At 42.3% G+C, this 144,179-nt stretch overlaps 2 protein-coding genes across 3 annotated transcripts in view; one reads left to right on the top strand and one right to left on the bottom strand.

Annotated features, from left to right (window-relative positions):
• The window catches only part of tafa4b (TAFA chemokine like family member 4b), a gene marked incomplete at its 5' end in the record, with an annotated part of 22,392 nt that extends 16,126 nt beyond the window's left edge, over positions 1-6,266 (top strand). The window contains 2 exons of the mRNA XM_083972343.1: positions 3,689-3,813; positions 6,078-6,266. Of these exons, the coding sequence (XP_083828469.1) occupies positions 3,689-3,813; positions 6,078-6,089 (137 nt within the window). The 3' untranslated portion in view covers positions 6,090-6,266. The remainder of the gene's footprint in view (positions 1-3,688; positions 3,814-6,077) is intronic.
• A 35,082-nt stretch (positions 6,267-41,348) lies between these two features.
• Positions 41,349-139,517, bottom strand: tafa1b (TAFA chemokine like family member 1b; the record flags this gene model as incomplete). Of its 2 annotated transcripts, none has more annotated exons than XM_083971019.1 (4): positions 41,349-41,378; positions 44,034-44,158; positions 56,130-56,270; positions 139,394-139,517. In XM_083971019.1, the coding sequence occupies 4 exons, from the start codon at positions 139,515-139,517 to the stop codon at positions 41,349-41,351; spliced, it is 420 nt and encodes a 139-aa protein (XP_083827145.1). The 2 variants fall into 2 exon arrangements, with proteins under 2 accessions (XP_083827145.1, XP_083827146.1); XM_083971020.1 differs by lacking the exon at positions 41,349-41,378 and adding an exon at positions 42,633-42,659.
• Between the last annotated feature and the right edge of the window lie 4,662 nt (positions 139,518-144,179).

The following is a 144,179-nucleotide window of genomic DNA, read 5'->3' as shown; positions in this document are numbered from 1 at the left end:
GGAATGTCAAGTTGTAAAACATCAATTACAGTAGCTTGTTTATTTTCCTTTTTAAATCAACTTCGCTATTTCAAGTATTCTTTGATCAAGAAAAGATGACTGCATGTGGCGTTGTCTGTGTGACTCATGAACAAGTTGTGTAAACCAGTCACGACAAAGTTGGCAAATTCAGTGATCCGAAGTCTGCACAGTACGGTAAATATGAAGCTTGAGCCAAGGCCTGCAAACGTAGGGTAACAGTTGGCATGATGTCTCTGCTAATTAGGATGGCTTTATGATACATGTTGCTATAGGTGGACTCTGTTATCCTTTGGGCAAAGCCTATAGCCAGCTGTTTCCCCCATGCAGATGAGAGGGATCTTAATCTTCTCATGTAGCCTAATTCTTGGAAAGAACCCAAATAAGCATGTTTTCCAAATATATCAACATCTTCCTTTAAAGTAAAATTCACTCACCACTTTTTCAAAGACAGTCTTGCAGCAAGAGACTTTTTTAGGCCGTCATAGTTGCAGGATGAATCCAGACCGCACCCAGCACCAGGCTCTGCAGAGCAGTGCATGGAAAAATATGGTCCCAGAGGTGATTATCACAGAATCAACTGCTGCACATACAGTTAAGTACCTCTGTAAGCACCTCTGTAATCTTTTTATCATTGACCTGTTGAGACCTGTGTCTGAGTGCTGTTCGGTGTCTGAACTATCCATGACATCACAGACTACGAACTGGTCCTTGTTCATTTTCCGACTTGACGGGCAGGTGCTTATGTGTCACGCTGTCCCCGCCCTCCTAGTGTAGCACGAGATAAGCTGCAGGGAACGCTAACTCCATAATAGCACTCACAGGCCATGCCCATTAGCTCTGAATAACACTCTCGCAGCGCAAAGCACCGTCGTCGACACCATAATGGCCACATTAACGAGCATTACACAGCCATTGGTTTTTAGAACCGCTTACTGCCACTGAGCTCATGCATCATAACAGTGTGTTCAACATTATGCCTTGTGATAGCTGTGAGAGTTTTTTTTTGTGACTTTGCAATTTGGCATTGGCCTCCTTCTTCCCACTATATGTCTTCCTGTCTCTGGTGTTGCATTTGTGCTGCCTATTTTCCACTCTGCTTCAGTTCGTTACTCTCCCTCTCTCTGTTCTCTTTGTTAAATCTGCTCCTTGCTTTGTCGGACTCGGTGATAGTGATCCTCAAAGGGCCGCCTTCCTTCCCACCCTTCCCTCTCCACTTCTCTTAGTTCCCCTTGCTGCTCATTTCCTCACTACAAAGATGTTTTCTTGGTGAACACCTATTATTTAGCCCCGTCTTCCTCCCTCTATTTCTCTGAGTCACTGTGTTTTCTCCTTACATTATGCTTGAGAGGATTTGTCCGTGTTCTTTTGCATTATGCAGTTGAAAGCCCATTTTCCTGCCAATACCACCTCATCTCCTTCCTTTGTGGGAAACAACAGTCACCAGAGATCAAAATTCCCTTTTAAACACTGTCAATTCTGCAACTAAATTAAGTTTGAGAAATGGATGCCCTCTTTTATCCCTTTCTGTCTCCACACTTGAACAGCAGTATGGATGGATGATGAGTTTGGAGTCTTCTAGACAGCGGAGATTTGATTGTCAGCTGCTGAGACATTAGAAAACTTTACGTTTAATACCAGATTAAAGGGATAGTTCACCCAAAATTCAAATTTCACTCATTATCTACTCACCCTCATGTGGACTAAGGGCTGGGAGAAGTTTCAGAGTCTTCCGTGGCTTCTCTGAGTTACAGCGGGGCTCCGTGCAGCAGTATTTGTCCATATAATGGTTGTCAATGGATACCAACTTTCTTCGTCCAAAAAGACACACCAAAAAACATCCAAATACCTCCATACTGCTCGTCTGTAATGTCCCTCTTGTATTGAAGCCCCGACATGAGAAATTGTTCCGAAAAAAATTAAACAAGTCTATATTTTAAGCTTGTTTGTAGCGGAAGCTCCCAGTGTCTCAGTTCACTGCTCTTCTTGTGTCAGTGCAAATCTCTCGTGATTTGCACTGACCAGCAGAACAATTTATCAAAAATTGAGCCTACAGTGCATGAAAATGTTTGACTGTAAACACTACTGTAAACATACCATCCAATTCTTGCTAAGTACATTTTCAATCTTCCTGAAAACATTTTACAATATTTTGGAGACGTGGTTGATGAAGTTTGGCAAATATCAGAATTTTAAAAACTGAATTTTTGAAAACATTTTGAATTCTGCTCTCATGGGAACAACTGCAGTCAACGTAAGAGTGGCATTTTTAAACATCAGATTTTCTCTTATGAAGCAAAACACTTATCATTAAAAACAAATCACCAACATTTCCATGCTGTCAAAATGCAATTTATGTATTGTAAAATCAGACTTTTATTTAGAAAACAGTATTTCTGATATTTTGACAATTTGTGAAATCTGCCTTGACAACTGCTTCTAGGAGGTTTTGCTTCTGCCGTTGAGTGACTTAGAAGCTGGTTCTTGGTGTCAGAGGTTGTGAGTTCAAGCCCCAGCTAGAGTGATGATGATGACAGATCAAAATGCCAGATGTCCTCAATTTGAAACACAAGACAATAGTCTTGATGGTGGCAATACTGCAAGCCTCTAAATTTCAAAACTTTGAAAATTCATAACAAATCAACCATATGTGCTACAGCTTTGGAACTTTCACTTTCAAATTGCCTAATTTTGCCTGAAATTGCCCGGCCCCGACCATTGCTGCGCAGCAGCTATAATTTATCATCTGTTTTTCACACTATTTCATAGAATGAGAGAGACATGGCCATTTCAAAACAGGCCTGGAAACCATACACCAATCAGAGACATTTGTGTTTCTTGTCTTAAATGCATCTGTTTTAAGTGGTTACCCTCATCATAATGCTGTTCTTACTATTTGAATTATGCAATAGCAATAATACTCATTGGTTCACTGGCTGTGCTGTGTGTTTCCCTGATTATACCACAGACAATTGGGAAATTAAGTACTAATTGCATTTTAAGTATAGGAAGCATCTCACACATCTGCACAATTGAAAAAACCAACATACGTTCACCACATTACAGGCTTGTGACATCTGATTGGTTACATCCAGCATAGTCAGGGGACTTGTATTATCTCCTTAAACGATGCCTAAGCTTGACAGTGAAGTTTGTGTCATATTTCCCCTGTTCTTTCTATTTTTTGTCCTCTTATGGATGCTAGACTTACCCATTCCACACAGGGTTTAAGATCACATTTTGAGGGATTACATTAATCTGATTAAAATGAAAAAAGGTAACTGCTATGCATTTGAGCTCATGTGAAAATCACAGTAATCATATTACAGATGAAAACACACAGCTTCTTAGAGAAACTGTAGAACTGAACAGAACTGCAGTGTTTAGTAGTATAAGCGCTATCCATGGTGCTGATCCCACTGCAGTCCCAGCTGCTGGATCAGCACCATGGACAGCACCTGTTACCTTATCACTGTGAAAGTAAAACCGGTGTATATGGTTGTATGTAGTAAATTACAAGTTACTGAGCTGTCATGTTTCTTTTTACTCAGTAGCTGTTTTATATGTCTGTTCCAGGCCTTTGTCTTTGATTCTTTGCTTTTCATCATATTGTTTCAGTAACCTAACCAGCTATCTTTCTTTTTCCCCAAATCTCCATTTGATACTTCAGCCTCCATTGTAGCCCAGAAGTGGTGGTGCCAGATGCAGCCGTGTATGGATGGGGAGGAGTGTAAGGTCCTGCCTGACCTGACTGGCTGGTCCTGCAGCACTGGCAACAAAGTCAAAACCACCAAGGTGAGAGGACTGCCTGCCTTTGTTTGGCACTTTGTAAATGCACCCACCTCTTTGCATCCCTGTCTCAACATTGGCTTGTCAGTGTAATTAATACTGACCCTGATGTACATTATATACGTGTCACTTCACAAATGGCACTCTATTGCATGCATGTGGTGCCTCTGCTGTTTTTGATGCTCCTGCAGTGTCACCCACATGTATATCCAGCTAAGCCCAATTATTACAAAAGCTTTGATATTTGTAGGTAACAACAAAGCATACACCCATACCAGTCTTCTCATTGAAAAAAAATCCCCTGAGAAAGATGTTATGTCCAGAAAGAATAAATAAATGTATTACTGAACATCTTCTAACTTGAATAACATTTGATGTAGTTAGAATTGACCTTGATCTTCAATTGAATTATTTTTCTGGGAAACAACTTGTCTCAATTAGTGTCTGGTAAACAAACTTTCAACTATGGCTCTTATTACTATTTTTAATACTGCATATGACTTTATAAGAAAAGGAAGAACCTCAGCAGCGCTTACAAAGCAAATTAGAGATATTACTGTAAACAATGCTTATTTGAATCTTCAAGATGCCCTCAAATGAGCGCAGCCTAATTTAAGCACTAATTACAAATATCAATAAATATTACAAAGAAAATACAGAACTAATGAACAAGTCAGTCCCCCAGTGAGACACACTTGTTAATCTCCTCTAACGGTGTCTCCTCAGGCAAGAGTGAAAAAGAAACAGAAGTGATGGAGAAAACACAACACCTCTGTACACTCTGTTCCCCCTCACCACCACTGTGTGATACCATGTCAATTGACACTATTCAGATGAGATGAATTGATTTAAATGAGGGTCCTTCATGGCCCTTTGTAAACTGTTGAAGTGTGAAAGTTAATTTGCGGGACTGACGACTGGGGTATGTGTATGTCTATGCCAGGGTGCGTGTTGTGGGATGGAGCAGGTGCAGTTTATTTACAGGTGAAATATAAAAAGGGAAACAGTTGTGTGGGAAGCGGTGCAGGCGCCATAAGAGTAATTGCTCGAGAGATGGCATAACAGCACAACATCTGTTGCATTCATTAGAATGCATTATGGCTAGGGCCTTCCACTGAGGCTTTACAATTAAGAGTCATAATTAAATTGGTGAGTGGGATAGACTGAGAAACAGAGGCACCACTGGGCTCCGTCACAGGCAGTGGAATTAATGACCCTGGGCCTAACACCAACTCTGGGACTGATAGGTGCAATTATCCTCATTCTGTTACATGTTGCCATCTCTCTTCTTCTCCCTTTCTCTCTATTTTGTCCCCACCACCCCCACCAGCCCCTCCCCCCCCATGTCTGACTAGCCGATCAGCTGAGAGAGGGCCGAGGAACCAATGGCTGACTGCATCAGTGGACATTAATTGTGCATTTGCAAGGTGCTTTGGGACCGGAGAGCAGTTACTTGGAGACTTGGTGGCAGATGTCACTGAAGATAGTTGCAATGAGACATCGATTCCCTGGCAACTGCTCGCAAGGCCCTTTTCTCTCTCGCTTTCTCTGTGTCTCTCTTCTTTATCCTGCATCTCTCTTTCTATCCATGACCTCCTTTCACCGCCTCAGCGTCTCATTCACCACCATGATTTGTATCTGTCCGGCTCTCTTTCACTCCCACGCAGCGTAGGTGTGTTGTAGAAAGATGCATAGATTGCTTGACTGAGGCACCAGAAGACTTTTTTTTTTAACAAGGAAAAGCAAAGACACTGCACCATGAGATACATATTTTCACATGTCCCATTTCATACCCCTGGCTCTATGGTAAAACATTTGCAGAAATTGCACGAGTGGAACTGGAAATAACGTTTTTTAAATATGCTATGAGCATGTCTGTTGATTATAACTGCACATTGGATGGGGTGTGCTTATGAAGAACAAACTCTTTACATCTCCAATTATACGCCTTCAACTTACTGCCCAAGTGTAAACAAACCATTTCAGTTTCAAGACATGTGAAATCCAGCTGACACAGTGCTGTTCCCTGCAATCAGTCAGACAGCTAGACTGCAAAACAAAACATTTTCAACCCAATGAAAAGGACATCAAGCCAGAAATAGCGAGAAAATGCTTTGATTTAGAGTATCTTCCTCTGACCCTTGATGGGCTCTTTGAAATGGAAACTTTCAACCACTGAGTGTTGGAGTGGGACAGAGTTGCTCCCTGGTATTACTTGTCTCTATGACACTGATTTTATCCTCTCATCTGTGGTATTGTTTCCTTTTTAGGTCACACGATAGCAAGAGAGCCGTTGAGCCACGAGGAAGAGGATGGATGACTCACACATATTTACTTGTACGATGGGGAAAAATATCAAGGGAAGGACCGCTGTCAGGCTTTCCATCACAAAACAATGGGATAAAACGTACTCATCAGAAACTATGTACACTTGGCTACATGGACCCACACACACAGCATATACAGTTTGCTGGTCAAGGACAACGGACCACAGTAATGGACACCCAGGGTACATAAGGAAACAAGTGGACTGTTGTTTCCCAATAATGGACAATGTGTGGATTGATCAACAAAGGTCAATTTTAGACACTGATTAAGCATTTCAAAGTATATATTTCAACAAAGCATTTGTGGATGAGTGTGAGAAGTGAACTACAGACTAAAACTGTGCTTAGAGTGCTGCTGGATACAGTCCAGAAGTGTTGTCAATATGTAGAGCTTATACTGGAGACAGCGGAGATGATTTGGTGGAAATTAAAGCGATAGCAGCTCATAACTAGCAAATAGCAAATTAGCATCAAATTGCTCTTGTGGGTCAAGTCACTACCATGAAGACTGTTTTGCGAGAGTCATTTTGCAGTTCTAATTAGGAATTGCAGTGTAGGATCATAACAACATATTAAAAATTCATGTAAGATATTTGCACTAGTTGAAACCGTTTGGGAATGTTTTGTTTCTAGATATCTTCCATCTTTTGCTGTGGATGTCACATGAAATCGAAGGTGAGCATTTTGTAAAATGTCTAACACTTGAAGTAGATAAATATATATATCATGCCCCATTATTCCTTAGTAGTTATTGGTTAAAAATGGCTCTGACTATTGAGCCTCACTTACATACAGCTTGGTACAATATGAACTAGCAAGGTGTGAATCATCTGTCTCATTTTTGCCCAGAAACATTTCCGAGCTCAGCCTTCAAAGTTATATATCTTTGATCTATTATATTCAGTCTGTGACATCTCTTATGTTAACTGTTAAAAGGAGGCCCATAAAATGTTCAAACAAGGAGGACGAGTTGTCTTTATGTTGTTTTTTCATACTGTTGAAAATATTTTCTTCTTTCTCTTTCTAAATGTTCAGAGGATCTGCAAATATACAATAATTGTATCAATATTAACTACCTTTATTTGGATATACAGTATGTTTTTGCACACATGTTCCCCATTGATTGCCTCCAGAGACCCCCTGCACATCAATGCTTCAGTGGGATATACTGAAATAATTGCTACGGATAATGTCAGTTCAACCCTTTGCAAACAGGTTCTTTTTTCCCCTACAGGGCTCGCTCATTACCACACTGAGTACAATATTGTAGTTACCCAAACAACCATCTTAAATCTCTCAGTTATGTCTGTCCATTCTCCTCCTTACCCCTCCTTTTCTTTAAATCTCTCTGTCCCTCTCTTGCGTGTCACATTTCATATCATGCAAAAGATGAAATAGTTAAAATTGTTTTCGCACACTCTGTCCCACATGGTATATCTTTATCTCTCAGCTGCCTGTTCTAGTGTGCAGCCTGCTCCTCTTATGCTCTCCAAATCCATTTTTTCCCTCACAGACACACATCCAAGTGCAAGTCTTTCCCAAACTGTTACTGTCTGCCTCTCTGATATGTGAATGTGTTGGGTCAGTGTGCCCAGGGGTTAGCCCGCTGGGGGCTGCTCCTCTGCGAATGAGAGCCTCTGCTTTCAGACATGCTGCTTTGTGAGCTATGATTAATCTGTGGGAGCTGAGCTGCTGCCTCTCCAGCTCCAGTGCTGAGCTCTGAGCCAGAGGGAGCTGGGGGACAGCAGGGCTACCAGTGGCAGGCAGCTCCACTCTCTCATTACTGAGAGGCCTGGATAGCACTGGGCTTCTCCCGGGACCGCTGACATGGAATATTTTTAGGCCTACGGTGCAGCACTGCAGTTAGGCCAGTCACACCACAATGCCCTCTTTCCTTGAGCAGTGTCTCAGCAACAATGGTCCATTTAGAGTGGGGGGGATACAATGACAATCTGCAGCTGGATTCACACACAAACAAATACACCTACAGTCACATAACCACGTGCTTAAGAGGAGACAAAGTGACAAGCCTTAATTACAGCCATTGTAAAGCACAATGTCTCCAGACCTGTGCTCCTACCCCTTAAGATGATCCTGGGGCCTTGTTCCCACAGCCTGCGTGGCTCTCTCTGCAGCAGAATCAATATTTGAGGACAATTAACACAACGTTCCTCCCTGGTGGCAGGGGTTTCATGCTGCAGCTTCACCTTCAGTTTCAACCATGCTCAGGCCTCCCAGGGACAGATTCACAGCTCATCTCAGGTCACTGCTATTTAACAAGGAAATTTGAAAAGTGCACCGTACATAAATTCAGAACTAATGTGCAGACTGGCCCGTCCTGCACCAGAGCAGGCACATACCTCCACGCCTTTGCCAATTTATAAGACCGTGGACGACTGAACTTGCTAAGAGGCCTCCAAGGTATCTTGGAGGGATTTTATATTAGCATATTCACCTAGCATGAAAATTTAACAGACATCAGCCTGTCCACAGGCCCATACATCGTCTGTCCTTTGTACCCCCCCCCCCCCCCCCCCCCCCCCCCTTAAACCTGCTCTCAGCGTCCTTGTTTCCTGTGGTATCCAGAAGTAATGATACAAATCTATTCAGTGTCTGAATTGTGTTTACAGACACACATTCCTCTGTGTAAAAAAAATTATCTTGTTTTTAACTATGTGTGCATGTGTCTGTAGTGTGCCAGTGGGGGACTAACCTCCCAAATGTCCCATGGAGACTGGCAGCTTTCATCTCCACGGGCTAGCAACTGGTGGGACTCAGAGGGCGGGACCCACAGAGGCGAACAGTGTGGAGGAAATAACTGCAGAATAACATGCTAATGAGAGCAGATAGGCGGTTTGTGTGTTGAGAATGGAAAACAAGAGAACGATGAGATTCCTAAAAGGAAAAAACAGAGATAAAGAGGTATAGCTGTAGTGTTTGAGAGAGGGGGAGTGTGTGAAGAATATTTTAAGTATGTCTTTGTTTATGCACTAAGCCTGGGCGTCTCCCGAGAGGCCACTTACATCGTCAAACCAAACGCCTCCAATAGTCCATCATCACACTTGTCGGCAATTCACACAATCAGTACCTAGAGAGGGAGAAATAAGGGGATGAAACGCCATTGTCTTGGCTTATGCATCATCTTTTGTCAAGTCCAATTTGTATTAGCCTCCAGCCATATCCAGGAAATATGGGTTCAGGATTCATGTTCAGTGAGAATGGTAATCTTCAGATGAAGTGAGTCTGTCGGAGGCAGAGAGATGTGTGACAACTTGAGTCAGCTCAAGGAAAAGAGAGCTTTGCTATTGTTGAGGAAAAAGGCTCCAACTGTCTCAAACTGACATTGATTTAATATAAGTCAGAGGGAGATTAGCTGATGAAGAAGATCTGATCAACGTTATCAGCGCCGGATGACAGTCACTGGTCTTGTCACTGTCAACGTCGGAAAGAACAAATCAACTCTAGCCATAATGTTTCCTGCAGGAGATCAAATCTTTTTAGCCCAATAACTGTGACATATAATTACTGAAATGTGCTTAGATGTGTGCACAAAAGCTCTCGAAAATACATTATTCAAAACACATTTAATTGTTTTCGCGCCTTTTATCATCAGTCAGCTCACTGCAGCACACAATGCATTCGATGCCTTTCAATCAGTATTCTGGTGCAACACATTTGAATAGTACAACATGGCCATGTGGTTTAATTGGCTAACACAGCTGGTTAGCCGTCAGGTGGTGGTATGGGGATTAATTGCATTAGCTCCACTTTCTTACCCAGCATAGAATATGTGACAAAACCACCACAACACAACCCATTAAAATTCAATGAAACCGAGAAAAAAAATACAGCAAACAATCAAAAGCGTCTTTAATATTCATTTTGTAGCAGGCCTGCGACAGCCTGATATTGACGGTGGAGTGAACGGGGGATTCATTAACATCTCCTCCCTCACTGCTTCCTCTCGCTGAGCCGTTCTTTGCTGCGTCGTCAAACTCACTTATCTCTCAAGCAATTAGCCACTTGAGGCTCCATTGACCTGAGCCTTTGTTAGACTAACGGGTTACATTAGCATGGCCGTAGCCAGGCAGTCTTGGCAATCCATGTGTTGGCGCCAATGTGAGCGACACTGATAAGGAGGAGCCCTGCAGTGTGCACATGCATGTGAGTGTATGTGTGTGGGAAGATACAGCTGCTACATATTAACCGGCTTCTACTATTGTCCCACTATTGAGCACATATAGCAAGCTGCATTATATATGTGTGTGTGTGTGTGGTCCTCTTTTGCACAAGGATAGTGTGGATAACTAAACAGTCAATGTAAGCAATTTATATGTGTGTGTAAATTATATTTTGTCTGCCTTTATGCTATGCAAGGAAAAAAAAAAGCACAGCTGAATGCACAGTCACACTGATAATAAACACAACAGCTATCTGTATCCAGCAATATGCATTTCAATGCAGAATATCTCCATTGTATTATGTGATATGTTGCACTGGTGCGGTAGATGTGACAGATTTAATTTTGCATACTGAGGCTTTAAGACTGCACACATACTTGTGACAATATGATGTGTTACAGTACTTGCAGGGGGAAGGCATTGCTTTCTGTCACTGCCGAATATAAGTATAAAGCCCATAGTGTGGTGCGTGACCTATGGCACTCAGTTGTCGAATATGGTATGGTAACTGCTATTTAAAGTCTTCTTCTAATTCGGAGAAATTGCATTTATTTTACTGTCACGCTGTATTACTGTCAGGCATGCAGGGGGCTTCCTGACATGCGAGAACAGAGAGAAGACACATTAAGATGATATGAATTTAACTGTCAGACTAACAGCCCTCATTTATGCTAAGCAGAGAAATAGCCTACTGGTAGTAAGCATTTCAGTGTTTACGACAATGACAACAACGGCTAAATGTGCATGCATTATTCATAATTAATTATCCAAATGCGCTACTCCTTCCTTATTTACTAAATTAATGGTTTGTTTTGTTGAGAAATGTCTTCTGTCTCCTATGTTGGGTGGAGAAACAGCATCCTCATAAATTTCCCTGGCAGGTGAGGTATGGAGAGAGTGATGAGACAGAACAAGGGAGGATCAAACGCACAGAAACCATTAGTTCCGCTGCATCTGTGGCTCACTGCTATACAACTTTAAAATCACCACAGACTGCGACCTCACAAGTTCTACAATGTTGTGGTGCTTGTAATAAAACTGAGTCAAACTCCTGCCCCATCTGTTAGATAGCCCGCATTCCACTAGCATTTGCCAGGATGCCTCTTGTTCATTCATCTTAGCTGAAACATATGGCCCAGTGATTTTCTATCCATAGGCAAAGCCATAGCAGCTAACCATAAGCTAACCTAAGCCCAAAACCTCACTACTGAGGCAGGTGCTGCAGGAAGCAGACTTAAAGAGCAGGAGACATATAAAAACCAGAGAGACATACGAGGCGGGAACAGACTTTGACAGAAGATGAGTTCTTGATCTCATTCAAAATCATGTTATAAAAGATCACCATGAGTTTGCGTGTTTGTAGATATCATGGATGAGTCAGAAAAAGATTATAATAGCCTTACTGCAATGCTGGAAAAAGTTTTTGTGGGAGCTGTGCGTTTATATGCTAATAAGTTAATTATTGTCATTACAAAGGGGTTCAGACTCTCCGAGCAAGGGCTGCAGCGCAGACACTAATTTGTATCCTCTGTCCACTAGCTACCCTGGTTGTTCTGCAGAGATGGTGGATCTGCAAACGCATATTTTCAGAGCTCCCTAAACGTGGCTGCACATCTGCCGGGACTGGCAGCCAGATGCTGTGCCCTCAGCCAGACCTTAGCCCATAGACGACAAGCTCCACAGACGGTGACTGGCGTCTCTCATCCCGCTCTAGCATGTTCACCCTCAGAGCTCAGGGCTATACGCCTCTACGGCTGCTTCTGTGCCAGCCTGACAGATGCCCTGTCAGTGCAGATGTGAGTGGTATGGGGGCGGTGGTGGGGGTGGCAGAATAGAGCTAAATCACTGTGTAATCAACGTGTGTGGCTGGAAGGTGATGGGGGCTCAGCGGGCACGCAAACATTTACAATTGGCCAGGCAGTCCTTGTAAACAGGAGTGGTTGTACAAAAGAGGCAGGTTGAATAATTGATAGGATGTAAGAGGATCTGGCTTTGGGGGATTTTGGAGCATTGATTCTGGCTGAGAGGGAGTGTGCAGAGGTGGGGGGTAGAGGAAGGCTTTCCTGGTGCTAACCTTTATAAATGCTTTTCTTTTTCCTTTAGCCCTGGTCTCGCCCAGCTCTGGTGATTCTATGCACGCCAGGTTTAGTTTTTCCTGTCTGCCTCCCTTCCTTTCCAGCTCCTCTCTATGTTCTCCTTTTGTGATGATTTTCTGTGTGAAATGGTGGGTAAGCCATCATGGCAGTGCATGACAACAACATAGCCAGAGAGAAACAAAAGAGCAGATGGCTGCAAAGAGCAAGAGAGAGAAAGAGAGAAAGAAAGAAAGAAAAAGAGAAATAATATAAAAGAATTGATAGAACAAGAAAGAGTGCAGGACAAATTACACAAGAAAGAGAGGAGGGAAACGATAAGGCAAACAGGAGAAGGATGGAGAGATAGATGGTGGAGAACAAATAATAGTGTCTCAGTAAAAGGGAAGAGAGAGGAACACTGTCATAGCAAAACATTTCACTCTGTCTGCCTCTGGCACAAAACGTCAGAAAACAACTAATATAAGTATGTGATATTTCCCCACTTTACCTGGGTGAAAGTCATTAATAATCTGCTCTTCTCTCTCTCTCTCTCTCTCTCTCTCTCTCTCTCTCTCTCTCTCTCTCTCTCTCACACACACACACACACACACTCTCACGCACTATCTACGCTGTGGTAACCCTTTCATCTCGCCAGCTGCAGGGCTCATAAAACGAGCTGATATAAATAAATTCACCAGCTTGGTTTCAAGCCCTGCTCTTAGTCTGCCAACACACACACACACACAGACACACACACACATGCACAGACAGGGATTCACTGCACAAATGTGTAGATGCACACATGCACAAAAACATAGACACAAGCACACGCTGTTTCACAAGCTCTTTTGACTTTGCACACTTCACATTCACATCATGTCCACAGACTGAGAAACCAGCTTATATGTGGTTGTTTCACTCAAGCTGTACTTCCCATCAAACAGAATGGGTATCAAGATGTGACATTTCTCAACACTGGTCACTGGTAAAAGTGCTGCTGTCTTGTTATTGTTGTGCAAGTGATGGGCGCTCGCTCTATTTAAATGCAAATATCTCTTTGAAGGAAGTCGTACAGCTGCGCCATCAGGTGCTTTGACTGTACATTGCCTGTTTTTTGTTTTGTTTTTTTCAAAATAGATCACAAACATTGTACTTGGATATTGTGCAGTACAACATCAGAATAATTTGTACTTCAAAGTGATGCACAGCCACTTTCCCCCCCCTCATATCCAAGTAAGTGTAGTTGCTGAGAAGAACACTTTGGAATTAGCTATGATGGCTACGCTAATACTTTCCCTCCTCTTGGCTTCTCTCCTCGGTTTACTGAGCTTGTGTGTTTTGGGAAACTGAATGGAGGTGCAGCCTTTTTTGGACTCTGTCTTGCCCTAGGTTTTGTTTTATCTTTACTTCAAATGAGGCCTGTGTTGCATGAAGTAACCAAAAACAGTGGGTGGCTTTTCCCAGACAAGAGACATGTGTTTGTTTGGCATTGGGTGGGTGGGTTACATCATATAGCTGTCCGCCTCATGGCCATGCGCTCCTCTGTGCCGACACAAAGACAACGTGCTAAGACCATCATCAGAGGAAATTAGCTCAGTAGCGTTGAAAGCGCTCGCTTCTCACAATAGCCAGTGGCCATGCTAAATCATTAGCCTGTCACTTCGTTGGGGTTGAGTCCAATTATTCTCTCAATCCGCCTCCAAACCAAATTGCATTATTGCAATTATATCCATTGCATGACATATTGTCGCAGCGAGGCTGTATGAGATGGGGAAAGGAGGAGAGGGGCTGAGAAAAATGAGGCAGATGGAGGGGGAAAATAATTTTGGTGGCATTATCAAGCACCAGAGAATGTCTCACTGTTGCTAGCCGGCTCTTTAAAAGGGCATATTGATTATGTTTTCTGCTGTAATGGACGTTTATATTTACCACATGAACATCTCTCCCAATCATCTTTTCTCTCCCACCCTCTCACTTTTTCTCATTAAGATGTTTTTGTGTCAGACTTTGTTATGGGGCCTATTCTTGTTACTTGTTGCTGACTTCCTCTTCTCTCTCTCTCTCTTCCTCGTCACTCTGCTTGCGTCGCCCTCACTCGCCCCTGCCTCCCTATCACACGGTGTCTCACCACAGCTTTTTGCTATCCCAGCATTCTTGTCATCAGGCTGTCAGTGCTCATCAGGACATGGCGCTGCTGATCATTGTGCATCAGATCATTATCCAGACCTTCCACTCTGATGAAGTCCGAGGTGTAACACTCCGCTGTCCTGTCAAACCCTGCCGCCGGTTCTCTTGCTGTCACCTGCTTGAACTGTGGATCATAGCTCCATCCAAGAGAGTCAGCGCTGTCACTGGGATGTGAGAGCATCACACTGATGTGTTCAGCAATTACACAGCCTGACTTTGTACTACTGCACTTTAATCTCTTGCTCCTCTCAATGTCTTTATACACATGCTGGCTTCCAGTTGCAACAGTGGACACTGAAACATATCAGAAAATAATATTTGTTCTTGCTCACAATAGATTAGCATCCGCAATCCATGTGTCAGAAAAGTAAATATTTACAGCAACAGACTTGCTGTGCTATTTCCACCAGGCAGCTGAAGAGTTTACCCCTTTTAACCATTGTTATAGCGGAGCCTCCTCTCTCCCTGTTTCTTGCACTTGACAAGTGTGTATGTGTTTGTAAGTGCGCCCCTGTGCGTATGTGTGTGTGTCTGTCTGCAGTGAGACCTTGGACCCAAATGTAATTAGACTTGGTAATGATGTGGCCTGTTTACAGCTTAAGCCCTCTGCTAATGATAAATGCACTTGACGTATGTAGTCCAGACTACACTTCAAATAGAGAGTGTGGGACAAGCTCCATGTCATTTAGCCAGCCGGCGGTAATGTATCATTCATTTACATCCTGGACCTCGTGCACAGAGACCCATTTCCTCAGAGATGTTTTGGACTGGCCACAGATTTTACAGCTGACTAATCACCCTATATCCTGTACAGCAAAATTACACTTGCAGCAATTTAGTGAAAAAGACTTTTCCAAATGATGTAGCTATGTGTGTTTCATGAAATGACTGAATCACTTCATGGTAGTTCATAATTAATCAATCATCAATTAATAAATGTGAACTCAGAGGACATTCATATATTCATTGATATGTCACCAAATTACCAGGATCTAGTCAGACCTAAAAGGCATTTAATTTTAAATTAAAAATGATTACATTTTAAAATGATAATTTTCTAAGTATCATAAGCTTAAAGCAGAAGTAAGCGATCCGGTCGTTTTGGCTAACTTCTTGTCATCCGATGGAGTTAGAAGTCCCTGCCCTCGTCCCTACGTCACCACATTCACGTGCATCCCTTGGCTGCACACAGGGAGAGGACCGCCCCTTTATGCCGTTCTCTGTCCTCATTGGATAGAAGTTGTAGGATACAAGGAAAGTTTTCTCCTCGGCTTACAGCAGAGCAGAGTGACTGACAGACCTGTGTTTCAGACCAAACACTCTATGTAAGTGATTGCCGTCGGAAGATAGAACTATTTAAGACTTATATTAACACAAAAAATCAGCTTACTTCTGCTTTAAAGCAGATATCAGCTTCACGGCCGTTTCGGCTAATGCTGCGTTCAAGGCAGGCTTTTGAAACCGTAAGTTACAGCTTCAAGTCACAACTACGACTTGGTAGCGTTCCAGGTAACCCGTAGCTCGTGTTTTTACCATCCTGTTGTCTGTGAAAGTTCCCTATAACGGCCACTCGTAACTTCCGACCCGTGAACTCGTACCAGATCGAACTGGTATGACTTCACAGGAAGGAAAAACACAAAGTACGAGTTTCTTTGAACGCACCATGAGTTAGCAGCCCCCGCCCTTGTCAGGCATCAATTGGTCCTCGTGCTACGTCACCACATTCACGCGCATCCCTTGGCTGCACACACAGCCCTTCATGCCGTTCTCTCTCCTCATTGGATAACACTTGTATCCCACAAGGAAAATTTTCTCCTCGGGTTACAGCAGAGCAGAGTGACGGAGAGACTCGTGTTTAGGCTGAAATACTTCATGTAAGTGATTGCTGACGGAAAATAGGACTATTTAGGACTTATATTAACAAAAACATTCCACTGATATCTGCTTTAAATGTGTCTGTTGCTTCTTTATAAATCCACCTCATGCAAAAGGTCTGTAAGTTGTTGGTTTAAATTGTAGATATAACAATGTCCTGGTGTGGTAATGGACCACATTACCACATTTAACACTGGCAAGAAGCCAGCAGCATGACAATATGAGAGAGAGAGAGAGAGAGAGAGAGAGTGTGTGTGTGTGTGTGTGTGTGTGTGTGTGTGTGTGTGTGTGTGTGTGTGTGTGTGTGTGTGTGTGTGTGTGTGTGTGTGTGTGTGTGTGTGAGAGTGCTATGCCATGCTATCCAGACCCCTGACCACCTGCTCTCCCTCCTTGCCCGTCCTGCTGCCGGGGGTCACCGTGGACACACTCAGCAGACATCCACTTAAAAACCTTGGAATCTGACTGCAATGCATGTTCTCCCCCATTAAGCTACTCAGCATGTGTATGTGTGTGCGCGGCAATGTGTGCCTTTACATGTGTGTAGCCAGGAAAGCATGTACAGCCCAGTGTGTCGCTGTGCGCGCATATTATGTGTGTACCTGAGTGTGTGTGTGTGCAAATAAGGTGGTTTGGTTCCCCACGGGGTGAGATGGTGAGGTGGTGGGATGTTAGGGGCTAGGTGCATGGTGATGTGACAGCACTGGGGCAGAGCAGGGCCAGTTGATGCAGGTCCATCTGTGGCCCTTCTGTTCCTGCATGAGCTGACCTTTGACTGTCTTTAGGTGTTACATGACAAGGATATCTGAGCCATGGCCCTATAGGGCTGTCCGAGCTGCACACTCAGTATACACAGAGCTTGGTAGGAGTGTGCATGAAGTGACTGTAATAAATCACACCTTAAGTCATGTGACTGTTGAATTTAGGAATGCGTGTGTGTGTGTGTGTGTGTGTGTGTGTGTGTGTGTGTGGACAGGTGTTTCTGTGTGAAACTGAGGGGGGATTTTGTAGAGGCTTTGATTCACACTTGACACTGTGCTAATGAGAAAAAAACAACAACTTCACAGCACTAATTTGGGTGTAATATCCCAAAGTCAGGCGATCCACCGAGGACAAGAGAGAGAGAAAATTAAGCATCTGTCTCATTTCCCTAACTGGCAGTAGCCAGACTCATTAACAGGAACTACCGGTATGCTCATCCAGAGAGGCTCCACTGAAGCAACGGTCCTCATAGAAACATGCACACAGCCAGTTAAGGAAGCTGACAGAGTAGCAGACTAGAACACTTGCATCACAGCTCACCTCCATTTGTGGAGTATCACAATCCAAATGAGAATCTCTAAGGGAAATCACACAATGGCAGCGGATTAGTGGCAACCACTGACATTAACTTGAGGGAACCCTTCATAATATTAAAGCGACCGATGTTCTACACTTTGCTGCTGACGTGTGTTTCCAGCGAGTGTGAACATCCTTCATTAACCTCCATGGTGATGATTGTGAGCCACAAGGCTGGCTTAAACAAAGCTGCCTATCAGGCTGCTGAGCTGTCTGGCAAGATTTCTGGGTCACTGAATGTGAGAGCTGAGCTCATAACAAAATGAAGGCTGTTGTCACTGTGGAGCAGCACGACAGATGGGGGACAGGGACTGTTTACGACCACAGTAATGGCAAAGTTTTCAGTTAAAGAGGTTAGCGAGAGTCAGAGGAATCAATTAGCTGTGGATGGGACGAGGTTCTTAAAATTCATTAGTGATAGCCTAATTACAGAGGAACAATGGGTTGATAATTACATCTGCAATAATTAATACACTTATTGTAACGAAAGGAGCATTGAGAACACAATCATCTGCTAATAGCTTATTACTGAGTTGATACAATCAGCAATTCTGTAATGAGAGACGACCGAACTTGAAAACCCAGGCTCAGTGCAATGAAGGATGGAGCCAGTTTTTACAGATGTGCAACTCCAGGATGTAGACCATGACAATAGTTCCTAAGTTGTCTGTGTCTGTGTACCTTATAAACTTACTTCACATTAGACTGTATGAGCAACTGCATCAGTATTTGACAATGTGTGGAATGAAAGTTTGTTGGCTGCAGGAGAAACAAAGCTTACTTACTTCTTCAGATTTCCTCAGCTTAGCTGTGTGTATGTGTGTGTGCAGAGAGGGGGGTGGGGCACAAGTGGATGTGGTTCAGTTGTGCTGGCAAAAAATGTTTTATTGACAACAGCACCGGGCTGTAGCGAGGGAGTTTTAAACAACAAAATTACTCATTTTTATACAAAGTCAATAGGCCATTATAGAAATCTAAACACAGCTTGCTCACAGATAGGGAGGACTTCACAAACAAGATAGGGGGCATGAGTCACTGCAATAACTGGGATAGTGCCCAACCTTTTTTATACAGTCTACGTGCCCAACACTGTCACGTTTCTGTCCTCTTCCTGACGGACAAGGTGAGCTGAGACTTGGTAGGGATGGTGAGGACAGCAAAATCTGGCAGGGAGCACTCTTTGTCGTCATTGACTGTTCATCTTCTGGGTGGCGTCCTCATCCCAGAAGAACTGGCAGCAAGGTCACCGCCAAACCCAGGCAAGTGTCATAATTACAACACCCCGGAGGTGTCTCGGTGTCAGTGTCAGATTCCCTTGTGAACATCACACAAGACCTGGGCAGGACACAAGGTCATCCTTGACTGCAGGTAAGTCATCTTAGTTGTTGAGTTGCTCGTCTCACCAGCTGAAAAAAGAAGGGAACCCATCTGTAGGTGTGACAGATGTTTGTCCAGCTGGCACTGGGGGGAGTTTTGGTTGGTTTTGTTCTGATCAGCCAAACAAGTACATGCACAGTGAACATTTTCTGCTCTGAGTAACTGTCAGTTTGTTTGGAAATGAGCACTCCACACATTTGTGCTTGTTCTGAAGTGATGAATTGTATTGAATTTAAATGTAAAGAGCGCTACAGGAAACCTTGGCGTCTCTAAATGTAGCAGCAAAAATGAGTCCTACAATAAATACCACTAATTATCAGTAATTTCCTTACCATATCATCACAATCCCTAGTCCACACTCCATCCATCTCAGTGTTAATTGAAACCCATGAGAGGAAGGTCTTTTTTAATTGATTGTTGTATGTTTGGCAGGTAGTGCACAGGAAACCCTGGGCTGCGATCAAGGGAACTGTAACTGCTCATTAGACAGTGTAATATCATAAGATGTCCACAGGGAAAGTCCATAAACCATCCCCTCATTATTACTCCTGCACACCTTTGCTTGTGTGAAACGGCGTAGTCCACGGCAGTGTAAACGCAAGAAAAGCCCCCGAGATCAGACTGTGTGCCCTGCTCTCAGCAGTCTTGACAGATGTCAACATGTGAACGATTGTCCTTGAGTAAACCTCTAGTGAGTTGGGGGATATGTGGCTATATATGATGTAAGCTGGAGGAAATGAGGAGTCCTTGAGAGAACTGGAGGATTTATTTGAAAAACTTGTCATATTTGCTTGTGACTGCTGCCGCACCTCTGAATGTTCACGAGGTAAATGCCTTTTAAAAAGAATGAAAAGAACCCAAAGATGTGTCACTTACAATCACCTCAAACTTAATGAGACCATGGGTTGCAGTTAAAATGGGTGAGTCAATATCATTCTGTGGCCTTCTACCTCATAGATTTTCATTACTTATTTTGTACATGCACATATAGGCTACAGTATGCTGTCTATGGACTGTATAAATATCAGCAGTAGCTAATTTACTAATTTATCATCTAAGGGACTGTAGCTCGAGATGATGTCTGTTGCAGGGACCTTTGTGTTTACACTGTTAAAGCAGAGGACAAGCAGGTTATTTCTGTATATTACGTACAAGCAGTTTATATAGCTAACCTGTGAACATTTATGAGAACACTGCTAGACTGCAATGTCAAACTAAGTTTACAATCCATTTGCAGCCCTTTGAAGAATTGCCAGACACATTTCATATTTTTTGATTGATTTTCACTGTATTGAAAACAACATACATCAGCATAAAGTGAATAAAAAGGATACAGATTCACCACACCTATTTATGATTGTTTTGTGACAGAAACACCATAGCGGATCAGCCCAGACAAATGAGCAAGATGAAGATAATACTTTGATTAGTTTTGTTTGGGTTGTCGTGTAAGTTCTTGTGGCAAAGAAACATTTTCCAGTGAAGAAACGTAAGGCGGCATGGATTCTGTAGGAGGGTCTTTAGTTTGACTACATGTCCGTCTCCCTCAGACTCATCTGGCTTGTGCACAATCCAACATTTCAATCAAAGGACACTTGAGCTGTCAGGTTTACTTTCATCACAGTTACTGTCGCAAACATTTTCGCCGACTGGCATTTGACATCAAAACAAATCACAACTCCTTTACTAGGACAAGCAAAACATCACCACAGAGAAGTCTGCACTGAGTGACGAATACAATAAAGTAAAAGAAATATAGTGTTCTATATCATAGACAATGTAGAAATACATACATACGTGTGCTGTATACTTAGTGTGAGACTCTTACAAGGTCACAGCACAACATTCGTCTGAACAGCATCACTGTGTAATGACACACGGTCTGGCAGGAGAAGTAAGTTTTGTACACGTCAGTGAGGGCAGCACCTGCAGCCGCTGCCAGGGAGAGTGCTGTGCTGGTGAAGGTCTACAGCTGGAGGCAGTGACCAAAGAGTCAATGGCAGCATCTGCATCCACTGCCAAGCAGCAGCCCTGGTGTTTGACATCTGGGCGAGAGGAAATACAGACAGCCCAGGCGGACACATTCAGCTCACACTCACAGAGAGCTGTCCGCCAGCAAATGTAGAACTACGGCAGTGGTGCTGCCTACTATCAAACTGGTACTTTCCTCTTGAATTATGACCCCTCTAATCATACGGTTTCTCCACTGGAGTCTGAGGTGAAGTTTATGTAACCTAATGTTTCGTTAATTTGAACTTCCTTACATCCTTATTTGAAGCATCAAATTGAAATGAGATGAAATCATTACTTGAGTCGACCTTTTAGTGTCTGCCAGCACATCTTGTGCATGCAGGAAGCTGTTGGAGGCAGTGGACCCAGACATGACTAGATTGGACGGTGAGTCTGCCATTCCGTCTGTTTAGTAGACAGATATATTGACTTTCATTCATAGGACATATCTTGCCGTTTGCTCAGGGTAAATGTTAGAGCTATGACTATGCTTGACTGATGCTGTAGATCTGCCTTAGACTAACTAAAGTAAATATGCCTCTCATGAGCAACCCTGACTTGGTAGCTGCTGGCTGTCAGCAGGACGTTCACATCTCCATTACAACTGGCAGGGCACGACACAACTCAGCCAGATAGCCTGGCTGCTATTTGCACCTACTCACATCCTGCACACTGTATTTCTGACAGTTTGGCCGGGTCCACCTCCAGCTTCATCCATTTCTTTGGGAAAATATGTGTACAGACTTACAATGTGTACCATCATGTCTAGTCAGTTAATTATGTCCATCATTTTTTTTTTTTTTACAACCACGTCCTTATTTTTCACAGCCTGTCAAAGCCAGCCCACTCTTTCTCCTCTGTCACTGTCTGGCAAGGCCATGGGTAAATTAGCTTGAGGCAGATATCATTTCAAATGGGTTGTATAACAGGTAAATGACACCTTCTGCTTTCATAGAGACATCATCACAAACCCTCCCTCCATCTGTTTGGGTGAAATAGGCTCTCATTAGTCCTTGTATCAAAGCTGAAAGCTGCTCTGGCATTATTGTGAAATTACTTTTAAAGTTTACATCAATTCAGTTTATGAATAAACTGAAATGGTAAATTAGCTGGTCAATTGCAGAATCATGTATAACTTTACATCTTGAAAAAGTGTCAATGGATGTAAATGAAGATTTTAAAAATCCGATATGTGGACAGTGTTGTACATCACCATCAAATCAACAATTTCAATTCGATATTTCTCAGATTTAAAAATCACAACATGTCCTGGCTTTCTGCGACACCAACATTTACATTAACTATAACATACATTTTTTCTCGCTCAACTGCTATAATCAGCCAAGACCCTGGGAGACACAGCTTTACAATTGAGTGGATAAGGAAATCACAAATTGCAGCAGTGTGAAACTCATCTTCTTGTGTGGCTGCATTGTGCATTTGACTGTAAAGCTGTGTCTAGTCTTGTTGTTGTGTCACCACATTTTACAGTTAATTGTGTAAAATGGTCCCATGACGGAGGAGAATTATGACAAAAATAAACCTTTAAAATTATGAGTGGTATAATGAATTCTTTTCTTTCTCCTCCTCCTCCTCCTCCTTCTTCTTCTTCTTCTTCTTCTTCTTCTTCTTCTTCTTCTTCTTCTTCTTCTTCTTCTTCTTCTTCTTCTTCTTCTTCTTCTTCTTTGCTTAAAGGGGCTATTTGTAAATTTTATTTCTGCCAAATGTGGTTTCTTGCCAGAAGTGGGTGATTGTCCCTTGACGAGAGCTTTGATCATAGTTGTATTTATAATACAAGAGATCATCATACACCCTCTCTTCAAGGCAGACTGGAAGCTAAAGTGAGTCACTATCAGAAAATGATGAGCTCCAGCTGGTTAACATGCTAACTTTGGCGTTGCTTTTCACTCCTGCAGACAGCTGTTAGTGAGTGAAGGAACAAAAGTCTGATGCTGAACTCACAACATTTCTTCCAGACTTGTGAGCAACAGCTGTTAATGCTAATATTGGTTATAGCGATACATACTTACTAATAGCTCCTTTAAAGAAGTCTATTCGCAAGAATGTTTCCTTCAATTGCTTTACTTTTATTAACATATGTCATATGCTCAAAAGTGAAAACACTTCCAGGCATAATTCCCTCAAATTTAAGGTCCAAATACAGCATATTTACATTCTGTAGCTTGTGTCGACATACGAGGTACTAACAAGAAGATCACAAAAGAGAGAAATGTGTTGTGTCGATTTTTCTACCTGCAAATAGCAAGACTATAGAAAATAGCAGTTTCAGCCCATTATCCCCATAATTCACCATTTTCACAGGTGAGGAACAGATTTTGATATCTAGAGATGTGTCCATACCCTTCCTCCTGGATTCACCACGACAGGAAGATCAAAAAAGAGTTAAAGCAGAAGTAAGTGATATATTTGTGTTAATATAAGTCTTAAATAGTTATATCTTCCGACAGCGATCACTTACATAGAGTGTTTGGTCTGAAACACGGGTCTGTCAGTCACTCTGCTCTGCTGTAAGCCGAGGAGAAAACATTTATCGTATCCTACAGTTTTTATCCAATGAGGAGAGAGAACGGCATGCAGGGCTGTGTGTGCAGCCAAGGGACGCCGTGAATGTGGCGACGTAGGGACGAGGACTGTTATGGTGCGTTCAAGGAAACTCGTATTTTTCCGACCGTGAAGTCGTACCAGTTCGATCTGGTACGAGTTCACCGGTCGGAAGTTACGAGTGGCCGTTATAGTGACTTTCACCGGTAAAACAGGTCGGAAAAACACGAGTGGGTTGCCTGGAACGCTACAAAGTCGTAAGTTGTGACTTGAAGCTGTAATTTACGATTTCAAAAGCCTGCCTGGAACGCAGCATTAGCGAAAACGACCGGACCACTTACTTCTGCTTTAAATTCAAACTGCTGACTTTATATAATAAGTAGCTACTGTAAGTTTCAGCTGTTATTTCCCTAAATTCCCCATTATCACAGATGGGGACAGATTCTGACATCTAGAAATGTGGCTGTCAGAAACGTTCCTTCTGGATTTATCCCAAATTTGTTAGATTCATCCTGCTCTCTTGTCTACCTGTAAGAAGTAAGCACTGTGAGTTTCAGTTTGTTCCCCAAAATCCCCATTATCACAAGAGGGAATGGGTCCCAATATCTAGAAATGTGTTTGTCAGAACACTTTCCCCATGAATTCAATATGACAAGAAGATCACAAATGAGTGAAATTCACACTGCTGACTTATCCACCTATAACTAATGAGCCTAACTAGTGAGAATTGTGCAAGAATCCAGTTAGCAGCACGACTTCAGTAACTCTTGAACCTTAGAAGAGAATTTCATCTTCCAACCCTGTCGGCCATCAACAGGGATTTGAGGCTGCAGTGACACAGTCTCACCAAAACTGGACAGATGAAGATTGGGATAACGAGGCCTGGTCTGATGAATCTGGATTTCTGCTGAGGCAGCAGATGGTTGAGTCAGAATTTGGCTTCAACAACATGAATCATTGGACCAACCTGCCTTGTGTCAACAGTCCAGCCTGCTGCTGCTGGTGGTTGTGGTAAATGGCGTGGGGAATGTTTTCTTAGCACATTTTTGGCCCTAAGGACAAATCCATCTTTGTTTGAATGCCACAGACGCTATCTGACTATTGTTGATGACAATTTGCATCTTTTTATGGCCACTTCTTATCATAATGTCCAGCATAATAATGCACTACATCACAAAGCTGCAGTCAACTTGTGGTATTTTAATCTCATGATGAGGACCAAAGCCACATGATTGGAGTAAAATGACAAATTATTTGGCAGTCGCTCTATAATTGTCATTTTAATTTCAATATTACTTTTCTCTGTTATTTTGTACAATTTTCAATTTCTGTGAACACAATACCTCCCTGGATCACAGAAGGCTTCGATTCAACCTTGATAATGCCCCTTATATAAATACCTATGAATATGCAATTACATTGTAGACACATCCTATCACATGCATGACAGCCTATATATGAAATGGATAAAGAGCTGGTGTTGCTGTGCATAGCACTCGCTGCTTATGACATCTTAATTAGCAGCATCTGCACTTGTTCACAGCAGTGAGCGCATGTGATAAACTCCCCAAGTCACCGGAGTCTACTGGGACTTACTTCTAATGGCTGTTGAATATATTTCATTCGGTGACTGGCTTCTCTGCAGTCCTCAGAGAGTTGGTACCCCACATGCACACTTCCAGGTCGGGCCATGACCCTGTTAGGCAAACCCACATGGGAGGGGTGGTTGTGGTTTGGCTGCGGAAGTACACTGTGGGTCCCAGAGTGTGTTTGTGTGTGTGTGTGTGTGTGCATGTGTGTACATATGTGTAAGTTTTCCAGTGAATAATTGTTTTCATTACAGGTGTATTTATACTTTGTGTATGTGGTTCCCTGTAAAAGGGCTGCGCTTAGATTACAAAAATGATCACTTTAATAATCTACTACCTTATGTTCAGCGAAGTGTCTCCCGCTACCATCGGTCTTGCTATCAATATGAATTACATGAGAGTAAACCTGGGTAGCTTATATGTAAAAGGATTGTGTAAAACTTTAAATAATAATAATAATAATAATAATGACAATGATAAAATAAAAAGACTACCCCAGCTCATATGAAACAATATGCTGTATGTGAACGTAGTTACCCTTTTGCATGCATTTTTATGTGGACATGAAGGTGGGGGACACAATAATAGGAACGTGACTTATGTGAAGTATAATGCAATCCAACGCTGACATGTATGGGCACCATGGCCTCAATTATATGTGAAGTGGGTTGAACGGCTCAGTGCATCTGTCTGTAATAGGGATATTGATTCAACATCTGGGAGTCCTAACTGCTGGTCAGCATCTGTAAGGCAGAGGGACTGAAGCTAAAATCGAACACCATATGCTTATCAAAGATAGGATAGACTGCATCATATTGCACAGGTTTTCCTATTATTATGTCTGCCCTTTGCTGAGGTGAACACAATAACAAACATTATCACCTCTCCTCACCTCACCCCCATCCGCTCATAACCCCAAAATATGAAACACATCAATTTGAATTCACATGGGGAGATGAATACTGTTTCCTTGCCTCCTCTCTGATTTTCATTCAGCGTCACTTGTAGATAGGAGAAGGGGAACTGTGTCATAATACAGTGACAGCATAGCAATAGACAGGGGCCAACCCTCGCTTTATAAAAACGTAATCTCCACGTGTGTGAATGTCCTTTGATTTGTGACCTTTTGAGCCACGGGGCCGGCTCTGTGTGTCCCTGTAAGAGCACTGTACAGCCCCCCTCTCCCTACACCCCCCATTCTGTGGCTCAGTGATTAATGCCCTGTCCTCATCTTTTACTCTTTTTCTGCTTGGACCTGTCACATGGTGTTCGTAGCTTCTTAAAAAGTTCACGTTATGCCTGGAATGTGGTTTGGTCTCCTCGCCTCCATGGGAGAATATTCAGGCCAGCACTTGTTGCTTTTTAAGCAGCACATTCAAGTCCAGTTATTCAGCGATAACAATAATGTAACATCAGAGGCTCTGATTAAATTCCAGTCACTCCCCTGACAGTGACTTTGTCACAAGGCTATCTACCCAAAGACTTCTTTAATCTGATCGCTTCATGTGGATCGCAAGTGGATTTCTGTTCCTCTCTGAGCCCTCACTATTCATGTTTTATTAATGTCATATGCTGTCGAGTTGGGCTCTCCTAACTGACTTACCAAGTCATCCCTTTCCTTGTCACAAATCAAATTAGCCCAGGCTGTGATTAATCATCAGGCGGAGCACCCAGTGAAAGGGGGCTGACACCTTATTAATTTCCGTAATTACATCTTGTATTAGGTTTCAGAATCGTCCCGTCTAATTATGCCGCCTTTGACTCCCAACTCTTTCAACCTGGCTACACAAATTATTTGTGCAACCAGGGGTATTTAAATGGATTTCATTTAATATAGGAGAGTGTGATTAATGTAATAAAGACAGAGGGGCGGTTCAGGTGGAAGGTTTTCAAACTGCTTCAGTTTCACTTCTTTCCTTTGTTACACAGAAATTCATGGATTCATGGGTCTGGAAGTTCAGGTTATACAAGCCATGGCTGAAAGAGGCATTACATCATCTTCTGTACAGTTTGAGTTGATATTACCAGGAATTATTGATACTGCTGTGTTCTTTTAAATTACGTAAAGTGAATGAAATGTAGAATATGAGAGCGGAAACATTTCTGTATGTCTTGTATCTTTCACGTGGATTTGAAGGCTGCCTTATGTGAAGAATAGAATAGAAAGATTATTTATTTATATTACTGTATTTCACTTAATGTAACATGGATTTGTCTTCACTCCAATAAAATGTTGTGTTCTTGAACTTACAACACCATCTGTAAAGGGTGCCATTTCTTTGCCTCTCATTTAAAGCCTAGGCAATATCAATATATTGCTATTTAGCATTCAGTAAAACAAATATCTGACTGCTGTAGCACAGCACCTGCTTCCGGGTAGCAAAAAATTATGAATCAGCCAAATGATCAACACATTTCATATGAGCTTGTGGATAGGCTCGCAGAGCTTTGCTGCCACTATCATTATTTGTGTTTAGAAGGCAATTCTGGAGGTGCTGAAATGAAAAAGAGAGATTATGTGGCTGAGTGCACACACACTGCCTATGAATCATAGGAGAAGGACTATGCTGTTAAATCGATGACACAGTCCAGGCATTCATTTACTAAGTTGTTCATATGGGGAGCGAGTTTAAATAGTTTTGCTCAGAGCACTTCAGGAAAATGCACTGCCAGTGTTATATGAAATGAGAGCTGTGGCTTGGGACATCCCTGCATCTGCCTGCAGTTTCTCTCCAGTTGAACCTTTCACATTAAAACTTAGCTTTACAGAAAATTGCTACATGTAAAACACACTGAACTGCTTCCACATGTTCTATATGGATTCACTGAAGCATAGTTGCTGTTGCTGTAAGTGCTTTTTTTTCCTTTTTTTTAAATTTTTTTTTATTACTAAGGCAGTGCGCATTATAGGCAATCAGAAGCTTTCATCCTAAGGGGAAATTGATGGAGACATTTAATTGGTCAGACAGAGTAAAGAGGTGCACCCCACTGATGCTCACTGGGTCACAACGGCATGGGACATACAATGTTACTTTCTGAGACACATTAATACATACTGGAAAGGAAAACTAAAATGGGCCTATATATTAGTGTCTTACACTCAGAAATACATCATGGATGTGTGAGGCTTTATAGACTGCTGACCTGACTACAGTGCACCATTGCTTTGAAAAACAAAGAATCAATTAGTATAAGAAGAGACTGTGTGCACCATCTGCCTCTTTGTGAGCATACAGTATGTACACTGGCAAAAATAACTTGGCCCTGTATTTCAATGCATCTAATTAGCCTGTCAGTTTGCATTATGACAGCTTTGTGTCATCTACAGTTGGTATGTATACACAGGCCTTATTTGCCGTCTGCCAGGGAGGATAGGATACAGTGTACTGTGAAAGGCAAAAAAAAAAAAAAAAATGACACAAGGCCTGAATAAATAAATAACTGAAAAATGAATATATTTTGGCATAAAAAGTTAATTTCTGTATTTTTTCTACAATTTTTTTTAATTTTTTTTTTAATTTACATTTCTACGATTTATTTCTACACCAATTACGTATTCCATTAGATATTATCAATTATTTGTGCATTTATGTTTATTTCTGTCTTCTAAATTTGGGTAGACCTAACTCAAGCTTACATTATCAAATATACCTTTGGGGATTAATAAAGTAATTTGTATCGTATCGTATCATAATGTAACTAATTAGATTTATTGTTCACCATTTTAAAATGGCAATGGAGGGGATGGGATTTTTCTCTAGGATGGGTTGTGCTTTGCTGAAATGATGGAGTCTTGCTTGTTTGTCTACAGCTGTCAACACCAGGAACGTATGGTTCACCTTATGGATGTCTGAAGATTCTTTCGGGCCTGATTATATTTAGAATGACAGGAAAGAAGGATATATGCTTGTTTAACCCTCTCTGAACCTCAGTCTTCTTCAGGGGTGTCAGACCCCACCACTCTTCTCCCCTGTCAGACCGGGTCTACTACTATTTCTTTCACTGACTGGTAAACCAGAGATTTGCTTTTTCAATGTTGCTGTCTTAACGTCTTTGATGTTAGATTTGGTGACTTTTCAGACCTATTTTTTCAAACAGCACTTAGCAACAAATCCTGTGACTTGGTGGACACTTAACAGCTACTTTCCTTAAAAGACTCACCACAAGTACTTCCCTGTGAATAGCACGCCTGTCTTGCATCTACTCTGCTGAGTGAGTGCCAGAGAGGTGGAACAGTTCATTCAGTCCAAATGGCAGCTTTGGGTAGCAATAAGAAAAATAATCTATCACTTCTAACTTGCTCTCTGAGATCATTTTTTACAAGTAAATATAGCTGAAAACACAGCTCAGATGTGTGTATGGTGATACATTTTAGTAGTACCAAGCGGAAAATGGAAAATGGCTTACGCGACTGCGGTTTAACATGTAGTTATAGTGGGCCACATTTCACTGTTTGATTCCCTGACAGCAGAAACAGAAAAACATGTCTAAATGGGAGCAGTTCTGGTTGGAAACTCAGATGTTTTCAAATACTGACACTACCAATCAGTAACATGGGCACAATCATAACTTGTATTATCATCGTTATAACAACCATTCTGATCGTACTTGAATGCAACACTATAGGCAAATGTTCCTGGACTTTCTTCTGTCTCACCACTCAGCACAACAGGTTGAGACAGAAGGTCGATTCTGGTTCCTATGTTGAAAGGGGAGTATTTCCTCTCCACTTTTGTGGAGTGGGCTCCCGGTGAGAACTGTCAGGTTTCTGTCTATAGTATTGTAAGGTGTCCTCCTTACTCTGTGAAGTGTCTTCAGATAATGTTTGATAGAGTTGGTGCTGTATAAATAAATTGGAAATGAACAATGTCAGTTTACCTAAGCAGCCAACAGGGAGCTGAATGCAAAGATCCTGTCAAATTAAGGCAGTAGCAGGAGATCTGATTGCACCAATTTGACTTTAGCCTGTTGGTAAATAATCATAGAAACAAAGAAATAGAGAGTAGAGAGTGGTAGCTTGAAAAGTAGTTTGGAAACTAACAGGTATGAGATAATATATAGGTAATAAAGATGATAATAGGCTGTTGTTTACTGCATCTATACAGATATGGTGTTTCTTTCCAGAAGATTCATGAGGGGCAAAGAGTGAACTGTGAAGTATCCTGGATGTTTAGCTGCTCTTCTTGCACATCCATGAGTTGTCAGGACTTTTATTTGCTCAGGCGTCATGGTCATTTTAAATTTATGTCAGCCAGATTTCCTACAGTCATCATATAGCACGACTATAAAGGTTTGTCATGGAGTATATCATAGTGCAATCCACCAAACCATTGATCTCTATGACATCAAACAGAATACTATGTTTATGAGATGTGAGAGACTGTTACATAATATTGTTTATGTAGACCAGTTCTGATGGGTTTATTTCATTCATGTGAACAAGAAGGAGCAAAGCATGCACGACGTAGATGCTGCAACTTACAGTCTACTGATATGGGTAATTTGCAGTTCTCAGTAAAATATTGTGATGCATAGCAGCCAGTTTTAACATAGCACCTTGTGTTAGCAGCAAGACTTTTTTTTTTGCACAGTCTATCTATTTAGTTGCACTCATCACTGTGGCCTGACAAATAAAATGCATTGTGCTGATGGCCCAGGCAGTAGTATCTCACTTCCAATGTGGATCAATGGCCATCGCCTTGAGACAGAGACACCATTCTATTTGGGATGATAGCTTGGGGAAAAACAAGGTGGGGACGGTAATACAAAATAGAAATACCCTGGATAGTCATACCCAGGTGCTGTCATGGGAATAACATCTAAATTGATTTCTGCACTGTGCTCATGTTAACATTCCATTCGAGCAGCACGGTTTTCTATACCGGCTACTTAGATAAAAGAAGGCGTCCTGCCCTTTTGCGTGCTTGTGTGTCTGTATGCTTGTTGCTAGGCTATGGCGATTTGCTGAACAGCTGTGAGTTGTACGCATTTTTGTCCCTGCACAATAGCACACTACGGTAAATTACAAAAAAATTCCAATAGCCTCAACAAGAGCTGCGAAAAAATGACTACAGGACACATACAACACTCTTTGTAGCTTACGCAAGGAATGTCTGCTTGTGTTCCTGGCACTATAGAGCGTAAGCGTGGCACTTAGGTTTCACCTGCCTGAGTGAAATGATAGCACTGAATCTAAATGAGACATGCTTGGCCCTCCAGGGTGGCTCTGTCTCTTTCAGGTCCAAAAACAGTGTCCTGTCCTTCGCAATCCCGTCTTGCCCTTGGGCCTCTCATTTGCATGCAAGTGAACAAGACAGCTCATTGGCTGAAGGTGGAATTAGGAAAAGTGGTTTCATTCTGCACAGGTTAGATGATCACCTTTAACATTAACCCAAACTAAAGACTCTTCTGAGAGAGAGTTGTCTCTAACTCATGTTACATCAGTACGTTAATGTGATATTAATATGCAGGTTAAATAAATAAAAGAAACATAAAATCCATGTTTGCACAGTAGTTGGATTTTAATAAATCTACAACCAATCTTGTAAAATAAAATAAAAGGAGAACTCTAACATGATTTTCAGCAGCTAATTATTCCATCTTTATTAATTATCAATGTTGATCAAGTGGTTTCTGGCATGTTGTACTGAGAGAGGAAACATCATATTATATTAATTTCAAATTCTTTGGCAAATGCCAGAATAATGTGATACACTATTTTTTATGTGAACAAGTCTGTTTTCTTCTTTGTACTTGTACTTGTGTTTTTTAATCAGATGGAGCTGAATGGTTTTGAATAGTTGAGGTTGTGGTTTCATGCTTGGAGTTATGTGATATGTTATAACATAAAAGGACAGTGATTCGGTTTCAAAAGCAATAGATAGCAGTCCTTGAGTACTTGAAGCTGATATACAGTAATACAAAGCAGACAAAGTCAGAGAGTCAGGTAAAGATTGGAGACACTGAGGATTGTCATCTTGACAATTTATGTGTTAAAAAGTGTAATTCAATGGTCCCTTAGAAAAACAATGTGTGCTTGATAAAGAATAGTATTGCTTTTGTTTTTTAATTATGTCTGAATCTAAACATGGGTTTTCATTTACTGTACAGCGATTTGGTGAGACTAAACATCTATGTGCTCACTGTGTAGCATTGTACAGACAGGGATGTTATATTACTGCATATATTACTTCTAATTCTACACTGCTTTGTGTTTAATGCAATAGAAATGTTTGAACTGCATGGTGACTCAGTTCTTAGCACTGTTGCCTTATGCAAAGAGAGCTCAGGGTTCAAACTCAACTCACTGAACTGTGGGTCCTCACTTATGTTGTAGTTTTCTACCACAGCACAATGTGAAATTGAGTAATTGCAGGTCTCAGATTATATAATCTCTCAAGATTACATTGTATGTATAGGCCCAATAGCAAAGGGACATACTGATTTAGTGCTGAAGAGTTTATTCCCCCCTAAGTGTTTAATTCATTGTGATTGGTGTTGATTTCCAGTCACTGGAACCACACTTGTGATTGTGTTGAGGCCATGTGAGCTGAATAGTTGGTATAGGACAGTGAAAACTCTTATTATTTAGAGGTTTCCTTCACTTATTTGTTAATAATTGTATTTATGGAATAAAAAACTAAACACAGGAACTGAAAGAGAAATATTGCATAAACCCAATGACATGGCAAAACTTTCTGGTCAGTGTGTAGGCAACACAAAAGCTCTAATCCTTTCCATCGTTCGAACTTTAGATAAGTTTACTGCAGCATACTGTGCGTGTGGGCAGGTTTGGACTGACGACACAGTGCTTTGTCTTTGGCAGGGAGCCTGAAGGCCTGGCTGCTGTTGTGAACTCTGCATACAAACTTGGACAGACAACATGAAAATTTCATCTGACCTCCAAACAAAACAAGGAGGAAAAAAAGACAATTGGATCCTGTTTATAATAAACACGATATACTTTTCCACATAACAAATTTGCTAATATCCTAAAGGGAAATATTTTTTCCTCAAGTACAAATTATTTATGCAGCATGGTCTAATTTTTTTTTAAACATATTTTTAAAGAAGAATATCTAGCTAATTAATAAATAAATGCAACAAATACAACAAGGAGCCTGAAATTAAATAAATAAATAAAAAATAATAATAACAACTTGTATGATGTAATTCAGTGGAAAGTCAGAAGTTAACACAAATATGTTTTTATTGGACTGAATTGCATTGAAGTTGTTTTTCTGTTTTCTGTTCAGTCATTATAGAGAAAAGTTTAAAATGTACTTGACTTCTTAGTTTTCACACATGAAAGAAAAAGAGACATTTTCACAGGTAAGTGTGTGTTCATGCTGTAAAGTGAGCTGTGTGTCTCATCCTCTGTGACGGTCCAACGCTGACAGCAGGAGATTGTTTGCACCGCCCGTGGTGCCCAGAGACGCCCCTGCATCCCCCGTGTGCCGCCATGAAAAGGTCATGAAAAACAATTGATTGAAAGCCAGCATTTGTGTGTTATTCTACAATATATGTATGTACTGTTTGAGATGTTTGAGATTCATGTTACTTTCTTTCTTCTTTTATGATCCCCTTAGGCCTGGAACAATGTATTGGATCTTTTCTACCTGAGCCCCCTTTGTCCAAAACCAGCTCTTGGCTCATTCATTCTCAAGGACCCAAAAATTGAGAGTCAGTGTGTTGATGTCGGTCGGGCTGCGTGGAGACACTGCTGTGAAAAATGCTCTCTGTTTAATGGGAAAGGGTGAAGTCTGAAATCCCCTGGGAAGGATGGTCTGTGACGACATCGGCACCTCCGGTGGGACATGCTCGCCACCTGCGCACTCATGTACATCATGATGGATCTCGCTGTTTGACCCTTCGCAAGTTGCTGTGTTTTGGGTTGAAACAGGAGGGGAAATAAGGTGGGGGAAATAGTAAAGCGGTGGGGAAATAAATTATCATTATGGCAGCTGCTGACAATCACAGACTGGCGAGTCATTTGGCTGACAAGTGTACTGGTGGTTGGCGGGCATGGTGCAGCGTCATGGGACTAGGACAGTGATGTATTGTGTACCCATCACAGTGTTCATTTGTTACAAACAATAGCATTGCAGCAGGCCACTGGTGTGTTTCACTTTACACTGTGTCGTTGGCTGTTCTGACCTTGTTTAGCTCAACCAACTCCAGAAACTGTTGCACAAACGCAGCTGTGGGCTACTCTGTATCAGCTTTCTGATCTTTGTGATCACTGCGGCATATTGTAAAGACTCACATATTCCTCATTAACTTCTTACTTATGACGGCGCTGATACTGTGTATAATGACATGTAATTTTCCCATTTCTTATGTCCAGTAATTAAAAGGAATTAATCATGAATATATCCTAACAAAAGACTTGGATATCATTACTTTTCATTGCAAATGGGCCTGTGGTAATAATCCCCTAAATCTCTGAACAGCTATCACTGAGACCAAGTTTTAGTGTCATTAAGGATTTTGAGACGCTCTTAGTTGTCCAGCTCCAGTAGATGTTCATTGTAAAGACGACATTCACAGTGACTCATGCCCATAATGACTGTAATTATAGACCGCAAAGCCCCCACAGGTAAGGAGTGTGCCCTTTCCACAAATTATAGGTTGCTGTGCAAAATGATTAAAGAACATGAATGTGATAAAGTGCAAAGACAGGAAATACTGTCAAAGGGGAGTGAGGGCTCTTACTAAAAGCTCCTAAACGCAACCAAGCATTTAACTTGTATGCAGGGCAAAAGTTTGGCTGTTACTTGAGATACCCTTGGAAGTTACTAATGCACGTTTTATAAACAACTGTCCAATATTTGCAGCACGCGTCTTAGCTGCATGAAAAAGGTTGTCCTCGCTGTCAGGCGTTGATTAGCCGTCCAGCGTGATGTGGACATGGCTGTCTCTGTGTCTCGGTGGGAGGTCGGCAGGACTTGATGGATGTCTCTCTTTTGAGATTGCACAGCACCGTGGAGAGGGAGGAGGACCCGGCCCCTGTTATCTATTCATGCTGTGTTCCTTTCTGCTCTGCCTAAAATGGAGCAGGACCTCCCTCCACAGCACGACTCCATCATTTCTGGATAGAGCTAAGGAGTGCATAAAAGAGAATAAGAAAAAGCACCTTTTCCATTTCTGATCCCCAAGCACCTTTTAAGCAAAAATCCACTTAGAACCTGCATAAGTAGGGAGGGAGAAATCCCTTGATTTTCAACAGAAGCACTGAATTTGAGGATAATCTTCACAGTACGTGGATGCGGGACGCGTGTCTCACAGACTCCCTCTAAAAATACGTACAGAGGCATGGTAAAGCTGACAAATGCTCACATACTCTCGCATATATTCATTTACAGCACCACCCATAGACACTCATGTAACACACACACAAACTCCCTGACTCATTTTCTCCTGCACAGGCTCAGTAAAACTGCGGGATGGTGAATCCTATTAGATATGAGAAAACAAAGACGGGAACGGCTCATTGAAGAGGAAAAAACACGTTCTTTTCTCCCTCTGCCTTCGCATATTCCTTCATGATTCTGGCAAGACCACTGGGAGATTGATGTGTCTGTGTTTTTCATACCTTCCGTGACTGCTCAGCGAGGCACTGGGCGCCATGAAACTAGCCAAATTCCTAAATGATGAATGTACACTAGTGCGTCCTCTGGGAGAAGAAGCAAATCTCATATCAGCCGAGAGAGGAGGCTGATATTGAAAATCATCTGGAATTTCGCCTGGCACGATATTGGAAATCTTTATTCTAATTGCATGAATGAATTGAATGTGCTGTTCTGATAAATCCACTCTGCCACCAAGGGAATTGTATAAATGAAGCATCACAGATTTGTTTGTGTGTTTACTGCATGTGTGTCTGACTGCCCGTAAGTCATTTTCATACTCGCCTTGTGCTGTTGTTGATTGCTTGTTTACTCAAGCAAAAACTCTGTTCACAATGTTAACATATCATATAAATGAAACTCTTGACAAGATCTTCCACGAACATATTACAACATATCAAGCAAGTCATAAAAGGGGCATTTTTCAAAAATATCAGTTACCATATGAAGGAATGGGAGGCAGCATACAGTATCAGTATAGAAAACCATTTTTATTTCTCATAAGGCTGTCCTGTAATGTACTTATATCTACTGGGGGATAACTGTATGTTTCTCCATTGTGACTAATACGTTCTCACTGTCATTTAGAATAAATCATGTCTCTCTGGTGTGTGAGAGGGAGATCACACTGCTGTTGCGGAGAGTGCAGCCATGGACCACTCTCAGCAGCAGAAGCAGACACTAACTGTCCGATTATGGCCCGTTTTTTTCTGACACTGCTCTAACTCCCTACTGTATCTGAGTGGCTCAGGAGTTGTTGTTAGTGCTGCTTTCTTTTGTGAGGCAGATCTATACAGTGTTTTCCTCATCTTTACAGAAACTACAAGCATTTTCTGGCTTAACCAACAGCATTGCTGGATGACGAAAGTGACCGATACTTATTTTTATGACTCCACTGTGGCTTTTTCCAATGCAAGCATACACTGTAAAGCAGTCCTGTACACACCATGTTGGGACAACAGCCTGATCAATATGTGGAGCTCCAAACAGAGTCTTAAATATATTTCTCAGCTTCTTGGACCTCTCATCTTATTTGTAATGTATTTATATATGTATATTTACACACATTATCTTACATACAAAGAAAGGATGTGCTCATGGATTTACATTGGGCATGCCCACGAATAAGAGTCAAATTCAAATGTCCATCAAGGAGTTTGAAGGTGAGGCCATGAGGGACAGACCTTGAAGCCTCCCAATGATTTTTCAAGAACTCTTTATAGGCTGCTAGTGGTCTCGTTCACTGAGAATCCATTGTTCCTCAGCTAAATCTTCTCTGTGTCTTTACAGCAAAGCCATCCTTCTAAATTTGTGAGTCCACAACACAAATACCTTCCACACAGAAATAACAGGATATCGAGGTAATTTCTCTCCCATGGTTCTGCGGATCCCATGTTCAGGTCCATGTAAGCTCCTCAACCCATTTACATTTCAGGCAGGCGGGGCGAATATCTTCAAATAATGTTTTAACAACCTCCAAATAACCCCTGCTAAGCTGTTTCAGTTTTCGAGGGGGAGACAAAGTGAGGGAAACAGAGAGAGAGTAGGTCGGAAACTGGCCACAGCTGTGTGGAAGAGGAGAGTCACCAACATGGGGCTCATTGATCAAACAGGGGATTAGTCTGGTTTGAAATCCTTGGCACCACACGAGCAAAGCTGTTTTATCTGGGTGGATATCCTTTCTGTGGTCCCAGGTAATCCAGTCAGTAGCCACGGATGTAATAGTTTTAGTCCGTTCGGTGGGGAAGAGAAAGGGTAGATGAGGGGAAGAGCCTGGCACGCAGCCCTGCAATGGGAGCTCTCTGTTAGGTCCTGGGATGAATCTGCAACACACAGGAGGAAGAGGAAAGGAGAGAAAACACACATACACTTAGATAGAACAAAGGCATACAAGTGTGCAAGGATTAGACCCCGAAGAATTGCTCCGTTCGCATGTTTCAAAAACACGGGGAGTCTTTTGAAATGCGGAGGCTTTGTACAGCCCCGTCTCACCCCCTGGTTCCCGCTTCTACTAGAAACAGTTGGCGTATAAGAGTGGAAACAACACTGAAAATTAAGGTGCGTTTGGCATTTATAGGTAAACTGGGATATATTTAGAGGAGGCTTAAAAAGGAAAAATAAAACACCTGATGTGTTTCCATGCTGTGTATGTCTGCTACACAATCTGACACTGTGGCATATTTTTACTTCACCTCAGACCATTTTAGCAACATCCTTTCCACCCCCAGCTTGCCTGCACCCATCGTTTGCACCTTCATACCAAGCCAGCCAATCAAAGCTGAGGACCTGATAAAATGACTTTGGCTTTGCTAAATGGGATCGAGGCCCCCACTGTGGAGTCTGAGCTGTCTCTCCGTGACTCTGGTTCAGGGACTCTTATTCAGCCTCAGCTGCAGACCTGGACACATTTCAATGGTACATTGTGCAACCTTGAGACTGCTATTGAATGTCCGGCTTTTCAGCATCCTGCTCAACCTGAAGCTCAATAAAATCTGTGTGCGTGATGTCTGCAACAGTTAAAGCAGTTGAGTTCTTTGCCCTCTCACGACCGCCTATGTGGCTAAAGTGTGCAAATGTTTGCCAGAATATTTCTTCAACTTGCTTTTATCACATTTTCCACTTATTTTGCTGCCTTGAGATTTCTGTGAGTGGATAAATCTGAAGTCACCTGCACACTGTGGAGCCAATTAGAAATCCCATAATCCTGTTCAACTAAGAAATACAGCCATGACATTTCCAGCAGGCCTGGCAGGTGGTAGCCAGGTGTGTGGATTTGATTGTGGAAGGCGCTACTTGGGACTGTGTGTGCCGTGGCACATCGAGTCTCAGAGCTCCAGTATGTTGGACATGCTAGCAAGAGAGCAAAAATTATTTTATAACCTTTTTTTTCTCCTCTGTGTAGAGTAGTGTGCACCTGTGCTTGCCTACTGCATTGTTTGTTAAAGCAGAAACAGCGGGCATTACAGTGCAAACTGGGTTTAATTCAACACTGAGTTGGATGACTGAATTTGATTTGACAACAATTTCATTCACTACAAAAAGAAACAAAAACAATTTTAGAGTCATAAACTATTATTTGAAAACCTGAATGTTTTCAGTACAAATGAATTCATTTTAAAGGTTTGGCAGAATGAGGTGTCTCTTCAGTTCTGCACTTGAATGTATCATCTGTGTTTTGAGCGGACGCAGATTAATAATTTCTTAACACTTTTTTCTAAACAGTAAAACATCATATTTGTGTGATCGCACAGCTCTCAAAGGGTGTTTTCACAGGGCTGAAGATTTTCTAGGTCTTTCTTGCTTGAGGACACTGATGTTGAAAAGTTTTTGAAACACAGGAGCCATCACTTGAAACAACTTCATTGTTTGACTTTTTTTTTTTTAAAGATCAAGTGACTTCTAAAGACAGATGTCATATCTGTCTCACAGCTAGACGTAAAAGAAAGACTTAACTGACGTACACAGTGCTGACATGCTCTCCTTCACTGACTACATCATTGCTTATTTAGGTAGTTGCACTGTAGTTTTTCCATCCGTGTTACTCTAAATGGCAGTCCCACATTTAACACAATGATTTCTCCTTCAGTTCTTGTCACAGCGTCTTTTACTCTTTTCATTCATAATCCTTAACCGAAATAATCCTCTGGCCTCATCTGCCTGGCAATTTGCATCTGTATCATCTCCATCTATGTGTGCGCCGACATATCAAAAATAGTGAAGCAGAAGAAATGACCTCTGCCAGAAGAAGAGCAGTAACAGGTTACACATTACAGCTCTCTCTCTATCTCAGTCACAATCCACCAGAGGTTTGTTAGCGAGAGAAAAGGGGTTGTATGCAAATGCTGTCATTTCAGCCCACATGCATATGAGTGAGTGAGCGCGCGTGTGTGTGTGTGTGACTCAAAGTGTCCGGTTCTTTTTTTGTCCTCTCTTTGTCTCTTCAAATGAACAGTGCAGCAGGTAGCAGTGGATTGCTCAAGGATTTCCTGCCTATCCCCATCTTTGCTGGCAACTAAGCCATCTGCATTCTAATTTGCTAGCCGCATTAAATTGCAATTTACTCAGACTTCAGTTAGTAAAAGGAGCCAAGGACAATTGCCTTAGCAAAAGAATTTAGTGCAAACACAGCCTACCCTTTCCCCCCTTTCTCGTTTAGCGCTGAACAAATCAATCATGCCGGCTGAGAAACCTCTTCAAATAGCAGTAAAGAGCACCCTCTAAAAACAGAAGACTCCAGACGACAAAATACATCAAGATCCATTTAATGTGACATTGACAATGGAAAAAGCAAAGAAAACAAGTATAAATTAATCAGTAGCACTTGGAATGAACTCCTCCACTCCAAACCTGTATAAAAATGTCATGAGGATGACAACCTGGGCAGTATTTGCTGCCTTCTGTCAGCTTGTAGTCTCATACTTAAAAAAAAAAAAAAGAGTCATTTATTATTTATTCCAAATGACACACTGTTTACCACATGTGTATGATTTTATGTTGGTCTTCATGATGACATTACACAGGAGTGAAGGAGAAGGAGGAGTGTTGTCAAGCACGGAGGTGAGACAGATGATTTTCTCTGTAAAGTTGAACTTTATGTGGCATGGCCGCTTGGAGTTCAGTTTGATCAACTGCATCGCGCGGTCTCCAGGTTTGACAAATTAGATGGTGATGCATCTGCTGGCAGGTCACTTTTGCTCTGAAACTGTCTCACAGATGGGTTACATCTTGTCACAGTGTGTTATTTTGCTTGAAAAAGTGCCCCCACCTCCCCTCCTCCCCTCCCCCTGCCTGCTCCTTTTAATAAGGGGACACGTGGCTCTCTGAGCAGCGAGTACAGCAAATCATGGTGGACTACTGTAGTTAGAGGGGATTCACACTGTGTGTAGAAGTGTGAAAAAGTGTTACGCTTCGCTGGAGTGTAAGGCATAGCCCTCACTAATCTGAGCAATTACATACTCCTTAGTGAAACTGCTGTGGACTTGCACTGTAAAAACAAATATTGTGCACGAATAAATGGTTATGTTGTAGTGTGAAATAAAAAATAAAAAATAAAATAATGCCTGATGAGGTTTGTATTGACCTGATACTGGGGACATATTCATACTCACTCCATCACACCGATAGTGAGGTTATCAAACTAAAATAATTCATTTCACTATTGTCAAAAGCAGGGGAGAAGAACGAGTAGGACAAAAGATGTTTTCATTACAGCCTCTCTCATTCTGCCTGTCTCTCTTAAGGTGTATAATTGTTTGGAGGGAGCAGAAATGGATTGATCTATTTAGCCAGTGGAGCGGGTAATGCAGATCTATGGTGGGCGAGTGTTTTGGAAGGTGCTCCCCAGCCTCGCTCTCACTGTGACTTCCACAAACAAAAGGGCCTGCCTTGTCTGCTGCTACAGAACAGGCAATGAAGGGCTCCCTCTCTGAAAGACATAAAGAAAGAAAAGAAGAAACATGGGTGTCAGGCACTGGCTTTGCTTGTTTTTTTTTGTTGTTTTTTTTACTTTTCATGCCAATTTTTCATGAAAAATGGTGATGTGTGGGTGAACATGTGTGCGTGCGTGCCTGCCTGCCTCATTGCGCTTCACTGACACTTTTCAGAGCAAAATGAAAACCTGCAGGAAATAAAATGGCTGTGAATAATAAAAAAGAAAGTAAACAAACAAATAAATAATGAAAAAAAAACAAGAAAAAAACACCACAGTGTTGTGTTGTGGGTTTGCTGACTTGTGACAAAACAAATACAAATGAGGCAATTTGGCCTGAGAGGCAGGTGAATGAGGAATGTTGATTAAAACGGAGAGCAGAGTGCAGGATAAAAGGCCTTTCATGTAGCCTGTGGGCTATGCTGTGTGCTGATAGCTGCTTCAACAAGACCCTCAGAGGGGGATCAGGATATCAAGTGGACTCTGATAAGGAGCCACACAACGAAAAAGGGAAGAGGTCTGCCCGGGGGTCTCGCGTACATACACGCACAAACACATACATATCAAACACATCAAACATGTGCGTGTGTGTGCACAACTAGGAGCAAACACAGAGAGGAGCAAGTAGCATGTCACAGATTAGTGCCTAATGGGATTGGCAGACCAGTGCAAGGCACTGTAATCAAGCCCACACAGTCGCCGATAGCAAAAACAGGACATGGAACAAAGGAAGCAATGAAAGGAGGAGGGACTGATCCTGCCATTACACACCGATCACAGACAGCAGGGTTCTGCTGAGGGGTGGACCTGGCTTGCTGTGTTTCTACAGTAGTAAATGAAAGCGCTGCTACAGTTTCTGCACGTTTACCCATACTATCCTGCTACACGTGTTACAGTTTATGAGGAAAACGAAGCAACTTACTTTTTATTTATGCGTGTGCTGCCTGTGCCGGGTGATAAATATTTACAGTGGGTGGCGGTGCGTTCAGTATTTGTGTCACGCCTGCCCAATCATGCACAGCATGTAAACACACACTTGATTATTTCGAGCTGAGCATTTGGGTTAATGAGAAGTCATTGAACATGAGTTGGTCCCACTCCTACTGCCTGACACTCGAGTGCATACAGTGATGTGAGAGAGAGACGGGAAAACAGAAAGAGAGAACAGCTTGAGAAAAAGACTAACCTTTACAGAAGCAAGAATGCAGCTCAATTTCTGTTGACGCATCCTCTGCATTTTGCTTCCGGAAGCTAAAAAGGGGAGTATGGCTGGGTGTTCTGTAAAGAGAGGGTCAAGAAAAAAGGACACGTGTGTATTGGGTAGTAAAGCACCTTCAGGCCTGACCTTTGGCCCTCTTCTAATTTTTGTTTAAATGAATCCAAAACCCTTTTAATCATAATATACATGATTTCTTTGTCTACATTTGTGTGCAAGATCTTACAATCTTTACTTAAGTTTCTCAAGGGAATATTAAGAAAATGACTTGTCCCAAGTTACATAAAGACAATCACCATTTCAAGTTTACTTATTTCAAATTGTGCAAAGGCCTGAATAGAGAATTAGAGATGCATTCTTTAAAGTGAACCAAGTACTGCACCTTACCTTGACAGGCTGGCAAAACCCCATTCGATCAACTTCTCTCTGAAACTTTTAAGCCTGTGGCGGCTGTGAGGGGCCCAGTGAAAGCTTTATGCCTATCTGCTGGCATATAAATCTGCAGAACAACCTTGGGAAGCCCCGTGTGGTCTAACCTTCACTGGCTGTTCCCTCTTTTCCCTGCCATCACATTAGTCTCTGCTTCTATTCAAAGTCATTGTCACTAAGCAATAAGAGGATACGGAAAGGGAGGTGGTGGTGGTGGTGGTGGTGGGGGGGTTTCTGATCACGAGCAGAGGGAGGGGGCTGGAGGAGAGTTGGGTGGGGTGGGGTGGGTCAATTAAATGAATACAAATCGGGTGATCAACCTGTCACAGAGTGCTGGACTGCTAGCTTTGAGTACTTAACTCCCTTCATTATTTTTGCATGGCGCATTTGCAGTCAGTTTACAGAGCCGAAAGGCAGTGCAGGAGCAGAGAGGCCGTTAACTTTATCTCTGAGAGGAGCGTGGCCTGAGGCAGAGCCCACCTGTTTGTTTACTGCCTGCTTTATGTTTGTTCTTTACTACTATGGGCCCTTGTGGATTGGTTGCTTACACCGGAACAGAATTCGACTTGTTGAGAAGAAGGAACAGTCGATACAGTGCAACTTGTGCACAACACTTTTTACCCACTGGTTTGTTACCATGTGTGTTTGATTGTTCAGTGACAAAAGATTAAAACGAAGCAGGCAGGTGGCAGAGAAGCTTTGTTAAACCATTTAATCCAAGTATTTAGACCCAGCATCTTGTTATTGTTTTTGTAATGTTCTCATTTCAAGTCTAAGAAGAAAAGTTGAATAGAAAATCAAAATCGCTGTGACATATTCGACATGGATTGTTTGGAAATAGAGTGCAATGTGTCCACATTTGGTTGTGCTTAGTATGATGTATTGCACGGGTACATTTGCATCTCTGCATTGTGGGTGTCGATCTGTGAATGTGTATTAATGCAAAAGTGTGTGTATGTGCGTGCGTGGGTGTGTGTGTGTACGTGCATGCATGCATGAAGTCTCACCCTTGTGGTCTTGATTTTGTTCCCAGAGGAGCACATCCATCCAGAGTTGTCAGGCAGAGTCTTGCACTCCTCTCCCTCCAGACATGGTTCCATCTCACACCACCATTTCCCAATTACAATGGACGCTGGGGAGGGTGAGCACAGACATGTGACAAAGCAGGTTAGTTTATCACATGGACACTTTGTGCACACACATTCGTGCACCGTCGTACTGTATGCACACAACACAGATGGGAATTGAAAGTAGGAATAAATAACACTATTAAAAAAACACAAGGAGTAAACACAAGGAGTAAGGAGATTAAAATGTGGGCGGAATCATCACAAAAAGTTGAACAAACGCAGACGCCTCCGACGCAAACACATTTTGTGACATATTCTACACAGGCACGTTTTTATCTGTGCTCCCACCAATATATTATGAGCAACTCCTGAGGTACACACAGGCGTGTTATCTAAATGAATGTTTTTCCTTCTCTTTGGCCTCAGAGCAATCGTATCACTGCTGCACGGGTACTTCTGCTGTTGACAATAATGTCTTATACCAACAGAAATGAATCATTATTCTGTTTTTATATAGCTACATTGCATGTTAGGGAGCAATCTCATTTTTAATCAAAACTAATTGCCTCTCATTAACATCGACTGAATTCTTCCTCCAGCTATGTGAGAAAAACAAATATGTTCTCATCTTCTCATCAAGATCCTGCTCTCCCTCTATCTCTCTTACTCTCCACTTGTGTCTGTATGTGTGTGCGTCTGTATTCTAGGTGTAAGATTATTTAAAAAAAAACCTTTCTTCGCAGGCGAGTCACCTGTGTGAGTAGCAGGGAGATGTTAAATAAAAAACCTGTTAACCCCCAGTAAATGTTCTCCCAATTAACTTACCACACCCCTTTGTTATGGGGTGCTGTTTGTAAAGCTGCTCATGCTGAAAATAACAGCAACATTTCATCACATTTAGCTTTAAACCATGTTTAAAAAAGTGGTGTGAATTTTTGAAAGTCACTTTTTAGCACATTTAACACCATATTTGTTAACTTTGAAATGTATTAAATAGTTAAAGCAGAAGTAAGCGATCCGGTCGTTTTGGCTAACTTCTTGTCAGCCGATGGAGTTAGCAGCCCCCGCCCTCATCATTGATCTATTGGTCCTCGTCCCTACGTCACCACATTCACGCGCATCCCTTGGCTGCACACACAGCCCTTCATGCCGTTCTCTCTCCTCGTTGGATAAAGGTTGTAGGATACAAGGAAGTATACAAGCAACAGAGCAGAGTGACTGACAGACCCGTGTTTCGGACCAAACACTCTATGTAAGTGATTGCTGTCAGAAGATATAACTATTTAAGACTTATATTAACACAAACATTCCGCTTACTTCTGCTTTAAAGCAATACTTAAGAACCAGTGGACCAAAGCGGTAGTGTTTTGCCCGAAGGAAGACCCCATTTCCCAAGAGCATCCCGATTGCGTGCAACAATTCGGTGCTGACCTGCTGATCTGCCAATTTGTGATTTTACAATCAGTATTTCCTCGTTCACTGTGTCAACGGGGTAAAATGGTGTCTGAAAACCTCTGACCTGTTGACTTCAGGCCGGCCTCAGCCCATTAAAACATTTTCAAGGTGTAGTGTGGGAAATATGATCTCCCGTTAACACGGTGTATTTTATTTAGAAAATTAACCCCGTGTTTTGTTTTGTAATTTGTACACGATTCCCTGTCTCACACAAGCTGCTCTGTGCTAAGTGTATGCGCCGTGTTCCGGCGTCCGGCAAAAACAGAAGCTATGCGTGTTGCGGAGGGCTGCCGGATGCCGGAGCCGGTGGAAGCTCACACATTGACTAGAAACATATCACTGTCAGTTTGTCAGGATGTGCTGTTAGCTGTACTGTAGCACAGTTGTTACCGCAGTTTGAAGCCCTGCACATTAGCTTAGCTCCAATAAATATTTAGTAGGCTATTTATATTTAACATTTAGGTGTAACATTTGAAATTTTAAAGTTAACAAATATTGTGTTAAATGTGCTAAAAAGTGACTTTCAAAAATTCACACCACATTTTTAAACATGGTTTGAAGCTAAATGTGACAAAAATGTTGCTGTTATTTTCAGCATGAGCATATTTACAAACGGCACCCCATACCATGTTCAATTAATCATATGAGGAAATGTGCTTCCCTGTTGTTTCACATTCATGTGTGCTGCAACTTCTTGTCCCTGTTACTATTAACCATTCAGCCACAAAGCACTGTTGCAAAAAAAATAAATAAATAAAATAATGCACTTTTCCAGTTTATTTTTTTTCTTTTGTTGAATCAAAACGTAGCACAGAAATCCAAACCATTCTTTCAAAGTCAAGTTCTGGATCATTTATTAACCATGATCTTTGAAAAACTTTTTGTTTTCCGCACTCCTCTGTACTGTATGAAGAGAGAGAGCTTTCTGACAGCAAATGTTAAAAGTTCAAAGCAGTTTTTCCAGACGAAAAGTCATAATTTCCACGGACAAAAAATTGCAGCATGTGGGATATTTTCTTAAAATTTGCTGTTTAAATCACCGAAGAGCATCTTTCCTTTCATCATGTCGACATGAAGAGGATGTGGAGGTCAAATGATTGGGGAAATGCAATGAGTTAAACCAGCATCATTTTAGTTACCAAACCAATTTTTAAACCTTTCAGGTAAAAAAAAAAGGAAGAAAATTCCCCCCTACAACCTGTGTTGCCAAGGTTACAGGCCAACCACCAATCAGTTGTGAGTATGAGCAACATGCTGTCTCCAGCTGATGGAAGAAGACAGTGAAAAGTCCAGTTTCTCACAGTGTAGAGAGTGTGCTATGGTTCTGTGTGGATGGACACACACATGCACACACACACACTCACATAAATATATTCCTTAAAAATGAATGGACACAGAAGCACGCCCCACTGCTCCTCAGTGAACTTGCTGCATTTCCTGACTTCCTCCTTCGCCTTTTCCCTCCATGAGCCCCGAGGATACTGAATGCCAGAATGAGAGCATCCACTAACCAGCTGTGAACCCGCCCTTTGGCTTCCCCCATGGCTGTTTACCTTATCCACTAATTACGGCATGTTGGTCCATCATCCACTGTGCTCCTGCTGTCTCGCCTTTTCTCCCTCTCTCTCCATCCATGGGCTAAATATGCATTTCACATCATTAATCATGTTAACATTCAGCTGCGTCTGAGGTGCAACACTATGCAGGAAGTTCTCGTTAAGTGGCAAATTATGACTAGGCTTGCGGTGATGTGTTTAATCAGTTCTATCGAGTGATGATGATGTGCTGCGAAGCTGCCACTCTGTTTAGCCTCGTCCTCTCTCCACAAAGAGTGTGGGAGAAACCAAGATGCTGCTTTTCATTATACTACCAACCGAGGACAATTTATATTCAACTACGTGAATTCAGAATCCAGTCCAAATTGAAAACGGTAAAGTAATACCTGCAAGACAAAAAAACTACTCCTTCAAACGCAGAAGAAAAGAGAAAAAAGTAGGAAGAGACAGAAAAGGAGGAAAAACTAGGCAGGATATTAAAACACTGCCTCAACTGAGCCGCTGAAACATGAGAGCTGCTTTGCATGAAAGTTGAATGATATTTACTGCACTTCAGAAAACTGAATTCACCTCACACTCTGCACCCTGAAATGTGTGCACATGGAGCATAGATCATTTCTGTACAGCAAGCTGAGAAAACAGCAGCATTAACTGAGCCTGGGAGGGGTTTGAGAGGATTATATGTTGCATCCATCATTTGATTCGGTGATGATCAACAATAAATTCCTGTACAATGTTTTTGAATTAGAGCAGAGTCAGACTGCTAAATGGTTGTTTAAGAACCCACTCCTGGATTATTGACTGTTCTTGTATGTTTTTACTGGCAACATGGTTCTGTTCTTTATTTGCATATAAAATATTAAAAGATGTAATGTTATAAATTGTCAGAATTTTATTTAAGTCGATACTTCAAATAGGCAGAACGGTGCTCAGTAGTAAGTGTTTGAATAAAAAATCAACATCATTTCAACAAAGGAAGACTCAACCATCTGGGTGTTTTGTGTTTCTATCCATATCAACTTTTTCCTGTCTTCCACCTTTATCAAATGTTGCTTTATGTTTGTTTGCTTTCTTATGAGGTCACCCGCACTGAAATATTCTTGTTTTTAAAGGTACTATTTGTAAGTTTTCTCTGCCAATGAACATGTGGTTGTGATTGATGTTTCATAAGGAACTTCAAACATCGTTGTGTAGCCTATACAAGACTAACCCTCTGAGCAGTGCTACGTCCTCAGGACAGATTGAAGGCTACAAGGAATCACTATAGGACAGTGGGCCAGGACTAACTGGTTTGTGTGCTAATTTCAGTAGAAGAAAAATATGTACCGGAAATAGTGGCAAGAGTTAACCACTGCAGGCAGCTCTTTGCTATTAGAGAATTAGGTTTGATTCTGGACTCATAAAGCTCTCTGCTGCACTTAAATGGAAAACCATGTGTCAGAGAGGTCTATGTCACTAATTTAGTACATGGGAAATTTATTGAGAATGGACAGGAAAGCCACTGAAAGCAAGCATTCGATTTATTTTGTTACTCCTGAGCCCTGTCTCCTCTCAGTGAAGTGTTTTGTCTATTGTAACTTCACTTGGCTGTTTAACCTTCACTGTGCTGAATACTGTCTGCACAGACTTGATATAAAAAGGTTGTTTTCAGATTCTCTGTGTTGTGAGCCAGACTGGAGGCCTCTCATGACTCAAAACGCAACTTACATAGTGTGAGTGACGGGGAAATGTGAGACCTTCACCTCTGAGAATGGACTTGAAGTAGGAGAAATCTTGTATCTATAAAATAAACTTTTAAATTGACAACATTTACATATTAATAAGTAAGGACACTTATTTATTTTTTTAACCAAGATATTTTAACTTTTGTTTTCTTGTTATCATTCTGACAGTGACTTTTTTATTTTAATTTTTTTGTGACACAAATAAAGCTCCCAGATTCCAAGGTTATAAACAACTTATTGTTTAAGTTATTCCACTGCAGAGAGCAGATGATGTGGATAATCCACCATCTTGAAAACCTGCAGTTTTCCACTTCTCTAATTAATATCTTGACAGCTTCCCATCTTGTACTAAAAGCAGAGTAAAAGTTTAATGAGCAGAGACTATGAAACACATCTTATAAATATTCATGTGCAATTTTGATCTTTGCCTTAAAAAAAAAATCTATTTTGAGTCAATCACTGAAGAAGACAGCCGGTTCATCTCAACACAACTTGACAACACACATTGTTAATGACAGGTTTGTTGTAATGGCCACAAGGATAAAACCCAGACAGAGTCGAGCCTCATGTGTACGCACACATGCGTCATGTCTCCTGCTGCAGCCGGGCCGGGACATCTGGCTCTGACCTTGACCGCTGGAGAAGAGCCATTTCTGGGCCGGGATCCATGTATCACTCTCTGGTGACCACTGACCTCCAACAGTCGTTTTAACTACTCCCTGTGCAATCGTCAGCATAGAGGGTATAACCTTTGTTCCAACATCAGCAAACTTTACTCCTCCTCCGTGTCTGCAAGGAGGTGAAGGGGAGGGGGGAACGCACAGGACCACCTACCTCAAATCGGCTTTGGATCGACTATTAATTCTCAGACCCATCTCTTTAAGGTGAAAGCTTTCAACGTGATTTTAAGCAACAACGCCAATTAACATGATCCTCACTTGTTTTCTTTAAAGGAGCTGCTTTACACTGTCAAAGATGACAGATGGGCTCGGAATAATCAGCAAACAACAAACGAAAGCATGTCTGATTCGAGATGTTAGCCAGGTAGCCGGCTGGAGTCTTTAGCTTTGATGGACAAACAACCGAGAGTGGGACTTGAATTGATTGAAAAACATGGAGCGATGGACCTTTTACAAGTGCATCTGTCAGATCACTGGTGAGCGAGCTGTGTGATGGATTGAACCGCGCTGACACGTCCCTGCCAGGTAGCAGAATGTTTGAACACCTTGACGGATGAGGAAGAGAATTGATTTCTGTCCGTGTCAAAATGTGAATACGTGTCTTTGGGCTCAATGAATAGTTAATGTTTTTTAACTTGGAGCGGCTGCTCGGCACTTGGTGGACTTAATCATAGCAAAACGATGGCTTTCCAATCGTGTCAGCCGCGTGTGCGTGTGTTTGCTTCTTCTTCTTTTTTTTTTCCTTTCCTGAGGAGTCACTTAAATGAGTTGCCTTCAGTCAAGATCTGGAGCAGAAAGCAATTAGGCTTTAAATTCTCATGCCACTTGGTGGGTTAAATTTACTGTTCAGGGTGAAGGATCGATGCCTCCCACAAGATAACACCTAGCTCCACGGATTTCTTTCACTGACTCATTCAGGTCACATGGGTGTTTCTTTTCTCTTCCACTTAACATGACCAGTGTATATCAGTGCTCTGCAGATGCCCTGATTACTCAGTTATTACACAAACACAAACAGCCAATCAATCATTCATTCATTTAATCATGGAACTGCAAAAACAGTCCATTCACTTAGTGATCCATCTCTTACTTTACTGGATGAATTACACAGTTTGATTAGAAAAACACTTCCATCTCAATGAGACAGAGGTAAGGGTGCAGGCTTTGTGTAACAGCAGTAAACTATTGGTGGGGGTCAAGGGAGCATGAAGCAAATGAAGCGAGTGTATAATTACAGCAGGACTGAGACTTGGACCACTGCACCCGAGGTCAACCTCAGATAGTCATTATTCTGCATTAATCTTTGCCCTCTTGGAAAAGAGAGCCAAGGTTTGATTAGCTATTCAGAAAATATTGTTTGGCTTTCTAATCACATAGCTTTAATGAATTTCTGAATTCATAATGGACGTCCTGCAGTCTTGAAGAAGAATTCCTCCCGTTTTAATTTGATTATTTTCAGTGTGGAATTAAAACTGAATTAAAATGAATTTTAAAATGAATGTGCCTACAGAGGAGGTTTTATAGCTTGACCTCAAACTCAGGTGAAACCCAGATGAACAGTTACACATTCAAAACATCAGAAAAATGTATCAGACATAACCAAACCAAAGGGAGTAATTCAGGATAAAAAACAAAAAAACAAATACTAGTATGATAATTATAGACTAAATGAACAAAAACTGTATGAATATGTAAATATAATTACATTAAAAACATACTGTATCTGAATGAGGCATTTGATGTGATGTTTTCTTTCAGAGTTTGTGCATACAGAGCATCAGTGAGTGAGTGTAACTTTATGGAGATCGTGTGTTTGTTTGTGTGAGTGGGTGTGTAGTGTACACGCATGCTTAATAATGAATGAACAATGACTCCTTTTGTTGTGTGGTTATTTTCTTTCCTTGCAGTGGTTACAAAAGCGACTCACGGAAAATGTATCTCCCACACAGCTGACAGAGATCTGCCCCGTTTTTCTTTACCTCTCTCTCTCAATACAACCTTAGACGTGTTACTCAAGAGAAAGGAAATATGATGTTGTTAAAGAAAAAAGGAGACGTAGAAGAAAGGGTAAAAAAAAAAACTATGGAGAACTTTCAACTCTGGTTAAGGGTCAGATCGTCTCCTGGCAGGTTAAAGGTTGAGAGTCTAATCACATCGCAGGCGCTTTGAGAGCTCACTGAGACGTGACAAATACCGAGTAAAAAAAAACCTTCTTCACAATCATTATCTTCAACTTCTTGAAAGACACAAACATCTTTTTTGACCCCTGAGGATTTCTGTGTTTGTTAGTGTCTCCTTTTATGTCTGTCTATGTGTGCGTTTGTCAGTAAGAGAAAGGACTTATTGTTTTCTTTTGTACAGTATAATCTGCTCCTTCTGTTCGCCCCCTGAGGCAGCATCTGCTGCAAGGTTTGTGTCGTGCCAACCCGGTACAGTAGCAAGGGTGGGGGACTGTGAAACGATGTGACAGAAGTGATAGGAAGATGGAAATGATCTCTTGACTTGTCCATCACCAGGACATACCAGTATGCAAGTACACTGATTGATATACAGTACTTCATGCAGGTCAGATCTGTTTGTATGCACAAGGACAGGCTTTGCCCATAAGAGCGCACATGCACTGATGAACTATATTCTTCATGACAACCATGCTTTCCCTCCTCATACTGAAACCATCATGTATTCACCACCATATCAAACAGTTTGTCTTATTATGTCATAATTACGATGTCCTAATTTCATTCCCGGTGTGCATCTGTTTGACCAGTAATGTATGTAGAGCAGCACATCTTGTCCCTCCCCTCAAGTAGAAACCACGAGTGTCTCCCCCCGGATGTATCTCAAATGTACCATGACAACCTGTCATGCTTGGCTATATGCGCCTGAAGCCAGACAGAAGGGTTCATTCCCCATCAGTGATCAGCAGTGAGCGGGCATCTGCGTGCATCTCTTGTTGAAGAGTTTACTGCTACAGCAGCTACATGACAACACAAAGTGGTAGCATGTGTGCAGATTAGAGCATCTGCATGCATGTGTTGAGTAAATGAGTGTGTATGTGTGTATCCTTGTGTGTGTCCATTCTGGGGCTGAGGGCTTACACGTCTCATATGCTGGGATAAAGGCAGCGGTGCGGTGACGAGAGCCCAATCTGAGTGCATGTGATCGGCCCGGTGAGGCTGGAGAGATATGAACGTTTGACTTGTTAAAAGGAATGTTCTTCAATAAGAACCTTGGTGGTCTTGACATAACTGGGACATATTTCTCCTAGTCAAAGCTAATAATCAATTCCCACTATGGGGATAATCTGACAGCAGACCCCCATGGAGCGTGACGCCTCCCACCGCAAGCTGTCGTCACATTCCTGTATATTAATAACAACCAAAACAGTTACCAGTGGCAACTGGAATCGCCCCATGGGGCTGGCATTGAAGAGGTGGCGAGCGTTTGACAGTGGGACTGATCTTCACTCTGGGCTTTGATGTTGGAGTTTGATGCTAATGACCAATAATACAGCACATCAGGGAAACTGCCTGTTCCTGCAAATTTGGCCAAAGATAAAGGAGCATTCATTCCTCCAGGCTCTGTATGTTTGTCCAAACCAAATGACCTCTGGAGATACACCTCTGATTTGTTATATCACAGCACCGGCTATTCTTCATATTTTTATTTTTCATTTTTTTCCATGTGGGAACATAACCTGTGTATGGTACAGTGGTGGCAGGTGTCCCCCGGGGGGTGGCAGGATGAGCCGGGCTGCGGCATTGTTCTTTATCTGGATGGGACATTAATAACGCTGGGACCTGGGGAGAAAGCTCCATCTGGGGCAGGTCGGTGCGCTGCTGAGGGGCTGGACCACTGACTCTACAAGTCTATAATCCCTCACATAGTGCAATGATAGCCTGTGGGGCCCTGTTGACAAACACACACTTTCAGGTGTAGCTAGACAATCAAAACCCTTGAATGGAGGCGCCCCCTCCCCCCTCCTCCATCCTGTGTCCATTTACTTCCACACCTAAAACGAAAACCCTTAATTAAATGGGGTGTCTGCAACGCCTGACACTTCCGACTACAAATGAGCTCTTATGAATAATCATAATTATTTCGTCTGCCCTTCAGCCTTCATCCCATGGTGGTTTCAGTGTTAAATAAATTACAAACAGCCTGATTCTCTCTGAAGCAGGTGAGGATGATCCAAGAGAGGCTGTAAAGGCCCCAACTAACGGAAATAAAATTATTAAGAGGGCAGGTCACTTTAACTCTTTCAGCGTGGTGCTCAGCTTCCTGCTCACCGACTTGTCACATCCATTTTTTCACCACTCTGTCTATAAGTGCTTGTTAATCAATACACTAATAACAAGGATTCGTTCGCAGTGGGAATCACAGAAGCATGAAGTGTTGGCAACATGCTCTTCACCTCCACGTGTCAGTCCGTATAATTCAGTCTTTGATTTCTATATCTTTTTCTATCTTTTCCTCACAACCTTGTATTTCCTTATCTCTGTGTAAAAACAAACAAAAAACAGTCTGATGCATCAAGTGCTATTCAGCTTTCTTTCTTTTCTTTTTTTTTTACAGATCTGCTGTTCACCTGAAGGACGTAGATATTTTCCTGCCCACAAATTAAAAATGATATCTGATGTTAAGGTTTATAAGATATTTTATAAAGTCTGTCTCGGCTATATTACTGAAAAGGACAATCTCAAAGGATATCAAAGGAGTCCAGAGTCCCTTGTCTGTTCTGTGCTGCAGAGGAGACAGCGTCTGGTTGTCTGCCTCTCTGTACAAGGACATCGCAGCTTGCTAAAAAGGCTACATCTCAAGGTCAGAGTTGTGTAAATGTTTCATCCAGGAGATGTCTCCAACCACAGGGCAAACACAACATCAGTTTTTCTTTCTGAATAAAACCCAAGGACTAAAAATGTGGCTGTTCACTGAAAAGTTCTGTATGGTTGTATCATCCTCGGGTCATATCTAATTCATTATTATTGCATCTTCTTGAGTGTCAGCTGTGCCTAACCAACCCTGTGAAGCCCACTGAGCAGGCCTGTCTGACCCTTCATGTAACATTTCTGATAATGGATATATTTTTGGTGTGATTTCCTTGCGAGAGGGCAGCCAGAGAGATGACTTTGATCTCTGCTGAAGGTGGAGGTGAAGAGATCGAGACTGAGGAGCAGTAAATGAGCTCCGTGGAGTGAAGGGGGGCATCACAGTTCTGTCTCAGTAGACTTGTGACTTCCTGTCTGTCAGCCCCCCTCTGCCCCCCCCACCCACACCTACCCTCCTCATGGAGCTACCTCTGCCCGATTGTTTTTCTCAGCTAAGGTAATTCAGGTGCACCAGCCTGGAGCTTCCCTGACTTGTGTTTATTAGTTATTCATTTCCATCAGCCTGAGTTGCTTTGGGCGATGTGATCTGCAACGTGCTCCTTGCTCAGGTGTTCAAAAGCCCAACTGTCTCTCTCTCTCTCCCTCTCTTTCTCTCCTTCTCTTTCTCCCATGATGCCCAGCAGCTTAGCACTATGGGTTCTTAATGGTTGAATGTTTTTTCATTATTGGAGAAAATCACAGCGAGATATAGAGGTATATTGGAAAATGCTATTTGTCTTGGTCTGAAGTGTTTATTAAAGCATGTGAAGAATAAGTGTTTCCCCAATTCATTCAAACCTGATGATTATCCCACCTTGGAACATTTCTTCATGAAATTTTCAGTCATAAAAAAAGATAAAATTCTGTAAAAGTAGTCATCTCTTGTGACAAATAAGATAATCAATTAAAAAATCAAGTAAAACTTTTGTACTTCATTCACTCCACATGTGCATTATCAACAAAATGTACATAAAAAGTATAAAACCATTTTACTTTTAATATATGAAATTATTGTGTGTGTGTTGGATTATGTGAATTATTTTTTCTTTTTTGGTTTGTTACATCAATGAATACTGACTGGTTGTGTCTCCCTGCTGAATGTCACATGGCTGAGTTCCAGTTTCCCCATTGGCCGTTGATCTTTCAAAATCAAACAATTTCTGTTAGGGGCCAGTTACAGCCTGCAGCGTTGCTGACTTAACACATTTGTCACTACTACTGTAGATATAGAGATTTTTTTCTCAAAAAAGACTAGCTATAACTCTAGTACATGGCTGGACTGTGTATGGGTGCCAACTGTGGGCTTAGGGCTACGCCTTTTGTTACAAGCAGTTACCCAGCTGCTCTGGTTTCCCGGCTGCTCAGGCGTTGCTGGGAAGCAAAATAGTTCTTCCAATTCACTGACACTTCCTTTGCCACAAATAAACAACTTTCATCACATGTTCTATTATTACTAAATAAGGCAGAGAAACAACTAAACCTGAGATTCTCTTTGTCTTTAGTTTGTGTGTTTGGTGATTTTGTCAGTGTCACGTTGAGGATTTTACATAACAGTGCAGAGCAGCAGGTTACACAAGATTCTTATTCTTATTCTTATTCATACATACCAGTGGAACATACAGTATTTCATAGATAATGACTTTTAAATGACAAAGAGGATACAACTTCCCTTCACATAACAGCCCTTCAATAACAGTAATAAACATTACAGCAGCAGCACAGTTTTAAAACACAAATCATCTGTCCTCACCATCAACACAGGAGGGTTTGTTGCGTGTCGTCCCGGCCACTTTCCCCGGTAAACAGGAGCACTTGACTGTCTGAGAGCGCTCCTCGATGCGATTCTTGTTACAGCATCGGTGAGCAGCAATCACCTCACACGTACCTCCCTCTGCAGACAGACAGACACAGTGCACAGTCAGTACATGGGAGAGATCAATAGGAAACGATCACTGGAAATGAACTGAAGCAGCCACAGAGAGGTCCCGTGAGTTTTCATTAACAGAATATAACTCAAGTGCACACTACGCTGTGCATTGTTCTTAACCGAAAAATCCCAAACAAACGATAATGATGTGGATGAACGACTGGGAAATCTCACCTACCTCACACCATATCATGTGAGGCAAAGCTGCTGTACAGTCTATGGGCACTGGAAGTATGTGTAACAAATTGGCCCTCTAGGCATCTCAATTATGTCATCTAATTGCCTCTCAGTCAACGCCGGCTGTACCCACTCCATACCAATAAGCCATGATGAAGATCACATCATACCCTCAGTGTGGCTGTCTTTAAATACTTGATATCTTCCATATCTTGTCAATGATTACAAATGATTAATCTTTTGACTGTGCTACTCTATGGAAGATCTGGCAGTCAGAGATGCATGGTTGACAAAATATATACTTGGGCTACACTACACTAAAGCATTAACTCCAAAACAAAGGTGGAATCAGTCAAAGAAAATGCCCGGCAATAGGTCCGAGGCTGACAAAGGAGGGTGTCAAAAAAATTCTGTGGAAAAGAAGGCGTTACGCACCGATGGCGGTACCGGGTCAAAAATAACAATAGGGAGGATTGCCCAGGGGAGGGGAGGTGGGAGGTGGGGGGTGATGGAGCTGAGGGACATCCTGAAATGAGTGAGACAGGCGGGAGAGAGAGAGCTAGAGGACAAGGTGTGTCTGGCTGCCAGGGACTGGCCATGCCAGTGAGTAATGAGGGAGCCACTGGAAGTGCCCCCTTCACACAATTATAAAGCGTGGGGCTAATGCAGCCAGCGGAGCTGCAGGAGAGAGGCCCTCCATCACCACTCTCCCCTTTCCTCACGCCCCAGGAAAAACTCTTTATCTTCCCTTGACAGCCACCGCAACAGACACCAGCATCCAACAATTAAACTGGAGCTCATCCCAGGACAGAGGAAAGGAGAGGAGAGGAGAGGAGAGGAGAGGAGAGGAGTGGAGAAGAGGGAGGACAGGACAGGACAGGACAGGACAGGACAGGACAGGACAGGACAGGAAGAGGAGACAAGGAAATGCCACATTCCATCTTGTTTGCGCCTTATTTCACTTGGCTGTACCAAGTTTTAAAGAGGATATCCTGCTGTGGCGGGAAGATGCATTTGCTTCCACTGGTGTGACAACAACCGGTGTGTGTCTCTCTGCCTGGGTTGGTTGTGCAAATGTTTAAAGTGGCTTGGGTCATGAATTACGGAACTGAGCTCCCAGCTGCCTTGACAAGTTTGGCAACAGTTTTCTTCTCCCATTCCCACCAATGCCTGTCGTAGCCAGACCTAAAGCTGCACAGTCCTGGATTAAAAGGCAAACATTTGCAGTCCTGCTGGACTGTGCTGTCGTGCAGTATTAATGTCACTCTCTCAGTGCTTGTTGTTGGATATTTCCGGGCAGGAGGAGGCAGAACACTGACTATAAAAGTGAGGAGAAAAATCCCTTGAGTGTGCTAAAACCCCAAACCCCACAATGTGTTTTCTTGTTGAATATTTTACTGACAACTTCCTGACCTGCAGACTTGCTTTCAAGTCAGAGCATATCTTTGAATTAGTGAGGACTTCATATTGCGTCACTGAATACTGAAATGGGTTGAATCCCCTCAGCTAGTTTCAACACCTGATTTGCTTGTTAGCACTACAGACGCTTAACTGTCAAACACCTGACAAGGGACAACTTGTTTGAATGTTACTTGTGTTGTTGTGTGGCTTTGGATTTTGTTATGGGATTTAAGTTACACAGGCAATTTTGCATCCTAAATATTCAACACTCTGTGTCTCCCCATTTCACTTAGTGACACTCTAAATTCACAAATTGAGAAATGTCTCAAACAGCTGATTTTCAGTTTGCTTTTTTCTATAAATAGTTAAAGAGCATGAGCAGCGAGATTATACTGGAGGAATGAATCTCCTGTAACACATAATGAATATAATGAAGGTATAACTGAACATACATGTACACGTATGTCATAATACCACACTTTCACCTACATCATGGTTGCAGCATGGAGGTATCAGAGGAGTTACACCACTGATATATATTTCTTTTGTATGATTCGTACTAGCTGTAGCTAGTCAGCAATGGACCCTTGACACTGGCTATGAATGCAACTGTGACACCAATAATGTGAGTGCAAATTCCTCTATGTCAACTAAAGCCTTCCCATACAGTATGTTGTACAGGGAGGACAACAAATGAATCACAGTTCTGTATTTAACCTTGATGGTTATTTCAGCAGAGAATTGTGAAGTTTTGAGTCACTGCCAGTTGATTTCCAATTTTTAATGAAAGAATTGAGGACTGATAGTTGGTGGTCTTAATGCACACTGCAACACTCTATGAGGTATGGTACCAGTTAAGGGGATGAAACGTGCCAAAATAATATAATTTAGATGATAAAATGTGATCTTTAAGTCAAGAACTGCCATGTATGTTTTACTTTTAGACTTTGGACTGAGTATTTCTCATTTGAAAATGACATTTTTATGATAATCTGTATGATGATTATTATAATTATTGGTATCAGAGCTTGGGGCTATCCCTAACACACACACACACATACACACAAGCACTTGCCAGCGTGTATCAGCCACGGGGTGAGGTCCTGCCATCAGCCAGGTGGACATTAGGCGTGATCACTATGAACCATCTGGTATGTGGAGGAGAGAGTGTAAATGGCTTCACGATGACTCTACTGGGCCGGTCATGAGAGCCACTTAGACGACAAATGGCCACTTGGACTAGACATAATCCCATTCAGGTAGCTGGATGCTCAGGGTGAGGTAAATGACCATCCATTATCTGTGTCTGAGTGCGCGTTGTGTATTTATGCATATATGATGTCCTATGGTATTTTGTAATGGATATTTTCTGCTCAAGTGCACAGTGGATACGGCGTGTTGCATTCTGGTACAATATAGGATCATGACAACTTGAGACATGACTGCAGGTTGTGATGGATGTAGTGCTTGGAGCCTGTCAGGCAGCTAAAGGGGTTAAACCAACCTGGAAAGATGGAGTGGCTGACTGTGCACTGTAGCCTTTGGTGAGGGGAGGTGAAGGGCATCGATGGGACCACTGACTGGTCATTTTTCTCCTGGTGGCCCACAGTGACAGCAGCCATTAAATGACTGGATGAGGTGATTATGTTTAAGGAAATCAATGCTTCATTGTTTTCAGCTTAGCCCAACGGCCAATTAGGAGCCGCTAATGAAGGGAGGTTGTAAAATGTAGAGATAAATGGAGGAAGAGGGAACAGCAGGCTCAAGATAAAAAGGCACACTTCACATTAGTCTGTTTTCTGCAGAGCACTGAGTTTAAGATTTGTGGACTAAGGAAAGTTGCATGTGTACATAACTTTTTTTTTCTTTTACATAAATAATCTACCTGTCTGACCTGATTATAAGAAAGTGTAAAGAAGTGTTGATTGGCTTGTACCTGACAACTAGAAAATAATTTGCTCTCAAGATATGATCAGAGTGGAGAGAGTATTGGCTTGTGTCAGAAAGTGTTGCATTTTGGGTTGTTTGAAGCATTCATTTTGCCAGGCTAGATTGTGTCCTTTAGAGTTACTCAGCCCTAAAAAGGGTTTCGTAACAGGCTAATGATGTCTCTTGTTGTCCTTAGAACCCGACCATGGAGCAAACCGTCTGTCAAGTTAGTCAAAATTACTACTGTTGCATGTGAAGAGGAGCTCAAAAAGACAGCCTGGAAAAGCTAACTACTATACTGCCAGAGAAAATCATTTTGACCTCTTCCAAGAGCATGGCAGTGTATGAGTATGTGACTGACAGTAACAACACAAATGGATTTATGTGATGCTTTAATGGTATCCCTGTTTATCTTTTATGAGGAAAAAGGGCTTGAAAGACTTGAAGACTTTCTTTTCACAAATATTTGCAAATGGACTTAGAAATTATGTTGAATGTTTAAAAGTATTGGAAAAGGGGTTAGGAGAATGGTTTGTTTTATAACCTGGAAAAACAAGGGTTCTATACGCACATCAGGCTGTCTTGAGGTGTAGGGCAATAAAAAATGTCATAGAAAAAAAGAGACTCTGGTAGTAGGATATCACAGTGACTTTATTTGCACACTAATTTGCACCACACGGTCGAAATCATTAGTGTGCAAAATAAAGTCACTGTGATATCCTACTACAAGAGTGTGCGGGCATACCCTCTCTTGTTTTATAACCTGGCCAATACTATCAATGTTTCAGTGGCTAATCCCTGCATTAAAAATATCAGTGCACGTTTTAGTTGAGTTCAGTAGCACTGGTCTGCAGTAGAATAAAATTGATGGTCACTATCTTCTTCTTCTTCTTCTTCAACGCTTGATTCCTACAGGGAGGGGATCTGGTTGACTCTGTTGTGCCGCGGGGGGACATTTTGCTGACATAGTTTGGATCAGCTTGTCCCCTTTGTGGGAAACATCATTGAAAATCAATACAAAATTGTTCAGAGTGATCACCTTTATCCCGTGTTGACATATTTATATCCTAATGGGAATGTTCTTTCCGGGAAAGAGGGCATGAAGGGTCACTGGATGGTTTCATAAATATGAAAGTGATGTGAATCAGATACAGTACTATGACCTTTAACTTCTGTAGATCTTAACCCAACTGTGCACCTAGAGTTTGGATTGATGTTTCAGCCAGCACTGCCCACCGTCATCAGTAAAGCATCAAATGAGGGAATATCTTTTAGAAGAACTATATTTATCCTTCCTGTACAGTTCACACTTGTAGAATCAATGGCAAGAAGGACTGAAGCTGTACCGGCAGCAACAACCTTCCTAAGACACTTTGTGTTGTCTCTTCCTTTAATCTGTCCACCATCTGTACAACACACAACCCATGACTATATATTTTCATTCAAGGTCACAGTAACAAACCCAAGAGAATTTATTCTCAAAAAGACTTGAGGCTTACAGACAGTTTCTTTTATCTTCTGAGAACATACTCCACTGGCAGCTGATTTCCTTCTGATCTCGCTGCACGTGGCAGTTTTTTAACACAGAGATAAATGCAGGTGCTCATGACAATGTCGCCAACAAAAAAAATTAAAAAAAATAAAAACACACCACTTTTCACTACACCTTGGCTCAGCTTCAGCGTCAACAACTATAATCTATGCAGTGTAGCCAAGAGCAGTACTCACTGGCACACCATCAGCAAGCATTTCTGTCACCTCTTTTTCTCTTTAGTTCTCTCTCTCTCTCTCTCTCTCTCTCTACAGTTATTAGGTAATAACACATGGCAAAGGAAAGGAGCATATAGCAAACACTAAAACTTGAGCCTTTCAAGGACTCATCACAACAACTTAATCAGTGCATACTCAGGTGAAAATGAGCCATTTCTTCCTGGGTGTTGGAGTGGCTGCATTGTTTTTGCCAGACAGACGGACAGCTGCTGCATCAACCACAGTCCAACTCTCCCTATGCAATTCCTCCTTCTCAGAGGGCGTTCTGCTGTTTGCCGGTGCTTCCGTGTACCTGACAGCTATCCACTGCTTCTAATTGTGAATTTACATTGCAGGTGGCGAGAGGACGCTCCCGTTGTCAGTAAAGTAATTGTGGACACGTGGAATTAAGAAATGTAAAATTGACACTCAGTTCTTATAAGAAGCTGAGTAAGAGCTGCATTTCAAATTATTGCATAAAACGGTGCACATTTGAAAGACAAATTGAGCCTCTCACAGTTTCCAAATGCCTCTTTCAGTACAAAGTGAACAAAGTTACTTTGTACTGTGTGCCAGAAGAGTCCATTCAAACCCTTGCAAAGTTTTATTAAACGGCAGATTGTTTATTTAGTTGGTTTATTTCTGTCAGCGGTTGTGTGAAATCATGCATAATGGAAAATGACCCTATTTTGTGATGCTCAGTTTGAAACAGTAAAATTCATCTGATTGAAAAGTTGTCAGATACGCCTTAAATAATAACAAAAAATCTATTATGTTTGTCCCTATTAGTTTTTTTTCTTCTTTTTTTAATTTTTCAGATTGGAGGGAAGAGAGAGGAAAGGGTTATTAATGATCTGTTTCAAGAGGAAAAAGCATCAAAGTGGCTGTGGGCCAGCTGTCCCACTGCATATATGTTTAATGATGCTCATCAGAATTTTGCTTTTCATTACTTAAACATCAAGCTGGAACTTCACGAACACTCCCACTGATTACTTAGGATAATGTTTAAACACGTTACAAAGCACTGCTGAGTGGATTCCAAATGGAGGCCTTAGAGGCAGTGCCAGGGAACAACTTTTCATGTCCTTCCCCTTGGCAACTGATACGGTTTATATATTTTATCAGAAATTACACAACCCTCATTTACTGCTCAAATCCATCTACTTCTGTAACAGGACTGGTTAAAATGAATAGTGTGTGATGAGAAATACCAGCAAGGAGCAGAATTAGACCTCAGTGCTATATTTTCATGATGGAGTATATCACGTCTGTGGTGCTACTGCTCTCTGAATCACACCTTATGCAGTATGGAGGCGAGGTGTGAAGCGGCAAGAAGAGAGGAGAAGGGGAGAGAGACGCATGCATAGTGCATACCGTAGTTCTTTTTATGAGACATAATAGAGCTACACTGGTATGCATGTTGCTGAACAGAGGTGTTAACATGGACACCGTCTGTGTATGTTCACACAAGAAACAGCTGATCCTCATGAACTGCTCTTATCATTAGGATAATCTTTGTAGTGGAGAAGTCCACTAAGGTTTTTAGCCTCAGCCACTTGTTCTTACTTTTGAAGGGCCCTTCCAGAGAGCTACCTCTCTCCAGTGAATAATAAAACTAAGCCTCGAGGAGGAGGGGCACCATTCACTGTTAAACACATCTAAAGAAGTGTGAGGAAGGCAAGCCTCAGGACGTTTTACACTCCGTCTCCACAAATAACAAACAAATTAATCGTTGAATTGTTGTATCTATCTGATCTCGAACCCTTTTTGACCCATGTGTCACTGATACATCTGGAGCTAGACTGGATCCACCATTAATCAAGTGCACATCAGCAGCCTGTTGGAGCGAACCGTATGGTTTCTCTGACCTCAGACAGACTGAAGGCTTCAGGCTGGTTTCTCAATAACCCTGCTGTGGCCTGGATTTCACTTTACTCCTGAGGCAGCATCACCCACAGTAATGGGAGTAGACAAACAAGTGGACATAGCAGCTATAGTTGCGCCCCGAGCTACCACAAACCTGAGGGAGGGGTAGGTGATGGGGGGGTAGGGAGGAGACAGACACTCCAGAGCTCAAGCTGACTGACAAGAACCACTGACCCAGCTATAGTGGAGTCACATGAATCAATGTTGTTTTTCCCCTCCGCTGCTATGGCTTACTTCTGAATCTAGCTTTGCTCTTTCAGAATACTGAGTACTATCTTACTACAGTGGAGCCAGCATACAGAAAGCTATTATGAATTGGTTTGAAAAAAGGAGGAGATAAAAAAAGAGCATAAAGAGCAAAAATCTTTGTATTCACTTTGCTTTTAACAGGTATTTTTGATGCATGAAGACATGGGAATGGCCTCAGTTTACTGAATAGGAAAAGTATAGTGCAGCAATTGCACCATTGGTGGTAATCGTCTTGACATCTTTAACAGGTAATTCCATTAGTACAAATACGAGATGCGAGGTGCAGCCGGCCACGGCCCTGGTCGATTCTTAATCACCTGTATGGGTTTCCTCTCATGGGCCTATATGACTCCAATGCTCACATCTTTATGGTTATTAAAGTTAACGATTGCTGCGTGCCTCATTTACCAAGGCTCTATCAATACCAGTTCAGCACCATGAAATTACCCCAGTCCAGAGGGAGCAGCATGACAAACCGGATTAAGAAGGGCTCTGTAATGCCCTGGCATATATAACTCTCCGTGTCATGGACTCAGCCCTCCGCAAGAAGACCCACTACCAAGCTCAAACCCACTGAAGGGAGGGGCACTACCGAGGGGCTACTGACAACCATTACAGCTTAAATGTCAATCCAAGCTTTTATTACCCACATGGTTGTTGAGGAAAGTGATAAAAACTAATAGCTAGCAGGGGAAAAAATACACTTTGCAGAAAACACATTAAAAGTTCTCAGAAGTAACCTTACAAATGAATGGAAAAAAAGAGGGAGTGATTATGCTAAATATATGCAGGATATAACCTACTTCTGTGGTCTTTCAGGTGTAAGCATAACTTTGTTGGATACTCTTTTATAGGCACAACAGTTATATTTTGTATGAAGATGGGCTCCGTTGCATTTTAAATGTGGTGTCAAAATAAAAACCTGCAGTAAAGGGGAGAGGTGGCTTGTGTCCCTTCACTTGCATCCTGCTTATCTTATTTCTATGACAGGATGGAGAGGCCAGAAATAGTGTAGTGCAGTGCCAGAGACAGTATAATATAGAATTTACTGTACGCTGTCACACTCATATAAAGAGCCGCATTAGATAAAGCCAGCAATCTCCTATTTATCATTTCTTGCCTCTCACTTTATTCTTCTTGTCCTCTGTGTGTCTGTGTGCACACTCTTTACTTTTTTTTGGCTTAAAAAAAAACACAACACAAGCACTGAATTCATGCATGCAGGTGTGGCTGTACCTCTCTGTGTTTTACTGCTCCCGGCAGTAGGCTACAGTTGGTGGGCCCTGACCTCTATCCAATGTCCATATGACACAGGTCACTGCTCGCGCTAAATGAGAGTCGGATGGTGAAATGAGCAACTAAATTGTCCATTCAAAATCACAAAACTGCCTTTTTGAACGGCACCACAGAGCAGCCCTCAAAAAGGGACATTCCTTGGGAGAAAACAATTGGATGCTGTGAGCCCTGGAAAATGGCCTGAATATAACCCATGAGTTTCAGTTCACCTCCTCGAAAAAAAGGAAACTAACAGGAAAGAAAAACTTATAAAAATGGTTCAAGGTAAAGTTGCGAAATGCAATATGTGATATGTGAACAGGGTGCAGCTATTGTCTGGTCTGAGATCTATTCTTAATACTGCATAACGCAGAGTGACACAGCGGAGGAGGTGTGATGCATGGTGGCTGTCTCAACCAGCAAACACGCTATATTGCTGCTTCTGCGTGTGGGGTCTGGAACGACATGTTGCTCCAGGTTCAGTCGAGGTCTGCCTGGATTACACACAATGCATTATCTGGCATGCATAATGCATCAGCAGGCACTTAACATCAAATTATGGATGCATGCAAAAAATTCCCAGAGTAGTGTATGTAGAGAAAGGGCACTTTGCTGTGCAAATAATCTGCCCACTTTCTGTAAAGCCGAGCAATCAGGGAATCGCATGATTTTGCATAACTGGTTCTCATATGCAATAAATGTTAATAAGCTCATATTCTTCTCACTGGTAAGTTTGCATGTTTTAATGCTGACTTTAAACATCAAGGCAGTTGGCTACAGCTCAGTGTCAGTCTGTTAATGGCCTCTCGTATTTATTTTTATATTTATTTATTTATATTATCGTAAACACTTGCAGGCACAAACAGCAATTTAAATGCACTAGCACACACATTCTGTACAAACACATGACTCTTAGCTGTTTGTGCAAATGTAGCTATAAGATTGTGTAAAGGTGAGCGTGCTTTGCCATGCAACTGGTTGGCCCATTTTAGCTTGAGCACTCCTGTCCTCTGCATGTAACCTCCATATGCTATTGCTAACTTTATACAGATGTGTCAGATGCACAGGATCTATTCATAAAGCATTTGCACATGCTTTTCTGCGTTCTCTATTTAGGTCCCGTGTCACTGGCTGACACATATGAATAAGTGTTTTTTCACTAAGCACCTTTTTAAAATGGGTACTGACTTTTAAATTATGCATTTCTGAGATGATAATTGCATAGCAGAGCATTGATCACCTTCCCAAAGACTGACTTCCAAGCGATGATCAATCTAAGTAAAAGCAAAAGGGAGGAAAATCAATGTGCTAAACACTTAGCTACTGTTTGACAATGCACAGTAACGATGTCAGATGTGGCATTTAGCAGCTGACCTTGCTCTCGTGGCGGCAAGGACGGGAGACTGTTGTGGACTAAGGAGATGACGGGAGTGTGAAGCTGTCATAAAGAGCTATAATCTGTCATGACCGTAGAAGTTTTATTCAAAATGATCAGATAAAAGACCCTTTTTTCAAACCTGCCTATTAAGATGACAGGTCACACACTCAAGACTGCTTGAATTACGTATTTCTATGACTATGTAATTCATTTATTACACAAAGGGCAGAAGGGTGATTCATTAGGTCCTTAAAGTGGACATTTCAATGATATCCACTAGCTGTTACTTTTGCCATTTCTGGTGAGCTTACTTTCAGCTTGGTTATATTTTCAAATATCATTAAATATAATCTCAGCTTTTTTGCCTCCTGAAGTTATTTCCGACCATATCCAGGTCTCAGGTTTGCAGCAGTGGAAGTATAGAGAGAGCCATTTCCATACACTCCATATTATCTGATGTAAAATGTAACTGTAGCCAAATTAATTCTCACTATTCTCTGAATGGTGTTTCTTTACTATAGCAGGTAATTACCCCCCTCATAAAGCAGCACTTATGCCTTTACAGGCAGTTTCTCAGTTCGATCAGAGTAGAATGGAGACTATTGAAAAACAGAGCACGGCACAAAATGTATAACAGATTAACTACGGACCAAATAGACATTGGACAATGATAATCTATTTTTGTGTCACAGAACACTGAAATGGGGTTTCAACCTATTTCTCTACCTTTGGGAAGAAATGTAGCTATGACAAATGACTATAAGCGAAACGAGAGGTTTTGATGGGAGTAAGAATGAGAGGAGAAGGGGAGCGTAGTTATTTGCAGTGTCTAAAATCGGAACAATATGAGGAGTGGAACACAATTTGGCATCAGATTACTCACAGTGATATCCATCAAAACATACAATTCAGTCACTCAATATCATTACTGTCAGCTTGATAAGCTTTTAAGCTGGAGATAACATCTTGATGTGGTAACACAAATGGGAGAAGAGTCTCATCGGTTTCTATTGTCGAGGCCACAACAGAGAAAAATGAACCACGAACCACAGCGACGAGCAAGATGATTCATTCTGAAAATGATTGAGGAGTTTATCATTAACAAACCGCTGTCTCCTATATTCCCACAGAGAGGAAGACTACAACAAACTTTCCGCACCATTGACATCTCTTTGAATCGATATTTTTATATTCAGGGAGTGTTTATGCGAATCACATGTTTTCTCGGCGCGCACAGAAAATGGTGCAATCAAGTTTTTGAGATTCCTGTGGCTTCTTATCAAACGTCATGACGGCAAGTCAGTGAGTTGACTTCCTGAATGTTGGCGCTGGGTGAAAAGAAAGCGCTCTAACTTCTCTTCTCTGACTGAGAGTGATTACTTCATCTTCTGTGGCAGTCCTGTACAGAGAGGAATCAATCATGAATTGAAATATGCCTTGATTCAGTCACAGAAACTATCCCCCATCTACCAGATTAAATATCAGCAGTAATGAATGACACAGGCCCTTGAAGCCATTAATTACAAAGATTAGAATCATGACTTTGTTTTCAACTCAGGCCGATGCTGATTCTCAAGGTCACTCTCTTTTTCTGAGAGGATTTAATTGCAAAAAAAAAAGAGAATAGTGCTACATTTAGTTTTGTTCTCCTTCAAAAAGCGTTCATGCAAAGTTACAGTAAAGAGAACAACAACCAAATTATAAAATTTTTCAGTGTCTTGTATCGACATTAAGACACAATATTCACATACAGCGCAGGTACCTTAGGCATTGCATTGTCTCGTAACTGTGAAAGCCTTAAGTAGAGATGAAATGAAAACTTGAATCTCCTCATCAGTCTTGCCTCTACATACCTGTAAATTTGATCTGTGCCACCAGGGTGGACTGTGAAATCATGTGGCTGCACATCAAAGTGTGACTGAATTCAGTGTGCATACTAATGCCCGAGCGATGCATGCTCTGAGCTCTGTGATGGTGAGAGAGACGAGAAAGAGGGGAGAAGGAGAAGGTGAAGAAGAAGATGAAGAAGAAGAAGAAAAAGAAGAAGAAGAGGGAGAGAGAGAAAGCAAGAAAGCAACCAGAGAAAATTTATCTTCAAAGAAAAATAAATATATTAGAAAAACTGAATTATGTTGACATTTAGAGAGGAAAATAAGGTTAAAATACATTTTCAGGTACATAAAGGTCCAACCTAACTACATTTCCATGCTGGTATCTACTTTTTTATCAGCGGATTGTACCCCCCCCCCCTCAAACCCCCCCTCCCTAAACACATGAGCTTGAGAAGAGATATGGCTGGTATGGTGCCAAAAGCAGCAGTCACCGTGTGTATCCTCTTTATCCATCATATCCGCGGCATCATTTCCCTGGTCATTGCCTGCGTACTGGCGGTGCTCTAAGTTGTGACTGCGGGATCAGAGCACGAAGATAAGTGATTGTCCTCCGACAGACAGACGAGCTACCTTGACAGGCAATGAAGAAAGGAGCCTGTGCAAAGCACTTCAGTAGATGCTCTCCCTATTTCTCTCTGCTCTGTCTCCCTCCATCCATCCATCCGCCCATCTGTCCATCCATCCATCCATTGCTCTCCAAGGTAGGTCAAAAGAAAGATCCTTCTTGGCAGCTCATTCCTCACTCTGATGAAGCTCCTTGTTAGAGACTCATCAACTGCTTTCTGTGTCTTTCTCTCTCTTCCTTTCACACACACACACACCACTACTTTCACTCTAATACTTGTCTCCATTTCACTTTTCTCACTGCTTGCCTTCTATTCTCATGTCTCAGGTCTCTCTCTCATTAAAGACATACCCCACTGTGGAGTGGGCGAGGTAGGTATAGCATCTGACCAGACTGAACTGTGACGTGTTCAGGGAGGGCAGATTGAACCGTGCACCGGCTCTCATTACTGCAGGTCACTGACCAAAGGTCAGCGAGGCTGAGAGGGCCCAGTTGCTGGAAGCTGTTGCAGTAAAAATGCGTCTTTGCTCTAAATATATACAGGTATCTGCTTCGGAGATATACAGTACAGTACAACACATCCCACAGCAAGGAACACGAAAAAGGGAGGCATAAAAAAATGTGTGTGTGCGTCATGGCAGTAGACGCACACTAAAAGATTAGACTTTCAAAATGACTCTTACTGCAATTAAGTCTGTCACACAAAAGAGACATTCGGCGCACGCAGTGCAAGTAAATATTCCTAAATGGCAACTAATGGAATTGTACAAGTTGTCTTTTGCTTGACACTGTTGCAGAGAAGTGTATTTTTGATTAATTTCATCATGCAGTAATTTGTACATTAATTTTCACATTATTGCTCCGATCTGTCAACACCTATGCACTCTAAATGGAAGAAAATGCAATAATGATATTTGCCAGCTGTTTCTCGCACACAAATCGAATTAGAGTGCAGCTCTCAAGGACAGCAACAGATGGTTGATCACAAGAGGAGAGTAAATCCCCAGCAGTTATTGTACTATGACACTCCTATGTTTATCTCCACAGTCTTTTGGAAAAGCTCCATTATTTATTCGTTTTCGCAAGTACTGGCATTTCGCTACGGCAAACTGCTGCACGTTTCTAACCAGACTCATTCAGCTGCTCACAATGGCAGCTTGTTAAAATGAGTATAAAAAGTCTCCTATCTTTCTCTCTCAGAGTTGCTGTGGCTGAGGCAGATGCCAACTCTTTTCAAAATAGAAATGTCTTCAGACCCGCCCTGCTCTCGTTGGAATTTAATTAATCACCTTCAAATTTGGTGTGTGGCCCCTAAGATAGTGCTGCTTTTCATTGACGTCACAAGTGGTGCTTGACACGCCCTCTCTGGCCTAAACAGCCCCGTTGGCATCGGCTGAAGGGCTCTGATAAGACCAAAGAAGAGGGTGAGACACAAATTGTGGAGATTTTTTCGGTTCAGTTTCTAACCTGACTGGAGGCTCTCGCTCTGATCATACAGTATCTCCTCTCTCAAAGCAGAGCGTCCCTCACAGTCAAATCTATAGGAGGAAGCACCAAGCCGATAAACTTTGATATTCAGTTAATGACTTCAAGGGGAATTCTGGTTTCATACAACCAGAGTCTTATTTGTCATAATTTTTCTATCATGATTTCCACTGTTAATAATGTGATGCAGATTCCTCTCTTTCTCCCTTTAATGTTAAAATGAGTCTGAGGAATATGAAATTTAAGGAGTTCAATTTGGTCTCTATCTGGAACAATTTGTCATTATTTATAATCAATTATGTGATTTATTAACCCACAATGAAAAATCAATAGATTCATTGATATTGAGAGTAATCCTCCGCTGCAGCTCTGGGAGAGCAGCAGATGAAAAGGATGAAAAGAGACGGAAGAACAGGCAGTCGGATAAAAAGACAGATGGAACAGGTTGCCAGCCAGCAAGCTCACCATACTGTTGTGTCTCCTTGTATAACTCATCACAAGGTACCTTCCTTTTTTCTCCTTTCTTCATCAGGACTGGGTCTCTCGCTGACCTTGTCACAAGTTTAACCAAAACTTTTTCCGAGAGGACACAGTTTAACAAACTTTCCCAATGTATTCATTTGCTCCTCTTCCAAACAGGACAGCGAATATAGGTCGACCCAGCTGCAACCCCAGCAACACCTGAGGATTTTCAATAGCAGAACCATGGATGCAAAATCTAGATGCTAAAAAAAAGGCCAGCGAAAGGCTCTTTAATTAAAATCACTACCTCAGCTCCATATTTGATGAAACCATTGGATTTTTTTTCCCACTAATGCACTCAAATGGAAGGAGAGAGAAGGAGTTGCTCTTTTCTTTTTTGACTAAAGCTTCCTCTAACATTGACAGAACAGACAATTCAGGCGGAGGAAAGCCAATAGGGAGGCCTGAGATCCTATAAAGTGAATGAAATCACCTGTCAAAGCTCTCCTTAAACTTTGTTAAACACATTGTACCTGTCATGCACTTAAGGAACACTGCGGCCATGGAAATGACACAAAGTTTTCTCATCAAAGTGCATGCACAAACCTTGAGGGACACGCTGAAAGTTGAACAGTGTAATTTGTCAACTCAGTCGAGCAAGACTATCGATCAGTGCGTCTACTGTACTGCACTGTAAAAGGCATTCAGATCTGTCACAATATGGCTCAGTGTAGGTATCAGAAGTACTTTGGCCCATCGCACTGTACTCTAGTCTGCAGTGGTTCTGAGTTCTGAGAGAAGATGGAGAAGATTATACATGTAGGAAAAGCATTTTTATTTAAGAATAATACCGCAAACAAAACCTCTGAATGACACATCTGTGCACTCAGAACTGCATGTAAAATGAATATAAATTCTGACTGTGTTTACACTTTAATTTGATGGCAGACCAAGCAGAAGTCATCTGTTTCCATACCATCGTCTCCACTGTAGGTCAGGATTGATGTCATCGTGGGCTGTTTTTTGACACAAGTGTGTTTGCATACTTTCACAGCACATTAAATGTTTAACATTACCTTCAACAGCATCATCAAAAGTAATTAACCCTCCTGAACCCCCGCTGTACCAGAAGAGCTGTTGTGCTCAGCTGTCACACATGTCTTTTTCATATCATATTCCGCTCCGCTTTTTTTCCCACTCATGTTTAAATCAAAATTTTCTTGTGCAGATATATTTTGCAGGTTTTCAAATGTTCATTTACAAGCTCAAACTTTGGAATTATTTGTGAACATCATTTTAAAATCTTTTTCTTTTTCACTTCAAAATCTTTGTGAGTATAGTTTGAGCCCACAGTGTTAAATCAGGGAGTCTACATTATGTTGGAGGGCATATGTGCAGAGGCGGTCCTGGCTAGTTTTACGCCCTGGGCGAAACCATCCCTTGGTGCCCCCCCCCCCCCAAAAAAAAATAAAAAAATAATAAATAAAAAACCCACCAACGAACAAACACAAGAATATATTATAATCAGTGTTGGGGGGGTTTCTTTTAAAATGTATTCCCCTACAGATTACTGATTACATGTCCCAAAATCTGTAATCTGTAATGCATTTCGATTACTCAAGTAAAGTAATACTAATAGTACTTTCTGGATTACTTTTAGCGTATTTCAAAATCACCTGCCTGAGCGCCTTTAACACTGAATTTGATCTTACACATGATCTTATAGGCTACCGTGGTTCCTTTAAATTACATAATTAATAAATGTGTTGTCAAACCACAGTTTAATTTGTTATTGATCATCCAGCCATATTTAAATGATTTTTTTTAAATAGCCAATCACATACAATTATAGGCTTAGGCTATATTAAAACTGAGCAGCTTGACTACAGCCTCTGAACCTCTAAAAAATATACACAATTTAAAATAGTTTTTGTTTGTGAGTGTAGGGTCAGCAACATGATGATATTTTGAATATATATAATATAATATAATATAAAGTAATGACAGGAACCACTGTTCCATCTGTAGGCTAAACTAAAAATGTGCTTAAACTCACTTCTCTGCTGAAGTCGGTGTGGTTTTGGAAACAGCGTGACGTTGCTGTTAAACCAGCTCAATAGAAACATCATGACAGTCCAGGATCCTTTTTAACACATGATCCTGTCACAGTTCATTCCTGTTGTTTACCAGAGACCGGACATTGAAGAGGAAGAAGAGGAATATTGCTGGGCATCCCCATAGCAACATTACCAAAATGAAGCCAACTTCAGGGCGAGGAGTTTAGCGCTTAACCCTCCTTTCTTTCCCCGCATGAGAGCCCTCTGGGCCGGCGGAGCATCCGACGTGAAACCTCAGCAGTCGCAAGTTGGCCCCCCTCCCCCCTCCCCCCTCGCCTCTCCTGACACACACACAACCTGTAGTAGGCCTATGACTCTCAGCAGCAAGTTGACGTGACATAGGGGCGCCCCAGCGACCACTCCACTAACTTGACGGCGAGTTTTGTTTTGTTTTGTCTTTTTTTTTTTTTTTTTGGAGAGCGCTCGTGCGCCCTTACAAAGATTGCGCCCTGGGCGGTCGCCCATATTGCCCATAGCTAAAACCGGCCCTGCATATGTGAACTAATTAGGAACACTCTGTTCTTTGCCACAAAGCTCTGGGCCACTGACTACGCCGGCCAGGTAATGAGCTGAGCTGACGACATAGGATCCCCTGTATGCTGCTACAGGGAACGACCAGCTAAGACCTCCAGACTGGAGACGTGTTCTTTCAACGCACGCAGCGGCATGTGGCAAGGTACGCCGCACTGCCCCCAGAGCAAAGCACTGTTCACTCAGTGTTAATGAATCAATCAATTTCTCCCAGATAAATCACAGTGAACGCCTCGCAACGGCCGACTGTCACCATGATGAATTCCTTCATTTCATGTAATAAGCTGGCTGGGAAGTGATTTATCCCTGCTGCGCAGGCGGCTATATACAGCAGTGGACAGAGGCGAGAGATACAAAATGAAGTGTAATATGTCATTGAAATATTTCCCATGCAGTCGGTGAATAAGGTGGAGCCGCGGGAAAAAACACTTCAGTCCAAAATCCAGTCGATATCAAAAGATTTCACTCAATCTTGGGCTGAAGCAGCAGCCGGTTGGGACATTCAGTGGAGTGGCTGATGTCATGCTGCAATGACAGGCTCCTGAGTGACCGTGGGCCAAAACACATTTCCTGACATCACCATATAGCTTGCTGACATTTGGCTTGAATTATGCAGTGAGTCTTTTGAAGGCTTGCGTTCTCTCGACTCCTTATATTACAGAATGAGACAAAGATAAGTGGGAGTAAGAACTACATTCTAATGCTATTGATTGCCTTTGCTCTGCCCTCGTCCAGGGCCAAGATTAAGAGCTGTTGTGATTCTTTTAAATGCAGACCTCTCCTCTGGCTAAGTGGGAGCCCCTGTGTGCTAATCTATTTAAACCACTGCTGAGCTCCAAGCATCACACATAACAATCCCCTCCCAGTTTGTGTGAAGGGATTGATGTGTGTGTTATGGTTTTGTGCTGATCCCAGTTAAGTGATGCTATTACTACACTTCAGTCCATCTGCCATTTGACCCACAAAACCTCTAATACTACATTAATAGCAGAGCATGTAGCGCATATCCGTGAGTATCATTTTCCACTGCAGAGACATCTCAATGTTCTCATCCAGTTATTTTTCTGAATCCGATCATATGATTAAAGTGAGGTGATCTTTGTAAAAGTAGACTGCAGCGATCAAAATCTGAAAAAAATGAAGTGGATTTAAGTCAATTTAAATGAGCCCTATCAAACTAATTCTGTATGAATAAAAAATGCCTACATCCATAATCATTAATCATATTAATATTAACATTGCTAAAAGATTTATACCGACCAAACTCCATTGATGATTCCATTTGTTGAAATGGGAAAAGGCTCACAGCATTTTTCTCCCTGTTCCACATATAAAAATATCCTGCACTTTAATTTATGACTCATTTGGAATCCATAATAGTGAAAGTGATAATAGTATTTCAAAGTTTTCTGCAGAGTGAGATAATTGGAAGTGAGACATTAGGTAGCAAGTGGACAGTAAATGAAAATATTACTTGGTGAGCTCTCAAAAGATGGTCCAGAAGCCCCTTGCCCTCACTAATCTGTATCAATTAAGCAGCTATGCAAAGACTCTTTGGACCCATGTATGCTAGATGAAAGCTTGTGAAAATATGTGTGGTCTACTTTCAACTGTTTGTTCACAGGGTTCCAAAAATATAGTGTTTAAAATAGATATATTTCCCAGAGTAAACAAAGCAACCTCTTTGATTCCTCCTCAGCCAAAACTTCAAAAGTTCACAAATTAATCCCCCCGAATTACCCCCTGGGGAACTGTCTTGCCCTCGTCCTCGTCATTATTACCACCTTTATGGTGCAATCTGATAATTAATTAAAAATAAATGAGATATTCCCTGAACTTATGGGCTGCAGAAATCGAAAGGTGATGTAGGAGGCTGTGCTTTAACGACTTGGGCGGCGTGATAATTAAGAAGCTGTCAACGCCTGTTACCTTGTCATTGTGTGTGTCTGAGCGCGTGTGTCTGCGTATGAATAGCCCACTAATCTCTTAATATGTGTCTGAGGTCTCATTTGAGTTCAAAGGTCACCATTTAATTATACTGCGGCAAATGCTTAATTTTCAATTATGATGGCGCTGGGGAGCTCACCTTGGAAAAGGACGACTCAGAGACAGGCGGACGTGGCCCCCTCTCACCTTTTCAGAAGTGTTTTTTTTTTTTTTTGGAAACACTGGAGTTTGTCAGTGTGGTTGATTTGCATGTGGGGCTGTGGCATAATGAAGGTTTCCTGTTGGTGACCCTTTTTAGTTGTGATTTAGGGGTCACGTTGCTGGGATAAACTCCAGCTGCATAGGAATCTGTCTTTTGCTGGGGCAATTAGCGCACTCACACACATACACACACACATAAACACTTGGAGCGGAGCACAAAAGCTTGCTTGCACACAAACATGCCACTTAGAGAAACATTTATGCCTGTTCTCAGGTAAGAGGAAGTCACATGCAAGTCTAATGCTACTTCTCCCTCTGCAGGTAACTGAGTTGTGAACAAAAGAAAAATGAATTTGGAGCAAGAACTGCTGACACACAGTATGATGGGAAACAGGGTCACGACACAGTTCGGTGACTATTGTTTGAGTCATTATTCAAAACATAATTTTCACTATGGGAAATAACCTGCAGTGGTGAAACTGCTACTCAATTATATGTGCCACATTCAAATTAAACTAAAAGGAAGTGAGTGGTATTGAAGCCGTGTCGAGTGGCAGCTTTGACAATATCCTTTTAACTTCGGCTCAGACTAGAGGCGCTGAGCCACATTAGCAGAAACATTAATGTCCAAACGGCTGAAAGTGGCAGTTTTTTCATCAGGGTTTGACTTCAATTTAGAGCTGAGAAGTTTAGAAAATATCTCCGGTAGAAATGAGGTTAGCATTATGCAAAACTGCCCATTTTATGTTGCTTCAAATCTTCTCAGAGTGGCAGCCAATAGACAGCACTCAGCAGGACACTTTCCTACGAACAGTTGGCATCACTGCGCCCGAGCAGTGGGACAGTCTCACAACACAATGAGTGATGAAACGGCTCCCGATCCTCGCTCAGCGCCTTGTTCACATTCCCTCTTCCTCCCTGTCTGCTCCTCTCTCTCTCTCTCTCTCTTGAATACGCCACTTCAACTGAAAGCCTCCCTTGTTCTCAGCATGGAGAAGCGGATGCAGGTTGAAAGACATTTCTCTTTTTCTTCATCTCGGCGAGAAAATGAGTCTGTTTCTGGCACGGGTAGGGAGACGTACTTTACATTTTTCTTCTGTTGTGAGGAGCAGGTAACATTTTGCCAGTCATAAGGAATGCCCCCCCCCCCCCACACTCTTTTCCCTCCAACACAGCGTTACACATCTTACATACATAACTTAGCTGTTATAGCTGAAAAAGAAAGAGAAGAACACTCCCAAAAAAGGGTGGAAAAGCAGGAAAGAAGATTTGGAAAGTTCACCTACCACTGAGTTTACAGACTATTAGTATTACTACTTCACCAACTCTCCCTCTGGCCTCTGAATATTTTTCTGATTGAATACTTGTAAATACATTGTTGAACAAAGATACGTGAAATGTTACAAATACTCGGTAAACTCTGTGTGGGCGGAAAATATAAAGTAGAACCAACTTTTCATTCTGTTCAGTGCCGTTCTTTTGTTTGATTCAAGTGGCGCTCATTTATCAGGCAAAACAGCCTGTCAAACAGGAGGGAAAAACACACAATGACTAAAATTCGATACAGCTTCACAGAGAGGAAAGAGAAGGAAGGGAGGAAGGAGGCAGGAAGGAAGGTAGGAAGGAAGGCAGGAAGGAAGGACGGAAGGAAGCCACATTTTTCACTGGCTGACTCACTCCTGTCACAACTGGACCCTGTGTACCTCTCTCGCTCCACTTTGAATAACACCTACGTTCAAACGCCTACTCTCAGCCTAAGGTGACATCCATCTGCTTCCCAAATGCAACCTGCACAGAAACAGGAAAATAAAGCTGATGGCCACTGATACTGACAAAGATATCACTGTATATTTAGGCTCTGAAAATAACAGATGCCACAGAGTGGGTGTATTTATCCATGACATATATTGTGTATAATAAAACATGCATATTAATGTTTTTGTCGGGTAAAAGCAATACATGGCATGTTCTTTGATCTTATCAGCCTTGAGGCGAGGTTTAGATATTTTTATGTTTTAAACCTTCATACAGTCCTCTCCTGTCATTGTGGATATAGTAATAGTCAGAAACATCTCTTGATGCAACTGCAATGTAAACAGGGCCGTAGCCACAGTTTCAGAAATACATCAAACATAGCCACTCACCTCTCAAAACAAACCGATTATGTTTTACCCATTTTTATGAGGATCATTTAATTGCTCAGTTGTTTTCGGTAAAATGTATGTCAATATATCATGATATAATAGTATGTAGCATTTTCAGTATTCATTTCATTCATTTTCATGTGTGCAAATAGCAAAACATTGTGTATGACAGGCATGGAGGAGGAACAATGACAGCATCCAGTGCCTCCTTCATCATACAAAACATATGGCTTGTGGGTGCTGTTTACAAATAAAAATCCAAACCCATCCTTTTACATCTGAGTGAATTTAGTTGTTCATCATTCTAACCGTCAGCTCTAATTGGAGAACCAGCTCCCATTTGGGGAGCATTTTCATTGGAAGAAGAGTTCTGCTGTTGAGAGCAGCTGGAACTTCACCTGTTTCATGTATAAATCCTGTTTGTCTTCAGTTTGTTCGCAAGTGTTTCAAAAAAACAAAACAATAACAAAATAAAATTGTTGCGCGCATTCCTCTGGGACACGCTGGCTGCAATTGCGTTTGTGTGACTGAGCAGACTCTTACTAATTTACTTTTCTGTTTTCACCTGTTCCCTCTCTTTATTGGCAGAGAGGACCTTGAGGCTGTGTCTTCTCTCCGGCACTGGGGACCCTTTAGACATCCAAAAAGCACCTGGATCGCACGCTAAGACATGTGGCAGCTCTGATATTTCAAAAAGTGAAAGAGACGGAGCATGGGAAAGGGGGTAAGGCATGCAGGGAGTTGTGTCTACGGTTCACTGATTATTGCGAGCATCAGTATCTGCATGTATCCGCTGAGGTTTCTATGTACCCTGGACATCAACGTTGTGTTTCCCCTGTATGCAGAGTCGTCCTACTCATGCGAGTAAACCCGTAGGCATGTGAAAATTTAAGAGGAAGGGGATCTGACAGGGTCTCAACTGGACCACAAATTGAAATGCACTATTTAATATAATCAAAGCAAATAGTTGGAGTCTAAGTGAGAGAAGCAGGGAAGATGACAGAAAAGAGAGGGGGGGGTTATTAGTTTCCCAGAGAGGTTTACTGCTGGGTGGTCAGAGCATCCCAGGGTGCTTCCTCTTTCTCCTGTTCGTGGTTTAATTAGAGATTCAACAGCATCGCAGAAGACGAAGCAGAGTATGATAGGGGCTGATGCAGAGAGAGATTGGAGGTGGTTAGTGCGCACGGCACTGCCTTGTTTGTACTGGATTAATCAGCAATTGTCCTACAATTGAGACTTGGAATATTTATTCTGCAGACAAGCTGATAGCACTAATGATGATAATAATAACAACAACAATAATAACAGTTGCGTCTCTTGGGAAAGCCTTTTCTGTGGGCATTTCTTCAATAATTACATGATGCATACCCATAATTCAGCACTAATGTGTTGTGAAAAATACCGGGGGCTGAGAGGTAGGTTACACAATGGAGCCAGGCTGAAGTCTGGAAATAAACCAAGCGGAGCTAACTTGAAGCTGCACTTCAGTATCACTGTGTATTTAAGAAATAAAGCAGCTGAATGGCAAAAATAATAATCCCACCGAGACATGGGTGGCCCCTGAAAATGCAAATGATGTTGTTAGCTCCTGTGGATCCCTCTGTGGAGCCTTTGCGCCTGACCCCCACGCAGTCCCCGAGGTGAGCCCAAATTGCTTTGACAAGGGCGCTTGTTTTTTATCTCATGCTTGGCTTGTCCAGGCCTGTGATTGATGCAAGCCTTTCCAAAGCAGCAGCAGCACTCATTGTGTTTAAGACCACATACCTGAGTTATGAATGTTTCATTCAGGAGACTAAATATGAACTGGCCGAGTGAGAGCCTCCCTGAGAGCACCGAGGAATGGAAGCCTCATGCATGCTAATAATGGCCTCAGAGAGGCTGAAAGAAAAAAAGCGGGTAATAGTACGAGAGAGGAAAACAGGCAGCAACTATATCATCAATTTACTGGCTTCACCATTTCTTTCAGTCCCTGTGTTTCCTTCCACCCTTTGTGTCAATCACAACCAATTCCTGTTACCAGCAACAACAATTCTGCGACAGGCTTCCAAAAACAGAGAAATCACATGAACAGTTTTGACTAAAGCAGCAGAGCAACAGATCCATCTTGTTGACTTGGGAGACGTAGGGAATAGGATTTTTTTTTTTTTTTTTTTTTTTGCTGCAGTGACACGCTGGCCTGTCGTATCTGAATTCAGGCAAGATTTATCAGTATAACATTTGTTTCAGTGGTGGCTGACAAGTCCTGCTGGGTCCTATGTGAGGTCTACCGCAAGGGGAGGTGGAGTCGGTTTGGGTGGAATAAAACCACAGAGTCAGTAAGTCACACCAAGCCACCTTGCTCTGCACTCTTGATCTGACCCCCCTATCCCCCTGCAGAGGTGAGGAGGAGAAGATTGAAAAAAGCACTCATCCACGAGCCATGAAATGTCACATCCCCAGTCAGATAGTGATAGCCATGCATGTTCAGGAGGTGACATCAGTGTATTTTCCATTGGTTGTGCACTGTAATTCTAGGACAGCAGCTGTGATGTGTGTTAGGTGTGACATGCAAATAATTTAGCCACACACACACTCCCTCACTTAAACTCAATGTGACTCTTTGGCGTCAAGTCCCATCCATGTTGAATAGTTCCTCTCACCATGAGCAGATTATGATTTGTGGTGAACTGAGGCACACTAGCTGCTTAATGGAGTTGAACAGGATGGAGGAGTCTCATTCTCATCTGCCAGTGAGAGACATGTACACACAGGGACTGATTGAAAAAAAAGAGGGGGAACAGCAAGAGAGGAGAGGAAGGAGAGCAAGCATGAGAAGGGGAGATCCACTGGGATGTGTCAAATGTTGCATGAATCACTAAATGCTTCCTTCTCTAATTGGCTCTATTGAGTGCATCAGCGTCTCCTGTGGTGGGGGCCAAATGCCTCCCAATGCATGTGTGCGTGTGCATCACACATCTAACATTCAAAGTGATGGGGATCAAAGGATTGCCACTGTGAGTACAGTGAGTCATGAAGTGATATTGTCAGATCAAGGCTCAGATCCTCGTATGCAAACGTATGGTGGTGCTCAGGACGACGGTGCAAGGGATCTACAATGCTTTATTCCAGCAGTTGAAAGGCTGACATCAGTGTTGAACAGACATTCAAAGTGAATACCAAAAGGCCCTTGTCCTGGTCCATCATATGAAATGAGCAAATCTTGACTGTGCGCACTCATATTCATGCAAGAGCACTTAAGCATTCCTGACACAAACACAGACAAACACACATTAAACCACACTCTCACTATATCGTACACGCACACTATCACAACACTGAGAAAGACGCAACCAAAAAGGTGAACTGGGGCAGAAAAAAAATGTTTCAGGTTTAACTTTTCTGACTAATGGCTTTCAGTGGCTTACATCACCATTACATCATTTTCACCAGGCACTTATTAAGTATTCATGGATTCTCCAATCCCTGCATTGTTAAAGTAGCCATAATCTTCCTGCTGTGTGTGCAACAATTGAAACTGACAGAGCAAAATGCAAAAACACACTGAATGTAACTCCAACATTTATATTTTATGGAACATGGGATATAAAAGAAATGACAGCATTTCTGATACACCATAATTGAATAACATCATTAGACGTTGATGCATTCATTATTTGTGTAATGTATTCATGAATATATAACAAATGTCATATTCAATGATTTCTTGCAACAATGGCCTGAGTATTGAGTCGGACACCGTTTACTAATGCACATTTAAACACCAAGAATCCAAGTGATAAATAATCATTTGCGGCTGCACTCTGATGGTCTGTATTTAATTTTCTCATTTTTTCCATCTTGTTGAGTGCAAGTCTTTTTGCAAAGGCTCCTGGCTGTCACCATGGCTCACCATGCAGCTGCTGTTTTCACTGCTCTCACAGCATTTTCTTCAACCCTATATTACGTATCGCCTTTAATGCACAACAGAACAAGACCGAAGCATACAAGAGCAGTGTGCTTGCCTCTTTTTTCATTGTGCACAGTAACAGTTTGCTTTCTGAAATGTGTGTATACCTGTAGGCAGGAGGTGATTGTGCTGTGTGGGCAGTCGGCACATGGCGACTGGTTGCTTTCAAATCACTGTGCAGCACGATCAGCTTTATCTCCTCAACGACACATCTGGGATGCTGTGTGTTGGTTGTCAACAGGCTGTGTGTGTGTAGGTGTGTGTGTGTGTAGAGGGATGAAGGGGGTATTAGAGACCACCACCACTTCATAGTCATGATAGGCAGGCTCACATGAAACAACCTGGAAGGAGACGCACTTGTACAGTACCAGTTCACACATAAAGGAGTTGCCATTTACAGTCATATTTACAAGCATAAGAATGGCAGCAGCTTGAAGAGCTTCCATCTATCAAAACAATAAAACTGCTGCAGGTCACCTACTGTACTGTATGTTACATCTATATGAGAAAATTTGAAAAATACTAATTATTGTCTAACTTTCAGTAGCATAGGATAATGAGGAGTTTTGTTGATTCTTGTGGGAGGTTGTAGGTCTTTATTGCGGGGGATTTCAGAGAGTGTGGCTGTTTCTAAAAGCATACAGCAGGTCTGGTCTTCTGATGATCCATGCTGTGTTTCAGAAGAGTTTATCTTTTGCCCTGTTGCAAAGGCATGGGCGCATCATGACACAGGTTCTTTTGTTTTTATAAGGTTGCTTGCAGAAAAAATAACCAAGACATTGTACATCAACGTCTCTTTGTGAAGGGATAATCCTGAAAATTCACCTACCAGTACTGTAGGTCAATTCCCCCTCCTTTTTCCCCCTCCCATTCCCTGTCTTTCGGCAAAACTGTTTATGTATGGCAGGATATAGCTGTCACATTTCTAGTATCAAAGAGGAGTGCCAGAGGTGTAAATGACTCAAAACAAGACTCTAACAATGTTTCTAATGTGAGTGGAGTGAAAATGAGCATAATGTCAAGAGAAGAACATAGTCACAACTAATCAGATGATATAACTGCCAGCATTAAGAAAGACATTAAGCATGATAATTGAAGCTGTAAGTTATTCAAACATCTTTCACAAGACATATTTGCTTTTGACAGTGTTATGCAAACTGGAACCGTACTTCACTTTATGTAACACATTCCATATGTGTACAGATGGTACTTGGATTGAAATATATAAAGAACACAGACACTAGATAAACTGAGCTCTTGTCTGGCTTTTAATTAACAGTGGGCTGCAGTAGTCGGTACAAAATTCAAACAGCTCAAAACATAACAATAGCGTCAAGCAGTTCATCGTGTCCACCTACAAAGGCTGACAAAACTGGTGCCAGGAGGTGGTGTTACTACTGTTTTAAAGGAGCTGGAAAAGCAAAACATTTAAGTGTTTTTGAACATTATTATGTCTTAATTAGAGGAATAACAACAGAAAAATCAGGCAATGACGACAGAGAGAGGGAGCTGAGAAACAAAGGTCTTGAACAAAAAACTCTGACAACCAAATCAAAAAATGTTTTTTGCAGCTAAAACCTACAGAACATCAGTTTTGCTATGCATAGCACCTATATTCAGGTGATAGTCTTCTGTTCAGATGCGTTGTTGTGGTTCTGTTGGATGTTTCCTCCCATCCCCCAGATCTCTGCCAAAATGGCCAAGGGGAATCAATTTAACAGGTAAGGGTCTGACTCTTGGGACTGCTTGAGTGCACAGATAACCCACTGATTGATAGAATGCACTTCTACCTACACAGGGCATTGCAGACACACAAACACAACATAGCTATACTGGATGATATACTGTGAAAAAAGTGCAAGGGAAAAAGATGGTTTCTGGTAAAAAAAAACATCCTCTATCCTGAACCTTCTGAAACTCTGGATAATTCTCTCAAACCTCTCTCCTCTCCCCTTTCCTGTATCTCGTGAGGCTGCCGAAAATAAACCTGGAGGACCTATGGTGTACCTTGACCACTCTGTCTTAGCTAAAACTGCCAAGCCTCTCCCCAGGAGAGTGTAAACATCCTCAGATGTACAATACCTCAGCCCTCCAGGTATTTGGCTCTCCTTTACCTATCTGGGAGCCCTCACAGTCATCACAAATATCCACTAAAAATGAACACTCCATGGGGCAAAAACCCCAGCTGTAATAAACAATACCAAACTACATGTGTGCACAGTGACCCCGTTTTGTGACCATGAACCTCTAAAACTCCATTTAGTCTAACTTTGCTAACTCAACTCGGCTTCCCTCCAGCCATAAAGCTGGCAATGATCAGAGTGCAAGTCATTAAAGGAATAACACTCGGGGAACATCAATAAATGCCCAGAAGGCTTTTGGTTCGGGTCAATCATTCTAGTCGGTTAACGGTCTCCAAACAACAGGGCAAATTCATCATAGGCTCTAATCACATCGGGCAAGTCCACATTTCGCCTCAGAACAATATCCGCTAACAACATTAGCGAAGGGCTAGTAATATGATGTGATTTCCTGCCGTCACACGGAGGTGCTGATCGATGGTGGGGATGAGTGGAGCATAATTCAGGGAAACCCAATGTTCCCATATACGATTGCTGCTGTACACACTTGGTTCTATATGGGGGTGCAGGCAGAAGGCTGTGTGTTTAGGTATGTGTCTACCACACAGTATGGGATTAATAAACAGTATACCTCAGTATTTGATAAATAAAAACACCTTGGTATGCTCAGTGTACGACCAAGGCAACACTAAATGTCACTGTGGTTTGTTTGGCTAAAGCATGTTGGCATATGGCTTTGTTTGTCTTAGTTTGTCTATTTTTTTTTTTGCCATTTGCTGGAAGTGAGACTAATATGTTTTTTTTAATGGAAAAAAGAGGTGTTTCTGGGGTCAACAGATTCAATTAACCTTTAAGAAGAAAAGTGTCATACGGAAAAAAAAAAGAAGCAAAGAAACTATTCAGTGAACCCACTGATGCACTTGCGCACACAGTGCACAGTATCAGTTCCCTGTGAATTGAGCCCAGTCACTGTGTTTTCCTCCGAGGAAGGACTCCAACCCAAGTCCCACAGGGTGTGCATCATTTGTGCCAATAATTGGTTTGCAGTTGGATTTTTGGGAGCTCAGATCAACAACAGACCCCAGAGTACATCTATAATTACTGTGTTTCCCACAGCATCCACACACTGTAACCAAAGCCAAGGTGGTTGTTAAAACCCACATCATTAGCCATGAACCTGTTCATGGATATGACTGAATACAACGCAGTGTGTTCAGTCTTCGAAAACAGATATAAATCTTTAGCGTGGTGTCGCCCCTCCAGTCAATTCATGTGCAAAATATTTCATTTGAATATTCAGTGTGGATGTGGATGCAAGGGTATCTATTTAGAGTGCTGTTTTTCTAAAAATATGCAACAATTTTCACAGTGTCTTGAGTTTTAAAATATTTGGTGACCACATGTATTTTTCCCTTGTATTAGTTACACTTCACTATGCTGAGCCCCTGGGCCAGGCGGCATCTCAGATGTGTATTCGTGTGCTGAGCAGTCACTGAGCAGTAACGCTTTTGGATGTTCCATGGTGTTTAAGCGTTACTGGGCTTTTGAGCGGGGAGAGCAGGGACTAGGCAGTCTGTCCGCTCTGCCACCTTGCTGACAGCCCAGCAATGGTGCCTGGATGCAGGCCTCTGTGGCTCCCCTCATCCTTCTACAAAAACACCACCTACGCCTCCCCAGAAGCACCCCCATCCATATTCACAGCGGCCTGCTCCCTGTCATATTCGCCTCCCTGAGCCTCCACCACTGCCCAGTTCCATTGTCACTCAGCTGGGGATGGGTGACCAGGCAAGCTGGGAGGAGGCCAGGGCCTGAATAATGGCTAGATCCCTAGTCTATCTCCTATCAAGGGAGACCAGCAGTTCATTTAGAGGCAATCTCACTGTCCCTGTGAACACAGACTCCTGAGGGACCCTCACAAACAGAAGTGTGAAAACAACACAGAGGGGAAAAAAAGGCAAAATGATGCAAAAAGAAGCCAGCCGAGAGCTGACAAAGAAAACAAAGGAAAATGTGTTTCTCCTCTAACAATCTCCACAGCTGTAATTATCTGTGGCTCCATGCAATTACCACATCATATAGTTATTCAGCAAAATGGAAAACACAACACCAGTGCCCTGCCACAACACAGACACAAACACTGCAGTATCTGAACATCTAACAGCTGAAATTTTGTGAAAAAAAAAAAAACAGTATGTGGGATTTCTTCAATCTTTTGCTCTGGACGTCTGATGGATTGAGCTGCGTGATGCAGGACATCCCTGCAGCTCTTGTCCATGCACAGCTGCCCTCCGACGCTGGTGGTGGGGACTGGTGAGCACTACTGGCCAGACTCCAGCTGATGTCCCATGAAAGCCTCTGATCAATCACACCAGCTCATTACCGATCACCCCACCCCCACCCCTGCAGCAGACAGCGTGGTACCACCTTGGAGTCACCTTGGGTATTTAAAGTAACTGTTTGCACAACCCCATATATATGCCAGCCTGCTCAGGCTCACTCTGTTGGTAGATATTGTAGGTGGGTCTTGTTTTATAGAGAAAGAGACCTGCTGAGTAATTGTCATAAGGCGTGTGGTCCTGGTACAGAAGGAGACTGGCAGTTCTCTACAGCCTAATCCAGCTTTGTGCCTGTGCCAGGTAGCTGTCAGCTCCAGCCTGGTCAGCTGGTGGGCTGGCAGCTATAGCAGCAACATGGCAGAGAGGGCTCACAGTGGTTCACCTGGGCACCGGGGCTCACACCCATCCATCCTCAACACTGAGTTGTGAGGCTGAGGTGTGACAGAAGACCTGTCACACCTCTGGTGGAAGGTCAGCCTTGATGGAGGGTGCCCTGCAGCAGATGCTCCGCGAGGATGGGCAAGGTTAATGTGCCTGGCTTTACCCAGGGATACATTGCCTTGTCAAAAATTAACAGAGGACAGCTCAATTGAATGTGAGAGCAAGCAGGTTGTACACAGGCTTGCAAATTTAAAATGACCTTAATTGCAACCTCTGTTCTGCATTACAGTCCAAACCATTATGACCGCTCACTGTTGAAGTGAATTATGTTGATTTTCTTGTAATAATGGCACGTACATTAGATTGTAAGTGAACATGTCTCAGTTTTCATTGTGTGCATGGATACAAAAGAGACTGGCAGGTATACAAACCTGGGCGACTTTGACAAGGATTAAAATCTTATGGCCTGATGGGGGGGCTGTCAACAGTCTCAGGAGGGGCAAACCATGAACCTGTGTGAGGGTCTTGGTAGACGTGTTGGAACAAGTCCCATCAGGAATGAAAATAATCTGCTAGTACTTACATCTGAGTGACATCCACAGAGAACCACCTTCAGATGTCCATTACTTGTTGGGTCAGGGTTCATATAATGACACCCAAGGGATCAATAGGCAGCAATGTTTTAATATTCTGCCTCATCGGTGTAAATTTTTGTTTAATATGTTTGTTTACTTTCCAAAAAACTGCAGAAACCTGCAAAAATATATTTTGCTTCCATGGCATGTTCCTGCTTCTCTGCTGACATGTGTACGCCATCCTGAGCTACTGGAAGTTACCTTAAATTCTCAAATAGTTGCCTGGACTATTATTTACCTGGGCTATAAAAACAAATGTTTCTGTAATACTTTTCCTCAAGGTGATGTACATGTCAAAACTACTGAGGCTTATAACTTTGCTTGTCTGTCGATGATGCATGCCTACAGCAGCAGAGAACTGTTGCTGCTGCTGCTGATGCTGCTGTTATGTGGGTTGAACTGGAAGTGTTATGTCCACAATTACAGGCTACAGTTGACTGTCACTGTATTTTGTGGTTGCTGTGTCTTTTGCAAGAGGCACTGTGCTTGTTTACAGAATAAAGGAATGTGACCAGTTATCAGCAAGAACTTAATTGATCACATGCTGGGATACAAATTGTGCCACTGATCAACACAATTTGGGGACAGAATTGCAAGAGCTGGGAAAGTATTTAGCACTGGGCTGTTTTGGAGAAGGAGAGGAAATACATGGACTGGGCACAGATCTGACAAGTTTAAAACAATGAATACTAGTCTGGGGTAATTCTACTTTCTTGCAATGATTTAAATATTTGATTCTCAAGAGCTTTCCGATTCTAAACCAGGATGTTTTCATCAGGGACATGGAGCTTGGAGTCTTTTCTTTTTTTTTTCTCCAGTTCCACGCTCATCGTTTTGTCATTCTGTTCTATTCTCGTACTGTCGATCTGCTAATGTGTGTATCAGCTTGTTTATTAATATAGCTGCCAAAGCTGGAGCCATGGGTTAGCAGTTTTACAAGAGACGCTGCTGTCACAGTCCCAACGTGCCTCCCTGGGACATATGGAGAAAAACACAAGTAGAGTGTTCTACTTCCAGAGAGTTTCTCCAGAGATGGCTGGCGCTAACAGCATCATCATTATACAGACATGTGCAGCTGGAAATTAACACAGCTTGAATGAAAGTTTTATAAGGAAATGGTGAAAGTTAACTCCCAACAGTGTGCACTCTTCGTCTTCAGATGAAGAAATGCTTTAAATGCCACAGGCCTGGAATGGGAGACAAATACTGGAAAAGGTGTATTTTACACAGTGTACTGAAGGAGAATGGTAAATATTGCAGCACCAAGTCAATGTCACAGTGGGACTTGTGTGTCCACGGCTGTAGCCTGAAGGTACAACAGTGGAGTTCAACACCAAACGGAATTCTCGCTCGCCCCGCTCTGAAGTCCGGTCTGCTCTATATAAAGCACCATGTCAGAGAAATTCACTTGGACAGCTACACGTTTTTCTTTTTTTTTTCCTACGGCTGTATCATACTCTCAGATCATTTATAAATGAGTTGGCGGGATGTCTGAATCACGAGGCGTGCCTGAGCATGGTGAGAGCATGATAATAGACACACTGGCTGGGCGTCAGTTTTCTCCAGTGAAGGAAGTTATGGTGAGGGTTATTAAGTAGAATGACACAACTAGACATGTAAATTTCTCACCTCGTGTTGGGACTCTGTGCCAATTTTCGGTGTGAAATGCAACGGAGGCTGAAGAAATAACAGGCAGGGACGATATTTTCATTCTCACACATATTACCAAATCCATGTTTTCAGACAGCAGCTTTAGTTCATCGTAAAGGTAAACCATATCTGAATAATCCTCGCAGTTACTGGGGAGGAGAACGGGTGAAAAGGGGAGCATGGCTGTATGAGCCAGTCAATATATCGACTTCCATGGCTCACAAAGTCTGGGAATAAGGCAATAATGCACTGTAAGATTGTTGAAGCTGAACTATGTGTCTAAGTGTAGGCATTCATAAACAGACGAGTGAGAAGAAAAACCAATATTAAGTGCATGAGCGAGATTTGTCTGAACTCTACTGGAGGGATAAACACCACTCATGGGGGAATAATTTTCCTCAAATAGACCACTCCTATTGTGATAGACATTTTCCATCATAGGATAAGGCTAACTTTATATAGATTTGTGGTGACCCTTCCCACTAAGGAGATAAGTGGACCCCTTCCATGTCACCAGATCCCCTCACTGTGGGGGTCCAGCTTTCAGGCCTGTACTGTTCTCCGTGTGTAAACTAAACTTGCATTTGCCCATTTGTGAAGCATGTGTTGAGGGATGACTCATGTGACCACGTCACTGCTTTCTCATATCTCTGTAGACCACCACTTTACGCTGAACTGAGCATTCATCTTTGCAATGAAGTTTATGCACTGCAGCCCCTCTACACAGTAATACCCCTCTGAATGTCTGTTGATGCTGACACAGTCTGATCATGTCTGAGGAAGAGGTGCATGCTCTTCTGTGTTTCCTCACACATCACACTGATGCCACTTCACAAATATCACACAAATGTGCACTGTCGACACATTCTGGTCCTCTTCACAGCATCTCTTTCCCTCAGATCTAAATGCAGACGCCACTGTTCCTACTGAATCACCAGCCAGCTGAGCATCTTTGTGACTGAAGCTCCCGCCATCTGTGCCCCAACAATGAAACCCTCTTTTAGAGTCCCTTAGATTTACCCCCTGTCTCCATCTTGATACAAAATCACAATCATCTGGGATTTTTATACCTGCCAAAGAGCACGACTGGATGGTAATTGCTTAATTGGACCATGCAATCAACCTGTGTGGAAGCATCATTATGTTTTCCCATTCATTTGTTCACATTTTTCCTTTAATCTGTCACACTGTAGTCTATAAACTGAACCCAGCAACAGACATGTTGTGCTCCAGTGGCAAGACAAGAGAGAGGGGCTGTGTGGGTGGGATGACATATCCAGCTACCCGAAGGTTGATGGGGTGCAGGTGTCAGTCAAACTGAGCCTCGAATGCTTTGGGGTTTTGGCATGTTATCACCTCCCTCCATCGGTGACCTACACCTGCAGTTCTGCCATGACAGCTCTAACATCTGTCTGTATACAAGAGAGAGAGAGCTTCCATTTTCTGCAGTCAAGGTCATCTGTGCTGCAGGGGTTGGGGGATCTGGAAAGCACTCTGAGGGTCTCGGGGAAACGGCGGGATATATGTTGAGTTTGCCTGAAAAAGCTGCTTGTCAGCATCTTGGTACTTAGAGGAAGGGGTCAGAGTATCTGGACATGCCGCTGCTGAGCGCACGGGGACATGCGAAGAAACACGGCTCATCACACAAGCACAGAGGGCCTGACCTTTGACAGCCCGTACTGAGGATTGGGGTTTGAACGCAAACATAATTTTCAAGACGTGGGAGAGAAAAGACCAGGCTGCCTGAGCAACTTCGAGATCATGTGCTTTCTTAAGTACTGCTATAATCAAGATTTAATTACATCTTGCATAAGTGTTAACAGATGTGGCTCCTGAATGTCAAAACAAATGCTGTGAGATTTCAAAAAGCGAAGTACTTCTGCTCACTTTCCACACTTTTCCACAGTTGCGCTAAAATGCTGTGGTATAGAAGTGAAACAGTTGCATAACAATTGATCAGCCCCCTCATTGTAAATGGCTGAACATTGCTTTCTTGCCAAATTTAACTGGAGGCTTGGGACTGGTTGTTGTGGGTGGACATAGGGCCTGCTTCCCCCTGGCTCTGACAGGGGCCTGTAGGCTGCCTAGGGCCACTCGACATCATTTCTAGCCCCAGTTCCCTTTCATCTCCATTATTTATAGACTTAGAGCAGAGGAACAATCTCCCTTGCGGCAGCTCATTGGGCTTATGTCTCCACTCCCTCCCCATTACACAGAACCTTTATTTACACAGACATCACTGGTTAAGCACTGGCCTCACAGGGACAATGCTGTAAGCCTTCCATCTTTCGCCTCTGTATAATACACTACAGTATAAGGGAGAGGGAATGGGGACTTAGCGTTTCACCGTGAGCAGCAAGAGAATTTATCAAGTTTTGAGAAACCAGTCTTTATGCTTTGTATCGTTGCAATAGCTCTCAACTAGATGTCATCATCTTGCCATGTCCTCGTGTTTTCCAAGTCTATTATCATTCAGGGCGAACAAATTCAACTCTGAGAAAGCAACCTCAAACCTGGACTAAATGTGCTATAGCTGTCTGTCACACATAGACATCATAAATAAATAAACAGCTATAACAAACTTTTAAAAGAAAGAAAGAAAAACTGAAAACTGATGGAAAGAAGAAGTAGGTGGGGAGATGTTATTAAGGATGGCATTGCCAAGTCTCTTCGAAATACTTTAGACAATGGAGACTTTTGAAGCCAAGTGGAGTAATGATGGAGAGAATGGCAGACAGACTGAGAAAGACAAATGCCAGCATGAGCATCGCCCATCCTCCTTTATCTTACTCTGAAATACCAAAGGGTAATGTTAGGAGCTTTTGTCATCCTAATTTTAATACAAAGTAGTGAGACAACTTTGTAGGATAGCAGGAAGGCACAGTTGTCCCCCTCAGGATGATGCATCCAAATACAGCCCATCAATCTCCAGACCTGCTGTGTCTGAGTCTGCTGCTTGGGAATTCGATATGAATGCCAACACTGATGAATCCTGATGCTGGCCAATTCTACTTTTCTACTTTGAATAATCAGGTAAAATTGCATGATGTATTGCATGTCTACTTAATTCCATATGACTGTGTGTATGTCTGCATGAGTGCCTCAGTGTGTGTACATACTGTATGTGTCAGTGGCGCCATGTGTTAAACCATCTATGAAAGTAATTACATCCCTGGAATGAACCAGTGTAAAAACTTGAGGATGCAATTATGCTCCCATTGAATAACTCATCCTTCCTGGCAAGAGCTAATTGCATTAAAATGGATTGTGTATAGTCCTCTAGCATGAGGCATTAAGATTAACGCCAGGAGAGTTAATAGTGTGTCATCTCATGAGTACCCCCTCCACCCCCCTCGCCGCCCCCAAAACCAACCACGCACCCCCTCCCCACCTCTAATATAAGATTAGAAGCAGGGAGAAAAAGAGAGTGCAGGAGGATAGAAAAACATGTTCTGAATCTCCCCTTAGCATCTGCTCTCCCAGCTGGGAAAACACCCAAGCTATTCATCAGGCTGCACACTGCTGTCTGCATGTATTCAACTCACTCAAAGGTCACAGCGTTAAAACACCAATCTCAAATCCTCTGGCCTGTTTTTGGAGCCCCGTCCCTTCAAATAGACCATACCTTTAGGCCAAACTTATTTACGTACAACACAGACGGGTATGGGGAGATGTATGCATTTCTGCCTCATTTATCAACCTCTATTTATCCTCCGTGTTTGGTGGCCCGAGGTCCCGTTGACAATACGTCTTTTTCCTTCTCCCCATACTAATAATTAATTTATTTTACTTTTTTTCCTAGATTTAAAATGCAACTTTTTAAGTTGCGTCCCACATGGTAATGTTACTGAAAAAGCAGGACTCTTCTGAGTGCAGCTGCATGTTCTCTCTGAGGTACAAGTGCGATCTGTGTGGCAGCTTACACTCATACACACTTGGGGTCCAACAAAGTGAGTGTGTGTATGTGTGTTCAGCGGGAACACACCCAAATGGCTCAACGCACAGTGTCATAGTTCCTTGTCAGGCCCTCAGCGCTCCACCAGGCGGCTAATGCCTTGAAGAAATGGGCTCCCGAGCTCAACATTAATCCCTACAGCATTTCTGTCCTCACTTCCCTCCTTCCTTCCTGTCAGAACAAATTTAATGTGACACATATTCACAAGAACACAGGCCCTTGTAATTGTTTGGGCTCTGGTGGATCCCAAGTCGCGATAACGGCAGTTAGCCATGTGGCTGTAATGCTGGCGTACCAAAACATCTCGCAAAGCGAGGGCAAATCCCCACTAATGGCTGCTGAGATATGAGGAAAAAGAAACACAATTTCTCAGTTAAATGATGTGTAAAACAGATCCCACACAGGGGATGTTTCTCAGATTCTTTTTTTTTTCTTTTTCGCCCTCTCTGTTCTAGGAAGAGACATCTTAGAAGTTTTTGGCTCATATCCACAAAACATTTCTCACCCATTAATACTGTATATAAAATATGAAATATATATTCTGCATAGCATTAAATTCAGGGACTGATGCTATTTTGTGATATTATGTGCATAGCTTTTGCAGTTATAACAAGCCATTTCAATCTTAAAGGGCAGAGTTAAGGCTGGAAAATTAATCAGGGATGCATTACAGTGTTTCCGACACTGACGTGCAGACTGAAATTATAAAAGTTTAGTCAGTGATTAATATTTCCTGCTTAAAAGCGTGTCAGACATTTTGTGATTTCCCTTTAGAAACAGAGCTGCAGAGTTAAACTTTGTGATTATTCATGAAATACTTACTTACGTTAAAAATGTGACTACAATGTAAATCTTTTACTATGAGTTAATGAAGCATTCAATGGACTCTAATTCCATAAACATTACAAATTATTAATTTTTTTTAACCTGAACAGTTAAATAATCGACATGTTATCATCGACCTGTCATACCCAGAGATCTTGACATAATAATGGGAAATGTATACGTTTGTGGTTTAAGTGATTGTGCAGAAAGTTTGGTATTAATTATCTTGTGGTGTTTCTGTTTCAGCTAATTGAAAATTACATTGTGTGAGAATGAGCAACATCTCTCACATGGTAGCAACAAATATATCTGTTGTAAACAAACATAATCAAAGTAGATATTTTAAGTATGAAATTACTTTCATATAATAAAATACCATTAAATCATGAGACATGCAAGTGCCCTGAGAATTGTAAATTGATTAGATTAAGAGTTGAACATTCAATCCAAAATGACTTTTCCACTCGGCACATACAAAAGTAAGCGCTGGTTACTCCTACGCGAGCGCACTGTGAAGCAAGCCATCATGTTTTGAAGTCTCCTGAATTGCAATACACTTACTATAAGTGGCAGTGAAGCTAACTGGTCTTGATGAAGGTCAGTGTCTGACTGAGCAGAATTAAAGCACAGGAAAGTGTAGGAGGGTGTTCATTTTGCAAAAATCCAGAAAATGATTATTAGAGTTCTCTGCTTGTTTCGGTGTATGCTATCAATATATTTTATTTTATTTTTATTTATCTTAACTCTTTTAATATCATTTATCTTCTCTATAAATGAGTTACTGGCTAACACACGTTACATCAGCTTATTCTTATATTCAGTTTCCATTAAATGAGTCATGGACAAATGTATTTTCAGTGTTCTGTGAGATGACAGATGTAATTGTAGTAGTAGTAGCGGCTGTATGCTTTGTTTACAGGTGAATGGAAAACTGTGACAAATCTTTTCTGGTAAACAAGGATAAAGCTGTGAGGTCAATGTTTTTTTCGTTGAAGGGATATTTGTTTTATTTACATGAAGTGGATCATTTGTGCCTCTCTTCTGGCAGATTTACAGTATGACACATCATTTCAGCACCATGCACTGCTCAGTGGCTATTATAGTGAACATGCCTCTGCTCAGGTGTGATCCATAGATGCTACGAGGTATTTTGCTTACGTTGTTAACTGCAGCAGATGTATTAAAAAATATGAGAAAATTATATGAAACAGAATAGTTCAGCCACCCCAGACTAAAACTGTTCTTGAGCAGAGGAGAGCATTTTCCTGTGCATCGGGGTTGACACTGTAGCTACAGCTGCAGCTCTTTTGAAACAAAACAGGCGGTGGACTGAGCTACTTCACCTGATCAGAGCTGATTAACATACAAAGTATTCACTGAATACTTAACAGTCATTATGCAAAGCTAATTATTAGATGAACTCTCGGTAATTGTGCGCACTGTACACCTGGGTGCTAATATTTGCCCATGTGGATGAGTTAAGCCTTTTTCCTTCCATCAATTTAATGTTATTAACGGTGTACATGTATCAGTCAAAGTTACCATGAGACAAGGCGATGCACAACTGCTGCTAAAGAGAAGTGTGATGATTATGTTCATGATCTCACTGACTCTTGACTCTGGTTGGGCTGACTGTTTTAGTGTACCAGTGCTCTAGGCTAAGGCTGACTGTTCAAGCTGTTAAGGGTGAGGAGACATCAGTTAGTGGCAATAAGGCATCTAAAGCCCTGCACAGCTCTTTACTGGAATCTATAGGGCAGCCATCAGCTCATACTAGTTTAACATCTCTTGGTCTGCTGACAGCGCACATCTTTGAAGTCTCAGGGTGCATGTATGCATGGGCACACTACCAGTATTTGAGTGCATGTATTTCTTGAGCGAGAATAAAGATACGGTCAGAGGGAAGACACTTCCAGCCGTGGTGAGAACAACTTATGTACAAGACTTGAAAGCTGTGGGCGAGGGAGATAACCTTAATAAGGGCTGTAAAATGATTTCTTTTCCAGCGTGCAACAACAACCTCAGGAAGAGGCTAATTGTTATGTGCTGTTATATCCTGGCTATTAAGTTAAGAGCACATTTAATGAATTCATGCAATGGTAACAGCATGAAATCAGTCTTTGAGGCTATCTAAAAATAAACCACTGAAACTGGAGTAGAAATCAATCAGGAGCCCTACAAGCTGGATGCACCCCAGATCTCATTTTATATTTCCAACTATACTGTGCTATAAAACCTTACTTAGCCCTCTTATTCCTGGATGACTGTGAGATGGGTTGTATAATAATCCCCATGTCTTATTTAAAGCTAGTGTTACTGTATGATTTATGTGATATCTGGTCTTCATAGGTGCGGGTTTCATTGTGCTACGAGTCAAACCACACCTCATATTCCACAAGAAGCTATTTTCAATATGAGCATAGTAACCACAGTGCATCTGAGTGCACAGTGAGTCACTCAAAGCTCGGTCAGAGACTCTATCCAGCCAGCTGACTCTCCATCACATTTAGATGCATCTATTCCATTTGTTTCCAGTCATGGAGGAATTGCAGATTTGGCAAGATGGCATTCAACCCATCAGACGTAAACACTTACAGTAGTTTCCATTTGAGAGAGCCGCATGCAACCAGATAAAATATTACTGGTTCGGCAAACTAGATGAAGAGTTAATACTAACGGGGGGGAGGCGCAGACAAAAAGGGCTGTTTTTGCCATGTGTTGATTTGAATGACCTGACAGCAATCAGGCCCAAACAGACACTGGGAAACAACAGCTGTAGTTTTGGGCGAGCGTACCGACTGACGCTGGGGTTTCCAGATCAGACATTTGCAGCCCACGGCGTGCCACATCCGTGTGGCAGAGGCGGAGGTGCATGTGAATGCAGCGCCACGAGCGAGGAGCAGACAAGTTTTTATGTGATTAAGAAGATCTTACAGGCGGTGCAGGGAGAATACACAGTCTCGCTATTGATTTGGCCCTGGGTTCTCCTGCTGTGGTTGTTTATTAGCCCTTGACTTCGCCTTTGTGCTGAGGAGACACCTGCCGAGACCTGACTGCCAGCTGACAGACCAGATTCCTGAAGTCATGGCTGGATGCCGGCCCACCCAATAAAAACCCACAGGAGCACACGCGCTCCATGAAGGTGTGAAGCCTGCATGTGAGTGTCTGTGTGACTGGCTATCTACCCACTGCCTGTCTGTGTCACCGGACACATTGCTGATGTGCGATGTCCAGATACGTGTACGCTTGTGTGCTCTGAGGTCATATTGACTGCAGTGTGATGAGAGTTAAACCCAAGCAGCCGTGTGGGTGAATCGAAAAAGCTGGCAGACACATTTCTCTGTGACCGAAGACAGAACTGGTCAGTCAATACCTGTTTTTCAATACATATCTATACTGGATGTGCATTCGTGTGTGTTTCTGTGTGTGTGCGCGCTCGCACTGAAAACACCCTCACTCCCATGGACCACATTGGTGTAATCTCAGTATTTCAGACCAGTTCAGGTAGAAATGTATCTATATTAGTTTAAAGCAAGGTAATTCAGGTTTTTAAACAAGCTGCGGCAAGAGACTACTGTCTTTAGGTGGAAGGTCCAGTTTGGTGGTAGTAGCAGCTTTCTTGTTTTTTCGTTTCTTTTTGTTTTGTGTACCTCAGAAAAAAAAGCAAAGTAAATTCCTTCCCTTCTCTCACTCACTACCTTTTAGAGAAGAAACCCATTAGGCCTGGGACAAATGGCTGATGGGACAGGAAAGACTCAATAATTCAACAACCATTGTTTCCTCTGATGTGCACCGCGCTCTCAATTGACCTCTGCTCCTCTGTTGTTTTTCTTCTACCGGCTTGATGGATCTCCTCACTATGAAACAAGTTTAGGAAGACTCCAAAGACCCTAAGAATATAAATAAAAGCATAGCTAGAGGCAGCAACTGTAGTGACTGCATTATGTATAAACACGCACACAGGCATGTCAGCCGAAATGAAACAAGCAGACAGAGAAACACACACAGATAAGTGCACATGCCCTGGACTTCTACATAAATCAACTCCTATCTGTTTATCAACAACAGGCGCGCCTCGGCCCCACAGCTTTGCAGTCACTCAATGATAGATTAATTACCCAAGCACTGCTACTCTCTCCACTATTGCTAAAGGCTTATCTCCACCATACGATGAACTTGCACGCATGCATACATGAGCACGCGGGCTCACACAGAGGTCCACAGCACCATAACCCCAGTTGGAAAGGCATAATCAAATCTCTCCCTCTACCCCATTAAAGGGCTTATTAGACTGCTGAATCTGCTGGTGTCGTTGACTTTAGTGGTTTAATGAACACATCAACAACAAAATGCGTGTGCATGTGTGTGCGCATATGCGTGGTGTACTAAAACACAAGTGGGGTGACTATTAACATGCACAACAGTCGAACAGCCCACTAGAGGAATGCGCTGTAAGAGCTTGTAATGATGTGGCAGGGCATTCGGAAATCACTCACATTTTTACTCAATTATCCAACAGTCATAACTGCCTGCCTGACAAGTTTGACCAAATTAAAGGTTGATCCAGCTCTAATTACTGGCTGGGTGATTTGTGCGTGTAACATTTGGCCCTGCTCAGCCGAGTCAACCATCGACTTGTAAACAGCAACTGGGAAACCAGTGCTTTGATTATGGACCATTGATTGTGAACCATTAGATGTACAGTATTTCCATGTGTAACCAGATGGTTATGTTGGAGTAAGAATTATGGGTTAGGGCCAGGGTTGTAGCCAGGGTTTAGAAATTGGCTTGGTCCCGGAGGGAGGGGGACAGCTGGGGAAAATGTCTACATTATTTGACAAAAGGCTATGCATCACTTTGGACCCCTCTAGCTAGTAGTTATTTTATAGGCTGTACATAATCATATCAAAATGACCCACAATTATTAGACTTAGACCCATTTGATATGAAAGGAGGCTCCCACATGCTTGAACTTTACACTGCTGACTATCAGAACAGAAATGTCCTGTGACTTTCAGCTTTATATGATTATATTCAGCCTACCGTTTACAGCTGAGAATATATTGTTCCCCCTCCATTAAATACAGTGCAGTGAAAAGGTATTTAGTTGTTAGTTCATGATTTAACAACAAGCGGGGGACAATTACTTTTTCACATAGGACCAGGTGGGTTTGGATAGCTTTTCCCCCCCTTAGTAAATTAAATAATCATTTAAAACTTGCCATTTTCACCCATTTGCTCACACATTCATATATCAGCCTCACACTGGTGGAACAGCCAAGAGACATTTCAGGGTCTTGCCCAACACCCCCGTTACGTGCCAACCGGAGGAGCCCGGGATCAAACCACCAACCTTATGATCAATGGATAAGCTGCTCTGCCACAGCAACCTGACGTGTAAGGAATGTTTTTTCAGTTCAATACATTAAAATAACATCATATCTACCAGCTGAGTGTTGTGCAATTCAACATGGGGCTGGTGTAATTATTGCTTTGAGTAATTATTTTTTTTCTCCAGCAGGCAAAGACTAATCCATCATATTGATAGTCCACATAGATCCCTATGGGGAGCGCACGTTGACTGAATATTTATGGTGGTGAATCACGTTTTACAAAGTCAGTCATTGAAACTGATATTCCTCCCCATATTGGCAAATCCTCAACAGCAACCCCAAACAAAAGATTTGTTTTTAGTTGTTGTTTTTTCTACCATTATGCTGGGTGGTTTTTCACAAGTGAACTGAGGGTATCACAAAAATACTCCAACTGGTACAGTTTATTTTCCTTTCTTTTCTTCTTCTTCTTCTTCTTCTTCTTTTTTTTTTTACCTTCCTCCTTTTTTGGGGACAGGGCATTTGGGAATGATTTCAAGTATTATTTAAACCAATACTATTACTGGGCCAGATGAAAGCAGAATCTCCCACACCACCCAAAAGTAAAAAATCATTGAAGTTCAGAGCCCAAAGTAGTGCAAGATAACGCAGAGACATGTTTCATGTTTCTGCTCCTGTCTAGCCATGGCCAATTGGATTAGTTGAACAAATGATGAACTAGAAAAGTGAAGGTCTTTGTCTGTGTAGCACCAGCATGTGTTAGGCAGATTAAAAGCCTCTTCTTCTTCATAGAAATGTAAAAAGGCAAACAAGTGGGAAAAAAATCCTTTTAGTAAGTGAAGCAGTGGCTGTTCCTTTAGTCGCAATAAGCCTGCATAAGACCACTTGGCTCACAATACATAATGTAAAACTAGCTGGCTGTGGAAGCTATGCTACCATGGAAAGGTGATGCATGATGGATGGGGACGCAACTGAATTCTGTGAGGAAAGGAAGCTGCTTAGCCCTGCAGACGGCATCTTAAGTTCCGTCTACCGCAAAGCTATTGGCTAACGATTTTTTTTACTTGGTTCCTGCGGGAGCTATCGGCTAGCAACTGCGCGAGGTCAAATTCTGAGTCAATGTTGCCCCACTCTTTAATCTACACAAGGATAAAACCTATTATGAAGGAACCTGGGAGAGAGTGAACAGAGTTCTCCGGCTGCATAATGCCAGGCGGCTCACAGGCTTCATCACACATATTGAATGTCTGTTGAATATTCAGACATGTAGCCTTTTCACCGTCTTGCACGCCGTGAAAAGCAGCGTGAAAAAGCCTTCTTGTCGTCACAGAATTCTGATCAACTTCAGGCTAAAACCTCATACATAGCAACAAGATGTATTATATTTCAACAACCACCATGGCAATCGAACCATACAATAGTGTAAGATGCAATCAACTATTAGAGCTTTACATCGCTGTTTTATATAATAATAGAGATATAAATAGTGCACCTGGGTACCAGTGAGAAAAACCTAGATACACCACCAACCATGCAGTCCAGACACACACCTACATGAATGCACTCATCCACACACGCGCAGGCAGTGTGCGTTTCCATTACACACTTGTGTTCCCATCTCCTGTTTTGTTCTCTACTGTAATTGGAAAGCCAGTGAAGGCATTCTGGGAAACATGACCACCCAGCCAGGGGAAAGCATCCAGGCAGAAGATATTAAAATGTATAAGTTCCACCATTTTTTATTTATTTATTTATTTTTTTGTGATGCACAGTTCAGAGTTAGGTGGGGATACGCTACAAACTGAAGTGGAGGGCGCAGTCATCTTCTCACATAGCCCTCCGGTGCCTTCCCACGTCTGTCCCGGACGGTTATCTCGTGGGCATGCTAAAGTTTAACGCTGATGAAAGCTGACTTACATCATGAGAAATTAATGTTACACATCAGCCAGAGTGCTCCTGCAGCCCAGGGTGGAGAAATTTAGATCTTTTACTTTTCCTTTAGCGAGGGGCATGGTGGTTTGATGGTTGTGTAGGCTATTTGTGTGTGTGAGAGGGTAGTGGTCAGCGCTAAAAGTCTCAGGAGTGCCTCTAATTTTCACATAAATTTACCAGGTCCGACTTCATTTCTTCAGTATGGCACACTAAAACTATTTTCCAGATGTTCACACAGGTTTGGCTGAAAATGCATAGTTTTTTAAATAACCATGTCAATGCTCTCTGTAGATTAATTAGTGTGCAGACACCCCCACCTTCAGACCCACACCTAACTTTGTTCTTGTTCTGTGCCAGTCTTTAATTAGCTAAGAGGTTTTCTCCTCCATGCTATTTTTACTGCCAAACATTTTTGTTTTGTTATCTCCTCCTTTATGCAGTGTCAGCCTGCACAGAGGCCACACCAACAGTTCAAACTGTGACATGCCTGCTCAAGATTTTGTCCTAAACCTGTGTTGCTACTGTAGGACTATTTCACAGAGGAACATTACAAGTTGCTTTGTTGAGCAACTTGCATGCTGAACTTAATTACTGTTGGAGCCAAACTGCCCATCGTCAGCATTCAGCAGCAGAGATCAGAGAGTTGACTTCTTTGTTGTTCTTCTAGCTAATTAGTATGTATGAATATATACAGTGTGTGTATGTGTATATATATAGTGGGTGGAAACTAGTTTTGTAAAACTCATTTTCATGAAAAGCATTTCTCAGAGTACATAATAGCTTGCAGTGCTCCTTTACACAACCTCCAATGTCTCGATTTCATCATGACACAGATTTCTAGCTATAGACATGTTTGACAGTGCAAACATTTCTTTGTCTCCAGCTGTCACTCTCTCCACTTTCTCCCATTCAGCCCCTTGGAATCACTTTTTTTTAAAAACTGTTGTAACCCTCTTTTTGCCTTATTAATTCATACCCTGTTTTCTGTGTGGCAGCTGGCGAGACAATAGGGTGGGGACTCCTATCTCCTTTGCTCATTGTGTAGCTGTCTGTGTATTACTTTGTAATCTGTTGGTTTTTTCATGTTATCTACTGCAGGGTGGGGCGGTGGGATGGGCGGGGAGGCTCGGGGGCGGTGGGTTGGATGAAAGCTGGTGGGACAATTTATCATTCTGTTTCTCCATTGTCAAGTCAAAACCCAAGACTGTTCTTCTCTTAGCCAAAGAGCAGTGATAACAATAGGCAAACAGTCGAGCCATTTCTAACATCTGTATTTCACACATAATCCCCGGCTGACTGAGGTTTGAACATTCCCCCCACAGCCCTTGACACAGCAAGCTGCCTGCCTTCTTACTTTGGCAGTTGCTGCACACAAACATGCACAGAGACATACGCCAGGAGCTCGCACATACCCCAGCAGAGATGCAGATAAACAGTTGAATAGATAAGGAGCCAACAAGATGAAATGTAAAAACAATTTGACTTGACATACCACATACGCGCACACACTCCTCCTCCTCCCTCTCTCCTCTATTCCTGCAATAAGAGCATCATCTCTGTTGTTGTCTTTGTCAAACTGTGGTAGTGTGAATGGATGCTTTTAGTAATGGAATAAGATCACAAGTAATTAAAGGGGAAGGAAGGGTTGCTCCTCGATCTTTATGGTTATATATATATATATATATATATATATATATAAATAAAAATACCCACAAATATTTTGGGAGCTCAGGAGCACCATGGAATTGGGACATGTTCAAAGATACAAACATCATCGTGACTTAAATGTCAGGCCAACCACCCAAAATCCAGGTAGAAAAATACAACTCTGGTTCAATTTAGGTGTAATTTCTGCTCACTATGCAACTGTATGTTTCCTGTGGGCACCATCTTATCATTCACCTCACAAAATATGCCTGGAGACATTTTTCTCTCCCACTTCAACACACACACAACTTCTCTACACTGGAATTTCCAGCACTGAAAGTATGGCTGTTTGTGGTAACTATACCCATTTGAAAAAAAAAAAAAAAAATTCTTGCCTGGGAAAAAATATCTCACTAAAGATTTGATCCAACGTTTTTTGAGACTCTGGCATTTGTTAAAAAAGTGTGTTCTGCAGTAGGGAATAGTAATACAGTCCAGGACGTGAGTCTGAATACAATTTTGGTCTTGGTCAAAGGGCTTTTACTATGTATGCTATTGACATCTTTAGAGGCTAAAAGTCCACTGCAAATACAGAACCATACTGAAAAAGGCACAGACAACTTTAGCAAGTGTTGCAAATGTTGAAAATATTTTTAATGAATATATGAATGAATCCAGAGACCATAAGGCATATAGTAGATATAGTATAATATTTTTTTTTTCCATTATCTGTATTTCACCCATGTCTATAAAATATCCACTGTAACAGTAAGTCATCAGATAATTAGCATCTGAATCCAGAGACATCAGGAACAATTACTGTACCAGCAATTTGAATGGATTGCTAATTTGGCAGAAAAACTTAAGATCAGGTCTATTTTGTGTGTTAAAGCAGAAGTAAGTGGTCCGGTCGTTTTCGCTAATGCTGCGTTCCAGGCAGGCTTTTGAAATCGTAAATTACAGCTTCAAGTCACAACTTACGACTTTGTAGCGTTTCAGGCAACCCACTCGTGTTTTTCCGACCTGTTTTACCGGTGAAAGTCACTATAACGGCCACTCGTAACTTCCGACCGGTGAACTCGTACCAGATCGAACTGGTACCACTTCACGGTCGGAAAAATACGAGTTTCCTTGAATGCACCATAACAGTCCTCGTCCCTACGTCGCCACATTCACGGCGTTCCTTGGCTGCACACACAGCCCTGCATGCCGTTCTCTCTCCTCATTGGATAAAAACTGTAGGATACGATAAATGTTTTCTCTTCGGCTCAGAGCAGAGCAGAGGGACTGAGAGACCCGTGTTTCAGTCCAAACACTCTATGTAAGTGATTGCTGTCGGAAGATATAACTATTTAAGACTTATATTAACACAGATATATCACTTACTTCTGCTTTAATGTAACTAAGCAAAGTTGCACAAGGATTGTACTTATAACTCTCTGTGCTTTAAATTTCAGAAAACAGTACTTTTACTCAGCTAGTTTTATTCATGAGCTTTGGTAACTGGTAACATTGCATATTTAGATATAGTCTCCATATGAAACACATTTATTTACAAAATGTTATGCATTGTCAGATTAAAATGAGTATTCAATTAATTAGCTCCACCTTGCATTAAATGCTGCCTCTTTGCAATTCATCAGTGATACAGTACATTTCTTTTACACTACTTCAGATATTGAACATTATAAAAGTTATTTGCTTGTATAAAATCTTGAATGCATGACTGCTTCTGCCCTTGCTTGTAAAAGGTTCTCAGTACTTCTGCCTGGTCAACATCAACAAATCTAGTCAAAACATTTTTAAATCGATGAAAAGGAGCAAAACTCTTCCACAAAGAGTCAGAGTCAAAGCCAGAATTGCAAGGATTTTTGAATGTTGAGCAGGTAACATGCCGTTCCCTACCCACAACATGACCCAGGTCTGAACTGACTGAGCCTGTTCTAGTGCTGCTGTCATGGCAGGGCCAGGAAAGGGGATAAATTTAAGGACAAATTTAAGTCTTTATGAACAGAACCATTCCCTTATCTCTTCACATTTAGTGAAACTTTGTTTAGAGTTAAAGCACACAACCCCCAAACTGTAAGTGAGCAACAAAGCAAAGATCGTGTAGTGCTTTCACTTTAGGTTAGACCTTATCAGCTAGATTCTTGGCTACATATTCCCTCTTTAAAGGCTTAAAGCGAAGTGATGGTGACAGCACAGGTGTGGTAAGTAGCAACAAATCTGATCCATTAGGAAACTAAGGAGTCCTCTATTGCTCTGTTTCTAACACCTTTCTCCCTCCTCTCCCTCTCCTCCCATCCTCTGCCAGATCCTGCCAGTTGCACAGACGCTGCTCTTCTTGTCCTATTCTCTTCCCTATCACACCAATTTCAACTTCTTCTTTTTATTTATTTATTTATATATATTTTCCCAACAGCATTTAGACTTTGCAAACACTTTTCACTGCTGCTGGCAGTTTGGCTAGAGTTTGTCTTCTTTCCCTATAAAATGAATATCTAAGTATTTTGGATTTATTGTTGAAGCCAAACCATGAATTATTCACATGTATATAAGTTGCTGGAGAATCCTCCACCCCAAAACAACGAGGGGCAGCAGTTTTCTGTGGTTTACAATAATTGTTCAGGTTGGATCTTGTGCAGTTTTGTGTTGTAGGCTCATCATGAAGACAGTTTTTACCCAGCAGGACATATTATTTCCATTTTAATTTAGACAACTTGCATTCTCTTCCGCTCTTCATGTGCCATTGCATCATTAAGGTCATAAATATGCATTGGCAAATGAAAATATGCATTTAAACTTCCCTCAGTCTCAGCTATCACATTTCCACATTTTAGTTTCCTCCACAATGCAATTTATTGAAGTCAAATAAACAAGAAACCTCTAGTTAGCTTTGTGAAGCTGTCCCATCAAGTGAATAAGCTATGTCTGCCAAATAGATGAACAACGCAAATGGTGCAAGTTTCTGCCAGTTTGCATGATGAGAAAATGATATGCTGGGCAATGGCCCTGGTGTTGATGAAAAGAAATATGGAAAATAGTTTCCATATTTAGCATCCCCACGAGCATTCGGTTGGGGGTGGCTCTGGCTCAAATTCGTGTTGCTTTCTGTAAGCACTGGGATGAAACATTAGTGGCTGTTTTTAAACCCCATCATTCGACAGGCATGGTAATCTACAATTTCAGGAGCTGCTTTTCTCGTCCTTAAGTGACACAGAATCAAACAGCACAGATATCTCAGGGTGTAAAATGAAAAGAGGAGGTGTATGAAGCACAAACTATATCAATTTTCATTTTTATGACAGATGTGGTTAGGAGAAGGGGTATATAGGAATATATAGTTCAGCACTGGAGCATAGGGCCAGGAGCCTAAGTGGGCTCCCTTTAGTAGCATCAGGTAATCATTACCGTTCAGGCCACGATCAGTGCAACACGGTCTCCCAGTGCTTCCGGGTCCAGCCTCTCTCTCTCTCTCTTCTATTCACAGAGACCAAGCAGCCTGATTATAACCTATACAACTACAGGTGCAGTGTGTGTGTGTGTGTGTGTATTTGTGAGCGTGACGTGTGTTTGCTGTGCACATGTGTGTTTAGAAAGATTATAGTGCATACTCTACAGGCATACTGCTGTAGCTTCCACCTCTGATTAACTCAGTGGGGGTAAAATGACTGTGAGGGCTACATGGGGACTGAGATGAAGAAAGCACACAGAAAGGAAAATAATAGTGCAGAGGAGAAATAGGGCTGAGAGAGAGAGTGGGTGGACAATTTGATAAGATTGTGTGTCTATATAGATACACTATATATATATATATATATATATATATATATATATATATATACACACACACACGCATATGTTTGTGTGTACACATGTCTTGAATAAACCGGTTTGTCTTGCAGATCAAGACAGTGGGAGAAAGTGGGCAAAAAATAATCACTTAAACACAACAAATTTGTAACCTGCAGCATGTTTCACATCACAAGGCTTTTTCGGATGTATTCAAATACAAAAGCATATGATACAATGTGGACTATTTTAGTGTAAGCATTTTAGAAAAACAGCACTTTTGTTCCGTCACAGTCTTTTCACAGAGGCAGAGCGTGATGGGAGTGACTCCAACTTTATAAATATTTTCTGTTGCTCTGGTTGTGTAAAACCATCATTGCAGAACTTGGCATTTTCCATTACGACTTGACAGCTTCTCTCTGATGTTTGAAAACATCGTCTCATATTTTTCTCAAGCCCTTTGGTCCTTAGCCTCATAACCGGGCTAGGAAAATCCAAGGCAACAAGTTGAGCCTAATAGGCAATTAGCTTTTCAATAAGCCCTATTCACTGTGATTACTGGACTACATTAGTCTGTGATTGTCAGTAAGAAATGCTTGCAAGCAAGATAATCACAGCCATGTTTGAAAGTAATTAAAGTTTTGGTGTAGTCAAAAGTGTTTAGCAGGTGGAGGTTAGTACACGTTGGACACAAATACTCCAAGAAGTAAATCGAATATAGCAGTGCTAAATTTTTTTTCTTTAGTTTACCACTAGACCAAGAACAGAGAATTTCTCCAGGGGTACTCAGTTCAGGTTCACTTCACACATTTCGTGTTGTCTCGACACAACACTCTCTGACACAGCCCTTCCTACTCTCATACTCAAAGACTTCATAGTGTGTGCCTCTGCTTCTCAGTGTCCCTGGCCTCTCCTTGCCCCCACCCTCCCCCTCCTCTTCCTGTTTCCTTGCATCAGCTCCATTTTTGTCTCTGAGCATCTGTGAGAGCTCCAGTCGCTCACCCGCTTTAGCCTGAGCCGAAGGATCGATGAGCGACCGGGCCTCTTACTGTAATCACTGACCCGTTCCCCAGCCACCATTTGGCCCCTGACCTCCTTTTCCTCAGCTCTGGGCGCAGAGCTTTATTTCTGCAGAGCCAGGTCCAAGAGGTCGTAATGATTTCAGTTCACTTGGGTTACAGCCCCTGAGCCGGCTCAAACTTGAAAAGTCGTGACAGATTTTGCTCCCGTTACGATTCCCAGTTCTGACTTCACACTGTTGACATCACTTGGCCAGATTAGCAGAATACATGCCACATAATACAGTTCCCAACAGCCAGATGTAGCTTTAGCTTTTATGCTATACAAAGCGCCTCAATGTTGAAATCGGTGACAGTTTTACGATCTACTCCTCCTGACTGACCGGATGATTGGTGTAACTGAGGAGTTTCTTCCTCTGAGAGCCTCAAGTATCTAGGCTACATACCTGGGGGTGTTTTGATAAATCATAACTTACGTAGTCCAGACAGCCATCTCCATGGCAACCCTCAACCCTTGTTCATAGAATCTGCAGCACTGCATTGCATAGCATGTCTCTCAGCATCTAAGAGCAACAATTATTACAGGCTTCCTTAACAACTACTGACAGAGATATTGGGGGATTGTTTGTGAGACATGCAGCGTTCCTGCAGCAACAATACACGCAGATGCCCGCATGCACACACATACGCACAAAAACGCGTGCACACACATACACACAGATATGCATCTGAGGTCAAAGAAACAGAGTTTTTCCTCTTCCTTGGGTGCCACTAGACCTCGCTCTGCTTCTATCTTGGTAATTCATCAGGTGAGGACTCCCGGGGGTTACGCTGTAATGTTTGCTCAGGCCTAAGGATCCTCCCTCTGAAATGTATTCACTGCTCAATCGCTGCTGAAATCAGATGACAGACAAAAGATTCTGGCTAATTAAATGTTATGCAATAAGGGCACGGCTGTCAGTGGATGCTTTAATTCCAGCAAAGTGACAGCACAGCTGATGCTGAATTACAACATCAGCTGTGGCGTAATGTTTGAAGAACAGGTTTTGTGCATGATGCAGGGGGGTTGATAGGGTCATTATTTACAATAACAGCACTCTTCCGGAGATGTTGAATCCATCATCTGTGAATCATTTGCAAAGAGTGATTGATTCCTCAGTGTCTGCTGCTGCTTTTCTAAAGTGGGCACTGATAGCAGTCGTGTCAAATCCCGCTGGTGTTGAACACAACATTTGTCGAAGCATGTTGCTACTCTACACTCATGCCATTTCTGTGTGCAGTGAATTAAATGTCATCATGAAATAAAAGGAATTGCCCACAAACGTGCACAGACACATGTGCAAATCTCTGGTGTATGTGTCTTTAATCTACACTTGCTCGCTGCTTATTGCATATGACTCAGTTCAGTTGAATCTTCAAACAGACTGCGAAATATGTGCTGAGAGAGGGCTGATTGATTTAAAAGACTTCATTTGACTTTACTTATTGCAAAGTCAGAAGGCAAATATTGCTCCACTTCAAACGACACTGATTGGCCAAATGCTTCCCTGTTATTGTTGCTGTTATTTTCTATATTGTTGCGTTCCATTGGATTTTTCCCTCCACCAATGGTATGTGAGATAGCAAGTGGAACGTCTAATATTTCCAAACTTGAGTAAAAACACATTTATCATGTTGACGTCGACATAATCACATTAAACAACCTCATTATTTGCAAAGAGAAAAGTTTGCTGTAACATCTATGCCTGGGTAGGTTTGAAAATGTTAAGCACAAACTAATTTATGGCGAATCTGTGATGTGATACAATGCATGCTACGCTGAAATGAGAATGCCTTCTTTATGAAAGTGTGAATATTTCTGTGACAGAGCAAGATTGAGGTTTCAGTCTGGTCACCAGGCGTGTGAAAGGGACGCCCTGTTAGCTCCCATTAGCCAGTGGGCTGCCATGTCACTCCATGTTAGCATCAGCGAGTGTCCACCAGGCCCTCACCCAAAGGTGAGTCAGAGTCAAAGCTGCCGTTTCATACCATGGTGCCAGGACTCGCTTGTTTTTTCTTTCTCCCCGGCTTCTCTCTTTTATGCTCTTCAAATATTTTCCTATGCCTCTGTTCCTCCTGCATTCTTATAAATAAGTCATATAATTGCAAGCTGCAGACAATGTTCTTTGCCTTGCTGCACGTGTTGCAAACACAATGGATTGAAAACGCAGACATTGGATGCAGAAATGGAGGGCTAAAACCAGCCATTGTTTACTCTCTGAGGAGTCTAGCTTAGAGGTTGCATTAGGTGCTTAAAAAAGAATTTGTTTATCCCGGTGTATAGTCGGTAAATGATAAATAATGAATTAATTGATTCCTTTCTTCAGGGGTCCTTTGCTTTGAAGCACGGGGGGCTTTGAAAACTTTGGCATCAGAGAGAATTTTGCCAGGTAGCTGCCTAATTACACTTCCAAGGCCTGGCTGTCGAACAGATTCTGGTTTTAACTATCACAAAAGCTGCAGTTTGCAGTCGTCGTTGGTATTAATAACACTTTTGTTTGCCAAAGTATTTTTAACCGAACCTGTGACTACACAAGCAAAGTCAGTATTTTTACACCTTTCTGTGATGTATAAAAGGCATATGGCATATTGTTATCTCCTGACCTGGTGTAAAAGTCAAGTTTAGATGTGGATGATTTATAGTGTGGTTGTTAAATAATGTAGAGGAACGGATGATGATTCATGTTCAAACCCAGATCAAGTGTTGACTTTTATCTGACACAGACAAGGAAACATTTGATCAATATCAGTATCAGTTGTTGACACATTTATAGACTACATCTCTGCACTCTCCCTTTTTCTCTGACCCTCTCTCTTTCATTCAGCAAATTTATGTTTCAACATGATGCCCAATAATTTTTCACTCTTATAATTCACCCTGGACAATCATTCAAAAACCAAATTACGAAGGAGCTTCCTTTCCTCCGGTTGAACCCGTCTTAGCATAATGGAATCAGAAAATTCATCATATCCTCGCTGGATAATCAAGGGTTATTTGTGAGTTTCTGAGTGGGAGGATTGTCAGTGTGACTACTAGACTGACTAATAAATTGTGACATTCAGGCACAGTGGGCGTGCATCGTAAAAGATATGTATCTCAATAAGTAACCATCACACCGCTCTTGAGGAGAAGGTCTTTGTGAAACACCACCAATTATATCAAGCTGTATGTAACACTGCATCAAAACACATGCACTTGGAGACGCTGAGGCAAGAAGACAGTTATGGAGGTTTGCATAGATTACACATGATAACGAGGAGGCCGGCGATCACATGCAATGACTGTAATATGACAATAATCTGATATAATTACATGTAGACAAGCCATTATTTGTGTGTTTGCTCATCTCTTGGATAACAGCACTTGTGAGACAACACAACAGAGACCAGAGCACATTTAATGAGCTGGGAGGGCGCAGACAGGCAGAGTATCGCCGACTGAATGAGAACAAGCTTTAGGAGGTCAGGGGTGATGTGGGGTGTGGGTGAGTTTGTAACCAAGCCAGCCACTGCACTGAAATGTTTGCAGCTTCAAAGCTTGCATCTGTATGCAAACACAAACTACATCAAACATGAATATGCATCAGCAGAGGATCACGCACGTAGAGCCACCACATAGACGCCGTGCACCCTGTCACACAACAAAGAGCACAGCATGTCCACTTGGCAAGTAAATGAACCAGTAAATATCTCAGCATGCACGTCGATGTTAAGTGCCTCTCTTCGAAATGAAAGAGTTAACTTGCACCTTCTGCCTGTCACCATGGCAGAGCATTGCAGCGTCTCTAAACTATGTCTGAGTAGTGGCATTGGAAAAAAAAGACATGTTTCTGCATTTTACAACTGGGCCAGGCGTGCAATTAACACTAAAAAGCATTCTTGACTTTCTCTTGACATTGCCCAATTCTCTTGTCTGAGTCATGCTAATGTGAGTGATTGTGAGTGTACCAGTGTGGGTGTGTTTAATGTCCCAGCAGTTAAGACTAGTAGTGTAAACACGCAGCCTAGCACCATCTGTTTCTTTATGATCCCTGGTTTGACTGTGTCTAACTTACTACCTCCTTTCGCTCCCTTCTTAATGGCCGCTCTCTAGAGACGACTGTGAAACTGAGGCTTTACTTTTAAAGAACCACGTCCACTGTTCCATAAAAGCTTAAACTGTCTCCCATTATACCCAACCTGGCTTTGTGGGTTCGTGGCGAGTGGTAATGGATGAGCAGGAGGACAGCATGTGGTAAAGCATCTTAGTCAACATTATGAGGCGTTTGTGTCTGAACCTGCATTATTTAGAATCTCTGTGTTAAATGACTTGCTGTGCTGAGACTCAACTCCAGCTGACTACATTTCCTACTACGGCTCATATCTCTCCCTCTCCCTCATCATATGTCTCTGATTCTTATTTCACTCACGCATCTCTTGGATCTCCCAACCACCCTCTGTACCACCAAGAGTCTCCTTGTTTAATCTATCATTTAAGAGCATTAGCTAGAGAGGGGCCTATTAAGAAAAAAAAGAAAGAAAGAAAAAAAAAACACATGCCCCGACCGATCCACTCCCTGGCAAGTGTGGTTTTTTACTAGGGGGATAAAAGTCTGCTGTAATCTTTCACCCATTCCGGAGGTGCTGGGTTAAGTAGGTTAGCAATGATTTGGCATTTCAGAGTGCAGAAACAAGAGACATTAAAAGCCCTCACTAGTATGCTACATATTAAGATTGGATTCTTTTAGAGTGAGGCTTATTGTAGACAACTGAGGAGCAGGGGAAGAAAATGGGGAAGTACTATAGAGCGGTGAAAGAGGAGCTGCATATCAGGGTGTTGCTGATTATCCTGTTGTTCTGTTCGGATTTCTCATATCAAATGGATTTGCTGCTTACAAGCTCTGATAGCTCTGGTGCTTATAATATGTGAGCATGAGACTATATATGTGAATGTGTGTGTGGGCGGGTGTTTGTGGGTGGGTAGCAGTGTGCAGTTCGCAAATGTGTGGGTGTCTGAGTGCATGTAGGTAATATCTTTGTTTTCATCTCCAAGGGGCCTCGGCAGCTCGTATGTCTCAACCATGACGGACGGGGCCCAAGTGGTTTTCCCAACGTGCTGCTGATCCCGTCACATCAACATGAAATGTTGATAGTGCGGCAATCGGGAAGTCGAAGCCTGTTTGGTTGGCGCGCTCCTTACAGGCTGCGCTGCTCATTGATTTGTGCTTAGGTTTTTAAGGGTTTGGGTTTCCTAACGATTCACCTGCGGTTCTTTTCCTCTTTGACCAGAAAGAGCGTACCCTTGGGATGTTACTGTACGCTATATCGGACTATCTGTTTGGCCTGTCTCTGCTGCAGTGAGCACGAGACGCTGCTCGACACTGTACAATACAGATCTGTCTACATAAAGTATCAGCCTGACACCCCACAGGAAGGCCAACAAGCACACTGCACATCAGCATTTTTATATCAGCCAATGAAAAGATTCAAGCTTGTGTTGCAAAAACTGGTCACATGTCTAGAAGAAAATCTGAATTGTGCTTGCCAATCATTCCATTTGTTTAGAACTATTCTTGGTATGAATGCTAAAAAAAATACTTTTCAAATTTAGAGGTCGTTGGCAGTCGCAAGATTTTGAGAGGACTTGAACCGAGATGTCTCTACCTCTAATGAAAGGCAGCTGTTGTGTTGCAATAATGACAGACATGACGTGCAGGTTGAAAGAGGAATTATATTTCTGGGGAGACTGATTGACACAGCCGCAAGGAGAGCTGATTGATAGTTGCGTCTGACTCCTTCAACAAACACAAAGGAGACAAGGTGTTGAGTGGGAGGATAATGGTAGAGGACATCAAAGCATTAGTGGCAGCTCTGCAACTTTATATCCAGAGTGCTTCACTATCACTGTTATCAGCGCGTTGTGTCACTCACATAATCCTTGTCCTTAGCAGCCAATCGCACTGTACTGTAAGTAATGCTCTAATTTGAGGTGACTCAATGGATTATTGACTTCAAGATAATCATAGAGGAATACTTTTTTTTTTTTATTAATCACCCATAGAGTAACCATCCTCTAGTACACAATAGCCAAAGAACCCATTTTTAGTTGACATGACCTCTGTCTCAGACCAAAGGGCTCTTTTCTTTCCCCGTTTTGTTCCGTGTCATTAGTTGAACAAAAAGGAGTCTGATATAGGTCTGTCTGGGTTTTGTAATGGCTTGCAGCCACAGGGACATGGGTTTGTTCATTGGAAATCTTAAACAAAGCACAAGGTCTTTTGGCCCTGTCTGATTTTGGAGTGGGGAGAGCAGGATTGGCTATTATCTCATGGGGGCTGCAGCTGAGGAGCATCGGGAGGCTGCAGCCAGACCCCAGGTGCACTGTCATACACAGAGGAAATTGAGCAAACAGGAGATAAGTGAGATGGAGGGCTGTCTCTTTCTGTAGGGCTGCGCCGCAGAACCATCCCTCACTATTAGGTTCCCACTCCCCCTCTGCTCTTTACCTCTCATCCCCATTCCGCTCCCCTTCTCGCTCTCTCTCTTCACCGCTACCTTAAACATGTGGTAAAATATCAGTCCATCCATGCGAAAGTGTTTGGTGGTGAAGGAACGTCTTGAGAGACTTGGTCTTTTTCGATTCACCCCTCTACACATAGCGTCAAACCGCATTACCCTGAGACAACAACCTAATCAAAAGCCAACAGTTGCCATTACGCTGTGCAGTGCATACTACTATAAATATGACATATTGACATGGGTGGAAGAGGGAGGTGGCAGCAAGAACAGTAGGGGAGACATTTACAGTCTATGCAGCTGCTTGTGCTGGAACACCCCGAGGCGAGTGCATAAACAGACAATGCTCAGACAATGCCTGCATTGGCAGAACAGAAATGTAGCCAGACAGTCGAGTCAGTGAGCAGGACAAGTCGCATTATGGCGGGGCCACCGCTGTCTAGCCCAGCAAATGAATGAACTGAGCGTTATTAGAATCAACACATACACAAACATGCTCAGCATCCATGTCAGCTGGTGGAGGTGTGACCCCTCCACCCACCCAGAGGAGACAGCAGCGACAGAGACATGGGTTCGCCGGTGGTGGTCATCACAACAGCTCACGAGACTGCTGGGACAGAGCGGCAGTGGCAGAATCCAGATGTGGAAAACCCCTGGGGGCCCCATAGAGCACATGTCCCCGCCACCCATCAAAACATACCCCCAGAGTGGGTGGAAAGATGAAGGGAGGTGGTCGCTTCTGGCTCGAATACATCACTTAGATTGAGAAAACGGGAGACGGTTGCGTGCCTCAGAACGCGTCGTGTCTCATTTTGGGGGGAAAAGATGGAAAATGTGTGGGCAGTTAATGACTTGTGTGTTATGTGTGTCGTGCGCTTAAGAGAGCGCAGATGTGCTTGTGTTTCCTTGTGTGGCAGTAAAAAAAAATAAAGGAAAAAACAATGAGTCGTGAAGAAAAGTGAGTTACTTATGTGGTTACGGTACTTATCTCCATAAAAAAAAAAAAAAAACTGTACTACCTACTGTACTCAGGAGCAGCTTACATAAGGAGAGATGATAAAAATGTCACTATGTTGCATCATGCGGGTGGACAGCCAACCTTTACTTTTGTCCCAGTGATAAAAAGCTATCTTCTCTCTTTGCCAGGTTCTGTTGTTAGCCTCATTAAAAATAATTAGATTGAAATAAATAGTACATGCAGAGAAAATCAGCTGTGTATTTAATACGCTGTACGTTACCAGACTCGCTGCCAGTGGAAACTTGTGCTTTTCTTGCCACGGCAGCCATGTTAACTCCTATCTCGTGTGTGTGGGTGACATTATCATGACAACACAGAACAAGTGGGAGGCCACTCTGTCTGTGCTGACATGTGTACGGTGATGACAGATTGGTGATATGCTCATTATAGCAATCGCATGTGGAGATGCCACATTCGCATGCCACACTATGTCAATATTCCTCCTCCTTTTTTTTCCTTTTTCTTTTTTGAGAAATTGACTTCATCTCCTGCCCTGCAGCAACTACCATCATAGTCTTGCGTCACACATCGCCCCAGTTCTGACCTGTGACCCACACAACTCCACGCTATCCCAAGAAAAACCTCTGCAGTAGGAGGAGGGAAAGACAACAACAGTAACCCTGCAGCTCTCTCTCTCTCTCTTTCTGCACATTCTCCTCTTCTCTCCATCTATGTGAGGCTGTGCAAGAACACAAACAGGATTTATTAGCTCCTGGAAGTTGTTATGCCCAAAACAAACCGGATCAATCTTCATTAGTCATTGGTCAGCGGGAGCTCACACAGAGGAAAAAAAACAGGCTCCTGTCGCCCACAAAGATATCTAGAGTCACTCTGATGGATTCTCAAAGGAACTGACCTTTGGTGTAGTCAGTAGGGGTCTGGGTGGTGATTGAGGAGACACTTGGCCCTGGTTTATTGAGTGCTTCTTGCTAAATCTTTGGGCTGATTGTTGAGATGTCCCCGCCCCCTCCACCAGCAAAGAAAAAAACGCAAAAAACGATTGCAATTACATAGATGAACAGCAGTTTGTGTTTCTGATATATTAGAGCTATGGAGGATGAGATCCAGTTAGTGTAAATGATTGATGATCAGAAATATTCAGTGCTTTCTTTATTCATGAGAGTGATAGAGGAGGGAATTCCAGCTGTACTGATTATTCCTGATGAATCCTTGAGTGAAGGTGAACGTGACTGAACATACTCGTGTAAGACTTTGTATACGTCCTTGTATCTTATCTGCGGGGGCTGTGTGATAGTGCAAGTCACAGATATATATGTTTTCTTAAGCTGAATGTATGTTTGTTTGATTCCTCTACTTCTGTAAGACTGGCAGCCCACCTGCTACAAAAGCCCTCGCAGCTTATCCCTCATTACATGTGTGTGTGAGTAATGAGGGAGATTATGTTGAAGCTCATCTAAAGCACAAATGTGTGCTCTCTGCGAGCGTCGACATGTCACCATAGTAAAGCCAATCTGCTCTGAGTTACACCAAGAGAGGCAAATAAGCAGAGCTCTGTGGTTTATTACTTTACCTATTATTGCAAACAGGCATTCGGCTGGTCCAGCAGATGAGCCAGTTATGTCACTGCCAGTGTGTTTAGGTGTGTGTATGAGCGCATTAACGACACCTAATGCGGCCATCCTCTTGCTATTGAATGTTTTCACCTCTCCTCATATTAATGTTCCCATCTTATAAAGTGTTATTGAATCAAATAAAACGTAGAGGGCAAGGTGAAGTCTGGGGAACCGAGGGAAGAAGCAGATAAAGAAGCTATAGAGTGAGAAGCTTATTTTCTTTTCATTTAGTCCCAAATGGTGATTTCACGTCTCCAATCGATGCTGGGTAATAAATAAATAAAACAAACATAATGTGAATCTGTTTCTTTTAGATTAGCCCACATTAGAGTGAGGCCTCGCCATATCTCTTTGTGTGAGGAGAAAGCGAAAAAGACGGAAAAAAAAAATCTGAACTTTCTCCTGATAACGGTGGTTTATTACAGTAAATAAAGCGTTCGCTCCTTTCCTGTCTGCTGAGGCTGATATTCTGTGAGGTGTCACTGACAGTCTGCAGCAGTTTTCCCAGCCAGATACACAGTGCAGCTCAGTGTTGGTGTGAATCCTTAAAAACACATTCCCTGGGAGAGCATTTGTTCATGAATACCATTTACTGACATTATGATCCTTCAGCACTCGCATGGAGCGCGCTGAAATGTGTGAGCAGGGAGGAAACTTGATTTTCATCTCATGATCCACACTCATCTCTTACACTCTCTCTGTTTTGTTTTTTTTTCTCTTTTTTTTTGGACCAAGCCAACGGTCCAATTATAGGGAGTGGAAAGTAGTGAGGAGAAGCAGAGTGGTGAGTATCGGAATACAATTTATGAATCATTAAGAGAGAGGGGGCATTAATATTTCATAGCCCTTAGACCACCAACAAGTGTTGGAGTGGATTCAGTAAACAGGCGTGTGTGCTCTCATGTGTGTGCGCGTATGTGTGTGTGTGTGTGCACACCGCAGCGGCTGCCTCCACTGCATTTATGCAGCACTGGGATGCACTACCGCACCCTGCACCATAATGTAAATACACATATGCTTAGCCTCACACACACACACACACATACAATAAACACACAATCCCTCTGGTGGAATTTTAATTGCTGACTATGGGGGTGACACAGTGGGGAATCTGAAATCAGTCCCCCAGCACAGTCTCCTCCTTACCCTCACCCCCTCCTCTTCCTCCTCCTCCTCCTCTCCTCGGCTTCCACTCCAAAATGCTCTCTCCTGTCTCCCCTCAGCCCGTGAGCATAATTACTCCTCTATCTACAGACAGAGCATTGGTTTCCTCTAACTAAAGAGCAGCAGGCTCCTGCTTCCTCCTATCACTCCAGACCTTAGCTGGGTCGCCTCTCCTAATCACCCACTAAAAGCCTGGAACTATATCAAAGGGGATGTGTGTGTATGCGAGTGTGTGTGTGTGTGTGTGTGTGTGAGCGTGCGTGTGTGTCTGCCTGCTTGCATGTGCCTGTAGAGGTGTATGCGTTTATACGAGCATTTGAGGGGTAAGATGTGCGCTCATTTGCGTAAGGGTGTGTGCGCGCGCTTTCTCCCCTCACACACTGGGTATTGTGTGTTAGATCAAAGCCATAAACCCCTCTGGGCTTGACACACTCTAGCAAGGCTGCTGCAGCGTCGAAGCTGAGCCGCAGTAATTCTGCTGATACTGTATGCTGCTATTAAAAAAAAAAAAAAAGAAGAAAAAAAGTTGAGTGGAGGAGTGAGGTTTTTTTTTTTTTTTTGCACAACGGGGATCAGAGAATTCCCTCATTGTTCTGCGGAGGTGGTGTGCATGTGTGTGTGTTGATGGGATGGGAGAGATGTGGGGGGTGGTTGGGGAGAAGAAAGTGATACGTGTTCAGCTATAGATCACACCTCTCGTGCTCTTTTCCTGAAACATTCCCCTGGGGAGCGACGACGCCAGGATTTCTACAAAGGCTGGAAAGCGCGGGTCAGTGTTTAGAGAGAGGTTTGCTGACGGCCATCGCTGAGCCCATGCCACCACTTGTAAAAAAACATAAATAACATTAATAAACAACCCAGAGCAGCTATACTGTAGTATATGCTCCACAGAGAATACAATAGCAGAGGATGTACACCGAGGGCCTCAGACGTATTTAGATTTCACAGGGAAAATGTGAAGGTGTTTTTTTTTTTTTTTTTAGATCTATTTTATCCTTCACAGAGAATAACAGGTACGTGCTTCGCCGAAAGGGGTGAGAAGACACGGTGATTGTCGGGCGCTGAGCAGCTGTGTTTCAGGGGGAGCCCATGCACCAAATGAGTATTCTCTCTCTCTGTTGTTGTTGGCAACCCAGGTCGTCTTGGCCAGTGGTGGTGGGTCTTGGAGCAAAGTGGTGCCGGGAGCTGCACACATCAAGGTGGCACTTTATTTTGTGCCACTTTCTGTTTTGGTCCCATACCTCAGAGGTGTGTCGGTTGTGGAGACAGGAGAGATGGCTAAATCAAGAGGCGAGGGGTCTTTGAGGTAGTGGGTCAGGCCACACAAGAGGGAGGAGCCCTCTCTCTCTCTTCTCTTTTTCTGCTGCGCCCTCATTCACTTTGCCTCCTTCCTTTGTTCCTTATCCACGGGAGAGCTGGGGCTTTTGGAATAGCAAATGAGGACTTTTGGCAGGGGTCTCTGTGGGAGGACAGGTATAAAAAGAGGGGACGCTTCTCTAAATCAATCTCTCGATCTCTCCCTCTCCCTCTCTCTCTCTCTCTTTCTCTTTTCTTTCTTAATACTCCCTGGCTTTAGCATGGGAGCCTGATGAATAATGGAGTGAATCGTGACCTTTGCAGTGTGGGTTCACGCCTGCTCTGGCATCCTTCTGATCTGATGAGCGCTTTTGATCCAACCCACACCAGAGTGCAAAGACACCCAGAGAAGTAAAAAACCCTCTGATAGACTATACTGTATAGTTTACCACTCTGATCCCTATAATGACAACATTTACCTCGAAGTGAATCCACAAAATGCACCGAAAATCTCAGCTATTTCTACAAAGGAAGGTGAAAGGAAAAGACTTGGAAAAAAGTAAAAGAAGTTTTAGCCTTGACTGTCACTGCATCACCCGCGATTTTATAATACGAGTTGAAAAAGTTTGTTTGTTTTCCGTGCCACTGAGTTATCGGTGCAGAGCTAATATGACAGCCCTTACACCTCTAAGTGAGGTGTTACAGCGGCACATGTGAACACCAGCTAAAAACACTTTTGTCTTTTACTGTAGCATCCAGATGCCTTTTTCACATGTGTCAAAGTATCCTTCAGGCTTGATAACAGAATATAAAGTGAATAAAAAAAAGAAATAAAACACAAGTTGTGATGTGGTGATATTTCTGTAAGTTCACTTACTGTAGGTGCGCACGGCCCTGACCTTATCCTGAACTCTGCATCACGTAGTAATTGACCTCTGAGTCAAAGCTCTCCCTCTTTTCACACACCTTCTCTCCACCTTTGCTCTGGGGAGCCTTTTCGCAGTGAAGACTTAAATAACATTCTCACACTTCAGGAGAAAGGGAGAGAGGGGAAAGTGCAAGACAAAGGTGACAGGGGGAAAAAGCAAAAAGCAGAGGGCACACCTGTCTCAGCAGCAGGCCCGGGAAGGGAGATGATACCGTGATTAAAACGAGATGTAGAGCCCGAGAAACATCGATCACACACACACACACACACACACACACAACGCTCCTCACCTCGGCCGCAGAGTCCCAAGATGTGGGAGATATTAAAAAATCATGAGGAGTCGATCCCCTCAGTTATGTCAGCGATGAGAGAGAGAGTGAAGGTGTGAGGGAGGGAGAAAGAGAGAGAGCATAGCGAGGGATGGAGAGAAAGTCTTTAAGTGTTCCTGCCAAGCGGAGTGTGAAGTAAGGTCAGGAGAGCCGCATGCAAGATTGCGGAGGAGAGAGGAGGTGCGGAGAGGAGAGGAGTCCCTCGCTCAAAGAAGGGAAAGCTCCAAAACTCACTGATCCTAGACTGATTCTCATAACACAGTCACTGGTGCAGAACAATACAATATTATGATTAGGACTAATAATAGGGTCAAAATAATACATTATCCAAGAGCAAAAAATGATCAAGGTGGAAAGAAAAAAAAATTCTTTGCCGAGATACTGCGTTGACTGGTGGCTGGATTTTTGCTGCGTGCTCGTCTGACAACAGGTGATGAGGTTGCGGTGGTCGCTGGGGGATCGTTCGCCTGCGCCCAGATTGTCAGAGTTGTGTCATCAACCTTGGGAAAAGGACTGATGAGTCATTTTGGTGCAGATGGGTTCATTCTCTCCCACTCTCCTTTCCATTTAAAAACACAGAGAGGAAAGTAAATGAGATAAAGCGAGACAGTATACCACCTGTGTTACTCCTCTTCCCAAATTGCGCCAAGTAATCAGTTGTAGTGAAACAAGTCAGAGGGGTGGTAATTCGACAGCTGGAGAAAGTGCGAACAAACCAAACAGAAAAAAAAAAAAAGACACTGCGCGGGCGGGTGTGGGAATTAAAGGTGGCTTTGCAATGGGGCTTTTACATTAAAGGTTTGACGCCACTTTTCTCAAAAATCTTGGACTACCTCAAAGAAAAAATTGTCTTTTTGTATGGTGTGTATCATAGACACATACATAAACACACACGCACCATTCACAAATGGGATCAAAGGCCTGATGGAGTTGAACACAGTGCCTGGTAAGTGTTGTTGCCCCCTGAGTAAATGAGCGACAATTTACTATGTTGTTGTTGCTGCTGCTGCTGCTGCTGCTGCTGTTGAGCCCCGTGAGCTGTGTGATCATGTTCAAATGCAGGGAAATTGAGGGAACAAATGGATTTTTGGAGCAAGGATTGCTCTCAGATCTCCGCCACAATGCTCGCAGCTGAATCCACCGGCCACCGATCATTGCTCTGTGACAGACACTCACTGCTCATTGAAACATGCGTATGTGTAATTTTTAGTTGCAGGTGCTTGTGTGTGTGTGCTCTGAAATGTGTGCAGTGACATTAGACCACATGACCAGTCACAAAGCACATAGTCATTCAGGCCCTTCAAATACTGTTAGTATTATAGTATATATTATCTCAGTAATAATTGTGGGTATTGCATGAGTTCAAATGTGACACCTGACTCAAATACACCTACTGTACCTTTCAGGGCGTCAGGAAAATGTTACTGTTAATTAGGGATGCTATATTATGCTTTAGCTTTGTTGCTCAGGGCTTGTCAATTAATTCTCTCTGGAGTGAAAGATTCATTTCAAAGGCGGTCATTCTTCTTATATGTTAATGATCAATTCTGCAGCCAGTGCCTTTTTTCAGCTATGCACAATATGTTTCCACTCCATTCCTGGTTAGTCCGTCCACTCCTCCAGTTAAGATCCTAGAGAGACAATTTGTGCAGTCCATTAAGGGCTTATGAATTGGATTTAGATCAGCGGACTGGTGTGAATGGAGGGTCTAAGCACACAAGCTGACAGCCACCACTCCCCACCCACTTTTTTCACCCTGTGAATAGTGTTGGCTCGGCGTCGGCTCGCGTCTCAAACACACATACAGTAACTCATTACCATCCGCGGCTCACAGCTCTATTCACAACACAGGCACAATAAAAACTTGGCTCTCTATCGACTGACATCTATTCTGTGCTGTACACAGGCTTGTGCAGGGAGTGCGATGTTCATTAAAGTGACAAAAGACGCTTTAATCTCATCACCATGCCACTGAATGACTGGGTCTCAAAGAAACATGTCCGCGTACGACAAAAATTCGAGTCGTGCCGCTAATATGATCTTGTACATCCAGTGAACAGCTTTCAGAGTGAACTCAGGTACGAAGAAGAGCTTGACACTTTGCTGCTTTTGATGTGCAAGTGTTACATGCTGCTCTACCTCTTAATATAGCAAGTGATGAGAAGGAAAGGAAGAAAATGCACGCGTGCTTCAATTGCAAATGTTTTGTGTTTCTCATTTACAGGCCTGTTTCATGTCCACAAGCCTTGCTTACTTACAAGTCTGACTAAAAACACACGACTGGATAAGTATACATAAATAAATAATTTAATATCAGACCCTGCTGGGTGCTTTACCCTTAAAACCACACACACACACACACACACACTAGTGCAAGTGCTCAGGTCCGGAGTCAATGTAAATATATATGCTGTTTGTGCTGATTTATTCACAGTACAAAATGCTGGTTCAAAGTAATCCAAAATGTGTGATGGTAATTTATTTATAAGGCCAAGTTCTAAAATTCAGATCTTTAAATTGAATTATGTTGAATTATTATTGTGTAGAAAGCGTCTAGATTCTAATGAATTGGACATGCATGATGAATGCTGAGCAAATTCCCTCCTGGCTGTTAAACTGTGGTCCAGTCGGTCTTTCATTTAAACAGCATGAACAGAGGGTGTGTTTGATAGGGCTGCCATTATTAGGGTTGTAATGTGAAGCAGCCAATAGAAAAACTGCCAGCAGCTCATATGGTTTCATACACAGCCTTAATTACAAACAACTAGAGTGAATTCATGTTTTAAACCGTTTTAGTAAATATGTTCTCTCTGGTTGATTTTTGTCATGAAATCTAAAACTGCAGGAGCATCTGAGAGCAAGGCCATTAAAAGCAGAAACAAGCTGCTGATTCGCCATGCAATGTCGCAAAAATGAACCCCGCACTTATCACATGAATGTTGAAAAATGGACAAGCAAGTACGAATACTGGATGTGCTGGAGTTAAATATCGGCAGTCGTGTCTGCGCACTGAAAAAACAAACAAAAAAAAATCGGCAGTAAATGTGAAATGAGAGCAGAACAAAGGGAATCTGGTTTGAAACATATTTCAAGTTTGAGATAAGCCCGTTGCTGTAAGAGATGAGTCAAAAGGTTGCTTTGATATTGTCAAACCTATTGCGAGTTTGATGCAATCACCCTAGAAGTGTCTGTAGCTCTAGAGGCTTTAAATATTAATTTCGCCACTTAAGATCCACTGATTCAGAGAGAAAGTGGAAGCCATAGGGCACTTAATGGGATACTTATCACACTTGCTCTGATAGGGCCAGTGCTTATCTTGCTATTTAACTCTTGCTATGCTCAGAATCATGCTGCATGGTTTTTTTCATCAACACTAGAGTGAGACATCTGTTCTGGGTCTGCGAATGTGGAGGTTCAAGTGTTTTTGCACTTTTATGTGTTTTCATTTAGACACATGGTTGGTGCAAAAGCAAACACGGGTGGGAATGTGTGTGCAATGTACGTGCGTGTGCATCTGTGTGTGGTTTAGTGCCTAACCAAAGCTGGATTTTTACAGTGGCCTGTTAAATGCCCAATATCAAAACTAGGCCCTGCAGAGCTGTCAGCCACACGGCAAGCATAGGCCTAATATCTCACATGGACTGCGGATTAGTTTCTGTCTGTTGCTCAGGGTGAAATGTGTAATCTCATATCTGAGAAGTGGGAGGGTGTAGGGGGAGGAGGAAGGAGTGGGATTCTTGCCATTAATGTCTAACCTTTTAAAAATGGATTTGCAAGTGTGACGAGATAAGGGGGCCGAATGTGATCCTGAAAACGTCTCCACCCTGTGACAGGAAACAGGGAGAAAGGGACAGGGAGACAATCAGTGTGTTCATTGTGAAATTAAACGCACTGTGCTTAAGATGTCGCCTTTCATCTCATATCAAATGCATGTACAGAGAAGATTAGCTCTGGGTGGACTTAGCATATGTTCTGTGTTGGACCGATTAAATAAAGCAAACTATTTTGACAATGCAGTAAAAAGTAAAATCTAAAACCTATAAAAACACCACCATTCATACAAGTGGCATTGAGGGAAATTACCCAACACCGTCATGCCTGGTGTTTTACTTCTACCTGGAAATATACAGCCTAGAGCATGCATTGTTCCATTTAAATGTGTCTGGTAATCAGACAGCATGAACTTGATGAGCCCTACTCAATCACATTGTAGTACAATGTGTAATTTTATCCTTTCATTATTATCAACAAATCCTTTTAAAAGACCAAAATCAATAATGGAATAATCCACTAACAAACAATGAAAGTATGACCGGAGTCTGATGGAGCTCACGGCTCCATAAAATGTAATTATCATCCAAGACTGGATCTATAGCTCCATGAGGGTGTGCTTAGGCACAGTGTAATAATATAATCACAATGAAAATGCTAACATATTGATGTGCAGCGGGGAAAGTTTTTCATTCAACAACAAGTGTAGTGTGCTATGACGTATGACACCAGGTAAAATAATACATAATACAAATGATAAACCTGGTCATACATGAAAGTCTGAAGAAAATTCATCACCAATGACAGAAGATGCAGTATCCATACTTAATATAATGACCACACACGCAATTTGCCTTTCCTGCAGGACATTGCATTAAACAGAGAGACAAACCACTGCACGCAAAATCGCACAATGAAGTTGAACCAAAGAATGTGAAAAAAAGGCCTGATGCAAAGATGGAGTCCAGCATGTTTGTTGTGGACCTGGCCAGGACCAACACAATGACTACTCGACAGCAAAGGGTGCAGGAGGAGATGATATCTATAGATGGCTGTACTGTACATCCAAATAATGAAAAGATGACTCCTAGTCTCAAGGGACTTGGCAGGAGGGTCAATTTTCCAGACATAAACTGGACAAAAAAAATAAAATAAAAATCACATCAGTTTGTTTAGAAGAAAAAGTGGAAACCATGACCCGGCCAAGTACAGTATGTCTCGAAAACTTCAAATAGAACACCTTTAGAGTATTTCAAAAGTAGAAGGTAGAGCAACAAAATCCCTCCAGCAAATAGCAGCTTAAAAAAATGTTCATCTTTAAAGAATGTCAGAACAACTCCCCGCAGATTTGTGTTGGACTAGATCTCCAATCTGTCATCACAAATAAAAGCAGACATTTATGACATTTAAAAAATATATGATAATGGAATCTCACTAATGAAGGGTGCACTGCCTTTTGTTGCACTTGGTTCTTTAATGATCATTCATTTAGCTAAAAATAAATAGAATTGTATTAAGTGGTTTTAATATTTTAGTGTTATTGATCAGAGGTGAACTCTGGATTTCATGGTGGTGAATGTGGGTGGGCCACCACTCTGCAACTAACAACAGCATTCGTATACGTTCTTCTGAATGTGCCCAGTATAGCGTTGACAGTTTAGTTTTTATTATTGATTAGGGTCTGAAGAGGTTTTGTAGATATTAGCAAAAGAGCACTTGACGCTACCATTGCCCTTTAAGTTTGGACAGACAGATGGTAATATGCATATGCAAACATTGATGAATATACACACTGTGAGCGCCGAGGCAGCATTGATAACTATCTGCCACATCAGCCAACACATCAATGAGGTAGTTGGGGAAAAGAAGGTAAGCTTTTAAAAAGGTTAAAGTTTTCAGTGCCTGGCAGACTGGCAGTATAGCCTGCTCATGAAGACCCAATAACAACCTCGCTCACCACTCCTGGCCCACCATTACAGCATCTCCCGGATCAAATGGATGCCATCTGTCTGGCCGGCCTTCAGCAACAGCACAGCAGCAAGCTGGTTGGCTGGCTCAGGCAGTCACATCCTGTCTCATTCTTTTGCATACACATAAGCACATTCTCCTCAACCCCACCCCACACTGGCCCATCCCTCCGCCCCCCCCCCTTTCTTGCAAACACACAGGCGCACACACAAACAGGTGGATCCGGCCAGACATGCAAATGTCCAGAGGAAAATGTTGCGAGATGGCAACTAGCATCTTGCTGGGAATGAGATGTAAACGATGATCGATGGTAGTATAGACGTTGGACAGCGGACGTGAGATTGATCGGCCAAATTTCCTCAGTGTTCAAAAAACACGGCTGTCCTCTCCAACTGGCAGCAAGGTTTCAGCAAGATCCACACATTCACAGAAAACATGAATCTAATTGTCTTTGCTCTCGTATTCAGCCACAAAGGAGGCACAGGTATTGTTCCTGGCTTACAATAAGGGATTAGAAAGATTACCAAGTCATTACCTCATGGTTCTTAAATGTTTTACACCATTACCAAAGTTAAACCTGCAATTTATGCAGTATTGATGTATCTCCTTCTCTCGTACTGATTTATATCCTTAACATGTACAGCATGAAATTCCTACTCTAAAACGACATAATCCCCTCATGCTCATGAAAAGGAATATGAGGCTGTTTTATTGCTGCTGTCCCATGTGTAAGAAACCTATTACAGGTGCCCTTGCAGAGAGTGTTGAGATCTGTACACCTTCCTCATCCAATTCACCTCAGGATAAGATGGTGTGTTCACAAGAGCCTATAAGACCTTACGAGGGGCTCGTATTCACCTTCCAATATCACCAAAACTACTAACATTAGCACAGCGCACCTCTGGCTACAGAGTGAGAAAGAGGTCCCCTCGTCTCCGAGCGCTGGTGTTGGATAACCTCTGCTACGCACAACTGTAGGGCTCTCATGTCCTCAGGCTCCAGAAAATCTGCCTTCAGTGATTCAGTGCTGAAGAGGCGCTCGGGTTCATCCCAGGTGGCTCCATCCTTTGTGGCTGTAGGTAAAATACTTATCAGACAAGCTGCTGACGTTTTGATACTGTGAGAGTGACACTTGCTCAGTGAGGCGACTATATTGTATATTTGCATATGGTGTTTTGGCTTTACTCATTTATAGGCCATTTAAGGCTGCAGCTAAAGATCATTTTCATTCTCAAATGATCATGTATGCATACACATATATTAAACTTAAGACACATTTGCATGACAGAAATTCCCACACTGAGAAGCTAGGACCATTAAGTGCATTTTTATTTTGAGAAACAGGTGAAACGATCAACCTAGTACTCCAGTGGTAGGGGTATCACTTGAAGCAGAAAATGGACGTACCTCTTTGAGTTTGTGGGGAAAGTGGGTTTCAGTAAAGACTCCATCTCACGAGTTAAACTACTGTGCCGGCGGAGTCCCGGTGGTATCAGTACAAACTAACAGCATGCAGTCTTTTTCCTTTTTCCCCCTTTGTCTCCTTCAACAAGACACGAAACAGGGCTTCCCGCTGTCGCCGCTACTGTTCGCAACTGCAGAAGAACACTTTGCCATCTGGCTGCATACAGAAGATTTCGAGGACATCAAACCAGTGGGCACTATACACAATTATTGCATTACGTGGATGAGCTGCTACTGTATATTTCGACTTCCTGACGTTCTCCGTGTACTGGAGCAATTTTATAAAATTCCTTAACATAAACTGAGTTTCAAAAAAGCGTGAACTAATTCACTGTATCCCCTTTTATATGACCCATGGACTTGTTTTTCATGGGTTTGATTAAGACAAGAAGCCCGGAGCCTTTCTGTGGAAAACATTGATCTACTTAGGCTAACACTTCACCTGTTCAGGGTTAGGGTTATGAATTCATAAAGTATATGTTGTCAACTGCAACTCCAGTGATGATAAATAGAGACAAGTTAAACATTCACTCATAGCCAAACAGAAGAGGATAAAAAGTCTCTGATGGAAAGTCATAGTCTCCAAAAGCAATAACGCTGCTAAAACACGCTGACATAAACTTTATTCCCACATCCCTTTATCTTTATTTGAGGCATCTTTGTGAGCCAGAGCCGCAGTTAATTTCAAGATTGATTTGACATTGTAAAGTTTGTCCTGCAAAGCAACTCAAGATAAGTAAATAAAAATGATGACACGGCATTAGATAAGAGTGGTGTGCACTGTAAAATGATTTGGTTTATATAAACTAGGCATAAACAGAAGTAAATCAAGTATTTCTCTAAATGGCACCGCTATTATTCTGTAGGAAAAGTCAACACAACACAAGATGCCTGCTGCATGTACACAGTTATTAAAAAGCCAAGAAAAAAAAAAGACGGCCCAAGGTTGAAAATGTGACAAAACATTTGTACCTTAGTGGCCATTTGAATACAACAACTAAATGCAGCCCCTTAAATTTTGGCAGGGTAGATGTAATGATGTCAGAGCAGAGAGCTTCCTGTCAGAAACAAAAATCCTCCAAATCAAACTGATACTTCTTCTCTCTAATGAGTCTCTCCTCTTCACCATGCTGCCCCTCCCACTTCCTCTTCACCATAGAAATATTCCTTTGCATTCTTAACGTTTATTCCCCTACCCTCCGGTGTATAACACCAACTACATTACACCAGTGGAACAAATAGTCGTCGCTCTTTGAATATGTACCCCCTTAAGCTTGCCCCAGCTGCAGCTGTGGGTGACATTTCCCATTTGCTGAAGAGCCAAGAGGGGGGGGGGGGGGGGACTACAATGCTGTCTGCCTGCCTGTCTGCCCTCTCATGTGAATCATCCAAAATTGCAATAACATCACTACAGCAACATGTTGCTGCACAGAGACCCGGCCTTGTGTGTCTGGCCTGACAGCATGCACACAGCTCCTCTACAGCCCAACAAGCTCTGAAAAGCAGCAACTGAAGCCATTCATGTTGCGGTGATGCACTGGTGATATGTCATATATATGTACAATATATCACACTAACAGCATGTGTGCTGTGCATATCCACCCTGCCATGCAGCTGATAGGGGTGTGAAAGTACACAATAAGCGGCTAAGATAGTGAATGAATAATACCGGTGACTGTGGCTACTATAAGTGTCTCTAGACAGAGCCAGCTTCAGCCTGACAGCTCAGTGCGTCACATAGATTCTGTAAATACAGCCCAAAAAAAAGAGAAAAAAGTGTAGCTAAACAGAGGTGACGTTGGCTCCACTAAATGGATCGCAAAAACATTTCTGTGTTTTCTTCGCGGTTAAATAAAAATGTTACACTCTGACTGCACCTCACAAGAGGGGGAGTCACGTAGAGATGGGAGAGCAGCTCTTTGTGAGGCTTGCACTTAACAATACAAGGGGAAGAGGTGGAATGCAATACTAAAAGCTAATATACAGTAAGTGAGCCAGAGGTACTTCTTCTCTCAGCGAAACATCACACTGCTACTCCGCTTCTTTGCATCTGCTGAGAGTGAAACTAAAGCCCTTGATCCTGACGAGAGCAGAGCACATTGGCTCAGTACACTTTTCATTACATGCTTACACCAAGCAACACACACACACACACACAAACACACAGGAGCCTAGGCCATCAATAGGAGTAGAAATAGGGAATTGCTTTTCTGAAAAGAGAAATAAAGCAGCATTTGGCTTGTCACCGGAAATGTTTTTTACCTGACTTTCCTGCTTCACGTTACAAATGGACAACATTAACCTGCACAGCTTGCTTTCGGCCAAATATTGACCACAGACATGCAATTTCAACTTCCCATGATGCAAGGGACTGTGAATGTTTTTGCAGCCAGACTTAGTCTGATTGTCCCACAAAAGTAAAAAGCTCAGCAGAAACATAAAAAAAAGTGATCTTTTTGTTTGTTTTTCACGGAGGAGCTTAAGCTCACAACAAGCCTTGATGTGGATTCAGCTCCACAAGGACAGGGGGAAAACATACTATGATAAAAGATGAGGTGAGGGATGCAGTTATACATCAGTACAGTTCCAGCACTTTTTATTTAGCATGCGTGCGTGCCTTGCAGTTTATGCCTTGGAGGGGGCTGAAATCCTCAAGGACAGAGAAAAGATGTTATGATCAAAGACGGCATGTGGAAAGGTATTCAGCTCTAACAGCTCAGTTCCAATAACACTCCTTTTTTGTACACATGTATGCCATCCAATTTTTTTTTTTTTATTGATACCCTGAGGGAAAAGGTTGAACAAGTTCTTTAGAGCAGACATTAATCCTCATTTACACTCAACTCACAAAACTTGCAGAAAGCAGGTCAAAAGGTCTTTTTGTTGGAAAAGCCAAGAAGCTCATACCACTTAAACATCTGGGATGAGATATGAGGAGAAAAAAAATCTTCCTGGCTGTCCCGAGTCTTAATAATATTTTCTAGCAAATACATGCTGCTTACTTTGCTGAATTTCCATGTCTCTTTTTTGGGCGATGCCGCAGAGGAAACTGACATATAGGAGAGTCTGTGAGTGAACGAGCGGGAGTCTGCGGCTAATAGGTAGACGAGATGTCCGGTGAATGACAAAGACAAAGAGCATTAAAGTGGGGAGGGAGATAGTGTGCAGGAGAGAAAGCTCCTCTGGGTCATTAGGCTACAGACAGACACATGCAGGTGCCACCCCATCCTTCATTCTTTCACTCTCCTGGCCAACAGACACCGAGCGGGAAGGTATGAGGGCATTGAGCCATGTTCAGTGAACCTGACATGCGCTGGAGATACTGTGGCAAATGAAGATACATTGCAGGCCCAGCGGATACTAATTGTCCTCCTACATTTTCAACAGTCTGTCACCACTCTCGCCATGTACAGTACGAGTGACTGGCACATTTAATACAAGACACAACAGTGTGAAAACGGCAACACGGTGGCGATATGGAATGAAATAAGATATCCTGTCTATTTATTCAGCCATTTGGCGGTGCCCGTCTTATGTGTCGCATTCTGTGTAGCAGTGATGAACAGTTAACTGTGACATCTCAACCTAACTTCCATTATTAGAGCATCTGCTGTCAGATAAAGCTGTGATAAGACAATACAGTGCTGCCTCGGCAAAGCAGCCACATTCATCCAGACACATCAGACAAGACAAATAGACCTCAGCTAATGCTGACGGAGCACCCTGGGTGGAAAATTCAGACAGACTTTCAATCATACCTTTGACAAGTGGGGACACATTCAAGCAAGAGGATTTTCTGTTTCCATAATTCCAAGACCCATAATCCATTTTTGTCCCCTGCCAGGGCTCGAATGAATGATTCACTGGGCTGAACTGAGAAAGCAGGTAACCTTGGAAACAAATTGAATATATGCATCTCAAATTTCATATTATTAGGAGTGTGAAAACAAATCTGAAACACAAAGCATGCAAAGATGACATCGTTTTTACACGTTTCATCGATGTGTGTACTGTAAGGGAGGTGTGTTGACAATTAAAGGGGCAACATGATGGGAGAAAAATGAACTAACTTTAAACTGCAATATGTAATTTCTGAAGCCACTCGGAGGTGAACTGTGAACACAACGCAAACATCTTAAACCACACAACACCGCAGGAGTCCATGACACTCACTGAACCAATAACTGTCAGTGCAACATCCCATAGAGCTGATGGATACTGCAGAGTTGGCTAATAACTCTTGATGGGTTCATCGCTGTGACCCACCTTTTTCTGAAGTATGATGTGATCAGCTTGAAAGACATTCAGATTCTTGGCTATTAATCTCTCAGAGGCTAAAATGTCAGTGAACAAGGAATTTATCAAAGCAAAGCCAGGGCAAAAGTTGAAATCCAGTATCAATGATTCCATCTGCATCTCTTACAAAATGTCAGAAATGAAGCCAGAATAGATGAAAACCTGAGTAAATTATTCAGCTGGAATGAGAGAAACAGCTACATGGCAAAGACAATGGAGGTCAACATGTAAATTTCCTTTGGATTCTTTTGGCTGCCTGCTCATAATTCCGACATTGTGGCTTAAAGCCTTGCTAAAAATAATGTATGTTTTACATGCCCCGTTAAAATGTTTTACAAAGTGCAGAGAGCAAAAACAAACAAACGACACGAGACAAAAAACAGAAGGGTGAAACGTGTTAGAAGGTAAATTAGTAGTATGGTTAAGACAACCTAATTTGACTGCCACTGGGTAAATGAGTTGCTGGGGCAAAGTGAGTCCTCTGCAAACAAAACACTCAATGAGCAACATTTGTCCCCTGCAGTGGTTTTAAATGATGCCACGAGGTAGCTGTGCTGCATCACAATTACCTGGCAGTGTCTCTTTGCTCCATTAACATAAGCAAGCTATTTCACTTCAGTGAGATGCCACTAAAGGGCTTGAGGGGCAGAGAGGTGATAGAGAAGCTGCATAAGCTATTGTATGGATAAATATGATAGTCGTTGACGTAATAGTAACTTTGTGTGACTCCAAGTTAAACTGATGGGAGCTGAAATAAATAAGATCTGAAAGAGAAAGAACACACACGGTACTAGATGAGAATAGGTCGACTGTGTGGTGCATCTCAAGGCTCTGGTGGACATTTGGGTTGTTTGGACACACTTCGCACTGTGTGACTGGTTGTCTATTTTAATACTCTTCAATTTAATGAAAATAATTGGTGGAATGAGCCACCTGTTGTAAATAGCACCTGTACACTCTGCCTAGCACAATTATCTGAGATCAGACAAGAATAGGAGCTAATGTGATACCATCTAATCTCACTCAAGAAGGTAGAAAATGCACCAGAGTGCATTCACTTAAAGGCTTGTGATGAGAAAGACCGCTGAGTACATAAATACTAATGACACGGCAATATTGCCACAGGTTGAAATGTAATCTGTTTGCAGAGCCTGAATGTGAAACACTGAGAAAAAAACAGGTAATTTCTCACTGGGTGACTCACTTATCACAGTCAAATATACTGGCAAACAACATCCTAATTGACCGTTTACTAAACCCCACACCAAAACACATCTTAGTGACCGTAACTGAGAAAAGTTAGCACCCCGCAAGATTTTATTATAGGAGCTATAATCTGGATCTAATCATTTTGGACAGTGGTGTTTTGTTTTGTTTTTAAAGCAGACAAGAGCAAAAGTAAAATTGAATGGATTAAGCAGTGTGTTTGTCTATTCCAACATAAACCTCAAAGGTTAGCATGGCTGGCTTTAGCACCAACAACAGTGTAATCTAGCATTAGTATCAGGGGCAAAGGGGGTGTCAGCAGCTTTTATTTTGTGGCATACTGGCATTGCAGGTAATGATAGAAAATACTGCAGATCAGATCATACTGAAATAGCATTATAAACAGTTGTGGCATTATCTATCTTATCTATAAAATCTGCCCAAAATCTGTTTAAAATCAAAATCCCCTTGTGATAATGATTATTGAAAAATTCAAGTGATGCACCCATCAGTTAGCACATCGTTAATGTCCCCTGAGAGGACGGAAACCTTGGCTGGCACTTGTCAATTTAGGTGTCAGGGTTTAGTGAACAGGCAGTTAAGTAGAAACACATGCAGGAAGTGGTGAATGTAGAGAGAATTAAAAAACTTCTGGTCTAGTTTCTCAGTGAGGCTCACCTTTAAGTGAATATCTGATTATGTGTGGAGGAAAGTCAAGAAATGGTACACAGGCCATAGAAACTGCCAATTCAACCTCCACTCCCTCCACTCTTGCCGGCCATAAAACGCAGTGTAATAGGATTCCTAAGCTTTTCCAGTGACTGCTTCCACTATCACACAGACATTTAAGTGCACTAATCCATGACAAATTGTCTCATCTGATCCATGACAAATCGTCTGAGGGGCCGATAGAGACGAGGAGATGGAGAGAGGGAGGAGGGGGTGGGGAGGACAAGTGGATGGGGGGGCGGAGGGAAGAGGCCAGGCGCGGAGAGAGTACTGCTCGGCACCTGAATGATCAGGCAGTTATTGCCCAGTTTTTTTCTTTTTTTTTTAGAAAGGTTGCTTTCATTAGCTCAAAAGGACATGTACGTGTGCGTTTGAGTGCGAGATCACATAGCACTGATGAGCTCTCTACCTAAACCCACAGTTTTCAAAGCAATTATAATCCCATGTGGAGGTAGATTATAGGATTTGAGATCCTCTGTTGGCAAAAAGCAGGATTTGTAGATGTCATATTCACAAAATGAATTCTAATTAAATTTGGGTCATATATGATTTATGACTTCTATCACCCCTTAGTTTTATTTATCTCCGAAGGTGGTTTTACATGATACATAGTACATGCATATTCAGTCAAACAGAACAGGCCCAGTAATAAAAAGAAACATGGCAATCTGCAGCCTCATAAAAGGTTATTCTACAACCTTGAACAGTAATGATTTGGATACGTATGTGTGTGTGTAAACATGTGCTTGTGGCTGATACAGTATTTCCACATGAGCCAGAGCTGCCAGCCAGATCAAACAATTCCTTTTCATCCACTCTACAAAAATATGATTAAGGCATCATCCATTCAAATGACTGTAATTTAATTGAATGTTCTTTCACCATCAGTTCTCACACTAATTAGTCTCCGCAGTTTAATGGGGATGTAAATAAAGCTGATTTAATGGCAAAACAAAACACATAGAGCCTATACGGACAGCTGTTGTTGTGGATAGTGTGGATGGATCTGCCGCTCACACTGCAGAAGCTTACACCTCCACAGTGGAAGCGAAGCAGCAAGATTACCACTTTGAAGATGACTGAGTAAAAAAGAAAAAAAAAGTGCATTCTCACTTCTGCGTTTCTGCCACCAACACTGAGCTATTGTAACGAGGAGTCTGAAGACTATGAAAATGAGTTGGGAATTGAAAACAGTGTGTGCATTCAGTTTGTGAGCCAGTGAAGCTAATTTCTTAACATTCGCAAACACTGCCCAAAAAAAATCATCAATCTTCTGAAGCAACCATCCGCTCTGCGATGGAAAGAACGGAAAAAAAAAATCAATTCATGCTGCGTGTATGTATGGCTTCCATACTTCCACCCTGTCCTCATTTACCAAAAAGACAGCAATCCTAAATCAAGCTGAAGGTTTATTCTAACACCCCGTATATTGTCAGATTTCTCTCTCCCCAGTCCTTAGATCTGAAATTTAAATTCTGCTACTTCAATACATACATAAAGGTATAGCTCAGGCAAGGCTAAGCAAGGCAAGGCAATTCTATTTGTACAGTACACAGACCATTTTTACAAACTGGAGAACTCGAAATCACCCTTGGCGAACTGCAGTATCTCTGTTCTTAAAGTATCTTTACATTTACCAAACAAGTCCTTTATTCTGATCACACTGTTGCTCTTGTTTGACCATCTTGGCTAATCAAAGTAATTGCATGTTTTCTTTCACCTCAATGAGTTTCCTGCACGGAGGGAGCATTATGGCACGCTAAACAATGAGCTCATTAAAATGCCTCCCTATCATCTGTGATTAGACCGTACAAGCCATTTCAAATCAATGGATAAAAACATTAGAGCAGCTCCACGGTGCTTACTTATCAGCCTTTTCAGCAAGTCCATAACCCATTTTGTCCCGTCATGTAAAACATTTCTCATGCACATGCAAAATCAGTCTGCCTATGGCTGCCAGTCAGTGCTGAATCACATTTCATTGCAAGCCTTTGATCATGCTATTCCCTCAAATGAGCAGTGGGTAACTTCCACAGTAAGTGGTTTAATAAAGTGTGAAGCAGAACTGAAGTAACGTGTGAAGTGATGTGCACAAACCCAGCATGCTGCCTCGCCATCATGGCTGACAAAAAAACTCAAAAGTCAAACAAAACAACAACAACAACAACAACACCAGACTGCTAGCAACGTGTAACAGGCTAGTAGAGTTAGTTTTACAGCTGCACCTGGGACAGGGTTCATGCCGCTCTATTAGATTTGAGTCTCTCTTAAACTGTCCTGTTGTAATAAAACAAAGTAGCAGCTTAAGTGTTGTTACATTTAGACGGCCCCACTGGGCATTGATACGTTATGAACAAGAATACTGAATGCATAGTAGGGCTGAACAAGTGTAAATAGACAGCACCTTAAAGGGCGACTTATCAATAATACTGTCTTACAATGTGTGGAGTCGACACATTAGGGAGCGCTTCAATTTAACAATGGAAGACGCTAAATCTACAGTAACTACTGGCAGGAAGGCACCCACAGTGTAAATTGGTTGCACTTTTACTGACTCGTGATGGAGTCCAACACTACGTGCTGTCAAGAGTGGCCTGATTCGTGCGGCTGCCGTCTTGGCACTGAGCACTTGTGCACGCTGTGTTGGCAGGTGGGGAGAGTGCAGAGCTGAGGCTTGTGTGTGTCATGTCACATTCAGCTCATCTGTCAATGTAGTGGATTATTTCTTGAGAGACCAGAATTGGCTGCCCAGAATCAGGCCGCCATCAATCTTCGGCCGCCAGAGCAGGATGCAGGGGAAGGGCTGTGTGAAGCGGGGGCTCATGGGAAAGAAAGCGGTGCCGCTTCCCGAGCAGGTGACGAAGCAGTCAGGCAACTCGTTACTCAATCTCCGGCTCAGTGGTGACTATGCCGATTTGTCACGGAAACATTCAGAAAAAACAAATAAATGTGATCTTGAAACTTTGTCTCTGCAGTCACATTTTTTTTTGTATGCAAGTGACACCATTTCAGGTAGAAGATAAGCTTATTTCTCAGCGTTGTTAGATGCTTCACCAGGCCAGAGGATTACATCTGTACCTGGCTCAACATGACCTTCACTTCCCCTCCTTAGATACCCACACAGCCCCTTGTCTGTGTATCTTTGTCTATGTGGGATGGTTTGTGAGTTTTTGTACCACTCAAGACTCTCAGACAGTTGGCTGGGCTGCATGCCAAGATCTACAGAAATTTATTTCAGGACATGGTTTCTTACAAAATACCAGTCCAATGTTCCCCATTGCAAGACTTACTGTAGCATCTGGCTGACCAGAAGAAAATACAGAGGCAAAGTGGGAGGGAAGCTTCTCCCATTAAATTATCAATACATTTTAAAGATAATGAATCGATAATGGATGCATGAATCTAAAATAAAACACTACTTCTATTCATTTCAAACCCATATGATATGCTTCAACAAAGAAATAAATCTACAGTTTAATTTACATTATGGCATACAGTAGACCTACAGTACACTGCAGCACATCTTATAAAGACACAGAAACATCATTTGATTACAGAAAACAGCAAAGCATGAAAACCAATGGATTCTTCAAGGCAAGACATCTCTTTTTTGCCACGTCCTACATATCCATATCTATTTATATCTGAGGGCTCTGGCCTCAATGAAACCAGAGAGCTTCTCAAATTATAAAATCAATTCTAATTCAAATATTCATCATAGCATTTCAATTCTGAGAGAGCAGTTCTGGTTAAATCGGTTAACGCTACTCTACGGCTGAGTAAGATTGATGTCAGCTTAATCCTCTTAAAAAAAAACATGATATACAGTAAATTGTACAGTTGCCGAGCAGCAGCGAAAAAAAAAAAAAAAGGAGAAATGTTTTCCTTCTGAGCGCCAAGTTGTACAACATCATAACGTATCCTAGGATCATGATTGTCAGCACCAATTATGGCTGTCATATATCACAGTTTGTTTGATTTTTTTTTTAAGTTTTCCAGAGAGTACTTGTGCTAAAATAGCATAACAGACTCAGTGAGAGTGCTGGTATTAAATGCCATCTTTCTTTCGCTTTAAAAAAAAAAAATCTCTTAGTGACGCACAAAACTGAGTGTCCCTTATTTAAACCAGACCAATAATGTAAATGAAATATGAGATTGTAAAAGATCTGATCAACCAAGTGTGTGTTTATCATCCATCTCTACAATATAAGTTTGCATCCTCCTAGAACTGGTCGACCATGTCCTGAACACAGCTCCGGTATCCCCCAAGGAGCCATGAAAATCCCACACCATAATGGCCGCCGCCTCACTGAGAGAATGGTTTAAAAACAAGTGTGCAAGTGTGTTCATGTCTGCACCGTCCTTAGTGTTGTATGCAGGAAGTGTGTGAGTTGATCTGTCTGACAGGAAAGCTTCCAGAGGACTCTGAGCCATAACCATCCTTTGCCTGGATGACTCTTCTAGATCTGCGCTGGTGGCTGGTTGTGGTGGTTGGAGAGGAGGGGGACTATTTTTTTCCTCTTCTTCCCCCTTGGGACCACTGCATTATTCAAAAGACACTTACTGAGCCTTGCACTTCCTTGTACATCTTTGGCACCAAGCTCGACTTGCCAACCAGTCAAAAAAAAGAGAAAAAGACAGAAAGAAAAAAAAAGAATGGGAAAAAAAACAAGAAAAACTGGAAGCTAGCTTTTAAAAATTCATTCAGAGCTCTCTGTCGCTCATCCCTCACCCTCTTGTTCCAATTAACGGGACCGGGATACTTTGAGAACTTTCCATCTATCATAGCTGGGATTTTCATGTGTCAGCTGTTCCACAGCAAAAGTAAGCCAGTTCTCCGACATGCTGCTTAAAGTCACAAATGTTTAACACAAGCATGGACAATTCAGCGCTGGATTTCTCTTCCTCACGCTGTGTTTCAATTACCGTCTTTTAGCTTGGCAATGCAACACACAAAGAGAAGCAAGCAGAAGATAGCATCAATGTTTAACGGTCGCTTGGCTTTTCAGAGAGCCACACTCTGCATGAGGGTTCAGCATGGGAGTCACACTCATTGTTAGAAGCTTAAAGAAAGCCTTTGCTTTGCTCGAAAAAACCTTTGCCTGCCCTGTTACACTCCCACATACACCATAAGAAATGCTGGTAAGCTTTTCCATAATCAGAGAATTAGAGTCGCCTCGGCGTCTACCCTTCCCCTTTTGCCCCTACAGTGCAGAAGACGTCGAGCTTAATTGCCAAACATTTCCAGTGCAAAAGAGGGAAACATAATTGTCATTTCCATCTAAGCCACAGTGATCAAAGCGCTCTTGGTTACCAGCACAGTAATGGGGATTTTTGCCTACAGCCTGTCCTACTCGTAACAGTCTGCCAGCAAGATTCAGGGTGCAGCAGTCAAGAATTCTTCACCGCACACAGAAATCATACCCCTACCAGCAAAATCACAATGTTTGAAGATGAACTTTGTCTAACAGGGCTTCTGCGTTCAGGTTTAAATATGATCATGCAGCTCAGCCACAGCATCAAAGTCAAACAACAATATTACTTCCATAAATAGTGTAAAATGTGCACAGGGAGATAGATTTGAGTATGACTAAGTAGAAGTATGTAACATGCAATTAGAGGCACAATTAGTAGTCTTCCCTTTGCTTATCTCCTGTGACTATGAGCATGGTGAATCATCATGTTACAGTACAGAGCTGTGGCGAATCATTCTGACTTACTGCAGCAGCCTCTTCCCGTTGCCTTTTTTAAACAGCCAAAAGCTAAGAAGTGCTGCCCCATCAACAGAGCAACGTCTCGTACTGTAAGATTATGCTGTGAAGCTGAAATGTGACAAAGAGGCACACATACCCAGGGTGAGAATGTCGGTGCGACCGGGTCGGGCCACATGGTGCTGCTGGATGGTCTGGTAGAGCGTGGCCTGGCACAGCAACAGGAAGCCGAGGCTAATCCACATGGCCAACAACCAGGACATGGTAAGGCCGAGTCTGCAGGACAGTTCACAGCAGGGGGGGGAACAAGAGAAGCACAAGGGCAGTTGTATTACAGCATGTCCACACACACATTTACAACACACACATAGTCTTTAATTCACTGTGTCAAACAAGGGACAGAGACAAACGTACTGACACATCCTCTGAAATACCAACTTGAAATATTTAGACCAAGATGTCTACAAAAATGATTTATTTACACGCACGTCCATGGGTGTTTTCTTCTAATAACGCGAGGAATGAAAAGAAAAAGGCAAGACAGCGGCTTCAAGGAAAAAAACCCTGCAGACAAAAGACTCAAGCAAATGATCAAACACAAATTTAATCTCGTCAATGTTTGTCTTGTCCAAACCCTCTCTAGTCTAAAAGGACTGGTACCGCACCAAAATAACTGATGAACCGCAGGAGGAAAAACATCCTGCTCCATGCCTTTTGTCAGACAAATAATCTTATAATGAGCCATGTCTCCTTTGCATGAAAACTACAGTGCCGTTAATACCATCGCTGGAGTGCTGAATACTGTATAAAGTTCATAATACTTTGCATTTCTACGCACAAACAGCCTTTTTTTGCAGATTTGTTCAGTGACTGCCTAATGGCTGGTGAGGCCCAGCATATGGAGACACGCCTTAGCCCTCACTGAATAATGAGGCTCTCCTCCTTTCCAGGTGTTATTAGCACCTCTCTGCATTCAGGGCCCCCACAGTGGGAAATTTAAAATCCATCTCCTCCACCTCCTCTGAAACAACTTGCTGTTCAGGCTCCCTGCCTCAGCCGCCTTTAACTGCACATCTCCATCTTATTCACTGAGACTGTTTATGGCTGTTTGGAAAACATAATCAGTTTTGTGAGGAATATTTCCACCTCAGTCACTGGCTGTATCGCTCAGATATCACAGGCTCTGGCTGCACTTGCTTTATGTTTCTCACTTTCCTGTGAGATTGTGACTTTCTGTGCGAATCTGATGCTCAGCGTGAATCTAACACTCCTTTAATGTTTGATTCCGCCATATCTTAAAACACAAGAGAGTATAAAGCAAAATGAGCCCCCATGGGGTCTGTTCAATAAACACTTCAAAAATCATGCATTTCACGTTAGAATAAGGTGTCTGTATAGATATAAATGAAGAAAGTGCCATGACAGCAGGCCTGATCCTGGGGGTTATTTCCACAAAGCAATGCCACTGCTTGCTTGTCAAACTAGACTCACTTTGTGTTTTGAGCCAGAGATTAAAGCCATTAGGCTGCTAAATGTTGCCCGTGTGTTCTGTGCCCTCACTGACATTGAAACTGCTTAATATTCAGCGAAAATTAAGCATATTATTATGAACAGCACATTGTAAATCCCCACCCCTGCACTAAATCCAACATAATCCGCGTTTTTGTGGAAATGTGAACTGGTCCCACGAGTGTGTTTTCCTCTTGTCTTTTTTTTCGCCCCCAAACCCACACAATGTTTACGCCAAGCTGCCTGCATATATACAGTAGCCTACTAAAGAATCGTTAACTGCATATTGCTGAGCTCCTCCCGGTTATCGGAAGGCACTCGTGCCGAAAATAGTATGGCTCTTACCAGCAGCGTTTCACCAGAGGTGAAGACTCACGGCAGACTTTGAATAAAAACGAGCGAGCGTGCGTCTCATTTTCAAACAACTTGAGAGGAAAAGGAGGCAGCTTTCAAGAAAAGAGGAAGCCAACTCTTGTTCTTAGAGCCTCGTTTGTTCTCAGCGTCAAGTAAGCTTTCTATAAACAGACTCCCCGGCTTCTTCTCCACGCGATCAGCGGAGACATATTCACGGGTAGTTTACTCTCAGTTTTGTGGTGTCACGCGAACCGCCAGAGTAGCTCCCCACTGTGGAGTGAGTCCAGCGTGAGGTGGTCAGATGCGGTGCAGGAGTTAAACAGCAGCAGACACACCTGCAGGCGGAGGAGACAGCGGTTGCACCTGCGTGCAGCATCGATTTTTGCTAAATTAGACTTGTTTTGTTTCCTGCACTCTTCTTCTTCTTCTTCCCGGTGCTGACTCCCTCAAAACGTACGTGTCACACAGCAGTCAGGTAACACTCAGGGCGCTGGAAATGAAATGTCTCTACAGTACATAACAGCTGCGTTCTGAACTTTTTTGCATTATAGCCTATTAGATGCACTCACATTGTCTATTTCAGGATGCTGTCAAGATGAGTGCAACTATTGAGCCCATTTCGACACGTTTAAAACTTATGTAACATGGTCAGAAAAGAATACATGCAGGCTATTTTTGCAGCAGTTTTTTTTCTTCATATTTCAGTTCTGCATGCACTCTGAGCTCAGATATTTCATCTTTACTCAGATCAGACATTTTTCTTTTCTACAAGCAGAAGCCTGTTCTGTGGGAAATGTTTCCCTAACATTCAGTTTTCCTAAAGCGTACCCCTAACCCCACCCATCCCATCCCATCCCCAAACACTGGAGATATTCCTCAAAAGTCCCACACCCTTACCTGAGCAGTGCGTTCAGGAGAAAAGGAGCTCAGTCAGAATCACTGCCTGCCCAGCAGACTCACTCCTCTGTCTTAAATCCATCCATACTTTGAAGCCAGGGATTCCCGCGCCAAATTCCAGTAGTCAGACAAGGCGAACACCACACACAAAAGGAGGTGAAAATCTGTTCTTTTCCTCAGTATTCCCTCCTTTTCGCCCCTATACTGCTCAGTCCCTGTTGAAATCCTTGGCAGCACAAATAGTCACCAAAAGCAAAACACCCAGGGGTCTATGTCACAAACTGGCCAGCGTTTGAGGGATGGGAGGCAGATCATGTCACTGCTGTATCAGCCACATACGTGCAGATCTCCTGTTCCTTTCCTTCCTTCAGTCTGTGTCTCTTCTCCGTCAGTAGAACTCCTCTGTTGTGGTGACAGGGAGCTAATTTACCCCCCTCACTTGTCGTCTCCTTCTCACGCGTGCAGCGGAAGGCTCCAGTGGAATGACTGCTCTGTCTGCTCTTGGCTGCGTCCCCCCATTGAGAAGCTGTGCTGATAGTGTGAGCCTCAGTGCTCTCTCCAACGCACTAAGTAGAGTCTGTGTCAGAGAGGCAGAGCGAGTGTGTGAGTGAGCGTGCATGCGTGTGTCTGTGTGTGTGTGTGGATGCGTGTGTGTTACAACGTAGACCAGCTGGGAAGAGAGAGAGAGAGAGAGAGAGAGAGCTGAGAGAGAGTCAGATCACATGTCTTAAAGTAAGACTGCCCACTCCTGCATCAAGACTTCATCAGCAAATGAAGCATTCTTTATTAACCCACAGCTCTTTATATGCCAACCTCCTATCCACAACGTCATGAGACATGCGAGTGTAGCCCTCAGCTCACTTTGTATGTGTCTGAGTGTGTCTGCGTGTGCTTGTTGTGTGTGAGTTGGAGAAGATGTGGAGGGAGGATGACTGAATGTGCCTCTTTTAGTCATCAACCTCAAGCGTTTGAGGGGCAAGAGTGAAATACGCTCCAAGCACAGGACTTTTAATAGAAGGCAGTGTGGCTCTTCCGAGCTCTGCAAACACCAGATTATCCATCACCCTGCTCTTTCCACCTGTTTTTCTGGTGATGAGTGAAGGGCTTGTTTTTGTGCCCAGTTTGTTGGATTTTTTTTTTTTGTCAACGCTGAAACAAACTTGTATTTGCAGTGGCAGCCTGAGAGAGTCTGTGAGCATCCCCTTTGTCACTTGCTCACTAACTGAATCTGCTGGTTCTGGCGGAAAGATATCCAATGTCTTGTGTGTGTGCGTGTGAATGGATGTGTGTGTGTGTGTGTGTGTTTTTTCACTGTGCTTCGGCCATGCAGGCAGGTGAGAGCAACCGTTCTTGTTTGTGTTTTCCCTCCAACACATTCCCTTCCATATGGAGGAAGCTCCCCTGTAACTCATTATACTGTTAACCAGAGATTTACAGTAGATGCCAATCCCACGCACCTGCCATGGCTGACTCACTCACAGTCTGACATTTTATAGAATATGAACTCGATGCTACTCACAACAATACACAGCTGAGGGGCTAAATAAGCTGGCAGACAGTGAGGATAGTGCTGCTGGTTCTGTGGGGGAGTGCAGACGGATGAACTTAATGATGAATATCTGGATAAACTTTGTCTCAGAGCTGTTAGCTGAGCCCGGTTTTTTCTGTTGATTTGTGTGCATACAGTGGATCCATGTCTCCGTGAGCTGTTGTGCAAAAATGATCAGATTCCTAATTGGGCTGCCATTATCCAGTTATCCAGTCTAGTGGCATTTTTTTTAATGGTTAACAAGCCCTTCAATTTCTGGTCACTGTGTCATGCCACAGGGCATCCTGGACCATCCCTGCTGCTGCTGCTGCTGTGGCTATCGCTTCAGCTTGTTCTTCATACGCCATAGGGTGATCTGACAGCCAGATGCACACAGCCCCACAGAGTTACAATCTGCAGGGGAGAGAGGGACTGAAAGCAGAAAAACATAGAGTAACGAAACAGAGGGAGAGATGTGTGTGTGTGTGGGGGGAATTTATTATTCTCTCTGTAGGACTCCTTAAAGTGTGACGTGAGTACCTGAGTGGGTAAAATAGTAGCTGTTAACAGAGACCTCCTCTTATGGCTGAGGCAGGATAAATGACAGTGGTGTGGGTAGTAAATTGCTGGAAGTGTT

This window comes from Trachurus trachurus (assembly GCF_905171665.1).
Source record: "Trachurus trachurus genome assembly, chromosome: 5".
Lineage (NCBI taxonomy): Eukaryota > Metazoa > Chordata > Actinopteri > Carangiformes > Carangidae > Trachurus > Trachurus trachurus.
This window is presented reverse-complemented; position numbering and strand designations above follow the sequence as displayed.